At 36.0% G+C, this 144179-nt stretch overlaps 3 pseudogenes; 1 reads left to right on the forward strand and 2 right to left on the reverse strand.

The window, feature by feature from the left end:
- Positions 1-1209: 1209 nt before the first annotated feature.
- Positions 1210-94541, reverse strand: LOC117088545 (annotated as a pseudogene).
- Positions 94542-109277: 14736 nt separating this feature from the next.
- On the reverse strand, positions 109278-109937 carry LOC117088715 (annotated as a pseudogene).
- A 10672-nt stretch (positions 109938-120609) lies between these two features.
- LOC117088546 lies at positions 120610-128222 on the forward strand (annotated as a pseudogene).
- Positions 128223-144179: the final 15957 nt, after the last annotated feature.

Below are 144179 nucleotides of genomic sequence, written 5' to 3' on the forward strand. Positions count from 1 at the left end.
TATTTAGACCATTCAGAAATATTTTAATGGCTGTATAATATTTTCTTACCTAGATGTCTATATCATAATTTATATCACTGAGAAAATAAAGGCTATCATATAGGAGTAAAACTCTAAACTTCTTGTTTCCTGCTTGCAACTTAATCATTGGCCCTTACCATGATCCTTCTTATGTATTAGAGGGGACGTAGAAGAGTTATAAACTTATTCCAAGTCTTACCTAAATTGATGCCCCAAACATCTTATTTTTTCCCATAAACTCAGGGTACTTTTTGATCACTTGTAGCCTTTCAAGTTTCCCATAATTTCCCCATCTGTCAAGGTTCTCAAAAGAGCTTTTTGTTATCTTGTATATGAGTTTGGCATTTATTTTTCTTTTATTAAATATAGAAAACCTAGGTTTGTTAAGCTCTTACAAAAACAAAACAATTACCGTTTGAAATACTTTGAGGACTTCATCCCAGACTCACTCACTTGTTCTATTACAAAAACTAATCTAAAAGGCTGGAAATTAAAAAATATAACCTAAGAGGTTATAACAGAGCAGCCTGGTAAAGCATGGTAAAAGGAACCCTCTCTTTCCCAGTCTACCTGTAACTCCAAGCTCCTGTGCATTTTCACCACATAAGTCTGCTAGCTTACAGAAGATGCATACAATGAAGGCAGGAATTATAGGCCTACTCAGAGGGTACTCAGACACATAAAGTTTTGGAGTAATGAATAAACTACAAATACCCTCTTGGTTAAGTTAATTCATCAAGTTAATAAAGGTCATAATATCTCTTCTGCTGGTGACAACTTGTTATCTCAGCATAGTCTGTCTCAAGAAAGAACTGGTTCAGGTTGGGTTTTGGAAAAGGAAAAAGACTTTCATCAACTTTGCTCCAGAGTGGAAAAGGCATCAAGTTCTCTCCTATAGTTAGGAGCAGAATTTTTTGTTGTTGTTGCTTTTTGTTTTTGTTTGTTTGTTTGTGAGAGATGGAGTTTCATTCTTGTTGCCCAGGCTGAAGTGCAATGGCATGATATCTGCTCACCGCAATAGGAGCAGAATCTCAAACCTGCGTAATTTTTTTTTTTTTTTTGAGACGGAGTCTCGCTCTGTCGCCCGGGCTGGAGTGCAGTGGCCAGATCTCAGCTCACTGCAAGCTCTGCCTCCTGGGTTTACGCCATTGTCCTGCCTCAGCCTCCGGAGTAGCTGGGACTACAGGCGCCCGCCTCGGCCTCCCAAAGTGCTGGGATTACAGGCTTGAGCCACCGTGCCCGGCCAAAGCTGCGTAAATTATTTTCAGTGATCAACATCTGCATCCTCAAACTGTCCAGCAACTGTTGGTGTGATATCCACCTCCATCCCATCTTCATAATCTTATTGAATCTTCTCTCCTGACCCCAGCCATATTATACTGGCTGTTCACAGACTGAGAAACCTTTTCTTCTAATCTCTCCAATGTGGCTTGGCCTTCTACTGTTTTTTTTTATGTTTTATTTTTTTTTTTTTTATTATACTTTAAGTTCTAGGGTACATGTGCATAACGTGCAGGTTTGTTACATATGTATACTTGTGCCATGTTGGTGTGCTGCACCCATCAACTCGTCAGTACCCATCAATTCGTCATTTATATCAGGTATAACTCCCAATGCAATCCCTTCCCCCTCCCCCCTCCCCATGATAGGCCCCGATGTGTGATGTTCCCCTTCCCGAGTCCAAGTGATCTAGGTAGTACATTCAGGACATAGGCATGGGCAAGGACTTCATGTCTAAAACACCAAAAGCAACGGCAGCAAAAGTAAAAATTGATAAATGGGATCTAATTAAACTAAAGAGCTTCTGTGCAGCAAAAGAAACTACCGTCAGAGTGAACAGGCAACCTACAGAATGGGAGAAAATTTTTGCAATCTACTCATCTGACAAAGGGCTAATATCCAGAATCTACAAAGAACTCAAACAAATATACAAGAAAAAAACAAACAACCCCATCAAAAAGTGGGCAAACGATATGAACAGACATTTCTCAAAAGAAGACATTCATACAGCCAACAGACACATGAAAAAATGCTCATCACTCGCCATCAGAGAAATGCAAATCAAAACCACAATGAGATACCATCTCACACCAGTTAGAATGGCAGTCATTAAAAAGTCAGGAAACAACAGGTGTTGGAGAGGATGTGGAGAAATAGGAACCCTTTTACACTGTTGGTGGGATTGTAAACTAGTTCAACCATTATGGAAAACAGTATGGCAATTCCTCAAGGATCTAGAACTAGATGTACCATATGACCCAGCCATCCCACTACTGGGTATATGCCCAAAGGATTATAAATCATGCTGCTATAAAGACACATGCACACATATGTTTATTGTGGCACTATTCACAATAGCAAAGACTTGGAATCAACCCAAATGTCCATCTGTGACAGACTGGATTAAGAAAATGTGGTGCATATACACCATGGAATACTATGCAGCCATAAAAAAGGATGAGTTTGTGTCCTTTGTAGGGACATGAATGCAGCTGGAAACCATCATTCTTAGCAAACTATCACAAGAACAATGAGGTCTTCTACTGTTAATGGAATAATCCATCTTCATAGGTGTAAAATGTAGAGATGTCCTCTTGTCCTCGTTCATGTGCTTCCACATCATATTCTTTCCATCGTAGTCGTCTGAATCCTCATCCTCAGGATCTGGATGCAAGGCCTGGCATTCACACATTGCAGTCAACATTGCTTCCAATGCTGATTTATCACTAGGTACAAATATAAATTCAGAATAAGTTCAACATAATCATCACTGTCTTCCTCTTCTTCATCAGCAACAGATTCTTTGGATTCTTCAAATTTGTCATTCACTGTAACATACAAATGTTCTCCTAGACAGTCAGGTTGGTCCCTGGATAATGCATGTAAACTAATGGTGGGATATTCCAATGAGAATCCTAGTCCAGAGCCATCTAACCAAGATAGGTGACTCTCAGCGATGTAAAGCGTACTGGTGCAGAGGCCCTTCCTGTTCAGCACAGCCTTGGTGTCTGGCTGCTGTCACAGATGCCCCTCTGCCAGCTCAGGTAGCAGGAAACTATTTCGGCATATATTTTTCAGTGTACCACAATGTTAGCATTATATCACCAAAACTCCAACTCATGTGAACAGAAACCTCACTGCAAAATCCAATGGTTACTTTTATAACATATCTGGTTTCGTTTTTCTGCAGTATTTAAAGAGTTTACTATGACTTTTGTCTTCAAATACTTCTCCCTCTTAGCTTCTATGGACAGCTATCTCAAAGTATTCCTATGACCTTTGTGTTGTCCTCCCCACACTAGGCCCTCCATTTTCTTTGCTGACTATGTACTGGTATTTGTAGGGCTTCAGTTGTGCCTATTTGTTTAGTTTCACTTGACATATTGATTTCTATGAAATGTATTAATATTTCATCTCACTAACTTAAGCCTTTTTCATTTGTAATATAGATTACTGAAACATTTCTCAGTGGTTTTCCTTCTCTGTCTTCTTCAAATCACCTACATTGCTGTAAGAGTAATACTTCTATATTAATTAGACCACCAAATTACTCCAATGCTTAAACAATTTTAGTGGGCTCTATACCCTCTCTAGGATAAAAGCCAAATGCGCTCATGGATCTCTCTTGCTAGCCTTTACCCTTCATCTGGTCCCCAGTTTGAACTCATTAACCATGCGTCAGAATGCCTAGAGCATCCTTTTAACAACTTCTTTTTCCTCAAAAGTTCCCTATAATCTGTCAGGGCTCTTATGAAATTTTATATAACACTATTTCTGCATCCAGAGTATAGGTTAACTATTTCTTCAGTGAGTTCATATGGCTACCCATTCTTAATCATCCTAACATTTCATATACCGTACTGTGGTTGACAATTTACAATTTATTGCCCACCAGATGACAAATTTTTTGAGGACAAAGACCTTGTCTTATCTTCATATCTAGCATGCTACCTGGTACAAATTAAAATTTCTGATAATTTAAAAAATTTTTAAGTTGTTGTGGGCACATAGTAGGTATGGGGTATATTTTGATAGGAGCATGCAATGTATAATAATCACATCAGGGTAAATTAGATATCCATCACCCCAAGCATTTATACTTCATGTTACAAATGATCCAGTTACACTCTTTTGGCTATTTTAAAATGTATGATTAAATTAATTATAGTTACCATGTCGTACTATCAAATACTGGATCTTATTCATTCTTTCTAACTACTTTTTGGTACCCATTAGCTATCCCCACTTCCCTTGCCCCACTCTACTTCCCAGCCTCTGGTAACTGTCATTCTACCCACTATCTCCATGAGTTCCATGGTTCTAATTTTTACCTCTCACAAATAAGTGAGAACATACAAAGTTTGTCTTTTTGTACCAGGCTTTTATCACTTAACATAATGACCTCTAGTTGGATTTTTGTATATGGCAAGAGATAGGGAACTAGTTTTATTCTTCTGCCTGTGGATATCCAGTTTTCCCAGCACCATTTTTGAAGAAACTCTCCTTTCCCAACTGTATGTTCCTGGCACCTGTGTCAAAAATAAGTTCACTGTATATGTATACATTTGTTTCTGGGTTCTCTATTCTGTTCTACTGGTCTATGTGTCTGTTTTTATGCCAGTGTCATGCTTTTTTGGTTGCTATAGTTGTGTAGTATTATTTGAAGTCAGATAATGTGATTCCTCCAGTCTTGCTCTTTTTGCTCAAGATAGCTGTGACTATTCTGGGTTTTTTGTAATTCTGTATAAATTTTAGGATTTTTTTTCTATTTCTGGGAAGAATGTGATTTGTATTTTGACAGGGATTGAATTGAATCTATAGATTGCTTTGGGTAGTATGGAAATTTTGACAATATTGATTATTCCAATCCATGAACATGAAATACCTTCTCATTTTACTGTGTCCTCTTCAGTGTCTTGCATCAATTTTTTTTATAGTTTTCATTGGATCTTTCACAACTTTGGTTAATTTCCAGGTATTTAACTTGCTTTGTACCTAATGTAAATGGGATTACTTTTTAAATCTCTTTTTCAGATTATTTGCTTTTGGCATATAAAAATACTCCTGATTTTTCTATGTTGATTTTGAATACTGCAAATTTACTGAATTTATCAGTTCTAATAGGTTTTTTTTTGTGTGTGAAATCTTTAGCTTTTTCCAAATATGAGATCATATCATTTGGAAGCAAGGATAATTTGACCTCTTCCTTTCCAATTTGGATGTCTTTTTATTTCTTTTGTCTGATCTAGCTGGAACTTTCAGTGCGGTATTGGATAACCATAGGGCTTCTGGGCATCCTTGTCATGTTCCAGATATTCAAGGAAAGGTATCTCAGTGTTGTGGTTTTTTTTCTATTATGATACTAGCTGTGGATTTGTCATACATGGCTTTTATTATGTTGAAGTATGTTTCTTGTATACCCATTTCTTACTGTATTTATCAAGAGGGGATGTTAAACTTCATTATTTTTCAGCATCAATTGAAATGATTCTATGGCTTTTGTCCTTCATTCTGTTGATACAATGTATCACATTGGTTTGCATATGTTGAGTCATCCTTGTATCCTTGCGATGAATCCCAAAGATGATGATGAATGATCTTTTTAATGTGTTGTTGAATTTGATTTGCTAGTATTTTATAAGGTTTTTACATTAATACTCATCAGGGATATTGGCTTGTAGTTTTTTTTTTTCTTTGATTTATCTTTGGTTTTGGTATCAGGGTACTACTGGCCCTGTGGGATGAGTTTGGAAGTAGTCACTTCTCTAAATTTTGGAATAGTTTGGGTGGGATTGTATTAGTGTTATTTTATTTGTTTAATGTTTGGCAAAATTGAGCAGTGAAGCCATTTGGTCCCAGGTTTTACTTTGGAAACTATTTCTTACAGCTTTGATTTCATTACTTGTTATTTATCTGTTTCGGTTTTTTATTTCTTCATGGTTCAATATTGGTAGATGGTATGTGTCTAAAACTTTATCCATTTCTTCTAGGTTTTCCAACTTATTGGCATAGAGTTGCTCATAGTAGCCTCAAATTTTTGAGTTATTGGTTGTAGTGTGTCTTTTTTCATTTTTTATGTTATTTGAGTCTGTCTAAACATTTGTCAAGTTTATTTTATTCTTTATCTAAAGGTTCGTCAAGTTTCTTTTCAGAAAGCAACTTTTTGTTTCATTAATCTTTTGTATTGTTTTGTTCATTCAAATTTACGTTCTAATTTTTACTGTGTCTATTCTTCTAAATTTGGATTTAGTTTGCTCCTGCTTTCCTAGTTCTTTAAGATGCCTCATTAGGTTCTTTATGTGAAGTGTATCTTCTTTTCTGATAGAGTCAGCTATAAACTTCCTACTCAGTACTGCTTTTGCTGTACCCCATAGGTTTTGGTATGTTGTGTTTCCATAATCATTTGTTTCAAAATAATTTTCAATTTCTTTAATTTGTTCATTAACCCACTCGTCATTCAGGAATATAATGATTAATTTTCATGTGTTTGTTTCCAAAAATTCCTCTTATCAATTGTTGTATTCCCTTGTCGTCAGATAAGGTTTGATATAATTTCAACATTTTGAATGTTTAAGTCTTTTTTTGTGGCTTAGCATGTAGTCTATCCTTGAGAATAATTCATGTGCTGAGGAGAAAAATGTTTATTCTGCAGGTGTTGGATACAATGCCCTGTAAATATATATTAGGTCTATTTGTTCCATGGTGCAGATTAAGTCCAATATTTATTTGTTAATTTTCTGTCTTAAATAACCTGTCCACTGCTGATAGTGGGGTGTTGAAGTCTCCAGCTATTATTGTATTAGTCTCTCTCTAGCTCTAATAATATTTACTATATATATCATGGTGCTTCATGTTGGGTGCATATATATTTTAAATCATTATGTCTTCTTGCTAAATTGACTCCTTTATCATCATATAATAATGTTCTTTGTCTAATTATGTTTGAAGGGTATTGTCACTGGACATACTATTCTCAGCTAGAAGTTTTTTTTGTTTGTTTTGTTTTGTGTTTTCTGTCAGCAATTTAAATGTCATGCTACTCTCTCCTGGTCTATGAGGTTTCCACTGAGAAGTCTGCTGCCAGATATATTGGAACTTTATTGTTTGTAATTTATTCCTTTCCTTTGCTACTTTTAGAATCCCTTATCCTTGACCTTTTGGGGTTTGATTATTGAATGACTTGAGGTAGTCGTCTTTGGGTTAAATCTGATTGGTGTTCTGTAACCTTCTTGTATTTGAGTATTGATAATCTTCCCCTAGGTTTGAGAAGTTCTGTATCATCCCTTTGAATAAACTTTCTACCCCTAGCACTCTCTCTCTGCCTCTTCTTTAAGGCCAATAACTCTTAGATTTGCCTTTTGGGGGCTATTTTCTAGACCTTAAATGTGCCACATTCTTTTTTGTTCTTTTGTCTGCTCTGTGTATTTTCAAATAGCCTGTCTTCAGGCTCACTAATTCTTTCTTTTGCTTGATCAGTTCTGCTAAGAGACTCTAATGCATTTTTAGTATGTCAGTTATATTTTCAGCTCCAGAATTTCTACTGGATTCCACCTAATTATTTCAATTTCTTTGCTAAATGTATCTGATAATATCCTGAATTCTTTCTGTGTTATCTGTAATTTCTTTGTTTCCTCAAAACAACTGTTTTGAATTATCTGTTTGAAAGATCACACATCTGTCTCTCTATTGGTCCCTGGTGCCTTAGGTGAGGTCATGTTTTCCTGGATACTCTTGATGCTTGTGGATGTTCATTGGTGTCTGGGCATTGAAGAGTGAGGTATTTATTATAGTCATCATAGTCTAGGTTTGTTTGTACCTGTACTCCTTGGGAAGCCTTTCCAGGTATTTGAAGGGACTTGAGTGTTTTCATCTATGCTTTTGGTTACTGTAGCTGTATCTGAATTAGAGGGGACCCCAAGCCCAATAATGCTATGGTTCTTGCAGACTCACAGGGGTATTGCCTTGGTGGTCTTAGATAAGATCTGGAAGAATGATCTGGATTACCAGGCAGAGACTCTTGTTTTCTTTCCTTACTTTCTCTCAAACAAATGGAGCTTCTCTCTCCATGCTGAGCTGCCTGGAGCTGGTGGAAGGGTGACACAAGCACCCTTGTGTCCATCAATACTGGAACTGTACTGGGTCAGACGTGAAGCTAGCACAGCACTGGGTTTTGCCCAAGGCCCACTGTAACTACTACCTGACTAGCACTTAGATTTACTCAAGGCCCTAGGGCTGTATAATCAGCAGGTAGTGAAGCCAGCCAGACTTATGTTTTTCTCTTGAGGGTGGCAAGTTCCCCTAGTCCCAGGTGAGTCCAGGGATGCTGTCCAGGAAACAGGACAAGGAGTCAGAAACCATATAAATCTACCTGGTGATCTATTTTACTGTGGCTGAGATGGCACCCAAGCCACGAGACAAAGTCCTTCACACTCTTCCCTTCCCTTTCCCCAGGCAGAGGAGTCTCCCCATGTCTGCTACCACTACAGGGCCATGGGGAGTAAGTACTGCCAGGGTACCACTAATGTTCACTTAGGGCCCAAGATCTCTTCAGTCAACTTGTGGTAAATGCTGCCATGTCTGGGACTCACTTTTCAGGATAGTGGGCTTCTCTCTGGCCCAAGGAAGGCCGAGAGAGAAGGTAGTCCCTTGGCTGTTCAAGAGCCAAGGGAAGAATCAAGGACCTCAGGGGCCTGCTTGGTGCTCTTCCCCACTGTGGCAGAACTGAAACCTCTGCTGCAGAGCAAAGCCTTCTTTATTCTCTCTGCTTTTCTCAAGCAGAAAGGGCCTTTCTCTGTAGCCATCACAGCTGGGACTGTGCTGGGTCACACCTGAAGCCAGCATGACCCAGAGTTTCATCCAAGGCCCACGGCATGCACTGCCTGCTTACTGCTGTAGATTGTTTAGATCCTAAGGGCTCTTTGGTCAGCAGGTGATAAATTCTGCTAGGACTCTGTCCTTCCCTTTAAGGAAACAGGTTCTCTGCTGCTCCAGGGTCTGTCTAGAAATGTCATTCAGGAGCTAGGGCCTGAAATAGGGGCCTCATGACTCTCCCTGGTTCCCTACCCTACTGTGGATGAGCTAGAATCCAATTTTCAAGAAAAAGTCCTATTTATTCTTCCTTCTCCTCTCAAGCAGAAGGAAGAAGTCTCTTTCAGCGCTGCAGGCTGTAATGCCTGGGGTTGGGAGTGAGTCATGCAAGCAGTCCCTTAGCTGCTTTGGCTCCTGTCTCACTAGGCATGTGTGCCCCCCGAAGTCGAGTGGCTTGAAGCCCAGCACAACACTTGATCTTACCTAGAATTTGCAGTCCTTATAGCCTAGATTGTCTGTCAGATTTATTTAAGACCCCAGAGCACTTTTTCCCATTGTGGTGAGGCTTGCACAAATTCAAGTTCTCACTGCTGGGATGAGTGATTCCCCTCTGGCTAGAGCAGGTCAGAATACTCTAGGTTCCACCTGAGTTCTGTGCAGTGTTGCTTTCTGCTGTGCCACAGCAGCATTGTACTCCAATGCAAAGTCCCACAAATGCTGTCTCTACCTCCCCCAAGTGCAGACTGTTTAGGGCATACATACCCCTATGACTATATTCAGTCCAAGCTAAAATGCTGTCTCTATAGACTGAGTCCTAATTTAGCTTCACGTCTAGCTACTTTACCCAGCCTTCTTGTTTAATGCTTAAATGTCCTCTGTAGTAACACTTTGGAATTCTTTATCCATATTTTTTCATAATATGCTTCTAATACTAATATTTAGATTTTTTAGACTTGACTTTCACTTTTTCTTTTTCTTCAAATTTAGTTTTATATCTTATACCTGTATTTTCTGTCAATTCCTACTCTTAAGCACGTGAACTTCTTACTCCAGGTATATTTTTAGTAAAAATTCTTTAATGACATTTCATCATGCCAATATTTTGTTTTATAGTCTACCTTTGCCTTAATGGTTGCTTTTGCAGAGATTATTTTAATCAGTTGAAAAGTTTTCTCAATACTTCAGTAGTTTTAATAGGAGCATCTTACAGATTTTCCTGTGGTTTTGTGCTTATTTTAAGTGGTTTTATTTTTTATGGACTAGAAATAACTGGCATTTCTGCATGGGGTGGAAAAGATGTGAGCTATTTGTGTGGCTTACTACATTTTCTTTTTTTTCTTTTTTTGAGACGGAGTCTCGCTCTATCGCCCAGGCTGGAGTGCAGTGGCCAGATCTCAGCCCAAATGATGTTTCTATTGGTACAGTAAAAGATAGCATCTTTGATTTGAGAGAGTGTTTTAATACCATGATATTCTTTTGTTTCATTAGGATCCTTAATTTCTGCCATTTGATTTTTTTCTTTCTCATTTCCATGATACCTTCACCTTATAACTTCCCTCTCTCCTCAGAGGTGATGCCTTTCCAAGACTGTTTCTCTGCTCTTGCATATGCTAGCTCCTATCCTTTGATTTCCTAGCAGACAATTCTGGTTCACAATGACTCAGTGTTTTTCCTAATCACTGTGGAACTCTGAGTGTGATTATCTTTAGCTTACCACTGCTAGACTTTTGCTGCATTCTCATCTTTACTGTGTAGTTTCCTTCAAATTTTTGCTTTGGAATGGGCTCCTGAGCTGGCTCTGCTGCTTTTGAGTTTCCAATATAACAAATTTCAAATGGAAATGGAAATTTGTAATATTATATTTTCTCCTAATGGAATTATAAATGTAAGTGACTATTAATACTCCTTGTTGATTTTGTAGGACATGGGGAGATTTATAATTCAGTAACTGTCTTTTTTTTTTTGAGACAGTCTTGCTCTATCACCAGGTTGGAGTGCAGCGCTGCGATCTTGGCTCACTGTAATCTCCACCTCCACCTCCTGGGTTCAAGTGATTCTCCTGCCTCAGCCTCCCAAGTAGCTGAAATTTACAGGCGCCACCCAGCTACTTTTTGTATTTTTAGTAGAGACCGAGTTTCACCATGTTGGCCAGGATGGTCTCAATCTCCTGACCTCGTGATCAGCCCCCCTTGGCCTCTCAAAGTGTTGGGAAAACAGGTGTGAGCCACCGCGTCCAAACTACTTATTTCTTAAACATCTTATTTTGAAATAATTACATAGATTTTCACAAAGGTATAAAGAAACATACAAGGGGATCCCAACACCCTTCATCAGACTGCCCTAATATTAACATTTTGTACAATTATAGTACACCATCAAAATCAGAAAAATGAATTTGCTACACCACAGAATTTATTCAGATTTTACTAGTTGTACATGTGCTTGCTTTTGTGTATGTTTGGAGGGGTTGAGCTCAGTGTAATTTCATTATGTAAACACCACTACAATCAAGACTATTGTACTTCATAAAAATTCTCCCTCATACTACCACTTTATTACCACACATTTCCCCTACCCCTCAAATTCATAATCCCTGGAAACCATTAATCTATTCTCCATCTCTCTAATTATGATTTTAATGAATGTTGAACAAATGGCATCTTGTAGTGTCTCCATTTTGTTCCACTGAAATGCAGCTAAAATCACCACAAAAGTGGTGGGAGATATGTTTCCACAAAAGATGCTTTGAACTGTCCTGTGATGTGGCTGTCTGAGTCTCCGAAGAAAGAAGCACTAAACACCAGAGTAATCAGTCCAAAGCATTTATTAGGAGAACTGAGAGTGCTATAGCAATCTACATGACAGAGAGCAAAAGAAAAGGGATGTTCTACCTAGATACTATCTAGGTACTAGATACTACCATTCAGCAGGTAAATGGCTACATACCTAGATACGTTTCATCAAGAAGGCCGGGTATGGAATTTTTATGAGGTTTTAAGGAATTTGGCTCAGGGACAAAACCAATATCTTTCAGTGTTTGGGGCAACAACCTAGATACCTTTATGAGTGTTTGAGAATGTTCAAGGTCTTGGTTTGGGTTCAAGCTTGCTGGGAAATACCTGCCACTGTCTCGGTCACAAAACAGTCAAGGTACTCTGGGAGTTTTAGTCAGGACATAGAAAGTAGGAAGAATTAGGGAACCCTACAAGTATCCTTTTATGATTGACTTTTTTCACTCAGCATAATTTCGTTGAGGTTTATCTAAGATGTTGCATGTATCAATAGTTTGTTCCTTTTTATTGCTGAGTAGTAGTCCATGGTATGAATTTACTTCCCTTTATTTAGCCATTTACTCACTGAATGGTAGTATTTAGTACTTAGTTTTTGGCTATTAAGAATAAAGTTTCTATTAATCTGTGTGTATAAAGTTTTGCATGAAAATGTTTTTATGTATTTGGGATATTCTCCAGCCAACCTAAAAAGTTATACCCACACTACAACCTACACACATGAAATTTTATGACAACTTTATTTATAATTGCAAAATATTGTAGTCAACTCAGGTATCCTTCAATAGGTGAATTGATAAAATCTATGGTATGCCCATCTGTTTTACCAGAGTAGGTCTTAGAGCCTCAGTCTCACAAATTATCCTAAAATGACACTGTAACTCAACTCTACCATTCAGCTATGGTCTGAGAGCAGTCCTGCTGCCCAGGGACCTGCAAAAGACATGACCATCCATGCCCCTAAAGGCAGGCCTCTTGACCTCAGACTGACTGCAAATCCTTAAGCAGTCCAGTGACCCCACAAAAGCCCTGCTCAGTCATTGTCCAAGTGGTCCTACCCACCCAGGTATGGGATAGGATGATCACCCATTTATGCCCACAGAGGCATATCTACAGATCTTGGATTCAGCTTTGTAACAGAAACAGCCCTGTGATTCAGATCCTGTCCTCTTCAACCATACTCCTGAGCCAATCTTGCCTGGCCAGATTTCCAAACAGTGAATGAGCAGGAGTCTTCCAAGGGACCCAGATTGGGTAACATTTATCCACAGGAAACAGGCCCATCATCTATTGACCCAACTGCATATCCTGAAGAGGACTTTATCCCAGAACCACCCCTACTAACCAACGTCCTGGAGGCAGTTTCATCTGACCAGGAGTCAATCAGGATCCATGCCTGCCTCTGTAATAGTCCTGCCAAACACTAACCCCATAATGAACCACACTGTGGATCCACGTGTAAAGATGTCATGTACCCTGCTTGGCTCTGAGTCTAGAGGAAATCCCATCATTCTAGAGACTGGACAGGGGAAGGTTTTTACCTATCAGTCAATCAAGTCATAAAGACAGGAAGAAGTGTTTGTGCTTCAAATACATTGACACAAATATAAGGCTACACAGGTTACAATCAGGCAAACATGATACCACCAAAGGAAACAAAGCTCCAATAACCCAAAAGAAGTGGAAATCTATAAATTGACTGACAAAAACGTCAAAATAATCATCTAAAAACTCAATGAGATGCAAGAAAAAAACACTTAAAAAACTAAAATCAGAAAAACAGTAAATGAACATAGAGAAGAGTTTAATAAAGAAATAGAAATCATAGAAAGGAACCAAATAGAAATCTTGGAGCTAAAGAATATACATGTAGAACTGAAAATTTTAATAGAGATCTTCAAGAGTGAACTTGATCAGGTAGAATAAGAGGACAGTGAATGTGTGAAAACTGGTCATTTGAAATTAGCCAGCTAGAAAAATAGGAAAAATTTTTTTTTAAAGCATATAGAGACCTATGAAACATCATCAAATAAATTTATACATCAGGGAAGTGACAGAAGGAGAAGATACAAAGAAAGGAGCAGAAAGCTTATTTAAAGAAGTAATGGTTGGAAACTCCTCAAATGTTGGGGAGAATATGGACATTCTCATTCATGAAGTTCATAGGTCTCTAAGCAAGATAATCCCAAAGGTTACCCTATGACACATAAGAATCAAATTGCCAATAGTCAAAGATGAAATTTTGAAAGCAGTAAGATAAGTTATACAGAAGAACATCTATAAAACTATCAAAATATTTCTCAGAAACCTTGCAGACTAGGAAGAGGTGGGATAACATATTAAAAGTACAGAAAAAAGCTCACAGAACTGCAGTATAAGAATATTATACCTGGAAAAGCTGTTCTTTAAAAAAAAGGACTTTTTAATGATCTCCATTCTAACTGGAATGAGATGGTATCTCATTGTGGTTTTGACTTGCATTTCTCTGACCAGTGATGAGCATTTTTTAATGTCTGTTGGATCATTAAAAAATCAGGAAACAACAGATGCTGGTGAGGATGTGGAGAAATAGGAATGCTTTTACACTGTTGGTGGGAGTGTAAATTAGTTCAACCATTGTGGAAGACTGTGTGACGATTCCTCAAGGATCTAGAACTAGAAATGCCATTTGACCCAGCGATTCCATTACTGGGTATAAACCCAAAGGATTATAAATTATGCTACTATAAAGACACATGCACACATATGTTTATTGCAGCACTATTCACAATGGCAAAGACTTGGAACCAACCCAAATGCCCATCAATGATAGTCTGGATTAAGAAAATGTGGCATGCATACACCATGGAATACTATGCAGTCATAAAAAAGGGTGAGTTCATGTCCTTTGCAGGGACATGGATGAAGCTGGAAACCATCATTCTGAGCAAACTATTGCAAGGACAGAAAACCAAACACCACATGTTCTCACTCATAGGTGGCAGTTGAACAATGAGAACTCATGGACACAGGGTGGGGAACATCACACACCAGGGCCTGTCAGGGGTGGGGGGACTGGGGTAGGGATAGCATTAGGAGAAATACCTGATGTAAATGACCAGTTGATGGATGCAGCAAACCAACACAGCACATGTATACCTATGTAACCTGTACATTGTACACATGTAGCCTAGAACTTAAAGTATAATAAAAAAAGAAAGACATTTCCAGATAAATCAAAGCTGGGGGAGTTCATACCATTAGATCTGCCTTATAGGAAATGCTAAAGAAAATTATTTGTTTAAACAAAAAATACTAAGTAACAACATAAAACAAATGCAAGTATTTACCTTTACTCACTGGTAAAGGTAGATACATGTAGTCAAATTCAGAACAATACTGTAATGGTGGTGTATAAATTTAAATCCAGTATAGAAATCTCCCTTCATTTTTGTCAATATTTTCTTTATATATTTAGGTGCTCTAATGTTGAGTGCATATATATTTACAATTGTTATATCTTATTGATGAATTGATTCCTTTATCATTATAAAGTCACCTTATTTGTTTCCTATGACAGATTTTGACTGAAAGTTCATCTTATCTGATATAACTACAACCATCCCTGCTCTCTTTTAGTTACTATTTACATGGAATGGCTTTTCCCATCCCTTCACTTTCAGCCTACATGTGTCTTTAAGGCTAAAGTCTCCTGTGTATCATATTGTCGAATCTTTTTTTTAAATCCATTCAGCCACTTTATCTTTTGATGTAATTAGGCAAGAAAAAGAAATAAAACATTCCAAATCAGAAAGGAACAAATAAAAGTGTCTGTTTGTGAATGACATCATCTGCAAACATATAGAATACCCTGAAGACTCCACTAAACTGTTAGAACTAGTGAAGCTGCAGAATACAAAATCAACATATAAAAATCAGTTGCATTTCTATGTACTCACTACAAACAATCTGAAAAACAAAGCAATCTCATTTACAATAGCATCTAAAAAAATAAAATTTAAGAATAAAATCTTAGGAATAAATTTAAGGAGGTAAAAATCTATTCACTAAAAAGTACACAACTTTTATGAAAGAAATGGAAGACGCAAATAAATGGAACGACGTCATGTGTTCATGGATCAGAAGAATTAATGTCAAAATGTCCATACTGCCATACCTAATCTAGAGATTAAGTGTAAAGTTTATCAAAATTCAATTGTCATTTTTCACAGAAATAGAAAAAAATTAAAATTCATAAGGAAACAACTCAAAAACCAAAGCAATCTCGAACAAAAAGAATAAAACTGGAGACATCACATTTCCTAATTTCAAACTGTTTCTAAACTATAGTAATCAAAAGTAGCATAAAACAGATACATTAGACCAATAGAACAGAATAGAAAGCCCAGAAATAAACACATACATTAGTTAACCAATCTTTGACAAGGGCTGCAATAATATCCGACAGGGAAAGGATAGTCTCTTCAATGATAGTGTTAGGAAAAATAGATATCCACATGCAAAAGAATGAAATTGGATAATTTATCACCATATACAAAAAAAAAAAAAAGAAAAAACCCACCTTAAATGTAATGTTATGCACTGGATTAAAGACTTAAAAGTAAGACCTGAAAATGAGGTAAGACCTATGCCTAGAAGACATAAGGTGAGATCTCCTTGATACTGGTTTTCTCAAGTTTTGGATTTGATACCAAAAGCACAAGCAACAAAAGCAAATATAAACAAGTTTGACTACATCAAACTAAAACTTTCTGCACAGCAAAAGAAATAACATAAAGGAAAGACAGCCCACAGAATAAGATAAAATATTTGCAAACTATATATCTAGTAATGAGTTAGTGTTAAAATAAGAAATTCATAAATTCATAGACTGATTAACAAATGAGGACAGAATCTGAATAGGCTTTCTTTTCCCCAAAAAGACATACATATGGCCAACAGATAGACTTACCTTAGATGCTGCAGGTTTTATTCCAGACCACCACACTAAAGTGAATATTGCAATAAAGCAAATTACAAGATATGTTTTGTTTTCTTGTGCATGTTATGTTTACATTATAATTTAGTCCATTAAGTGTGCATAGCATTATGTCTAGAAAGACAATATACCTACCTTAATTAAAAATACTTTATTACTAAAAATAAATGCTATCCATCATCTGAGCCTTCAGCATATCATTATCTTTTGCTGGTATAGAGTCTTGCCTCCATGCTGATGTCAGTTGAGGTTGTTGAAGATTAAGGTGGCAGCAACTTCTTATAATAAGACAACACTGAAGTTTGTCACATTGATTGAATTTTTCTTTTACAAAAGACTTCTCTGTAGCATGTCATGGTGTTTGATAACATTTTACCCAAAGTAGAACTTCTTTCAAAATTGGGAGTCAATTCTCTCAAACTCCGCTACTGCTTTATCAATTAAGTTTATACAATATTCTAAATCCTTTGTTGTCATTTCAATAATGTCCAAATCTTTACTGGGAGTAGATTCTATCCCAAAAAAAACAAAAGCAAAACTTCCTTTGTTCATCCACAAAAAGCAATTCCTCATTTATTCAAGTTTTATCTATCATTAGATTGCGGAAATTCAGTAACATCCTTGGGATCCAGGTTTAATTCTAGTTCTCTTGCTATTTCCAATATATCTGCAGTTATTTCTTCCACAGAAGTCTTGAATCCCTCAAAGTTATCTGTGTCGTTGGGATCAACTTCTTCCAGGCTGCTATTAATGTTGATATTTTGACCTCCTCTCATGAGTCACAAATACTCTTTTTTTTTTTTGAGGCGGAGTCTCACTCTGTCGCCCAGACTGGAGTGCAGTGGCGCAATCTCGGCTCACTGCAAGCTCCGCCTCCCGGGTTCACGCCATTCTCCTGCCTCAGCCTCCCAAGTAGCTGGGACTACAGGCGCCCGCCACCTCGCCCTGCTAGTTTTTTTGTATTTTTTTTAGTAGAGACGGGGTTTCACCGTATTAGTCAGGATGGCCTGGATCTCCTGACCTCGTGATCCGCCCGTCTCTTAATGGCATCTAGAATGGTGAATCCTTTTCAGGTTTTCAACTGACTTTTCCCAAATCCATCAGAGGAATTACTATCTATGGCAGCTATAGCCTTCAATGAATGTATTAAATAATAAAACTTAAAAGTTGCAATTACTTCTTTTTTTGAAATTACTTCTTGATTCATGGGTTGCAGAGTGGATGTCATGTTAGCAGGAATGAAAACAATCTCCTTGTACATCTCCAGCAAAGGTCTTGGATAACTAGGTGCATTGTTGATGAGAAGTAATATTTTGAAAGGAATTTTTGCTTTCTAAGCAGCAGGTCACAACAGTAGTCTTAAAATATTCAGTAAAACGTACTGTAACCAGATATGCTGCCATTCAGGCTTTGTTGTTTCATTTATAGAACACAGGCAGAGTAGATTTAGCATACTTCTTAAGGGCCTTGAGATTTTCAGAATGGTAAATGAGCATTGGCTTCAACTTAGTTAGCAGCTGCATTATCCCCTAATAAGAGGGTCAGCCTGTTTGTTTGTTTTTTAGTATTTGAAGCTTAAAGCCAGGCACAGTGACTTCTCCTCTCTAGCTATGAAATAAAGGAATGGCAAATCTTTGAAACAGATTTTTTGTCTACATTAAAAATCCGTTTAGTGTAGCTATCTTTATCAATTACCTTAGATTGGATAACTTTAAACTTTTATTTTATGGAGATGTCTTCTTCCCTTAAACCTCATGAACCACCTTCTGCTAGCTTCAAACTTTGCAGCTTCCTTAACTCTTGCAACCTTCATAGAATTGAAGAGAATTACAGTCTTATTCTGGATTAGGCTTTAGTTTAAAGGAATGTCATGGCTAGTTTGACGTTATATTCAGACCACTAAAACTTCATATCAGCAATAAGGTTTTTCACTTCCTTGTCATTTGTCTGTTCACTGGAACAGCACTTTTAATTCCTTCAAGAACTTTTCCTTTGCATTCAGAACTTGGCTGTTTGGCAGAAGAGGCCTAAGCTTTTGACCTATCTTGGCTTTAGACATGCTTTCCTTGCTAATCTTAATTATTTCTTGCTTACTATTTAGAGACATGGGACTCTTCCTTTCAGTTTACTACTTAGAGGCCATTGTAGGATTATTAATTGGCCTAATTTCAACATTGACGTGTCTCTGGGAATAGGAAGCCCCAAGGCAACAGAGACATAGGAATGTCTGGTTGGCTTGTTGTTGGAGCAGTCATAACACACACAACATTAATCTATTAAGTTTGCTGACTTATCTGGGACTAGTTTGTGGAGCCCCAAAACAATTCCAGTAGTAACATCAATGATCAGTGATCACAAGTCATCATAAAAGATATAATAAATGTCTGAAATATTGCAAGAATTAGCAAAATGTGACACAGAAACAATGTGAGCATATGTTGTTGGAAAATGGCGCTAATATACTTGCTTGATGCAGGGTTGCCACAAACCTTAGATTTATAAAAAATGCAATATCGGTAAAATTCAAAGTGAAGATCAATAAAATGAGGTATGGCTATATACAAAAAGGGGCTCAATATCACTAATCATCAGGGAAATGCATATGGAATAACACTTCTGTCATTCTGGCTATAATCAAGAAAAGGATAGCAAGAGTTGAGGATGTGGATGGATATAAGGGAAGCTTCGTAGACGCTTGGTGGGAATATAAAACGGTCCAGTCATTATGGAAAACAGTACGGAGGTTCCAACAACAACAACAACAACAACAAAACTACCATAGAATCCTTCAATCCTACTTCTATGTATATATCCAAAGAAAATTAAATTATGTCTTGAAGAGACATGTGCAATCACAAGTTCATTTTAACATTATTCAGTCGCTAATACATGAAAACAGCCTAGTTCATGCTCCTAGACAAATGGATAAATTTGTGTGTGTATGTGATTGAATATTATCAGCCTAATAAAAAGCAAATTCTGCCATTTCAGCAATGCAGATTAAACTGAAGGACTATACTAAATGAAATAAGCCAAGCAGACAGACAAATATTCATCTAACGTACACATAGAATCTAAAACAGTCAAACTCATAAAAGCTGAGGGTAGCACAGTGGTTGAATAGACAAATATTTTATGATCTAGCATATATTTAGAATCTAAAACAGTCACACTCATAAAAGCCGAGAGTAGAAAAGTGTCTGCCAGGAGCTAGAGGATTGAGGAAATGGGGAGATGTTAGTCAAAGGATCAGACTTCCAATTTTAAGATGAATAAGTTCTGGAGACCTAGTGACCATGGTGACTGTCATTAATAGTACTGTATTATTTACTTGAAATTTTCCAAGAGAGTAGATATTAACTGCCCTCACCACACACACACAATGGTAACTATGTGCTGATAGATGTGTTAATTAATTTAACTGTGGCAACAGTGTATACATATATAATTACATTGGACACCTTGAAAGTATCTGGTTTTTATTTGTCAATAATAATAGCTTAACAAAGCTGATAAATTAATAAAACAGGTACTACATGTATAAAATGTAATGTTATCCAGCAATAAAAAGAAATTGAATTTTACTTTCTGAAAAAGGTAGTCTGAAAAGGTTACTTAGTAGATGATCGTATTTATGACATTCCTGAAATAGCAAAGCTAGGCAGACAGGATAAAAGAGTGACTGCCAGAGACTAGGAGGGAATGTGGGGGCTGGGGGTGGGGGGGTGGGGGAAGTTTTAATAAATGATGCAAAAGAATTTTAGGGTAAAACTCGTATGATACTGTAATTGTGTTTAATTAACATTATGCATTTATCAAAACACAGCTCTGCAGCACAAAGAGTCATCCTTAATGTTTGCAAATGTAATAAAAGGACTCCCTTTCCCTAAGAATTTGCCATATTGTCTTCACTTAAGAGGCCCCTAGCCAGTCTGCCTTTGTCTGCCTCACTGTCATTATCATTTTACTGTGGTATGTTGAATACTTCCTAGGTTATTTAGTTGTGTTTAGAAAGGAGGAACAGGGAAAAGTGAATCTTTTCCAACTTTTCTGGATCTAGAAATTCAGTAATTCAATTTAAAATTTTATTTTTTAATTATTGCCCAGATTTTTTCAAATATTATCCTTTTGAATCTTCTTTAAATTGTCCGCTCATTTCTGTGCTCCATTTTCTATTGGGAGATGTATTTTCCTTGCTTTGACATAAAAATTATCTGTGTATTGTTTATTCTGTAGATTTTATAAATTTTTCAAGTGTGTTGGTTATCTTTAAGTCTTTTTTTCCCCACAGAAAGAAGCTTTTAGTTTATAGTATCTTTTATATAGTTTTATATAGTTTAATTTTGTTGTAATACTTGACAATTTTCCCAAAATACTTTATTCTAAATCTTTTTTTTTTCCCAAACTAGGTATCTGAGAAATAATTCTCATATTTTCTTCTGGTTTTTAATATCTTGAGTTTTATTTAGAGCAGTAATAGAAATCTGCAAAGAAGTACACTTCTTTCCTCTAGTAGAGAAAGGGAGAGTATATCAGTTTAGCTGGGGAATATAAATTTTAAAAACTATATTAGCTTTTCCCTGGATATTTTCATATGTCTTCCAGAGAATGTGTTGGTCCTGCTTCTCTTGATGTGAATTATAGCAGATTATGAGAGCTATTACTGAGTATAATGTGTTATACAGGTAAATATGGATGAACAAAAATAGTTAAGAATAACTGATCAATCTATCTAATCCATTAATTTATCCAAATAGCTAATCAGTTGTAAAATTGTTTTGATTTTTTTCCTTACTGATCTCATGCTAACTTTATATTTATTTAATTTCTATATATGCCAAGATATATTTTTTGGAATATTTTTCCATACTACTGATAACATTCTACTTCTAATCAGTACCCAATTAACTTAATTATTTGTTACTTGTATTTAACATGTCTTATGGTAGAATTTCCTTATTCCTCTTTTTTTCAAATAATTGTATTAAAAATTCATTTAAATATGGCACTTTGAGTTTATTACTTTGATTTCCTGAGATCCAAACTAAAATAACTGGGAAGGAATAAAAATGGTATAAACCCAAGAGTAAAAAAAAATCCATATGGCAATGGAAGTGAACACAACATCATAAATAAAGTGAATAAATGATTATCAATATGGCAAGGCAGAAAATCTCAGTCTTAAATGAATGGTAAGGTAATACTATGACAACTAATTAACTCTGTAGAATTTATGAGATACTCAGTATTTGGATGTATTAGTTTAGTGAAGGTAGGGTGGAGGCACAGGGCAGAAAATGAAAGGAACTGGTCAAAGGCATTTCACCGTGGAGCAGAATATCAGCCACATCCTGTACTAACAGATGATTCCCTCTTTTCCACCTACAGAATGGAAGTTCAGATCTCTTAGGAAGCTGTTAGGAGATTCTCCCACCAAATCTAGTAGCACAACGTAAAGGAGAAAGAAGAGCACATGGGATCGAGAAAACATTCGTTCCAACCTAGAAAGTGTTAAAAGAAAGTTTTAGAAAAAAGACTTGTACAGTAGGCCTGGATCATGAAAATAGAAAAGAGAGAATTTATAGATTCTCAGATAAATATGATAATTCTGCAGAACAAATTGATATTCTTTTTGTAGTGGATCCAATGGAGCGGCTTGAAAATTTCATAGAACGGCTTAAAGAAAAGTATACATGTGGGGAAATAAATAATTAAACTTATTAAAAAACAAAAGTAGGAAGAAAAATCTAAGCACAACACATATAAAGACAATTATTTACCTACTCATGATGTAAACACCAAGTTTATTGTATCTCAAATTATGACTTATAAATGAACTATTACTATATTAGGTTAAACGACAGGATGGTAGGTTGATTTATATTTGTAGAATTACTAGCTTCTTAAAGACTGCTATTTTATATAGTATGACACTTAATACTCTTATAGCTTTGTTTTGTTTGTTTGTTTGAGACAGAGTCTCACTCTGTTTCCCAGGCTGGAGTGCAGTGGCGTGATTTCAGCTCACTGCAGTCTCTCTCTGCCAGTTTCAAGCAATTATCCTGCCTTAGCCTCCCGAGTAGCTGGGACTACAGGTGTGTGCCACTATGCCCCGCTAATTTTTTATATTTTTAGTAGAGACGGAGTTTCACCATGTTGGCCAGGCTGGTTTGAACTCCTGACCTCAGGTGATCTGCCCGCCTCAGCCTCCCAAAGTGCTGGGATTACAGGCGTGAGCTACCATGCCAGGTCTCTTTTAGCTTTTTGACATGTACGTGTACTAGACTTTTTAAAAATAAAAACTTTCAGATATTCATACCTATTTAATATGCTAAATGAACTTAACATATTTCTATAATAAAACCCCATTACGATGTAGGATTGAATTAAATTTAACTAAACTAGAAAAGTAATTTGTGAAGAATCAACATTTTTATAATATTGTCTTCCCTCCAGCAATTGTATATTCTTTTTAATTACCTGACTTCTGTAGAGTTTCACATCATTCTTTTCTTCACTGCATGCTCTCTATTTCATGAATTGTTACCTAAGTATTTATCCTTATTTCTGTTATAAATAATCTTTTAAAAGATAACTTCAACTTTAGACAGGGAAAAAAGGAACACTAAATACTATATTACAAGCTTCAACTATTTTTAAACCCTATTTTTTTAACATTTATTTTGTTCTCAGTTGCTTCACTACATATTTATCTACTCCAATTTCATTTATATCCTTAGACTTTGTAGATATAAAATAACATAGCCTGCATGTGCTAATTTGGTTTCCCTATCTCTAATAGCTTTGTGTTATTTTGCTTTCAAGCCTTATTGCATTGCTATCAAACATGATGAAAATTGACATTTTAACCCTGATTCTAAGTCTATAGCAATGCTACACAATTAAATTATGAATTTACACTGAAATTTTTAATGGTTTTCTAAATTTATACTAAATTTCTAGTTTGCTTTTCAAGAAAAAAATTTTGCCTACTTCCAGCTAAAGCTATCTACTTCATAGCAATGACATTTTTAGTCTGTAGGATTTCTAATAGTCATCAATTTTCTTCCATATTAGCTGTATTGTTTAAAAGAATAGGATTCAATATCCATAGCTTTCTAGGAAAGAAGGAACAGTTTTGATTTTTTTTCTACATAAGGCTAACTTTTGAAAACCATAAACCCTACAATATGTTGGGGGTCTCGGGCACATAGTAATATCAATTAGATATTGTATTCTCATGGTCTATATCATGTGCATTCACATTTATTCATTCACTGAACTACAATAAGCCAGATGTTATTCAAGGTGGTAGAGATACAGCAGTAGGTAAAAAGGCACTCTGAACTCATGGAGCTTACGTGCTAGTGAAGAGAGACAAAATGAACAAATAAATGTGTGAATAATTAGTATTTTAGATGTTAAGGATTAAGGAGAACAACCAGGCAGAAAAGGCAGGAAAAGGAAAAGAGGGAAGGTAGAGTTAATATTAATATATAGATCAGGGAAGGCCATTCTAATAAAATAATATTTGAGGAACAAACTCAAGGGAGAGAAAGAGCCATCCAATTCTCTGGGGAAGAAATAATGTAGACTGAGGAAATGTCTAAGGACCTGAGCCAGCAGTGTCTATCTGGGTAGCCTTAGAGTAGACAAAGAAGGGAGACTCATGGGTCTATGAAGCTAGTAACCAGATCACTGGGGCTGTGTAAGGCTTTGGATTTTACTCCAAGTGGGATGATGTTTCATTTGGAATTACATTTTTCTTCATGTGATGCAAATCTAAGTATCTGTGGCTAAACCCAAAGTTCAATTTTCTCTCACATAAAAGTGTGGAGGTACACAATCCAAGGAAAGAATTCAAGCTGTGATCTGAAAAGCTCTCTGGGAGGTGAGCTCCTTCTAGTTCATGATTCCAGTATCCCTCAGGCTCTAAGCAGCAGAATGGAAGAGGGAAGATGTTTGTAATACAGATTATATAGCAAACAACATTTTCTGTATGTAAAACTAGAAGGTGTTGGTAGAACCTTATTTCAATTCCAACATTTTTGCCCACAGTTATCAGTCTTGAACTTACCTACAGTTTTATTATTAGTATGAGATTTTTCTTTTCCTTTCCTTTTTTTTTTTTTTGACAGAGTCCTGCTCTGTTGCCCAGGCTGGAGTGCAGTGGTGTGATCTCAGCTCACTGAACTTTTGCCTTCTGGGTTCAAGCAATTCTCCTGCATCAACATCCTGAGTAACTGGGATTACAGATACATGCCACTATGCCTGGCTAATTTTGTATTTCTAGTAGAGATGGGGTTTCATCATATTGGCCAGGCTGGTCTTGAACTCCTGACCTCAGGTGATCCACTAGCCTCAGCCTCCCAAAGTGCTAGGATTACAGGTGTGAGCCACCGTGCAAGGCCAGCATGAGCATTTTCTTATATGGTTGGATTAGGTTGATGGAGGCTCCAGAACTAAGTATTGGTTGACTCCTTGACCTTACCTGCTGTCTGAATCCAGTTTGAAGAAAGTGCAGGCTTTTTGGGGAAAAACTATATCTTTCATTGAATCCTAACAGTTATCTTGGGAACTCTGTGGGATGGGGTATTGAACTGGAGCATTGAAAAGCATAGATACATTTTCCAATTAGCAAGAGATTAGGGAAAATATAAATGTTAAATCAAATTGAGAACTAACTTCTATAGTTAAGTGAGAGAGTGGCTCTTTTCTTAGAAAAACACACATGAATGCTTACCCATAGACCCTCACAAACACACACATAAGGCATCCTCTCATTTCCTGTGAAAAATCGAATGAAAATATTATAATTTACAAAGGAGTGAATGATTGACCGACTTCATCATTTCAGAAGTTATCTGACTCCTTAATATATAGATATCTAGAAATATATTTTAGAGAAATGCATAAAATATTAAAAATCATATATTCATATATATGTTCATATATATAAATGTCTGATTATATAAAATGTCTGAAATATTTCATATATATATCCAGATTGGTGATACATACATAGAGAGATATGCATAGTAGGAGGTTCTCAGGTTTCCATTGCTCACTCCAGGTGACTCCCTGTGACAACTTAACCAGAAATTGACTACTTGCCCAGAATCGGCATCGTTCTGAAAACAGCAGCTTTCCTCAGCCTTGAACTCACTCTATATTCCATGGCTCAGTAAAATGTAAGTGTCATCCCTGTAGGGTAAGAGAGTATTAGCATGTAAAATATTTTAAACCATGAATAAAGGACCTGAAGGATCTCTCGCTTCTGCTTTTATAATAATTTAAATTTAAGATAGTAATTTTAAGGTCACCAGATGTGTCACAACAGTGTGTCACATAATCAATGTTCTTGAACTTTACATTTAGATAATATATCAACTTTTCTGTTCCACTGAACTTGCTAAAAGTGTAACATACTTTTTTTTTTTTTTTAATTTGCTGTTTTCTTTGGATTTCTAGGTTTGCTTCATTATTAATTCTGACAATACCCTATAAAATTGTAAAAATGCTAAGGAATTCATATATTTTTGCCAACTTTTCATATAAAGGAAGGCCACTCCTGAATTCCTTATATTGTTGACAGTAGTAGAATGAACTGTTATTTCAGATTATTCTCAGACATCAGGGAAGGTATGGTAAACTAGAACCAGCAAATTAAGGAGACTCTTGAACTTCATTTGAAATTGGCTTACCAGGCGAAATGTGGGGGCAAGATACTCATCAATGTAATGGCTTACCTTTACAGAGAGGGTGCTCTGTTCCACGTTAAGTGTTCTTGCATGACTCAAAAAGTAAATATATAACTTTGAGTCTGGTTAGAATTTTCTTCCCGTTGTGTGTACTGTGCTTGTGAACCATTTAAAGGTAATGACTCAAGAGGCATTAAACACTGTAATTCTAAAATGTTGTACCACACATTTTAACTGAAGTATATACTTGCTCACTTATCTGTAAGTCAATTTGGTTCATAATCATTGATGGATTCCTATATACTAGACATTGTGCTTGGCTCTTCCCTCATGCTATTTACATTTCAGGGGGCGGCAGGAAACTTGTAGGGTTGAAAATGAATAACTAAAAATCCAAAGTAGGTAAGTGCTGATAAAGATGACCAGGGTCAAGGAAAAAACTGAATGGGGACCTATTTTATATATTTTGTTAGAAAAAATGCTTTTATCAGGTGATAATCAGTAGTACTCATAGTATTTCATTAATAAAATAGACAAGAGATAGAAATATGATCCATACAATCTCTATAGGGAGGGAGAATTTTAGTGTGCATGCAAAAGGAAAACATGAAGTCAGTGATTTGTTTGCAATCTAGTAGTGGAATAGTTATACGTTTCACAGTGGCAGCCCAAGGCTGCTATAATTGAGAAAAAAAGGTATGAGGCGAGGAAGCAAAAGGAATAAATCAAATTTGCAGATGATGTCTAAGAAAAATATTTTCAGTGTGTCTGCTGGCACCAGAAACTGATTGGAAGCAAATAGAGTAAAAGCCTACTAAATTGTTTAGAGAATCATTTTGCTAAAGAAATCACAAGCCTAGGTAAACACCAAACTAGATAACAATAACATCAAAAAATCTCTAACTATTCTAGCATCAAAGCAACACAGAAGCCCCCATATTTACATGAGCATGGATTAAAAAAATCATATTCCCAATGATTATTGCAATTGTGGTCAAAAAGAAAACTGAACAACAATCAAAAATATCTTCCAGAAAGTGGAGCTAAGAACCACACAAAGATTAAAAAATACACACACGCACATGCACGCACACATGGATATTTATATTAAACACACACATTTAATTAAATAATATAATTAAATGTATATATAATACATAGATCACCAAATCTAGACCTCGGGGCTAACACTGACTTCACCCAGAGATCTAGGATTTGAACTGGGTTCAGAGACAGGATGAGAATATGCATGACTTCTCTTGCTGGGAAGAGATTTCTACAGGTTTGAAGAAGGGATGCATGGACATCTTGTGGCCAGATGTGTAACCCTTTATTTTATTGATGGATACGCTTGATCTCTCTGAACGTCATTTGAGTTGTTAGGCTGGATGTAAAGTAGTCATTACTTTTGGGCTACAGTAACTCTGTTTCTACAAATAGAAACAAATAAATTGGGCTGTATTAACAAATGAATAGTATAGCCACTCTGCCGCTGAAAAGCTGGAAAAAACAACCAACATTTAGGAAATTTTAACACAATATTGGGGTTATATTCTCTCAGGTTAAAGAAAAAAGAACTCTAAACAACTATTGGAGTCTAACTGGTAGGCTTCTTTTTATGCAGAGGCCTGGATTAGTAATTGTGGAACTATTTTCCATATACTTTGGAATTAAACAAGTGGGTATCTTGAGACTAGAAGACAGTTTTCTCATTGTTGGTAAAAGGATTTACAAACATGGAAAGGAGAAGATAGAGTGAACCCAGTGATGGTAGATTAAAATTAGAGATATCAAAATCTACTCATAACTTTTAACAGACACATAAATGTAGACATAAATATGTATGTCTGTTTGTATCGTGTGTGTGTCTGTGTGTGTGTGTTTGTGTTTTACAGATGCTCTGTGGAGAGGATTTAGAAACAATAATGCTCCAGAAGCAATGAGCACAACTTACCTGGATCTCAGACCTAGGTTTCCAAACACCATTTTCTATTAAAAAAAAAAAAAAAGAAAAGAAAAGAAAAAAAAACGAGACTCTTAGGAGAAATGGCTGATTCTAGTGCTGGCGAATGGGAAGTTCATGATGAGCCTGGAATATTTTCATTTGCCAGAACAGAGCAAAATGTTTAAAGAATGATGAAGAGATGTAAAAGCATTTATGATTCAGTTTCAGGGAATTCCCACTTGCCAAATCTTGGATAATTTGAGCATATAATAAACAATATTTTAAAAATATAACTCACCAAATAAGAATTCATAAGTCCACATAGATAGAAAGAATAGATGGAAGGGAGGAAGGAAGGGTGGGAAGGAAGGTAAGTAAAATCTTTTGTTACAGTACAATGGCAGAAAATAAATGTGCAAAACTATGGAATTAAAAATCATTTAGCAAACAATCTGTTCAGGCAAGGATCATCAGCAGATGGTTTAATTAGGTTGAAAGTTTGAGGAGTAACATGGATTTTCATAATCTCAAAGTATCTTTTCACACGGTTCTTACTAGTTACAAAAGGAATTAGTAGTACCATTATAGTAAAAATAACTGGCAAACATTATCTTAACCAAGTGATCAAAGTTAACATCACCAGTAAATGGGATAAATCAACATCATTTGCCTCTTGATAGCATACACTGAGAACATCAGATCACTTTTGTAGGATACCTGCCAAATGCCTGATGCTACTCATGAGGAAACATCAGACAAATTGAAATTGAAGTACATTCTACGAAATTACTGGCCTGTGTCTTGAAACACACTAAATGACTGCTGAACGGTTCAAGATTAATTTAGCAGTCTAAAAAACATGACAACTTAATGTAATGTGGGACCTGATATTTTCTTTTGCTATAAAGGATGTTATTGAGACAATCAGAAAATTCAGAGTAAGGTTCACAGATTAGATAATAGGATTGTATCAATGGTATTATCCTGATTTTGAACATAGTTCTGTAACTATATGAGAAAGACCTTGTTTTTAGGAAAACCAGGCTGAGAAATTTAAGAATAAAGAGGCATCATGGCTGCAAGTCAGTCTCAATAGTTCAGAAATAAATCATATAGATACGGATAGAGAAAACAGAATAAAAGAGATATGATAAAATAGTCATCTTAGCATTTGTGAAATCTGGGTGAAGGACATAGGAAAATTTTTGTACTATTGCAACGTTTTTGTACATTTGATATCTGTTAAAAAAAAAAAAAAAAAAGGGCAGCCTTCTTCACCGTCCTCCCCTGAAAGCAAGTAGCCTGCCTACTACAGATTCTAAGTGAAGAAGCTGGCAAAGGTACATCCTCTCAGTACAGATTGAAGTATTGCATAATATATTAGTCTTGACAATATAATTTCTTCATCAAGATTGTTCATAACTCAAACCACAGATTTTCTATTACCTGCAAGTCTCCAGAAAATCATAGATCCTGTCAGTTTGGTCTTTCAGCAGAGAAAAACTTTCTCTAATGAATAAATTTTAGGCAAACAGTAGAAGACAAAAAGTTGCATTTAGATTACAAAAAGATAGATAGATACCAGGTACATGTCATTCCTGACATTTGTCACTAGAGTGATATCAAATGGGAAACCCTTTCTAAACTTATGTACAATTGATGACCTGCTCAAAATAGTAGTTGCTACTATAACAGTCATCCACATAGTTTATATTAAGTAATATCAATTTATTAAACATTCATTAATTTTTTCCTTCACAGAGAAACCAAATCCATAGCATGAAAATTTGACATCTTGTTAAAATTTAGGCATGTAAACTTCATCAAGGATGAATCTTTTAAGGACGCATTTATTCAAATAAATGTAATCACTTATCTTATGACTTTAAGCTGTGTTTTTATCTCTTATTTCCACAGGAGTTTTGCCTGACTAAAAAAGAAAAATACTATCTTCCCCCTCCAACCCCCCCCCACACAAAAATCTCCCCTGAAACTGGAGCAGTATTCCCTTCATTTTATTCATAAGGAAGTTAACATAAGAGAAATTTGACTTTCCCAAGAGCCAGTAGGTAAAGCCTTGTGTTAAATTCAGTCTTCTGTTCCTTTCTTCTTGTTCTGAGTTGGTTTTGTTCCATTTCAATATCCTATCTTGAATATAATAATCGTAACAACTATGTGCAGTTGTAGACATCCACTTTTAATCTGTTTATATTTTGTTTTTTAAAATATAATTTTGAAGCTGGGAAGGCAGTTTAAGGAATACAGCTATCTTTAAGTATATAATGAGGTTATTTGTCGAATTGTTTATCTAAATGTGAAATAAAGATCCATGTTTCAATTAATTACTACATTACCCATCTGTCCATATCTTGGCTTGAAAGATTCATTTTCATATTAGATTAAAAATCTTAGTTTGCAATCTATTTTATGTTTTTAAAAGATGAGAGAATTGGCACATTAGAAGTCTTAAAATACAGAATGGAAAAATTAGAGGCCAGCTTAATGATTATTTTACACATTTGTGTTCTTATTTACAGTACTTTATAGAATGTCATGTTTAAAAGTCATCTAAAAATAGGTTAACTAGTAACAAATATGGATATTTCATTTATAATAAATTCTAGTTTAAAATTTAAAATGCATTCTGTAATTCATGCTTTTTTAAAAGCTTTTATCATGTTTTTTGACAATATAAAGTCTACCTTAATGCTGAAGTAGGATCATCTTATTTATTAGAACATGTAATATTTGCAAGAGAAATAGCAAAGAAAATGTTAATATTGGCAAAAAAATATTTGGAGTAACAATGCAATTTCAAAAATGAAAAAAAGTGGAGTTATTGAAAAATAAGTCTGCCAGTCTTTTTTTCTCAAAATTACCTGTATAGTCACCTTATTGCAGTGGAATTCTTTTTCATATCAGTACATTTCATGGAGCCCATCTATAAAGTAAATAATGGCCAGGTGTGGTGGCTCATGTCTGTAATCTCAGCACTTTGGGAGGCGAGGCAGGCAGATTACTTGAGGTCATGAGTTTGAGACAAGCCTGGCCAATGTGGTGAAACCCTGTCTCTCCTAAAAATACAAAAATTAGCTGGGTATGGTGGCAGCCACCTGTAATCCCAGCTACTTCAGAGACTGAGGCATGAGAATCGCTTGAACACAGAGGTGGAGGTTGCAGTGAGCTGAGATCGCACCACTGCACTCTAGCATGGGAGAGGGAGACTGTCTCAGTAAATAAATAATAATAATAAATAAATCGTATAATTAGTGTAGTTTTATAAGTTAAAATTTGAAAGTCTCCTTTAATGTCTTTTAATGTTAATAAAGATCTTTGATATAATCAAAATTTTGCAAGTAGAATTCTGGATGATAGTTCATTGTTATACTAACGTAAACATATTTGTTTTGCTGTTGTTGTTATTCTGTTTGTAAAGCTTTATAATTCAATTAAGATTGGGTAGTAATAGAATGGACATATAGCAACTGGGGCAAGGAACTGATCACCTGAATCTTGCCAATGAGTAACAAAGTCTATCTAAATGGTGCCAAGAAAAATATATCCTCAGTTGTCAAATAAAGGAACATTTTATTACCAGCTGATGTTCTAACTTGTATCCTCAGAATAGATCTCTAATGAGCAATGTTGGATTCTAATGAAAACCTTTGTTTCATTTAACTTCCACTCCTACTCCACACTTACACCAAAAGTGCTCTCAAGACGATCACTATCATGCCTTCCTGCCTTTGGGACACTCTATCCTGCTTCTTTCCTTCCTATGCACACACATGCTACATCCCATATTTCCCAGTCATTTCTGCTGACTCCTTCTCTGTTAAGTTTCTAAATGTTTAAGTTTCTCACCTTTGGAAGGAGTATGCCCAGGATATTTTTTCAATTAAATTATTGCTTTCTACATGATTCCCTCATCCAGTATGTGATACTAAATACCACCTCTGAGCACATGACTTTCCACACTTGTGGCCATCCCTTGTGTCTCCCTGGTATCCAACCTCATAATCAAGTTTTATCCAAGAAAGCAACTTCAACTCAACATGTCAAGAAAAGATGTCTTGATATTTTCATCTTCTATACCGTTCTCTACCATCCCTGTTCTTCTGACTCTTTACACAACACCTTGATCTAGCTGGAGGCTCAAGCACAAACACAGGAGTCATTCTCATTTATTCCTTTTTCTTATCTCCTAGTGACAATCATATAGCAATGTTCTCTAATTTTACCTTCAAAATACATCTCTTACCTATTTATCTCTGCTGATGCCATGCTGATTCAAGTCACCTCTCTTCTGGACACCTGCAGCTGCTTCATAACTCCTCCACTTATTTGCTGTCAGGGTCCTGGTAAGAAATAGATGGTACATCACAAGACGAGGACATAGTTGAGGAACAAACAAGGGATGAGAAAACTGTGTCTGGGCCAGCCCAAGGCCATATGGAGCAAGGCAAAGAGGTAGTTTCTGAAATCTGGCATGAGCAGTGATGATAGGAAGTCCCCCCAACCTAGGCCACTGATAGCATCTGAGGCCTTAGTTATGGGAGCATGAGGAATGTCAAAACTCAGCTCAGCAAATGTGTTCCTAGAAGGAAAAGTTGCTTCAAGTTCTTTCTCCTTTCACTCTGTGAATTCTACCATTGGCCAAATCCAATGGTAAGAGACATGGCTAGGGTGTCTGATGCTGTCTAAAATGATCAGCCTCCCTGGATGGATAAAGGGGGAAAGTAGATTGGGAAGGCCAGGAATATCCAACATACTCTACCACAATCCATTTTCTATAAATTAAAAACATGCAATTAAAAAAATACCACTCAGAACTTGTGAATCAAATACCTAAAAATCTCATTGCAATTACAATGAAATTAAAAATTTTACCATGCCACCTTGTACTTCTCTTTTCATTTACATCTATCCATTCTCCCTCTCTTTTCACATGCTTGTGAGCACACACACACACACCACACACACACACACACACACACACACACACACATTGCATTCCAGCTTCACTGGCCCAGAACGCAGATCTATGCTGACTAAAAGTCCTTACATTTCCACTTTCTCATCTTCAGGATACTCTTCCCTCTTCTTTAGCAAACCACACACACACACACACACACACACAAAATGTCAACATCTAGAGCAATCAATAGCAATTGACATCTATGAAGAATAACGAACAAGGTAAGATGGAAAGGGGCAGAGGTGCTTTATTATTTTATATACTGTAGTCAATGAAGAAGTCTCTAATAAACTGATGTGTGAGTAGAGACCTAAAAAGAAGGAAGAGAGGGAGACATTCAGGAACACTCATTTAATAGCATTCAAGGCAGAACAAATATAAAATCTTTGATATAAGTTTGTCATGTTTGAAAAATAATGAACTATAGAATGACTGGCCCAGTGGTGGGAGGGAGAGCCATAAAAGACACATCAGAGAGGTAGCCAAGGAAATATCACACAGAGCTTTAAAGGCCATTGTAAACATATTGGCTTTTACTGTGAATGAAATGGGAAGTTACTGGAAGGTTTTTAGTGGGAGAATTATAGGACCTACATTAAATTTTATGCAGATCGCTGTCATAGCTGTGTTGAGAATAGGCAACAGGAAGACAAAGATGATGGCTAGGTGACTGGATAGATTCTACTGCTGTACCCAGACTAGGGAATATGCTAGCTCAGACAAGAGAAGTCACAAGAAGCACTTGGATTTTAGGTATTTTGAAAGAAGAGCATGCAGGATTTCCTGATGATTGGATATGGAATTTGAAAAAAAAAAAAAAAAAAAGATGTCAAAAATGGCTCCAACGTTTCAGCAACAGATTGCAAATCCTAACATTGCTTTAGTACTTGGTCATATGCTCTTTTATAGAATTCAAATTGTTTTATGTGAATAGATATTTATCTGTAATGATATAGCTAGCATCCTGAAAGAGAGGACTCAATGGGACTGGCCTCAATTGCCTAACACAGTGTGTGGCACTTTGTAGACACTGTAATTACTTGCTAAATGGATGAATGAGATTTGTTTTTTGTTTGTTTTGGGTTTTTTTTTTACTGAGAGCGTCTCACTCCATCACCCGGACTGAAGTGCAGTGGTGTAATCTCAGCTCACTGCAACCTCTGCCTACTGGGTTCAAATGATTCTCCTGCCTCAGTCTTCCAAGTACCTGGGATTACAGGTGTGTGCCATTGCCTGGTTAATTTTTGTATTTTTTAAGTGGAGATTGGGTTTTACCATGTTGGCCAGGCTGGTCTTGAACTCCTGACCTCGGATAATCCACCCACCTCGACCTCCCAAAGTGCTGGGATTTCAGGTATGAGCCACTGTGCCCGGCCAGATTGCTTTTTCTTTTTGATGTCAACCTTGATGTACTAATCCTGACATATCATTCAGGCTCTTAGGTTGTGAACTAACAAAAAACAAGCACAGCTTTCCAGGTAGTAGCCAGAGAGGATAATATAATTAGCAACTCTTTCAGGCTAAGAGAATTTTACAGTAGTGGAAACAGAAAGCTCTAAAAGTGAGTATGACTTTCATTTCTCCTACAGTATCCAACAAGTACCAGGCTCAAATAAGGTACTCAATTGTTATTTGCTTGTATTTAAATGAAGTAGTTAATATCAAGAAGTTTAATAATGTTTTTGACATATATTCCAGTGAGTTTATTTAAAATATTTTTTGACTTCTTTCTGGATCTCTACTTGTGAATCATACTTTATATTGAAGTGGTTAAGGTACAACCGAAACATTTGTCACTCTGAACTGGTTAACGAAAATTGGCATTGTAGGTGAATATAACTGTTGTAGAACAGAAAGAAAAAGTATTCATCAAAAAAATCTGGATAGTCTTTGGGGAACAAAAGATTCAAACATTTTTAATCTAAGCAGGTTATTATAACCTGTAGTGAAACACATATATATATCCAAAATTATTTTGAAAAATTTCTGTGCCTACTTTGAGTTATAAAAAAAATCTACTTTCCACCTGAGGTTATTGAGCAAAGAAACTTTTTAATCATTGACAGATTTTGTCCCATCTTTTAAAAAACCAGGTATAAAAAAACTAGCTTTAAAAGCTACATATATAGTTATATATGTATATACGTGTATATGTGTGTGTATGATTTTAAAGCTTCACAGTTATATATATATACATAAAATACACATTTATATATGTAATATAGAGAAGGAATATTGTGTTAATGGTTTTATTATACAACTCATACTTCATTAATTATGCAGTCGACATTTAATTTTATTTATAATTGAACTGTTTAGACAAACATAAAACCCTGATGTGTAAATAGGCTTGAGTTTAGTTCTGTTGAATAGAAATTAATGATTCATAGTACTTTTTTGTTACTCAAAATAACCTCAAGAATTTCAGTATAATAATCACAAGATCCTTGTTATTGAAATTATTTATGGAATCAATAGTTATATTGACAATAAATGGTAAACACTTTCAATCCTATCTTCTTCCTATTTTATGACCATTTTTTTCTGATAATACAACTTTTGAATTTTTTCAGTACACAATAACACATTTTTCCTTTTTAAAAACATATATCTTGGCTGGGCGCAGTGGCTTACGCCTGTAATTCCAGCACTTTGGGAGACAGAGTGGGGCAGATTGCTTTGAGCTCAAGAGTTCGAGACCAGCCTGGACGTGATGAAATGTCATCTCTACTAAAAATACCAAAATGAGTTGGGCATGGTGTGTCACATGCCTGTAGTCCCAGTTACTTGGAAGGCTGAAGTGAGAACTACTTGAGTCTGGGAGGCAGAGGATGCAGTGAGCCGAGATTGGGCCACTACACTCCAGCCTGGGCGACAGAGACCCTGTCTCAAAAATAACAACGAAAAATAAAAAATAAAAATGTACGTCTTTTCATTATGCAACTCATTGTTTTCAGTGTTATAGAAGTATTAGGGAAATGTATTTAGTTCAATTCACTGTTTACTATTGATTAAAAGCCTGACATTTAGTGAAGTTACATATTAACTTTGATTTTTATCCTATAGAGATCAGATTATTTCTGTCTGGTAGAGTAAATAATTTCAAAGCTTATAGTTTATGGTCTTTTGAAATTCATCTAGTTTTTAGGTCAGCAATTTTATCTTAATATTACCTATTAATATTGAGCATCTCAAATGCTTTGGGGACCAGTTGTGTGTGTGTGTGTTTGTTCACGTGTATGAGTGTTAACAACAAAACTTTATTGGAAGGCAGGCCACAGGTTGGATTTGGCCCACAGGCTGTAGTTTGCCAGTCCCTTTGGAATAGCTTCCCATTGCAACACAAGATTTTTAGCAACCATCTGAAAAATATTCTTATTTTTAGAAATTTGAATTTTATTTGCTATTATAAGTATTGTCATCTATGTGAACTTTTGCTTGTCTATTAAACGGATATTTAGAGAAATGGAAAATAGTCAAATGTATGAGCATTTTTAAGTCCCTTAATTCACATTGAAAAATGTTGGCCGGGCGCGGTGGCTCAAGCCTGTAATCCCAGCACTTTGGGAGGCCGAGACGGGCGGATCACGAGGTCAGGAGATCGAAACCATCCTGGCTAACACGGTGAAACCCCGTCTCTACTAAAAATACAAAAAAAACGAGCCGGGCGAGGTGGCGGGCGCCTGTAGTCCCAGCTACTCCGGAGGCTGAGGCCGGAGAATGGCGTAAACCCGGGGGGCGGAGCTTGCAGTGAGCTGAGATCCGGTCACTGCACTCCAGCCTGGGCGACAGAGCGAGACTCCGTCTCAAAAAAAAAAAAAAAAAAAAGAAAAGAAAAATGTTGTTTCCTCATATACACCCAAGAGCATTCAGTATTAACATTTTAATTGCCAATTTATTTTGTGGAAAAATAAAATTGTATTATTTAAATATGCATTTTCAAATTATCAGTAAATTTTAATTTTAAAACATTTATTAACTATATAATTAATTTTAAAGTTTTAAAGTTTATCTGCTGCTTGCCCATTTATGATTTGGAGTCTGTATTAGTTTGCTAGGGCTGCCTAACAAATTATTACAGATTGGACAGCCTAAGCCACAGAGCTTTGTTGTTTCCCATTTCTGAAGGCTTCAGGTCTAAGATCAAGTTGTAAGCACGTTTGATTCTTTCCAAGGGCTGTGAAAGAAAGATCTGTTCCACACCATTCTCCTAGCTTTCAGTGATTTGCTGACAATCTTTGATGTTACTTGGCTTGAAGATACATCACCACCTCCACTCCTCCATCTGTGCCTATGTGTTCACATGGAGTCTTCCTTGTGTACATGTTTGTCTCTGTTGAGGGGATGGCATTGAATCCAGCAAATCACTGAAAGCTAGGAGAGTGGTGTGCAACAGATTAATTAATTAACTTAAACAGACTTACATCCAGTTTCAACTTTCTGCATATGTCTAGCCAGTTTTCCCAGCACCATTTATTAAATAGGGAAAACTTTCCCCCATTTCTTGTTTTTGTTAGGTTTGTCAAAGATCAGATGGTTGTAAATGTGTGGTGTTATTTCTGAGACCTCTGTTCTGTTCTATTGGTCTATATATCTGTTTTGGTACCAGTACCATGCCGTTTTGGTTACAGTAGCCTTGTAGTAGTATAGTTTGAGGTCAGGTAGTGTAATGCCTCCAGCTTTGTTCTTTTTGCTTAAAATTGTCTTGGCAATGCATGCTCTTTTTTGGTTTCATATGAACTTTAAAGTAGTTTTTTCCAATTATGTGAAGAAAGTCATTGGTAGCTTGATGGGGATGGCATTGAATCTATAAATTATCTTGGGCAGTATGGCCATTTTCATGATATTGATTCTTCCTATCCATGAGCATGGAATGTTCTTCCATTTGTTTGTATCCTCTTTTATTTTGTTGAGCAGTGGATTGTAGTTCTCCTTGAAGAGGTCCTTCACATCCCTTATAAGTTGGATTCCTAGGTATTTTATTCTCCTTGTGGCGATTGTGAATGGGAGTTCACTCATGATTAACACTAACACTCTCTGTTAGAATTCCACACAATAATAATGGGAACTTTAACACTCCACTGTCGATATTAGACAGATCAATGAGACAGAAGGTTAACAAGGATATCCAGCTTGAATGCAGCTCTGCTCCAAGCAGATCTAATAGACATCTACAGAACTCTCCACCCCAAATCAACAGAATATACATTCTTCTCAGCACCACATCACCAAAATTGACCACATAGTTGGAAGTAAAGCACTCCTCAGCAAATGTAGAAGAAAAGAAATCACAACAAACTGTCTCTCACACCACACCACAATCAAATTAGAACTCAGGATTAAGAAGCTCACTCAAAACTGCACAACTACATGGAAACTGAACAACTTGCTCCTGAATGACTACTGGGTAAATAATGAAATGAAGGCAGAAATAAAGATATTATTTGAAACCAATGAGAACAAAGACACAACATACCAGAATCTCGGGGACACAATATAAAGCAATGTTAGAGGGAAATTTATACCACTAAATGACCACCAGAGAAAGCAGGAAAGATCTAAAATTGACAACCTTACATCACAATTAAGAGAACTAGAGAAGCAAGAGCAAACAAAATCGAAAGCTAGCAGAAGGCAAGAAATAACTAAGATCAGAGCAGAACTGAAGGAGATTGAGACATAAAAACACTTCAGAAAATCAATGAATCCAGGAACTGGTTTTTTGAAAAGATCAACAAAATTGATAGACCACTAGCAAGACTAATAAAGAAGAAAAGAGAGAAGAATCAAATAGATGCAATAAAAAATGATAAAGGAGTTACCACCACCGATCCCACAGAAATACAAACTACCATCAGAGAATACTATAAACACCTCTATGCAAATAAACTAGAAAATCTAGAAGAAACGGATAAATTTCTGGATACATACAACCTCCCAAGACTAAACCAGGAAGAAGTCAAATCTCTGAATAGACCAATAACAGGCTCTGAAATTGAGGCAATAATTAATAGCCTACCAACCAAAAAAAAAGTCCCAGACCAGATGGATTCATAGCTGAATTCTGGCAGAGGTACAAAGAGGAGCTGGTACCATTCCTTCTGAAACTATTCCAATCCATAGAAAAAGAGGGAATCCTCCTTAACTCATTTTATAAGGCCAGCATCATCTTGATACCAAAGTCTGGCAGAAACACAACAAAAAAAGAATTTTAGACCAATATCCCTGATGAACATTGATGCAAAAATCCTCAATAAAATGCAAACCGAATCCAGCAGCACATCAAAAAACTTATCCACCATGATCAAGTCGGCATTATCCCTGGGATTCAAGGCTGGTTCAACATATGTAAATCAATAAACATAATCCATCACATAAACAGAACCAATGACCAAAACTACATGATTATCTCAATGGATGCAGAAAAGGCCTTCGACAAAATTCAACAGCCCTTCATGCTAAAAACTCTCAATAAATTACGAATTGATGGAACATATCTCAAAATAATAAGAGCTATTTATGACAAACCGACACCCAATATCATACTGAATGGGCAGAAACTGGAAGCATTCCCTTTGGAAACTGGTATAAGACAGGGATGCCCTCTCTCACCACTCTATTCAACATAGTGTTGGAAATTCTGGCCAGGGTAATCAGGCAAGAGAAAGAATTGTATTCAATTAGGAAAAGAGGAAGTCAAATAGTCCCTGTTTGCAGATGACATGATTGTACATTTAGAAAACCCCATTGTCTCAGCCCAAAACCTTCTTAAGCTGATAAGCAACTTCAGCAGTCTCAGGATAGAAAATCAATGTGCAAAAATCACAAGCATTCCTATACACCAATAACAGATTTTGTACATTTAATTTTGTCTTTCAGTTAAACTTTTTTGGGATCCTTTTTAAAGATAATTTTCCTAGGCATATTTTAATATATGAAAACTTGCACAAAGCAATATTTTGCTCCAATGCGGTATACTTGAACAAAATCTTAATGCTCTAAATTTAATATTTTTACTTCACTCAGTGTCAAATACAAGCTTCATTATCCTAAATCACAACTCTTTGTTTCAGCTGATTATATTATATGATGTCTAATAGGGAAGTTCTGTATCTGTCACCATTTAAGTGTGTGACTTTCAGTAAGACATTTACCTTCTCAGGATTTTGGTTCCATTATTTGTAAAATAAGGAAAATAAACAGTATTTCCATTGAGATATATCTCAAGACCTAAAATCTTATGATTTTACCTAACAAGTCTCTTGTAAAATAGAAAGGATGTATTCAAGTATAGCCAAACACAGAAATAGGATCTTATATATTATGAAGGGTGATAGACTGAGAGTCACAAGATAGGTCATCTAATTCCAACTGTGTTGGTGTGCATTTTCAGAAAAGATCTTTATTCCTTTCAGAGCATCCATTTATTCCAATTTAAAATAAATGGAAATATTTAAAATATGGTAAGCTAAGCAGGTTAGAAATATCTTTGGAAATGTGGCAAAATAACTGTTCACAGCATTGCGTGCTTCAGTGATCATTGTGGAATGTTTGGATAAATGAAACAGATGAACAATAGACAGGGAAAACAGCTTTCAACACTTTAAGGGTTGGGTTCATATTTCAACAAACAGCATTGCCAATTGGATTGTACTTTCTCTAGGTTTTCATATTTGCTGTAAATATGTTTCTTCAGCCTTGTGACAAATTGGCCAAATATTAAAAAAATAAATGAAATCTAGTGATCAGATTGTGCCACGTCTGTCAGAAAAGCTATTAGCAATTATGAAATTAAAAATTCATAATGCATGGGTTTCCTGCAGTTACTCTAGAGAAAAGATACAAATAGAAATAGGATAAATTATCTAAGTGGATGTTCATTCTATTTTTTGTCTTGTCACCATTAAAAACAACCTTAAGCTTCTTCTGTGCTCCTCATTAAAATCCTAACCTTGAGTAGCACCTTCTGTGCTATTCCAAGGGGAGAATCTCAGTGTCATTGCTCTATGAGTGGATGTAGGGAAGTCACCTCCTATGGTGGAGCTGACTCTACATGCTTCCCCCTCTTTTTCTTTCATCAAAGGGGTAGTTCAGTTAAAAGCCCTTAAAATAGAGTAAATATGATCAAGTGGAAGAAAGTTTGGTGCTTATAATGTGTTAGAGTTTCTTCTTTCTCACTTTCTTTTTCCTGCTAGCGCTGAGATTTTACTTCTGAAATTATTTTCCTTACTTTTCATCTACTCATGTGAAGTGAGGGAGAGAAGCCTAGAAAAACCATGTAATGCCTGTGTTTTTTGTTCTTTTGTTTTACTGTATACATGACTTTTTCCTTAATCAGCATGAGACCCATTATTTTGTATGGTTAATGGATTGGGGATAGAAGCTAGAATTTATTTCAGGAAAAATGCAAAGAGAAAGACATAATTCATTGTCAGCTTCAGACATCCAAAATAGGATTTTCAAACCTCCAAGAAATTGACTTGGATTCCGTGGTTGTATGAGTACAACTTCTCATCTATTACATCAAGAAATAGACTTGAAACAGAATTTTATGTAAGGAAGGTTATGGTCAAAGGGAAAAGAAAATCATGGTCTCAATGGGTTGAAAGAGTAGAAAAACTGGTTAAATGTTGGGATTATCACCATTTGGGCTAAATTATAGGATAATGGCCTCTAAAAACTTATAGATTGTTAGGAGTGATTTGAAAAGCACATTTCTCTGCATTTTCTATGGGGAGGTACAACCTCCAGGCAAAGCCCTGGGTGGGAGTCCTTCCCATTTCTGTGCAGGAACTTAGTGGTGTTAGAGGAAGGCAGCTATGCAAGAGACTCTGGAGCACCGCTCCTGCTTCCCCAGGGCTAGTGTGTGGTACAGATCCCAAAGCACTGCATACCCCACTGATAAATGCAGAGGGATGCAGAGATGGCTGGTGGGGAAGCAGAGGCCTGAGGTTGCAGCAAAGGGAGAAAAACAGCCACAGTATTGAGGAACAAATACTCTTGCATGGGAGCAAGTTTCTCCCAAAGGCCAGCTGGAGCCATTCACACCAATGCACCCCCAGGAGCTCTGTGGCAGAGCATCCTGAAAACACCACAGAGAGTTGAGGCCTCCACCCCAACTAGAGCTGCAAATTCACATTAGCCACATCCAGGATGAATTTAGATTTTGTGTTGCCTGAAATGTAAAGATTTTTGGAGCATTTTTTAGAAAAATAAGAACATTAGGGGTAAAAAATTAGGAATGAAAATGAACACATATTCAGCATGAAAAAAATAATTTACAAAAAAATTAGGTTTCAAAAGTTGTCAAATGCTTTACAAAATAGAGGGGGAATGGATATAACCAACTGTTATAATTAGCTGCCTGACTCATCCCTATATTTTCTCTCTACATTATTGGATGCTTACATTTTAATTGCTTCGTCATGACTTTGGAATACCCCTCTACAGAGAGAATGCAAAAGAAATTCTGTCTTTCCTCTGGCAAGGTTAATAGAGATCTTTTATGAAATTATCAATTTAAAATTCTTAAACTATCAGTTTAAGAAAAGTTTATTTCAGCTTTACAACTTATAATTAGTAATGCCATGTGCATTTTTATCATTGCTGTCAAGTCTAGAAGGCCCTCTGAAGCTTCTGTCCTATGTGAGCTTTAGAATTTCAGGACATTTCAAGTTTCCTTAAATACTCTTTACACTGACTATATTATTCCTAGAAGCCTTTCAAGACTGCCAGCAATAATTTAACTTACACAGCAGTGACTGCAAAGTACAAAAATATTACTCCAAACTTACACTGCATATATTCTCAGCTAAAAGTCCCCATAGGCTAACTGAAGAATTTCCCATGGCCACTCCAGTGCTACTAAACAAAAGGGAGACTATGACGGAGAGGAAATCAGAGTGGAATTGAACAGTCATTTTCATTGGTTGAGGTTAATATATATTAATTTTGCAAATTTTATAGAGCTGTATCAGCTTGTGAATAGATTTCAGATCCCTGGAAGAGATTCCAGAGTCCCTGCAAAGAGAGATTCTGAGGCTTAAACTTATGTGATTTTCCCAGTCATTTTAGGTCTGTCTTGGAGAGGAGCCCCCAAATTTGGAGAGAAGCAAAAGAACAGGGCATTCTGAGAGAACTAAATTATCTAAAAGAGAAACGTTTAAAATACTTCCAATTTATTCTAGTGGACCAGTGTTAAATTGGAATGAATGTGCTCTTCTCTACTTGTTTTCACCACTCTCCCCCTCCTAGCTGCCCCAGAGGTAGGGGATTAGGTGAACATCATATCTGTACATTGAAAATAAAGAGCTGTGTTTTCTTTGTGCTTCTGAATATAATATGAATAAATGTGGGACACTATTACACATATTTTGCAATTTAATATTTACTTTTAATGTAATCACAATATTTAGTTGTATTCATACTTTTTGGAATTTTCTGATTTCCTTTTTGTATTTGTTACTATGAGACCTGTAGGATAAAGACTTTAAATTGCTCAATCAAAATTGCTTGATATAATTCCAATGTGAATGTCAAGGGTTGGTGCCCAATAGCACATCAGGAGTGTGATGAGAAGTGAATTCCAGGTGCAAAATTCTAGTAGTTCATTGTCCTTTGCCAACTACTCCATCTTCTTTCCTCCCCAAACTCACGAGCAGACCAAGGTAAATTCATGATGTAGACCAAGTTGTTTCTCTAACTTCTCTTTTTGCTACTCTGAAGTTATCGGTGTTGTAGACTTGACAGCTAAGTTAGACTCCAAAACATACAGATGAACTAGTAAAATGACATTGATTAATTCTGGTAAGGTTTCAAGTTGGGTTACTGACTTAGCATATTCCCTTCATTACGAACATACAAGGAGGACAGAGGAAGAGGTCAATAGCACTATAGGGATGGATTTAATTAATAAGCGTTGAGTACAACATATATGTTCTTATTTACTGAGCACCTACTTTCCCCAGTGATAACAGAGTAGAAAATAAAATCGTAAAACATTTGGTTTTGTTTAGGAAGGGTGTGATGTTCAGGCAAGGCCTTCAAGAGCAAGTATTATCTAGGCTGAGATGTGAAGTGGAGGAATTAGGTAGTAGGATAATAGGTGATTCAAGGCAAATGGAATAGCATTTCAAAAGTGTGGGGGTGAGAACATTCACATTTTCAGTTGAGAAAGAAAACCTGAGCTGCGAGGTTGAAATTAGATTGAAGAGGGTGATTGCAAAACAATTGGAAATGGACTGTTTTTACTGGGGAAGGTGTCCTTAGTGGTTGGTGGGAAGGGATTAGTCCTTCTCATTCCATGGAGACTTGAATACTTGATTAAATAAGGAGAGAGTAGAGTAACAGTTGTATCTTGCCACTTGATTACCATAATTCTCCTCTAAACTCAATCTGCCATTTTTATACATTCAGAGTGAAAAAAAAATGGTTAGGTTTTGTTCATAAACTCTAATTTCCCTTGATCTTGGTGATTTACAGAGTTTGTATAGCATTTAAACAGGTTAATACTTTGCAGAAACTAACATGGAAAAAAAGCCTATCTTAGGTAGACATTTTCATATGTTATCTCATATAATCCTCACAAAAGGACTCTAAATTATCGTGGGTCTTTTCTAGATTAAAAAAGAGGCTTAAAGAGCTTGAGCTTGAGGTTAAACTAACACATAGAAGAAGAGAGAGAATCTGAATTCAGGTCATCCACATTAACCTGTCTAATAAAGAAAAACATAAATTTTGGACAAAGTTTAATTTAGTTCAATACCACAGAGCAAGCCCCTAATACTTTTTTGGTGTTTCAAATACATGTGCTTATGAACTAAAGAGGATTCGTAATAGTTTAATAATTTTCAAAATGTTTGCATTTTGACTGCACAACCTCAAATTCAAAAGAAATATTAACTAGAGAAAAATGCATTATGCATACAAGGCTGCATCCCAAATTTCCAATTATTTAGACGTGGTATGTACTGTGTCTTCAGAACAATCAATTAGACTCTTCCCTCCTGATGTGAATATCTGAATACAAATTAAAAATGAGAAGCATGTATACAACATCAGAATATAGATCAAAACCATTACCCAGGTTAGTTTGTAATGTTCCATTTAGGACATGATTTTAATCAGAGAAAAAATTACACGTACTCATGATAAAAATGACAAATACCTGCATCGCTTAGGAAAACCATAATTTATAGATTAGGAGATATTTCAGAGATGTCTCAGATAAATGGCACAGTGTATTTAAAGGCATGTATTAAGGAATCTCACGTATGCTATTGTAATCCACTTCTTTAATCAATGGAGAAGTACATATTTAAACAGAAATATAAGACTCAGCATCCCACTGTGCATAAAGCACCTGACCTCATGCCCATCATGCAGTAGTCACAATAGAGTTAATTTCCTTCTTGTATAACAGATGGAGAAAGCATTTCAAAAATCATCTAAAACCAAAGCAACCACCAAATGTGTTTAAGAAGCAGAGGTTATAGATAGAATTCTATTATGATGGAGATTATTAAAGTTTAGACATATTTTATATTAACTTTACTTAATAATTAAAGACTGCCTCAAACAATATTAAACATACACATTTACTACCTGGTGAATACATTGCTGCCTCTTACATGTATTTGTGTTTACATGCTTCTGAATGGAAGGGTAGCTGAATTTAAAAGACTTTTTTTTTTTTTTTTTTTGTAAGCTTTTCACTGTCTTTCAAGTCACTCAAAGATTTCAGTGAGTATAGACAGGCCCATCTGTTATGTGATCCTGGGGAATTCACTTCCTCTCATTTTGTTTCTTCACCTGTACAGTGGTGCTATTACTACCTCCATGCTAATTAATTATGTGACACACTTAGCATGTTATCTAGTATAAAACAACTATTTACTAAATGGTTGCCCTTAGTGCTTCGAATTGGTTCAGAAATAAAGTCTAAAGTGCATTTGAAATTCACTATATTCTTCTAAAAATATTGTTTTAATAATAAACTGCTGAGATTATGCCACCTATGTTGAATAAAACTAACCCTGACAGACTAGACACAATTGATTGAATCAGAATTAAAATTCATGATTCGAAGATAACCACCACTATCTGCTCTGGAAAGAGGCCAATCCATGCTGATGTGGCCACGATAAAACTCTGCCCAGCATCTGTCTGCATAGTGAATAGTGACAAAATCATCATTTTCAGGATCTATACTAAATAAAGAGAAGTCACTTGATCTCATCCTCATAATTTGATGCATATTTCACTCATCCAAACTGAGACCTGAATGCAGGATGACAGCATAGAGCCATAAAACATTTTGGGGCACTCTTATAACGGTTGTCCTGTACCAAACCCTACTCTCTTCTCTACCTTACAGCTTTTTGCAACATATTGGTATGTAGTACTTAGGTAGTTAGGTTTTGAAAGAATAGACTTCAGATGTGAAATGGGATTGGATGGAACAAAATGAGGAATATGAAGTAATCCCATTAATAATGGAAATACATAATTTAGGTTTTAGTAGTAAATAAATAAGGCTATCACCTAATGATGCTGTTGTTTCAGAGGACATACCCAACAAAATCAAGGTTTTGGGCCACAGAGTAGACATATTAGAATGCTTTGGAGAGATTATAATGTGAAAGAATAACAGGATACACTAAAATTTTATGGTAACCCTATGTAACCTACATGAATACATTCTAATTATAGACAGCTAACAAAATTGAGGACCATTATTGTGTCAGATATGCTTATTGATTACCCAACAAACAACCTCTCCTTTTTTACATTTTTAGGACATTTTTAGTCAAAGATTAAAATGTGAGATAATCATTTTGCCTGCTTTATCTGTGACTAGGCTATGGCCAGGCATCTTAACTCATTGTAGCTAAAGTCTGGTTTGGGATGTGAAGGGCTATCTGTTTGGGTTATGGGAAAGTTTCTTACCCACAATTATATAAATGCTTAATATCCCTTTCCTTAGATGGAATGCTATATTGATTGTCATGATGCTTGAAACTGCAGGAACAATCTTCTGACCATGAGGGGCAAGCTTAAAGCTGTGCTGAGTAGGATAGCAAAGGAAGATGGGAAGACACTTGTTCCTCAGTGATGCTGCTGAGCTCTCGGAGCAACACTGGGAGCTCCCTTACCCCAGACCTTGGTTGTATAAGAAAGCAAAGTCCCATTATGGAAGCTCATTTAGTTAAGTGTCAGACCTTTGTACTCAAAGGTATCCTAACTGGTACAACCATGTCACTCTGTGGAAGAAAACACTTTCAACCTGAATTTAGTGCTGGCACTGCTATACTCCAGGCAGTGCAATAGCATAATGCATAGAGGGCCATGTACAGGTAAGCTGAATTCCCAGTTGCCTTAACTTTTCATGGATAGGGCTCTGACTGGTAGAAATTTAGAATTTTGATCACTTAAGTATAAACTTTTAGAAGGCTTAAGTGAGGTTTATGATTGAGATGTCTGACACATCAGGACATTTCTAATCATTTTTTTTACCACCTAACCCCACCTGCCACCCTATCTTCCTTTTTTGCAGTTATAATTATCTTCCCAGTTATGAGACATATCCCGTAACTAGAGTGGAAGGTTGTCACTGACCTTAGAATTGCTATGCAAAACCATACTCAGAAGGAGTGAAAATGTTTCCAGGATGAGTTGTATAAGCTGTCAGTATATTGACAAGCTAGAAGAGATGGAATGGGCTTGGATTGTAAAGATGCTTTGTCTAGAAGACAAGAGCATATATTTGGAGTAATATGGAGTATGCTGCATTTTTTTTTGGACTCATAGGAAATACATATTAAAGCACAATCGGCAGATCTCAAGAGTTTTAACAGGTTGCTGATTTAAGCAATGATGTACAATTATACTAAGCCCTGGTCCATGACTACTGTGAAGAGCCAGTATTTGGCATAATTTGGGCAAAGAGATTCAATGGTTTGGGGAGAAAGGATTTCTATCATAGATCTATTACTGAATCTAGCTGCTGGAGCTACGTTATGTTTCCTCCACAATGTTTCCATCCTGTAAATGGCTAGAAGGAGAGGCTTATAAAGGAAAGACTCTGAAGAGCTAAATGGGCCTCTTGTCCATTCTCCACTTGCAGGGAAGGCTATAATCACAAGAGAGCTGTTGATTATGATGGAAATGGTCACAGTCTGTAGATACAGATAGTGACTATCAGCAAAAGCAGAAAGTGGAGATGATAATCCAGTTTTGGGGAATGACAATGCTGGAGACATTTGGTTATGACTTACAAAGCATAAAAGAAAACTAAAAAGTATTCCTTAAGATTCTATTTGATCTGTATGAGAGAAATTGCAATGACTGATAAAAGTGGGAGCCATGCTTCTCTCATACTAACAAGACATGACCTCAGCAGTGTAGACACACACACAGCATTGGTTCAGGCCACATGTGTGGCTCCATCTTCTACTTGTGGGATTTGGGGTTTCAGATTCTTCAGTTGTGAAAAAAAGATAAGAACACTACTGAAAACAGTTGTTGTGAGATTAAAGATAATGTGTAAAAAACTACTCAGGAAACTTCTAAGAATAGTAAATATTAAGTTTTGTTGTTATGATGAGGACACTTGGTCTCCTTGGTTACAATGAGACTGAAGCCTGAAGGCCAGAAAATGAAGATCCCGTGATAAAGACTACTATAATGGCTTTATACCTACCTTGACTTATTTACTTTGTCTTCTTCAAAAGGTCAAAAAATTATAAAAGAATATGATTACTCTATAGATAACATTTTAAAAGTTTTCAGACATTGACCACACTGTTAAGCAATACTGTTAAGCAATAAAGAATTGAGACTGAGGTTATCTCAAAATAGGTGGGACAAGTGGTACATATTTTATGCAGTTATATCCCAAATTTAGGAGTATATACTTAGAAAGGATATTTAGTAATTAAAAATAAAATCAAGCTGGTGATTCTCTAACTATGTAGTAAATGATAATGAATGGAGTTAGGATGTTCATTACCAGGAAGATGCCATTGGTGCTCCTCCTATCTGTGAAATTTTTAATCAAAATAATATTCCTTCTCCCTCAAAATTCTTAAGATTTTAATCACCAGTGAAGATTTTCCAGGTATGGTGATTCTATAAGCTCTCTTTTATTTCTCAAGTTTGGTCTGGGTAAAACATATTGAAAGTTCTGGAATATTGCCTCACTTTATCCAAAATGTAATGTAAGTTCTTTCTAGAGGTGTTTAGAGACCTCTTTATGGAAGCTGACTAAATACCACAACTGTATATGGCAGGGGCAGATTTCTCTCATGAATTAGACATGAAGAATATGGACCACATCTTCACCCCAGGTCATCACACTTCTCCATGAATGCTTGGGTCTATGGAATAGAAGGTGGTAAGAATTCTAAATTCAAAAAAAAAAAAAAATGAATAGAAGTTAGAAATAAAGCCTATGAGAATATATACCTAAGCAAAATTCTTATCAGTCTAAAGATATAGCATAAATTGTAATCCCCTCCAAAGTTAAGGACAGCTTTTAGTCCTTTTAAACTAGAAGGTAGAATAACATTTAATTGACCTCTTATTTTAGAGTTATCTTATTATTCTTTCTAGATATGCCTCACTGCTTAAAACTTTATTTTGGCTATTCTCCTGTACTTCACTTGCATACTTTAAAGAACCACTGAAGAATTTAAGCTGGTTCAGAATGAAGTATGAGCTGTCCTTCCACTTATTCCCCAATGTATTGCTCATTTTCAGAGGCATGAAGTCTTGAACAGAGCTTAATTCCCAAGTGGTAAAATCCCAAAGGACTTCTGGTTGTGTTCCCTAAAGTTTAGGCAAAGTTAGACATCTTGCAGCAGAATGCCACTTTCCTTTGGAGGATGAATATTTGACTTACCACAAGCCTCTAGAAAACAAACGCCTAGTCATGAGATACAACTGACCCCAAGACATGGGTTGACCGTGGTGATCCACCATACCACAAGCTCGAATATGACTGGCTGAAGTCCACCATTAAATGGAAGTGGTCTGTTTAGGACTGAGACTCTGGATACATTCAGTGAACAAATTCTCCCTCTATATTCATTGCCTCTATAGGGATCACATTGCCATTCTTCTCTCAACTTATGTCTGTGGATTTGTAGAATACTCTTTCTGTTCAACTTAAAGAGGATTAAAATCTTAAGGGATGTTTCTAGGGAATTCTGCAAAGCATGTTAGCACTATACACAAGTTTATTCCTCTAGCATTAGAGCACTCATAAGAATAACCCTGGAAGATGATGGAGTAAGGAAATCCTTCCACTCAGCAGAACTTCAAGGAGGACATTTTGCAGTTTGCTGTGTCTGGAAGGAAGCCTAGATTGAGACCCACATTTACTTTGAGTTGGAGACAGTGGCTGACAGTTAGCTAACTTGACAAAGACTCGGAAGAAGTATAGTTGGAGGGTTTGTGTAGGGTGTTAGATAAGAACAATATGGATTATGCTTTTAAGAAAAAGCCCAGAGAGTAGTCATTTCAATGGAACATTGTTAACATTTGAATTGATCAGATGACCCACACTTGGCAGTACTTTTTTCCTCAGCTAGCCCATTTCCTTGCAGTGAATTCAATAATACCGTGATGAAGATGAACAGGGACTATGATTGTGTCTAATTACTTGTTCTCTTATTACTATGGTAAGTCTGTCTATAGCCAAATGGGATGTCAAAAATTATTAATGAAAGCTTTGAATTTTTGATAAATTACTATACTCTATTGAAAAATAGCAGCTGATGGCATGTTGATTACATCAGATTTTGTAGAACTGCTATGAACTTATTTACCCTCACTGGAAAATACTATTTGTTTCCATAGGTTTTGGGGGAACAGGTGATATTTGGTTACATGAGTAAGTTCTTTAGTGGTGATTTGTGAGATTTTGGTGCACCTATCACTCACACAGTATACACTGAACCCAATTTGTAGTCATTTATCCCTCATTCCCTTCCCACCCTTTCCTCCTGAGTCCGCAAAATCCATTGTGTAATTCTTATGCATTTGCATCCTCATAGCTTAGCTCTTATGCGTGACAATACACAATGTTTGGTTTTCCATTCCTGAGTTACTTTCCTTAGAATAATAGACTCCAATGCCATCCAGGTTGCTACGAATTCCAATAACTCATTCCTTTTTATGGCTAAGTAGTATTCCTTCTTTTATATATGTCACAGTTTCTGTATCTGCTCATTGATTGATGGGTTTTGGGGTTGGTTCCATATTTTTGCAACTGTGAATTGTGCTGATACAAACATATGGGTACAAATATATTTTTTGTATGATGACTTCTTTTCCTCTGAGTAGATAGCCAGTAGAGAAATTGCTAGATCAAAGGGTAGTTTTACTTTTAGTTCCTTAAGGAATCGCCACACTGTTTTCCACAGTGATTGTACTAGTTTACATTACCACCAGCAGTGTAGAAGTGTTTTCTGTTCACTGCATCCATGCCAACGTCTATTTTTTGTTTTGTTTTTTGTTTTGTTTTTTTTTGTTTATGGCCATTCTTGCGGGAGAAAGGTGGTATCACACCATGGTTTTGATTTGCATTTCCCTGATCATTAGTTATGTTGAGAATTTTTTCTACGTTTGTTGGCCATTTTTATATCTCCTTCTGAGAATTATCTATTCATGTCCTTAGTCCACTTTTTGATGAAATTGTTTTATTATTGATAATTTGAGTTCATTGTAGATTCTGGATATTAGTCCTTTGTCAGATGTATAGATTGTGAAGATTTTACTCTGTGGATTGATTGTCTATTCTGCTGACTGTTCCTTTCACGTTGCAAAAGCTCTTTAGTTAATTAAGTCCCACCTATTTATCTTTGTTTTTATTGCATTTGCTTCTGGGCTCTTGGTCATGAAATCTTTGCCTAAGCCAATGTCTATAAGGGTTTTCTAATGTTATCTTCTAGGATTTTCATAATTTCAGGTCTTAGATTTAAGTACTTGATCCATCTTGAGTTGGTTTTTGTATAAGGTGAGAGATGAGAATCCAGTGTCACTCTCCTATATGTGGCTTGCCAACAATACCAGCACCATTTGTTGAATAGGGTGTCCTTTCCCCACTTTGATTTTGTTTGCTTTGTCAAAGATCAGTTGGATTTAGGTATTTAGGTTGATTTCTGGGTTCTCTATTCTGTTCCATTGGCCTATGTGCCTATTTTTATACCAGTACCATGCTGTTTTGGTGACTATGGCCTTATAGTATAGTTTGAAATCAGGTAGTGTGATGCCTCCAGATTTGTTCTTTTTGCTTAGTTTTGCTTTGGCTATGCAAGCTATTTTTTGGTTCCATATGAATTTTAGAATTTGTTTTCTAATTCTGTGAAAAACGATGTGGCATTTTGATGGGATTTGCATTGAATTTGTAGAATGCTTTTGGCAGTATGGTCATTTTCACAATATTGGTTCTGTCCATCCATGAGAATGGAATGTGTTTCCATTTGTGTTGTCTATGATTTCTTTAAGCAGTCTTTTGTAATTTTCTTTGTAGAGGTCTTTCACCTTGTTGGTTAGGTATTTGCTACATATTTTTTTTTTTTGGCAGCTATTGTAAAAGGGTTGAGTTCTTGATCTGATTCTCAGCTTTGTTGTTGGTGTTGTATAGCAGAGCTACTGATTTGTGTATATTGATTTTGTATCCAGAAACTTTGGTGAGTTTACTTTTCAGTTCTAGGAGCTTTTTGAAGAAGGCTTTAGGGTTTTCTAGATATACAATCTAATCATCAGCAAACAGTGACAGTTTGACTTCCTCTTTACTGATTTAGATGCCCTTTATTTCTTTCTCTTATCTGATTGCTCTGGTCAGGACTTCTAGTACTACGTTGAATAGAAGTGTTAAAAGTGGGCATCCTTTTCTGGTTCCAGTTCATGGAGGGAAAGCTTTCAACTTTTCCCCATTCATATTATTTTGGCTATATGGTGGATTATCATAATAATCACGTGGAGTTTTGTTTTTAATTCTCTTTATGTGGTGTATCACATTTATTGACTTTGTATGTTAAAACATCCCTTGTGTATGTTAAGTCATTCCTGGTGTGAAACCCACTTGATTGTAGTAGGTTATCTTTTTGATATGTTGTTGGATTCGGTTGACTAGTATTTGGTTAAGGATTTTAGTATCTATGTTCATCAGGGATATTGGTCTGTAGTTTTCTTTTTTGGTTATATCCTTTCTGGTTTTGGTATTAGGGTGATGCTTACTGGCTTCATAGAGTGATTTAGGGAAAATTCTCCCTTTCTCTACCTTGTGGAATAGTGTCAATAAGATTGGTACCAATTCTTCTTGGAATGTCTGGTAGAATCCTGCTTTGAACCCATCTGATCCTGGACTTTTTTGTTGTTGGCAATGTTTTTGTTACCATTTCAATCATGCTGCTTATTATTGGTCTGTTCAGGATATCTAATTCTTCGTGATTTAAGCTAAGAGGGTTGTATCTTGCCAGAAATTTATTCATTTCCTCTAGACATTTTAGTTTATGCACATAAAGATGTTCATAGTAGCCTTGAATGATCTTTTGTATTTCTGAGGTATTGGTTATAATATCTCCTCTTTCATTTCTAATTGAGCTTATTTGCATTTTCTCTTTACTTGGTTAATCTTACTAATGGTCTATCAGTTTTATATATCTTTTCAAAGAACCAGCTTTTTTCATTTATCTTTTGTATTTCTTTTGTTTCAATTTCATTTAGTTCTGTTCTGATCTTGGTTATTTCCTTTATTCTACTGGTTTTGAGTTTGTTTTGTTTTGTTCTTGTTTCTCTAGTTCCTTGAGGTGCGATCTTAGATTGTCTATCCGTGCTCTTTCTAACTTTTTGATGTAGGCATTTAACACTACGAACTTTCCTCTTAGCCCTGCCTTTCCTGTATCCCAGGGGTTTTTATAGGTTGTGTTGCTATTATCATTCCATATGAAAAATTTTTAAATTTTCATGTTGATTCCATTGTTGACGCAATGATCATTTAGGAGCAGATTATTTAATTTCCATGTATTTGCATGGTTTCGAAAATTCCTTTTGAAGTTGATTTCCAGTTTATTCTACTGTTGTCTGAGTGACTACCTGATATAATTTCAATTTTCTTAAATTTATTGAGACTTTTTTTGTGGCATATCATATGGTCTATTTTGGAGAAAGTTCCGTGTGCACTGATGAATATATATTCTGCGTTTGTTGGGTAGAATATTCTGTAAATATCTGTTAAGCCCTTTTGTTCCAGTATATAGTTTAAATCCATTGTTTCTTTGTTGCCTTTCTGTCTTGATGACCTGTCTAGTGCTGTCAGTGGAGTATTCAAGCCCCCCACTATTATTGTGCTGCTGTCTATCTCATTTGCAGTAGTAATTGTTTTATAAATTTGAGAACTCCAGCGTTAAGTGCATATATATTTAGGATTGTGCTATATTCCTGTTGGACAAGGCTTTTATTATTATTATATAATCCCTCTTTGTTTTTTTGTTTTTTTTTTTTTTTTGAGATGGAGTTGGGTTCTTGTTGCCCAGGCTGGAGTGCAATGGCATGATCTTGGCTCACTGCAACCTCCGCCTCCCGGGTTCAAGCAATTCTGCCTCAGCCTCCCAAGTAGCTGGGATTTCAGGCATGCACCAACACACTTGGCTAATTTTGTATTTTTAGTCAAGATGGGGTTTCACCACGTTGGTCACGCTGGTCTTGAAATCCTGACCTCAAGTTATCCACCTACCTCGACGTCCCAAAGTGCTGGGATTACAGGTGTGAGCCACCGCACCCAGCCCCCTCTTTGTCTTTTTAAACTGCTGTTGGTTTAAAGTTTGTTTCCTCTGATATAAGAATAGCTACTCCTGCTTGCTTTTGGTGACCATTGGCATACAATGTCTTTTTTCACCCCTTTACCTTAAGTTTATGTGATTCCTTAGGAGTTAGATGAGTCCCTGGAATGTAGCAGATAGCTGGTTGGTGAATTCTTATCCATTATGCAATGTTGTATATTTTAAGTAGAGCATTTTGACCATTTACATTCAACATTAGTATTCAGATGTGAGGTACCGTTCCATTCATAATGTTATTTGTTGTCTGTATACCTTGTTTTTTAAAATATTATTGTATTTTTGTTTTATAGATCCTGTGAGATTTATGCTTTAAAGAGGTTCTGTTTTGATGTGTTTCCAGGTTTTGTTTGAGGTTTAGGCTCCTTTCGGCAGTTCTCGTAGTGCTGGCTTGGTAATGGCAAATTCTCTCAGCATTTGTTTGTCAGAAAAAGACTGTATCTTTCCTTCATTTATGAAGCTTTGTTTCACTGGACACAAAATTCTTGGCTGATAATTGTTTTGTTTAAGGGGCTGAAGATAAAGCCCCAATCCCTTCTAGCTTGCAGGGTTTCTGTTGAGAAATTTGCTGTTAATTTGATAGGTTTTCCTTTATAGGTTACCTGGTGCTTTTGTCTCACAGCTCTTAAAATTTTTTCCTTTGTGCTGACTTTAGATAACCTAATGATAATGTGCCTAGGCAATGATCTTTTTGTAATGAATTTCCCAGATGTTCTTTGAACTTGTTGTATTTGGATGTCTAGGTCTCTAGCAAGGCCAGGGAAGTTTTTGTCAATTATTCCCCCAAATAAGTTTTCCAAACTTTTATATTTCTCTTCTTCCTCAGGAACACCAATTATTCTTAGGTTTGGTCACTTAACATAATCCCAAACTTCTTGGAGGCTTTGTTCATTATTTCTTATTCTTTCTTTCTAAATTTGCTTCCTGTGGCCATGTTACATTTGCCTATGACATAGACTTACTCTCTCAAATACCACTACGTCCATCAATGTAACTTCTGTTTGTAGAACTCATTTCACAGAAAAGAAGTAAAGCAATCTGACACTCCTGAAAGGAACTACTGTTATTTTCACACCATGGATAAGTAGTCAGCCTTATACAATGATAACTTGATGTATTGAAAACTTATTCACATTTTCCCTTAATTAACCATACTGGACTGAAGATCTACCTTGTCTTATTTTGTGTGGTATATGATCTGTGACAACAATTTATATAGAATAATGCCTCTTCCATATCTAAATGTATAGGTCTAGAAATTGAGGAGGAACAGTAGTAGCTTTTAAAATCTTACCTGATATTCCACTTTCAGAATAATTCTATTTTAATCCCTTCATTCTAAGACCTTAGACATAAAAGTGACAGTATCCAAGGGAGGCAGACACATTTTATATAAAATATGAAAAAGGTTTTACCAAATTGCAACCTGTGGTTAGCACCTGTCAATCTTGGACTACTTGTGTCATGATAATAGTGAAAAGAATCATTACCACCTTGAACGGGACAATAGGTCTAATGCTCCAAAATAGAGCTTGAAAAAAATCATGGATGGACTAAAGGATTATTTAGGCACTTCCTTTTATTTTCTGCTGAAAGTCATTAAGAAAATATGATATCTCTAGACCATTTAAAAATTATGGTTTGTGCTATTCTGTGAAGCAAGAGTCCTAGATGAACTGAGCAATTAGCTAAATAAAAAGAGAATAAAAGTCTAATATTAAAAATGGTCTTGTGGCAAGTTGCGTATATGAGGTATTATTTTAAAAAATAGAAAGCAAATGAATGTAACCAGAGAGAGTAGATCTTATTTTAGTTTAGTTTTATTGTTAATTAACAAAGTATAGTTGTATATGAGAGTAAATTTTAATATTAGACATTATCTTCAGAATAATTTAAAGATATCATCTTTCTTTGTAAAAGTAAGCCATAATTTTAGTTGCTTTTCAGATGTGACTTTGGTTGGGCATGAACTAGCTACATTATAATGATAAATTGATGATGATACTTTTGTAAGTGTAGACCTAGAAAAAAAGATGCCTAGCAATTGGGAGATTTAGTGTAGAAGACAATGAAAATACCTGCCAGTTACATTGCTACCTTTTAAGGAAAACTTCTAAATGATGCTCTTTGTTTAAGCAACTGTAACTCTTGTCACATGTGTTGACTGAATTGAAATCCATTGTCCTAGTCAAAAGTAATTTTTGGGGCATCAATGTGGGAATAAAAGTGAAACAATTTTTTTTTGAGACAGAGTCTCACAACATTGCCCAAGCTGGAGAAAAGTGGCACCATCTCAGCTCACTACAACCTCTGCCTCCCGAGTTAAAGCAAGTCTCATGAGTCAGCCTACTCGGGTAGCTGGGACTACAGACATGTGCCATCATGCCTGGCTAATTTTTGTATTTTTAGTGGAGACAAGGTTTCACTGTTGTAGCTTTACAGGACAAATATAATCTGACAACTTCCAAATTCCTATGTCCAGACACAAACTACAAAGCCTATATTTTCAACTGCCTACTTAACATTTTCATTTGGATGTCTAATAGAAATCTCAAACTCAACATGTTTTCAAGGTTGGTCTCAAACTCCTGGCCTCAAGTGATCTGCCTGCCTTGACCTCCCAAAGTGCTGGGATTACAGGAGTGAGCCACAGCACCCAGCTCATGAAACAATTTTTATTCAATACAGATTTTTTTGCATTGCTTGGCTTCAATATCATACAGGTTCTCTTTACCCATTGGCAAGGTGACTGGAAATTGATCATACCTTCCTCCGTGAAACCACTCTGTCCTCGTTTGCCTCCTACCTTACTGGTTGCTCTTTCCTTGTCTTTTTGACATGTTCTTCCATGTCTCCCCAACCTCTTATTTTTGAAAGATCTAAGGTTTATATCTTTCCCCTAAAAAAGGAAAAATCTAAGGATCTAAAGGAATACATCTAAAGATCTATTCTTTCCTCTCTCTTTTATAATATTATTCAGTATTGTAGCTTTACAGTACAAATATAATCTGACAACTTCCAAATTCCTATGTCCAGACACAAACTACAAGCCTACATTTTCAACTGCCTACTTGACGTTCTCATTTGGATGTCTAATAGAAATCTCAAACTCAACATGCCCCAAACCGATGATCTGCTAAGCCTGCCCATTGGGTAGACTTCCCCATATCATTTAATGACTATTCTATTATTACAGATACTCAATTCAAAAATTTTGAAATCCTTCTTTGTTCCTTTTTATCATATATCTCATTCAGCACATCAGAAAATCTCCTTGGATCTGCCTTCAAAACTTAACCCTCTATCTCTCAGTTTCTACCATTTCCAATGCTACCACTCTAATCTGAGCTTCAGTTTTCTATCTTAAAGTTTGTTCCCAACTTAGATATCAGGGTGTTCTAAAATTATGTCAAATTACATTCCTCTTCTACTCAATATCCTGCAATGCTTCCCATTTTATATATGCAAAATCCAAAGTCTATAAATGGCCTACAAAGTACTGCATGTTTTTCTCTCATTACCTCTCTGACCTCAATTCTATCTGCTGTACCACCCACTGAACATTTTGTAACAACTTAATTGGCCACTTCACCATTCTTTGAACATTGGTTTGTTCTTGCCTCAGGAATTTTATGGTGGCAAATATTCTGCATGCTATACTTTACACCCATTTATCTGCATGGCTAACTATTTTCTCTTTTAAGTCATTGCTTAAATGTCTTTTTTTTTTTTTTTTTTTTTTTAGATGGAGTTGCTCTGTTGCCCAGGTTGGAGTGCAGTGTTGTGATGTCGGCTCACTGCAAGCTCTGCCTCCTGGGTTCACACCATACTCCTGCCTCAGGCTCCCGAACAGCTGGGACTACAGGTACCTGCCACCAGGCCTGGCTAATTTTTTGTATTTTTAGTAGAGATGGGGTTTCACCTAGTTAGCCAGGATAGTCTTGATCTCCTGACCTCGTGATCTGCCCACCTTAGCGTCCCAAAGTGCTGGGATTACAGGCGTGAGCCACCGCAGCCTTAAATGTCCTCTTTTTAAGAAGACCTATCCTGACCACCAATTCTGCTTATCTTGTCCTATTTTTCCTTCATTTTCATGACTCTTGTTTATTTTCGGTATGTCAGTTATTACTTATGCATTTTATTTACTGTTTATTATCCCTCTCCCTCCATGATTAGAATGTAAACTCCATAAGGCATGACTGTTTACCCTATTTGGTTCACTGACTTATATCAACAGACCAGACCAGAGTCTGGCATAAAAATATACTCATTAATATTTATGTAAGTAATGAATGAATAAATGAATGAATGAAGAGCCTGAAGCTCAAGAGAAAAATGTGCTTTTCCTGACAAAGTCTCTGGGAAGAATTCTAGTCTCCAAGATATGGCTACATGGTTATATCTAAACTAATCGAAGGCCAGGGATATTGGCCAGGCCTAGATCACATGACCACTTCTGGCCAGATGGTGGCAGGATAAGCACTAACCAAATTAAATACCTGAAATGATGTTACTATGGAAGAGGGAAGAGGTGATGCCCCAAAGAAGAGAATCTGGACAACCAATTACCTATGTAATCTGTGAAGGTCAGCTACTTCTAAAGAGGCTTGAATGAAACTTTATCCAAAAAGGACATTTCACATTGACTGGTGAAAAACAAATTTAATTAAATTATATCCCCTGAAAGTAAAAGTTGTAAATGAACAAGGAAAATAGAAAAAACAAGGAAAATAAAAGCCTTTGGTGGTAACTTAAACTATTAGTTGCTGTTACCATATTAATTTTCCATGGAGCTTGTGCTTCCAGAAACAGAGTGCAGGATAACAATATGGCCAGAAATATCTATGTTCATCAAGGATATTGGCCTGAAGTTTTTGTTTGTTTGGTTGTATCTCTGCCAAGTTTTGGTATCATAAAAATCTTGAACAAAATACTAGCAAATCAAATCCAGCAGCACATCAAAAAGCTAATCCACCATCCATGATAGAGTAGGCTTTATTCCTACAATGCAAGGTTGGTTCAATGTATGCAAATCAATAAATGACTTATGACATAGAACAAAACCAAATAATATGTGGGTATCTCAATAGAAGCAGAAAAGTCTTTCAATAGAATTCAACATCCTTTCATGTTAAAATCCCTTATCAAACTAGGAATCAAAGAAACATACCTCCAAATAATAAGAGCCATCTGTGATAAACTCACAGTCAACATCAAACTGAATGGGCAAAAGCTGGAAGACTTCCCCTTGAGAACCAAAACAAGACAACAATGCCCTCTCTCACCACTCCTATTCAACATAGTACTGGAAGTCCTAGCAGATGAGTCGGGCAAGAGAAAAATGTAAAAGCATCTAAATAGGAAGAGAAGAAGTTAAACTATTGATGTTTGCAGATGATATTATTTTCTAACTAGAAAACCCCACAGTTTCTGCCCAAAAGCTCCTAGATCTGATAAACAACTTCAGCAAAATTTCAGGGTACAAAATCAATGTACAAAAATTGGTAGCATTTCTATACACCAATAATGTCTGAGAGCCAAATCAAGAACACAATGCCATTCACAATCACCACAAAATAAAACAAAAAACCTAGGAATACAGCTAACCAGAGAGGTGAAAGATTTCTATAACAAGAATTGCAAAACAGTACTGAAAAAAATCAGAGATGACACAAACAAATGGAAAAATGTTCCATACTCACAGATAGAAGGAATCAATATTGTTAAAATGGTAATACTTCCCAAAAGCAATTTACAGATCCAGTGCTATTCCTGTCAAACTACAAATGACATTATTTCATCAACCAGGAGCTGCTACCATTCCTTCTAAAACTATTTCAAACAGTAATAAAAGAGAGATACCTCCCTAACTCATTTTATGATACCAAAGCCTCACAGAGACACAACAAAAAAAATTTCAGGCCAATATCCCTGATGAACATCAATGCAAAAATCCTCCATAAACTACTAACAAACTGAATCCAGCAGCACATCAAAAGCTTATCCACAACAATCAAGTCGGTTTTATCCCTGGGATGCAAGACTGGTTCAACATACACAAATTGATAAACATAATCCATCACATAAAAAGAACCAATGACAAAAACCACATGATTATCTCAATAGATGCAGGAAAGGCCTTAGATAACATTCAGCATCCCTTCATGCTAAAAACACTCAATAAACTAGGTATTGATGGAACATATCTCAAAATAATAAAGGCTATTTATGATAAACCCAAAGCCAACGTCGTACTGAGTGGGCAAAAACTGGAAGCATTACCTTTGAAAACCAGCACAAGACAAGGATACCCTCTCTCACCACTCCTATTCAACATAGTGTTGGAAGTTCTAGCTGCGGCAAACAGGCAAGAGAAAGAAAGAAAGAGTATTCAAATAGGAAGAGGAAGTCAAATCGTCTCTGCAGATGACATGATTGTATATTAAGAAAACACCATTCTTTCAGCCCCAAAACTCCTTAACTGACAAGTAACTTCAGCAAAGTCTCAGGATACAAAATCAATGTGCAAAAATCACAAGTATTCCTATACAACAACAATAGACAAGCAGAAAGCTAAATCTTGAGTAAACTCCCATTCACAGTTGCTTCAAAGAGAATGAAATACCTAGGAATACAACTTACAAGGGATGTGAAGGACTTCTTCAAGGAGAACTATAAACCACTGCTCAAGAAAATAAGAGATGACACAAACAAATGGAAAAACATTCCATGTTCATTGATAGGAAGAATCAATATTGTGAAAATGGCCATACTGCCCAAAGTAACTTACGGATTCAATGCTATTCCCATCAAGCTACCAGTGACTATATTTGCAGAATTAGACAAAAATACTTTAAATTGTAGGTGGAACCAAAAAAGCACATATGGCCAAGAGAATCCTAAGCAAAAAGAACAAAGTTAGAGGCATCACACTACCTGATTTCAGGCTAAGCTACAAGACTACAGTAACCAAAACAGTACTGTACTGGTACCAAAACAAGATATATAGACCACTGTAACAGAACAGAGACCTAAGAAATAACACTACACGTCTACAACCATCTCATCTTCAACAAACCAGACAAAAACAAGAAATGGGGAAAGGATTCCCTATTTAATAAAAAGTGCTGGGAAAACTGGCTAGTCATATGCAGAGAACAGAAACTGGACCACCTCCTTACACCTTATACAAAAATTAACTCAAGATGGATTGAAGTCTTAAATGTGAAACCCAAAATCACACACACACACACAAAAAAAAAACCCTAGAAAAAACCTAGGCAATACCATTCAGGACATGGACATGGGCAAAGTCTTCATGACTGAAACACCAAATGTAATTGCAAGAAAAGCCAAAAGTGACAAATGGGATCTAATTAAACTAAAGAGATTCTACTCAACAAAAGAAACTATCATCAGACTGAACAGGCAACCTACAGAATGGGAGAAAAATTTTGCAATCTATCCATCTGACAAGGGGCTAATACCCAGAATCTACAAGGAATTTAAATTTAGAAGAAAAAAAATCCCATCAAAAAGTGGGCAAAGGATATGAACAGACACTTCTCAAAAGAAGATATTTATGCAGCCAACAAACATATGAAAATAAGCTAATCATTACTGTCATTAGAGAAATGCAAATCGAAACCACAGTGAGATGCCTGTTATCTCATCTCAGTTAGAATGGTGATCATTAAAAAGTCTGGAAACAACAGATGCTGGCGAGGATGCAGAGAGATAGGAATGCTTTTACACTGTTAGTGGGAGTGTCAATTAGTTCAACCATTGTGGAAGACAGTGTGGTGATTCCTCAAGGATCCAGGACCAGAAATACCATTTGACCCAGCAATCCCATTACTGGGTATATACCCAAAGGATTATAAATCATTCTTCTATAAAGACACATGCACACGTATGTTTATTGCAGCACTATTTACAGTAGCAAAGACTTGGAACCAACCCAAATGCCCATCCATGATAGACTGAATGAAGAAAATGTGGCACATAAACACCATGGAATACTATGCAGCCATAAAAAAGAATGAGTTCTTGTTTTTTGCAGGGACATGGATGAAGCTAGACATCATCATCTTCAGCAAACTAACATAGGAACAGAAAACCAAACACCACATGTCCTCACTCATAAGTGGCAGTTGAACAACGAGAACACATGGACATTGCGGGTGGGGAGTGTGGGGGAACATCACACACCAGGGTCTATCGGGGTGGGGGGAAAGAGGAGGGAGAGCATTAGGACGAGTACCTAATGCATGCGGGGCTTAAAACCTAGATGATGGGTTGATAGGTGCAGCAAACCACCATGGCATGTGTATACCTTTGTAACAAACCTGTACATTCAGCACATGTATTCCAGAACTTAAAAAAGAGTGCTTTTAAAAATTGATATTTTGATGATTATCTTACTTGGAAAAAAGAGGTCATAAGAAAGTAAACAATGCATATAGCTGGAATATACCCTTTTAATAAAGGCATCAGGTAAAATGTATTCATTAGTAGATGCTTCCCTATTTGTTTTAGTTTTGCTAAAATTTGCTTTATTATTCAAGGTACAACAGCTGAACACATTAAAAAATAGATGTCTTTTTAATAAGTTAGTCTTAGGTGAATTAGCCAAATAGGATTAAGCTTTTCATCCTAAAATACCAATCATAGATAACAGGGGCCATGGAAGACAAGCCCCTGATGCTGATATTAGAAATGAAATGAAAAGATTAAAACCAGGAGTCAGCAGACTTTTTCTGTAAAGAGCCAGCTTTGATTTATAGGCCCTACAATTTCTGTCTTAACCGCTTAACACTGTTGTAACATGAAAGAAGCCACAGATATTATATAAACGAATGGCCATGGTTATTTCAATAAAACTTCCCTTAAGACACTGAAATTTGAATTTCACATAATCTTCATGTGTTATACAGTATTATTATTCTTTTGATTTTTTCTCAACCATTTAAAAGTTTTAAAACCAGTTTAGCTCATAGGCCATAAGAAAACAGATAGTGGGTGAATTTGGTTTGCCAACCCTTGTACTAAACCGTGGATTTCCTCAGGCTCAGAATGACTGCACATCCTATTTGTTTGCACGATTTTTCTAACTTGAAAAGATATAAGTTTCAGACATATGCAAGTAATGGTCCGAGATGAGTCACTGGCTTTCCATCTGAATCCAGTTGTATTCTTTCCAAAGAAAGCAAGATGGGAGATTAAAGGATACCAGTAATTGGTAAGATCACTGGATCCTCATCCCCTCAATCCATAATACAGATCTTTGTGTTGAGCATGAGTATTGAGTGCTTATTTTGATCAGCCATATCAGAGGCTTTAGCAGGTCTTTTACCCCTCAAGCTGACTGTGAGAACTTTGAGAAAAATAGGCTCATTTCTGGTTTTTTGGTGTTTAAATCATACAATTCCTTGCTTTTAAGTGTGATAAATAAACTAGAGCAAAATATAAACAGTGATTATCTTCGACTGTTGGAATTATGGTTCTAAGTTTGTTTTTGCTTATCTGTATTTTTATCTTTATGCAATAAACATGTATCGTTTAGTAAAACATAAGCATTAAAATTTAAAAATTTTAATTGACCAAACTCATTACACTCCAAATGTACCACTTTTCTTTTGGCATTTTTGAAAGTTAGACATCTTCCCTACGTATTTAATGAAATGATGTTTTCCTTTGCTTGAGAGAGAGAAGAACGCTTATTCAGAGGAAAGCCAGGCAAACAACATTTTAACTTGCAAATGCCATCTGCACAATAAATTATCCATATATCTTAGGCTAAATTGAAATTAATCTCAGCAAAGGGAAAAACCTTACCTGAATGTAAAAATGCAGTCTATTAAGTTTTTTCAAAGATATTTTTTCAGGTATTTAATTTCCTTTTCTTAGGAGTCAAGATGTGTGAAGCAGTTATCTAGGCACCATGAAAGAGATAAGGATGAATAAGACATGGCCTCTGTTGTGAAAGGAGTTTTCAATGTCCTGAATCACAATTGATTAATTAGGTAGTTCACGTGAGCTTTACAAGTGTTATCGTTTCTCAAATGTGAGAAATGAAACTACATATAATTTCTTTTTTCCTAGAGGAGCAACTAATGACTAACACCTTTTATTTTCTTTATTGTATGAAAGTTTTTGTTTTTAACTTGGCTAATTTATTGTATCTTTGTATAGAAAGGAAGTATCAAGTCTTAAAGTACATATCTGTAGGTAGTGCTCTCTGATGTTGATAAAAGCCATAGGGATAATAAATAGAAATAAATAGACTTGAAATTCTAACAGAAAGCTTCGTTCCATTAAAGGTAAACAGGTTCTGAAAGGAGTATATTACTTATTTATCTGGTCTAATCTTTTTATTTTGTGAGATAAAATCTTGAGAACCTGAGTGGTTTAATAATTAGCTTTGGGTCAGATTGATATAACAGAATGAGAATGAATATGTCAATTAAGAATATGTACTTTAATAGCAATTATCTAAGAGTGGCAGGATTAAGGATGATTTTGAGGTTATGATTTCTATTTAAAATCTCCTCTAGCTTAAGCACATTAATTTTGTAATAAAAATACACTTTATTATAAAAGAAGATTTATAATGTCAAAAAAGTATAGTGAACATATCTTTTTCCTTTTTCTTAAAAAATTACCTCAACAAAAGGAGAACAAAGAACAGAAATGTGAATTCTGAATTCAATGAAACCAAGGGAATTCTATAACCCTCTTATCCCAATGCATGATGATACAAGGCAGATGGGAGAAGATAAATATTTACCAATGTTCTTGCAATTGGTGGGTGGTTTGGTGAGAATCACGGCAATCTGCTCTACAGAACCCCAGAGGCCCAGGAAGTTGGTATAATACTCAGTATAAAATTTGTGAATGTTTGGGGGCTAAGAAATTCCATGAAAGACTTTATAAGGAATAGTTGTACCCTTTGGGTTTCCACTGTAAACAAATATAGCTGACTCCCCTTGTTTAACCCCAAGGAAATTACGTATTTAATCTCTGAAGAAAACTGACCAGAGAAGTTCTAAATATAAAGAAAGCAAGCACACAGGAAGTCAAGGAGCAAAGTGGATAGGGAGAAATTAGGTATATGTGTGCATACAGAATAGTGTGAAAACTTCCTCTGTCTTTCAGAAAGTGGCTTTAAAACTCCTTGTGATAATACTGTAGAATCCTTCTCTGGAAAAGCTTAACAAGCAAAGGAAACAGGATTTATAGATATTGACATAGGACACCCTTAGAGAAAAGATAGCTGTTCACCCTATCACCCTGCAGGGAAGCTTTCTAGTCTGGGAGCTGCACCCACTGACAGAGCTACCAATTCAGTTTGGTGTCTTGCTCTTCAATATATCCACATAGTCAAGAATCACCAGTCAAATGAGGAAAGTCTTTAACATCAAAATAGCCGCATAATAAGTAAACAGAGAAAATACTAAGGGAAAACAAAGAAAATGTAAGTCAAAGCAATTGCATATACTATGCTTAGAAAGGTAAGAGAAAATACAGCATTCATAAAAAATAACATAAAAAGGAAAATTACAAAAAAACATTGTGAATTAAAAATATGATATCTAAAATAAGAAATTTAGTATAGGAGATAAAAGACACAATCTAGGAACTCTTTAAGAAAATAGAAAAAAAAAAAAAAAGACAAAGATTAGAACAGTAACACAGGCCCCTGCATGACTCCTGACTAGCAGCTCAAAGGAACATGAAAAAAGGAATCTGCAGGTATCCCTTGGCCAGAGGAAGGAGAAGGTATTTGTTTTTTAGTCTCTTTATGCGCAAAGCTTGCCTCCTTTTCTCACTTTTCTAAACTGATACTGAAAACCCCCATTTTCTTAATATTCTGGCATGCATGAATCACAAAAATTAATCTTAATACCTCAACTCTACATATTCAGGTTTTAGTCTGGGGGCATCAACAGTCATAGGTTTGCAACTTCCCCCAAAAGTAGTATCAGGTCTCTGTGTAATAGTGCATATTTATAGATGCCTATGGAAATACAACCATTTTCCTATTTCAAAGGTGTCTGCCAGAACTCCAAATGAGGCTTTTCCAATGTCAACAATTTTACTATCTACTCCTAATCGGGCAACTTGCTATTTTAAATGCAAGCAAGCAATTTTCTGTAATATCAGTAATTATCTCTAAACCAGTGGTAATATTTTTTGCAAACCCAATTCAATAAAAACAGAATCACAATTTTCAACTTAGAAAAAAGGTACTGAGAAAATATAATTTTTAAATTTTATGTATTACTAATTAATTCTTCCCTGCCAACCCCCACGTATTGGGTAGTAAAAAAATTACTTATTAATCCTATCCAATTTAGAACTAAGTTCATATTAAATAATTTAAAGGGCGGCTTTTTATAATGCTAGCCTTTCTTTGAAATAATTCTACTCTGTCATATTTCTAATCTTCTACCCTTCATGATCAGCATTTTCACAAGATGACTCCTGAGAAGCTAGGAAGAAGTGTGTAGCTTTTATAACCTTATGGGGGATGGGAAAAGTAACAGTTATAGGGTTTTGTGTTCTGGCTCTCTGTCACATTATATTTTCTAAAAATGGGGTATTCTGGCTCTTTGCCACATTATATTTTCTAAAAATGGCCTAAGATATAGCCAATCATAAAATGTTCTTACATATAACATTGACACACTGACATGCCTCCATCAAAATGTGTCATCTGTGTTCCCTTTTCTTTAACCAGGGTATTCATTTGAAACTACCTCAACCTATAGAATGTGGTGGAGATGAAGCCACGTGACTTCCACGACTAGTTCATATAAGGCAAGAAGGCTTCCTCCTGGTTCTCTGGATGTATGTCCATAGAACCTAGCCACAATGTGGTAAGAAAAATTAGGGCACATGCTTCAAAGGTCACATACAGATTTTCCAAGTGACAGCCCAACTAGGGCCTCAGCTGACAGCTGACATCAGATGCCAGTCATAGGACTGAAGGGGAATCTTCAGAAGATTCCATCTCCATGTAGGCAAGCAGTCCTTTGCATGGCAAGAGTAATACTATCTTTAGGTGAAATTGCCATAATATCAGTATTTGACTCCTGCATACCAATGTTCTTGTAGAGAGGTCAAGAAACAGTACCTGTAGCATAGATAACCCCTCATAAAGATGTTTCTCCAACCTCTCTAGTGGTCAGAGTTTCACAAGAGTGTCTATGACCTGAGCAGCTTCATTTGTTTCACTAAAAGAAGCTTGCTATAGAAAAGGTACTTTCTGGAGGGCAAGTTCAGGGATTCATTTTCTTTCAGTGGCCTAAGGTCTCACTTCTGTTTTAAGTCCCTGTTAAATGTTTCTTTCTGAGGGGAAAAAAGGAGAAAATTTCAGTCTCTAGACTACAAGTGTTCCATCTGAGCCCTAAGAAAGACAGCATGAGCATTGTCACTTCTGTGCCTTGTCTGAATTCCTAACCCTCAGAAATTGTGGAAGCAAAACTGAGTAAAATACCTAGGAATAGAGCTAACTAAGGAGGAAACAGATCTCTACAAAGAGAACTGCAAACCACTGGTCAAAGAATCAAAGATGACACAAACAAACAGAAAAATATTCCATGCTCATGGGTAGAAAAAAATCAATATCATGAAAATGGTCACACTGCCCAAAGCAATTTGTAGATTAAATGCTCTTCCCATCAAACTACCAGTGACATTCTTCATAGAACTAGAACTATTTTTAAATTCATATGGAACTAAAAAGGAGTCTGAATAGCCAGGAGAGTCCTAAGCAAAAAGAAAAAAGCTGGAGGCGTCTCACTATCCAATTTCAAACTATACTACAAGAGCTACAGTAATGAAAACAGCATGGTAGTGATACAAGAATAGACACATAGACCAATAGAACAGAATAGAGACACTAGAAATAATACTGTACACCTACAACTATTTGATCTTTGACAAACCTGACAAAAACAAACAATGGGGAAAGGATTCCCTATTCAATAAATGGTGCTGGGATAACTGGCTAGCCATATGCAGAAGATTGAAACTGGACCCTTTCCCTATACTATATACAAAAATTAACTCACGATAGATGAAGACTTAAATGTAAAACCCAGGCCGGGCGCGGTGGCTCAAGCCTGTAATCCCAGCACTTTGGGAGGCCGAGACGGGCGGATCACGAGGTCAGGAGATCGAGACCATCCTGGCTAACACGGTGAAACCCCGTCTCTAGTAAAAAAAAAATACAAAAAATTAGCCGGGCGAGATGGCGGGCGCCTGTAGTCCCAGCTACTCGGGAGGCTGAGGCGAGAGAATGGCGTAAACCCGGGAGGCGGAGCTTGCAGTGAGCTGAGATCCGGCCACTGCACTCCAGCCTGGGCGACAGAGCGAGACTCGTCTCAAAAAAAAATAAATAAATAAAACCCAAAACTATAAAAACCCCAGAAGACAACCTATGCAATACCATTCAGGACATAGGCAGGGGCAAAGATTTTATGATGATGCAACAAAAGCAAAAATTGATACACGGACTCTAAAGAGCTCTGCTTCACAGCAAACAAAACTATCAGCAGAGTAAACAGACAACCTACAGAATGGGAGAAAATTTTTGCAAACTATGCATCTGACAAAGGTCTAATATCCAGCATCTATAAGGAACTTAAATTTACAAGAAAAAAAGTCCCATTAAAAAGTAGGCAAAGGACATGAACAGACACTTATCAAAAGAAGACATACATGTGACCAATAATCTTATAAAAAAAGATCAACATCACTGATCATTAGAGAAATGCAAATCAAAACCACAATGAGATACCATCTCACATCAGTCAGAATAACTATTACTAAAAAGTCAAAAAACAGCAGACGCTGGTGAGCTTGCGGAGAAAAAGGAATTCTTTCACACTGTTGGTGGAAATGCAAATTAGTTCAACCATTGTGGAAGACAGTGTGGCGATTCCTCAAAGACCTAAAGACAGAAATACCATTTGACCCAGTGATCCTACTCCTGAGAATATACCCAAAGGAATATAAATAGTTCTATTATAAAGGCACTGCATGTGAATGTTCATTGCAGCACCATTCACAATAGCACAGACATGGAATCAACCCATATGTCCATCAATGATAAACTGGATTAAAAAAATGTACATATACACCAATGAATACTATGCAGCCATAGAAAAGAATGAGATCATGTCCTTTGCAATGACATGGATAGAGCTGGAGGCCATCATCCTCAGCAAACTAACACAGGAATAGAAAACCAAATACCACATGTTATCACTTACAAATGGACACCTAGAGGGGAACAACATACTGGAGGGTGTAGCATGGAAGGAGGGAGAGGATCAGAAAAAATTACTAATGGGTACTAGGCTTAATACCTGAGTGATAAAATAATCTGTACAATAAATTCCCATAACACACATTTTACCTGTGTAACAAACCTGCACACATACCCCTGAACTTAAAGTTTTTTTAAAAAAAGAAACTGTGGAAGATGGTGAGTGATTATTGTTTAAACAATGAAGTGTAATTTCTGATATAGCAATAGAAAGTAGAAAATAGGCTTCCTTAGTTTAGTAGCTGCTTCTCCAAACAACATATGCATTGAAGTCTATGGCTGATCATGGCACTGGGCAGTTTCCTAACCTACTCAGCCTCACTTGGTCTCCTTCGGATACTGCTGACACCCTCTGAGGGCTGGCTGTGACTTGCATTTAGCTCTAATCCTAATGAAAATATACATTTTCTAAGTGCTTTATGGCCTGTTTCTTCTTTCTTTTTTCTGAGACGGAGTCTCGCTCTGTCGCCCAGGCTGGAGTGCAGTGGCTGGATCTCAGCTCACTGCAAGCTCCGCCTCCGGTTCACGCCATTCTCCTGCTTCAGCCTCCCGAGTACCTGGGATTACCACGCCCGCCTAGTTTTTTGTGTTTTTTTAGTAGACACGGGGTTTCACCGGGTTAGCCAGGATGGTCTCGATTTCTTGATCTCGTGATCCTCCCGTCTCGGCCTCCCAAAGTGCTGAGATTACAGGCATGAGCCCCGGCGCCCGGCCGGCCTGTTTCATATTGATCCTTTAAACAACCATCAGAGGTTTCTATAACAGGTATTATTGATCCAACTTTAAAATGATAAAATAAGTTTACGGAGTCAGTGCATCAGGGGACTTCAGTAACAGGTGACATTGTGGGCATTTGACTCCAGATCTCCTGTCCTTACAGTTACTGCTTCTCCATCTGTTGCCAGTTTGTAATATTTAATACATCAAAATACTGTATTGTGATACAGTAAGGTCCCTGCCACTTGCCTTATTTTTTCACGATACAATTTCTTACATTTTCTCATCAATAAATTCTCACCAACTGGACTTTAACAGCTTAAGTAATGAGAGAAAAGCCTTAATAATGTGCATACATGTGGGTCCAGAATTTGCACTTCTAAGAGTTAATCTGCAGAAAATGAGGAGTGTGTAAAAATATTTAGTTTAAGAATGAATACTAAAACATCAAAATTTCAAAAACAGTTTGATAGCTAAATCAATTATGATCCAATGCAGATATCAAACATGAATTATAAGTATCTTTGACAACATATCAATATGTTAAAAGGTTTATAAAACATTATATAGGACTTGGACAAGAGGAAACAGAGTTGTTTAATGGATATAGAGTTTCAGTTTTGCAAGATGGTTCTGTAAATTGGTTGCACAACAGTGTTAATGCATTTTAACACTATTGAATAGTACATTTTGAAATGGTTAAGATATTTTGTTATGTGCATTTTACTACAACTTAAAAATGTATATACTGCATTACATCAGTTTTGCTATGTATCTATATCTACATACATAAAATTCAGAGGTATGTCTGCCAAAATATTAGCAAATGTTTTCTCTGATATTGAGAATATAGATTATATCTTCTCCTTTGTTTTGGTTTTCTCTATTTCATATGACATCTATTAATGTGTATTAATAAAACAACCATGGAGATGTTTTAGAAAGTAAAATAAATAAATAAATAAATAAATTTATATGAAGAAAAGAATTCTGTGTTTGAAGGTTCTAATTTCTTTTTTGTTTTTGTTTTTTTTTTTTTTTTTGAGACGGAGTCTCGCCCTGTTGCCCAGGCAGGAGTGCAGTGGTGCCATCTGGGCTCACTGCAAGCTCCGCCTCCTGGGTTCATGCCATTCTCCTGCCTCAGCCTCCCAGCGGCTGGGATTACAGGCGCTCACCACCATGCCCGGCTAATTTTTTATATTTTTAGTAGAGACGGGGTTTTACCGTGTTAGCCAGGATGGTCTCGATTTCCTGACCTCGTGATCCGCCCGCCTCGGCCTCCCAAAGTGCCGGAATTACAGGCGTGAGCCACCGCGCCCGGCCTGAAGGTTCTAATTTCTTAGAAAGATCTTCCTAAGTTATATTGGTGAGCATAAAACTGGTTTGCAGTATTGCTTTATTTTCCTTTTAGTGTCCACAGAATCTGTGGTGATGGCTCCTCTTTCATTTCTGATGTTAGTAATTTGTAGCTTCTTTCTTTTTTGTTAGTGTGTTTAGAAGTGTATCAATTGTATTGATCTTTTCAAAACCAGCTATTTTTTGTATGTTGTTTTTCTCTATTTTTTTTTTCTTACCATTAATTTCTCTAATTTTTGTTATTTCTTTGCTTCTGTTTGCTTTAGGCTTCAACTGATCTTCTTTGTGTTTTTCCCTAAAGTGGAATCTTCGATATTTTTTTCTAAATATGTATTTGAGTCTATAGATTTTTCTCTGAGCACTGCTTTTGCTGCATATGACAAATTTTGATACAATATATTTTTATTTTCATTTAGTTCAAAATACTTTTTAATTTCTTTTGATCTTTCTTCACTCATGTGTTATTTAAAAGTAAGTTCTTTGTTCTACAAATATTTGGAGAGTACACTAGCTTTCCTTTTGCTATTGATTTTGAATTAATTCCACTGTGGTATGAAATACATACTTTGTAATATTTCAATTCTTCTATATTTAATGTGAATTTTAAGACCCAGAGTTTGGTAAATTTTAATGTTCCATACCAGCTTGAGAAGCACATGTATTCTGCTTTTACTAAAGCAAATGTTCTATAAATGTCAGATCAAGTAAATTAACTGTTTTGTTCAAGTCAAATAAATCCTTACTGATTTCAGCCTGATTTATCCATTACTGAAAGAGCAATTTTGAAATCTCCAACTATAAAAGTGGATTTGTCTATTTCTCTTTGCATGTTTTATCAGTTTTTGTGTCATGTTTCCTCCCGCCCCCCCACCTTTTTTTCTTTTTTTTTTTTTTCCTTGAGACAAGGCCCCACTAAGTTGCCCAGGCTGGCTTCAAACTCTTGAGCTCAAGTAATTCTCCTGCCTCAACCTCCTGAGTAGCTGGGATTTCAGGTGTGTGCCACCACTGCTGTCTCACGTGGTTTTGATTACCTATTGTTAAATGCGCTTGTATTAAGAATTACTATGTCTTCTTGGAGAATTGACTCCTTTATCATTATGTAATACCCTTCTTTATCTCTGATAATTTTGCTTGTTCTGAAGTCTGCTGTGTCTGAAATTAATATATTTCAGCTTTCTTTTATTAGTGTTAGAGTGGTAAATCTTTATCCATCCCCTTATTTTTACTATATCTGTATCATATTTAAGGTAAGTCTCCTGAAGTCAACAAATACTTGGGTCTTTTTGTTTGTTTGCTTACTTGTTTTTAATTCACTCAGACACTCTACGTCTTTTAACTGGTATGTTTGGATTACTCACATTTGAAATACTTATTGATATAGTTGGACTAATGTCTACTATATTTGTGACTGTTTTCCATTTGTTTCTATTTGTTTTTCTTTTTTTGTCTTTCTCTGGTTTTAATTGAGCATTTTATATGGTTATATTTTCTCTGTTCTCTTAGCATATCAGTTATACATGCTACTTAACAAAAGAATTAACGGTTGCTGTACATTATACATTTTGAATGAATCTTAATCCACTTTTGAATACTACTACTCTGCTTCACATGTTGTGCAGATGTCTTTTAATAGAGTATTCCCAATTCCTCTTCATCACTACTACTGACCTTACTGTCATTCATTTTACTTAACCATGTGTCAAAATCGTACAACATATAATAATTATTATTATTACTTTTATTATTATTACTATTACTCCTTTAAACAGTTATCTTTTAGACCAACTAAGAATAAGAAAAATAAAATATTTTCTTTTATGTTCATTTCTTCTTCTCTAGTGTTCTTCCTTTCTTTATGTAGATCCTCATTTCTGACCTGTATGCTTCCTTATCTCTGAAGCATCATTTCTTTTAACATTTCTTGCAGGGTAGGTCGGGTCTGCTTGCTTGTGTTTTCTGAGAAAGATTTTAGCTCTCCTTCCTATAGACAATTTATCTGGATATAGAATCCTATCCTGGTGTGGTTTCCCACCTGCCTCCACCCCATGTCTTAGGACTTTAAATATTTTATTCTACTCTTTTCCTGTGTATATGGCTTCAGATGAAAGTCTGTTCCTCAATCCTCTATAAGTAGGTGTCTCCCCACCTGCCACTCCACTCCACCCCACTCCTTGCCAGCTTCTTTCAATATTTTCTGTTATCTTTAGTTTTCTGCAATGTAACAAGATGTGCCGAGGTGTAATTTCTGTGGGTGTGTGAGTTTTTATACTGCTTCTTATTCTCAGAGCTTCCTGAATCTGCTGTAATTCTTATCCTTGTTCCTCTATAAGTAAAGTATTTTTCTCCTACCTTCTTTTAAGATTTTTACTTTGTCTTTGGTTTACTGCCATTTGAATATAATATGACTACCTACAGATTTGTGTGGTATTTATTCTTTACGTTCTCTGAGCTTCCGACATCTATGCTTTGATATCTGTAATTAATTTTAGAAAATTTTTGGCCAATATTACTTCAAATATCTCTTTACCTCTGTTGTCTTCCTTCTCCTCCTGGCATTCCAATTATGTGTATTTATGCCTTTTGTAATTGTACTCCCATTCTTGGATATTCAATTCTGTTTTTTTAAAATTTATTTTTGGTTGTTCTTCACATTTCAATTTGGGAAGTTTCTATTGGTGCGTCCTTAACCTCACTCATTCCGCATCTATTTGCAGTTTACTGATAAGCCCTCCAAAGACATCTTAATTTCTCCTAGTGTTTGATTTCTAGTATTTCCTTTTGATTCTTAGTTTCCATCTCGCTACTAAATTAGACATCTCTTCACATATATTGACTATTTTTTCCTTTAGAGCTCTTAAAATATTATAGTTGTTTTAAATTCCCTGTGTGATAATTCCAAAATCTGTGTCATATCTGAGAATTCTTGTTTGCTTTGTCTTCTCTGATTGTATTTTATCTTGCCTTTTAGCATGTCTTTTAATTTTTCATTGATAACCACACATGATGTATTAGATAATAGGAATTGAGTAAATAGCCTTTAGTATAAGGTTTTAAGTTAATCTGCCTAGGAGTTAGACTGTTTTTAATGTTTGTTGTAGCCGCAAGTGCCAGGGTCTTCAAGTTACTCTAGTGTCCTTGCTTTTTTCTCTCCCCATCTTTGAAATTTTCTGAGAATCTCTTCTTAAATGCAGTCTTTATGTTGCAGCTCTTTCAGCTTTAATCCACTGTGATTGTAACAGAGCTCTTTTAATACAGTGGTAAGGTATAGGGAAGGGGAAGATTCTACAGCATAATCTTATAATTAAATCTCAGTTTGTTACTGGATCTATGTCCATGGGTTGTGACTTTTACAAGAGTTTATTGTAAAAAACACACTTATAAAGAGTCAATAAGAGGGGAAGTGTCTTTCTTCCAGATGGGTAAGGATCTGATAAAGTATTTTGCCATGAAGAATACACCTTCACTATGCAGAATTCTCAGGATGCACTTCACGAAGATTACTTTTCCTCTCTTTCTCTCAGAGACACAAGGAAATCTTTCTGGTTCTTTGTTCTGAGGATCTGATGGGTTTCCTGGAGGTAAAATGCATGAAAGTGCAGTGGTCCCTATAAAACTGGGGCCCCAGGAGTTTCTTACTCTCACATTGGGTCAAATTCAGCTCCCAGCAATTTATCAAAATTACCATTTAAGTGTTCCCAGTAGTTTATACTTCCTGATTTTCTGCTTCAAGTAAGCAAATACCTGCTGTGTCTCTCTGGGTGTGCCTTTCTTTTTAGATTTTGTCCTACAACCTGCGTATCCTGATGGGGCCGAAACAAGTTATTGATTTTCAACTTTTAGCTTTTTCTAATTGTAAGATTAGAGCAGAAACTAGAGGTCCCCTGGTGATTTTTTATAGATCATTTACTTAGTTTGAATTTTAACTAATTCTTGCCGTATTTTACTTTCTATAGTTTCAAAAGGTTTGTTCTTGTCCAGGAAGTACACAATAAGTGTCTAATATTCTGTTTTTCCTTGGCTTTTTAAAAATCTTTTTTCTTGTATTTCAATAGGTTTTTGGGCAACAGGTGATGTTTGGATACGTGAATACATTATTTAGTGGTGATTTCTGAGATTTGGTTTCACCCATCACCCAAGCAGTGTACCCTGTACCCAATGTGTAGTCTTTTATACCACAACTGCCTCCCACTCTTGCCCCAAAGTCCCCAAAGTTCATTGTATCATTCTTATGCTTTTGCATCCTTATAGCTTACCTCCCACTTACAAGTAAGAACATACAAGTTTGGTTTTCCCTTCCTGAACAATGGTCTCCCCTTCCATATAGGTTGCTGCAAATACCATTATTTTGTTCTTTTTTATAGCTGAGTAGTATTCCATTTTATATGTGTGTCTGTGTGTATACATATATAAACATACATACACATATATTCCCACATATATAATATATAATATACAAAAATATATATAAATATATATATACATAAATATATATTATGTTTATAATATGAATAATACATATATGATATATAATATAAAATTTTATATAAAATATATAGTATGTATTATATATTATATATTTTATATATTTCATATATATTTGAGATATATTTTATATAGATTGTATATTTTATATACATTATATATTATATATAAAATATAAAAGTTATATAAAATATATATAATATACTATATATAAAATATATGAAATGTATACTATAGATAAGATATATGATATATCATATATAAAATATAAAATGTATATTTATTAAATTATATATTAAATATAAAATATATGTAAATATATTTTATATTTATATATAGTTTTTATATTTTATAAATTTTATATAATATATAATTTTATAATTATATATTATATAAATTTATATATAATATATATTATATTATTATAGATTATATATTATTAATATATAGATTATATAATAATCTATATAATATAGTGTAAAACACACTTATAGTCAATAAGAGTCAATATATAATCTATATATTATATATTATATAATTTATTTTATATATTATATATTAAATTATATATTTAATATATTTATTTAAATATATATTATACATAAATATATAATATATAAATCTATGCATAAAATGTATATTTATATATATATATATATATTTTATATGATAATAAATATATATTATAAAATATATAATATATATTATATATCAGATTATATTATATATTATATGATACATTTTATATATATAAATATATATTATACATAGTATGATATATAAAATATATGTTATATAATACATATGATATATAAAATATATATATACACACACCACACACCACATTTTACTTATCCCCTTGTTGATTGATGGACATTTGAGCACATTCCATATTTTTGCAATTGCGAGTTGTGTTGCTATGAACATCATGTTCAAGTATCTTTTTGGTATGGCTTCTTTTCCTCTATGTAGATATAGTATTGGGATTGCTTGATCAAATGGTAGATCTTCTTTTAGTTTTTTTAAGGAATCTCCATACTGTTTTCCATAGTAATACTTGAAGTTCTGGGATACATGTGCAGAATGTGCAGGTTTGTTACATAGGTATACACGTGCCACGGTGGTTTGCTGTACCCACAACCCACCATCTACATTAGGTATTTCTCCTAATGTTATCCCTCCTCTAGCCTCCCACCCACTGACAGGCCCTAGTGTTTGATGTTCCCCTCCCTGTGTCCATGTGTTCTCATTGTTGAACTCCCACTTATGAGTGAGAACATGCAGTGTTTCGTTTTCTGTTCTTGTGTTAGTTTGCTAAGAATGATGGTTTCTGTCTTCACGTCCCTGCAAAGGACATGAACTCATTCTTTTTTATGACTGCATAGTATTCCATGGTGTATATATGCCACATTTTCTTTATCCAGCCTATCATTGATGGGCATTTGGGTTGGTTCCAAGTCTTTGCTATTGTGAACAGTGCTGCAATAAATATGCCTGTGCCTGTGTCTTTATTGTAGAATGATTTATAATCCTTTGGGTACATACTTCTTTTGAGAATTGTCTATTCATGTTCTTAGTCCACTTTTTGTTGGGATCGTTTGTTTTTTTTCCTTGATGATTTGAGTTCCTTGTAGATTCTGGGTATTAGTCATTTGTTAGATGCATAGTTTGTGAAGATTTTTACAAACTGTTTACTCTGCTGAGTATTTCTTTTGCTCTGTTTACTTTCTTTCTGTTTTCTCTTCATTATTTCTTTTTCTGTGCAGAAGATTTTCAATTTAAGTCCCATTTACTTACCTTTGCTTTTGTTGCATTTGTTTTGGGGTTCTTGGTCATGAAGTCTTTGCCTAAACGAATGTCTACAAGCGTTTTTCCAATGTTATCTTCTAGTATTTTTATGATTTCAGGTCTTAGATTTAAGTCTTTGACCCATGTTGAGTTGATTTTCATATAAGGTGAGAGATGAGGATCCAGCTTCATTCTCCTACATGTAGCTTGCCAATTATCCCAGCACCATTTGTTGAAGAGAGTGTCCTTTCCCCACTTTATGTTTCTGTTTGCTTTGTTGAAGATCAGTTTACTGTAAGTATATTGCTTTATTTCTGGGTTCTCTATTCTGTTTCCTTGGTCTATGTGCCTATTTTTATATCAGTATCATGCTATTTTAATGACTGTAGCCTTATGGTATAGTTTAAAGTCAGGATGTGATGCCTCCAGATTTGTTCTTTCTGCTTTGTCTTGCTTTGGCTATGCAGTCTCTTTTCTGGTTCTATATGAATTTTAGGATTGTTTTCTCTAAAACAATCTTTCTGTGAAGAATGACAGTGGTTTTTGATGGGAATTGCATTGAATTTGTAGATTACTTTTGACAGCATGGTCATTTTCACAATATTGATTCTTGCTATCCCAGTCAGTGTTGTATCTTCACTAAGTCTTGTGAAGTGTCTTTCCATAGGTCTTCAGAAGTCTGTTGGTAGATTTAGGTATCCAAACTCATTGTACACCTTTGCTGCTTTTACCACTGCTGTGTTATAATATAGATTGGTTTTCACCCATGTTTCCTGGTTCATAACAGATATAGCCCTTGTTACAGTCTTTTATTATAATGTTGAATGTATTGGGTCTCAGGGACAGGCCTCAAGAAACAGAATCTCTCTCCTGTTTTCCTCTCACCTGCTCCAAGGCAGGACTCTAATCTTCCCCCACCTTTCTGATTGTGAGTCTTAAGACCTTTGGAAAGAGTCCTTCCCTGTACACTTAGGGGAGGAATGCTGACATCATGAAGCTTCATAAGAACCCAAGAGACTCGGTTCAGAGAGCTTCGGCATATCTGAATGTGTGGAGGTTCCTGGAGGGTGACGCACCTGGGGAGGGCATGAAAGCCCCATGTCCCTTTTCCTATCCCTTGCTGTACACGTCTCTTTATTTGTATCCTTTAAAATATCCTCCTTAATAAACCAGTAAACATAAGCAAGTGTTCCCCTGAGTTTTGTGAACCCCTCTACCAAATTAATTGGACCCACAGAGGGGACTGTGGGAACTCCAACTTGAAGCCAGTTGGTCAGAAGTTCTGGAGGTCCAGACTTGGGACTAGGGGAAAGAAAGGGGTTCTCTTGTGAGGCTGAGCTCAACCTGTGGGATCTGACACTATCTCCAACTAGGTAGTGTTGGAACTGAATTGAAGAACACCCAGCTTTTTTCTGCTGTATGGTGTGTGGGGGACAATCTCCTATAACTTTAGTCACAGAAGCCTTCTTCTATGTTGATAATTGTTGTGATGGTGTGAAAGCAGAAGAAAAACACTGGGGGAGAGAATTTTTTCCCTGCACAACTACTGATTCTCAAATTCTCATAAAATAAAATCAGAAATAAATTATAATAATGGATAAATCTAATGCTCATTTATTTTAAAATATGCCCCAGAGTCCTAGCATACACGATGCCATATATCATACTTGTAACTGAACTTGCAGCTTGACTGCAGGTCCTTAGATCCAGTGTAAATATCCTCCTAAGCTCAGGTATTGTGTGACTCTAATTTCTTGCTTCATTACTTTAAACCAGATATGTCCTAAAGCCTCAACTAGCAGGTCATAAATATATATGGTAAAAAATTTTTTTATGGTGCATCTTTATCTTAAATATGGAATGATGGAAAACTTTATGAATAAGATAATTAGATCTTTGAGGTTTAGTGAAGCTGATTCAAAAGATTTTAAAGATTTTGAGCTTTAGCCACATACTTCCAAGAGGAGTTGTTGTAACTGCCCCATCCTGTTTTTCAAGTTCAGTGTTTTTTCTTCTTCATATGATATACATAATTTAAAAGGCAATTATTGCCAAATTTAACTTTAATGTCATTTTTCTTTGGTGTAGCAACATTAATCTTATTCCAGATTCTTATTCTTATGCTTTCCTTCTGGACTTTCACATCATTCCTCTCTTATCATATTCTTCCCAATGATCTTCTATAGGTGTCCTTTAAAAGTCCAAGCTCATTGGTCCCATTGGATTTCCCTATTTGTCTTTTTTATATTTACCCCAATATTTCTCTCATTTTCTTTTTGTTAACTGAATTATTTTTTCCTTTTTCTTTGAAGATTTTCTTAATCTTGAATTACTTTCTATTTTGGTGTCTCAGGTCATGAGTTCAGACGTACTTTCTCAAGTACTTTTCTTTTTTAAAAAAAAAATTGTCTAAAGTCAGGTACAGAGTTAGCATTAGAGTAAATTATTTCTGTATTTACTTCATACAGAAATAGCATTGTGCTATTTCTGTATGAAGTAAATAGAATGTTTCAAAGAAAGGAGCAAGATGAAGCTAGAGTAAATGTTGTCATTGCCTAATTGCTACACATAATATTTTCTTGATTGGTTTAGCACAGGGTTTTTATAGAAAATAGTGTTTTCTCTGATTTTTAATTATATTTGTGAAATATATTAACAGATGAAAGCAGTAACAGAATGACCTCCAATATGGAAAAATATCAGGTATTCTGGATTCCTGGGAGTAGTAAAATGTTTGAATTATTTAAGGTTTTATGTATAATAAGCAGATTATATATACTTTGAGATTTTTGACAGCTGATTCAGGTCAAAGGGTTACACAAGCAAGTTCTGGAATATTAAAGCTTGAAGGATGTCTAGAGTTCATATAAGAACAAAATCTTCTCTAGACAGGAAAAACTAAGAGACCATTTACAAAAATGCCAGATTAATTCCAGGTGTCAGTTTATTATAACTAGGTAGTTTGTGCCTTTCAATCAAACTCTATATTTTTATAAAATAAGGTGATTGTTATGAAATAAAAAATTTATGCGTTTGACTTCCAGTTTACCAAAATACAGGTTGATCAAGCAAAGCTAGGTTTATTCCTACCACCATCAGGGGAACACCATTTTGACAGCCTTAAAACTTTCTCCAAAGGGGTATAGTGGTCAAGAAGGATATTTATAGGGTGTAATGGCCTGAGCTAGAAATTTAAAGCCCAGTTTAAAAGCAAGAGCTGATCAGGATTTAACAGATTTTATCACATAATAGCTTGGACTTCTGAGCACAGTAAGGGAAGAGTCTACAAATAGTAGAAGCTGTTAGTCTTGATAAGTTAGCTTTTTTGTTGTTGTTGTTAGTTCACAAACATATTCTTAGTGTAAATATTCCTTGAAGCAAGTAGCTAAATTATTTTTGCTTAATTCCAGTGTTTTTCAGCATAGAAATGGTAAAGTATACCCGGTCCCAATATAATTTAACACAGAGACCAAATTATATTTATTTTAGTTCTCACTACATTCTCGAGAGTTGCTGTACTCCGGTAGTTCTCAAGCTGAGCTACACATCAGAATCATGTATGCCACTCTAAATATTTACAGGCGTAAAGCCTCCCCTGAAGACATTCATTCAGTAAGAAAGGCTTCTGTATGCTTACAAATCTCCATACTTTAATAAGAAACCAGAATTGAGAATTTCCAGATTTTGCATAAACTTTAGGCATGGCTTAGAGTTAACTCATGGGTCATGGAGGCAAACCAGCCACTATAGAGTGTGCTAGCATGGCCAAGTCCATTAGGTGCGAACATCCATAAATTTGAAGATACATTTACAAGTAGTAAGAGAAGTACCAACACTTATCACAGTCTTATCCAACTGGCCTGTGGTTCTCCCACTGGCACAGCAAAGCCAAATGCTGACATCGAGATAGCAGTGAAAGTGAGGCATTTATTGCAGGGCACCAAGCAAGGGGAATCAGTCAGTTCATGCTTCAGACCTGAACTCCCAGATAGCTTACAGGTAAGGATTTTTTTTTTTTTTTTTTTTTTTTTAGATGGATTCTCACTGTGTCGCCCAGACTGGAGTGCAGTGGCGCGATCTCGGCTCACTGCAAGCTCCGACTCCCAGGTTCACGCCATTCTCCTGCCTCAGTAGCTGAGCAGCTGGGACTACAGGCACCCGCCACCATGCCCGGCTAATTTTTTTTTTTTTTTTTTTTTTTGTATTTTTAGTATAAACGGGGTTTCACCGTGTTAGCCAGGATGGTCTCAATCTCCTGACCTCATGATCCGCCTACCTCAGCCTCCCAAAGTGCTGGGATTACAGGCGTGAGCCACCGCACCGGGCCACAGGTAAGGATTTTTAAAGGCAGGGAGGAAGAGCCTACAGGAAAGGTTATAAATTAATCCATGGAAGGTATACATTGGTTTGACCTGAAAAGGCCAGACATCTCAAAGAGAGGTTAGAAGGATGGGTCATAGATGCATTCAAAGATTTTCTGAATTGCGATAAGTTAAGGATGTAAAATGTTGCCTAGAATTTGGGATGAGCAGAAAAGAATGTGAGCTCAGGCTGGTGGGCATGACCTCCTCTAGGCCCTGCAGGAGGAAGTTACAAATAAGGGGGTCAGAGTTCAGTGCTTACTTTCCTCTTATCTGAGGTCTACGTGACAGCGGATCTTCTGTTTGGTGGGATCTGGGTTTCTGAAGAACACCTCAGGGACATACGTTAAGGTGTTATCTTCAGTTTCTACAGGGAGCTGAAGCTTTTCTGATTCTAACTTCACTGGCTATTGTTTTAAGCTACTATTTCCTTATTGTTTATTAAGTTGTTCATTTACTTCTCAGAGCTAGCCAGGTGCCTAATATTTCGTTTGAAGCAGCTCAATTTTTTTTATTTCCAGGAGATACTTCAGCTCCAGTAATATATGCTATCACTCACATTCTTTCTTCTAAAAATTCTTTTCTATAATGATAATGAGAAATTACAGGTGGGTGACTTCTACAATTTACTTTTTAGTAAGCATTACAGAGTTGATATTAATCTAAATATTCCTGAGCAACTATCATTTTGCCCTTTTATAACTAACATTCATCCACTTCTAACATTTTTATGAGCATCTGAAATGATATTTCAGTTTTTCTTCTTTTAGAATCCGATGTATTTCCCCACTCTTGAAGATCAACTACATAAAAATAAATAATAAATAAATACTCCAGACTTTCAGAAACAATACATAAACTATGGTCAAATGCTTTCTTATTGTGTTATTACATAATATCGGCACCTAAAAAATCTGTTGAATTAAAGCTAAGTGACTCGGTTTAATGTCTGAAGTTCTCCATAAACTAGATTTTCACATCCTTTTCTTTGTTGTATGATCTGCAATAGTGAGGCTTAACTTGCTGCATATAGAAACTGTTTTCTGCTTATAAATGTTATCCAGGTTGGAACATGTTACACTCTTGTTGGAGGGTATAGTTTTTCAAATCTACAAAGCACTGAGATTTAATTCTGTGAATGAGGGTTGCTAAGGGCCCATTGAGTTCAAATTAATTAGTAAGCATCTAGCATATCTTCTGGGAGGGGAGCTTAAGGCAATTTAGAAGCTGTCTGCCAGAGAACTTGTTGGTTGGGAAAAGACAATTACAGAGTTTTCATTCAGACTACAGGCTTCATGCTGCTGCATAATTGTTGTCTCCTTCTGTCTTGCTAAGAGGAGGGGGAAGAAATGTGGATGTCAGGGGAATACAGCAGGGATGCTTGGTGTTCAGCAATCTAATTTAGAATGCTAAAAAGACAACTTAATGCCTACTCTCTGATTAGGATGGACGTGATCAGCTCTCTCCCTAGAGAGAAAAAAATGAAGGAAAGCTACCTTTAAAAAGTTGGGAAGAAGTTCTGGAATTTTGGGAAAAGGCAGGCACAGAAAAGAGATAAGAGGTGTTACATTTAAACATAAAAAGAAGAATATGGTTAAAAATTAGTGAAACAGAAGAGTTTCAAAGTCTATTTTTACAAAATATATTTAACTTCTAAATTGTTTAAAAAATTAGTAATTGTGTTTGGTTATAAATGTCTAAGTATTGTAAAGAAAAATAAAGCTTTGTTAAAGGCAAAAGAGTGATTTACTAAAGCTTTTGACACCTTACGTGGCAGGCCAGGTCTCACTAATACAGGCCTCCATTACAACTGTCCCTGCACTGACTAACTAGGTTAAACATTAAAAGCTGATCGAGCCAGTGCCCTGATCCGAAGGCTGGAATGTGACAAAGCCCACCAAGAGTTTTGCCCAGGTTTTTCCTGGACCTTGAAGCATGAAAAGATAACAAAGGAATTCTTAAAAGGACCCTTTAAGGATTAAACAAGTTTTATTGGGAGTCTGAAGAAACTTCCCAGGCCTGCACAAACAAGTTTATTAGTGTCTAAAGGAACTCCCAAAACCTTTATGATTTAGTAGGAGAAATGATAAGAGTAATCACCCTAGCATCAAGACCCATTTAGATTAAGTAAACTTACTGAGGCTCCAGAGGAAGGTCTTCCAGACTCATACCTTAGTTATAGGCTAAAAGAAGTTAATCACTTATGTCTTTAGATGAATGCACACTTAGACATATGGCTTAGAAGGTATATAAGCTCTGGAGAAGTTTGTAATATTGAGTTGGTATGGCAATAATTTCTAGGCCTTCTCCCGTAACCGGTTGCAGAAAATAAAACTTTCTTTCTCCCCAGTTCATCTGCATCTTGTTATTGGGTCACAAGAAATAGCAGCCCGATCCTCAGTTTTGTCTGGGAACACTTGGACATTAATTGGTGTCTCACTTTTCTGTGAATCCCCCATAATGCCTGTTATAGAGCTTTGTACTTAGTAGAAGCTCAATACACATTCTTTCTTATATATGTATGTGTGTATGTAGGTATGCATGTAAACTTTATATACAATAAAATGTATAAATTAAAACACAATTCTATGTAACCAACACTCCAATCAAGAGATAGAACAATTCCATTACCAAGTAAATTCCTTCCAGTCCCTTTCTTGTCAGTCCTCACTACCCACAGGCAACACCACTGTTCTGATTTCTATGGTCATAGATTAATTTTGCCTGTTTTTGTATGTCATCAAAATGGAGTATAGTATGTTTGGCTTTTTTTGTTCAACAGGTTTTTATATATATCCGGGTTATTGCTTTTATTAGTACATTGCTTCTTAATAATGTTCTATTGAGTAAATGGACCACAATTTGTTTTTCCATTCTCTGTTAATGGACCTCAGTTCATCAGGTTGTTTCTAATTTGGGACTATTTTTAGTAAAGTTTCTATAAATATCCTTATACTATTCTTTTTATGAATGCATGCTTTCACTTCTCTTGGGTAAATGCCTATAATTGTAATTGCTAAGTAGTAGGGTAGATGTATGTTTATAAAATCCTTTGAAGAGTTTGGTACTATTTTACATTCCCGCTAGCAATGCATGAGAATTCCAGTTTTTCCACATCCTTGCCAATGTTTGATGTTGTCAGCTTTTTAAATTTTGTTTCTTCTAGAGGCTATGAAATGATGTCTCATTGTAGTTTCAGTTTGAATACCTATGACTACCAAAGCTATTGAACATCTTTTCATGTGCTTAGTGGCCATTTAGAAAACTTAGTTTTGTGAAGTGTCTTTTTAAATCCTTTGCTTCTTTTTAATTAGGCTGTTTGTCTTCTTGTTACTGACTTGAAAACATTCTTTATATGCAGGAAACAAGTTTTTCATCAAATATGTGTACTTAGAATATGTTTTTCCAATCTTTGGCCATTCTTTTTTTATTTTCTTAATACTGGTTTTTGATAAACAGAGATGTTTACTTTTGATGAAGTCTAACATAGTATTTTTCTTGTAGTTCTTCCTTATTTTTATTTTTCAGAGACAGGGTCTCATTCCATCTCCCATGCTGGGATGATATGGCACAATCATAGCTTACTCCATCCTCAAACTCCATAACTCAAGTATCCTCCCACCTCAGCCTCCAAAGTACGTGGGCCTACAGGTGCAAGCCACCACAGTCAGCTAATTTTTTTTATTTTTTGTAAAAATAGGGGTCTCTCTTTGTTGCCCAGGCTCATCTGGAACTCTGGGCCTTAAGCAATTCTCCCTCCTTGACCTAAGTACAGGAATTACAGATGTGCGCCACCATGCCTGGCCTGTAGTTCGTTTTGTATTCTCTCTAAGAAAACTTCACCCAACCCATAGTCACATAGTTATTGTCCTATGCTTTGTTTTAAAAGAATTATAGCTTCCACTTTTGTCTTTACATTTATGCTTCATACTGAATCAAATTGTGGATTGTATGAGTTAGAGCTATCTACTTATTCTAGAACCATTTGTTGAAGAGATTAATTTATCCTGTGAATTTGGGCCAGTACCTTTGTTGAAAATCAATCAACCAGGCCGGGCGCGGTGGCTCAAGCCTGTAATTCCAGCACTTTGGGAGGCCGAGGCGGGCGGATCACGAGCTCAGGAGATCGAGACCATCCTGGCTAACACGGTGAAACCCCGTCTCTACTAAAAAGTACAAAAAACTAGCCGGGTGAGGTGGCGGGCGCCTGTAGTCCCAGCTACTCGGGAGGCTGAGGCAGGAGAATGGCGTAAACCCGGGAGGCGGAGCTTGCAGTGAGCTGAGATCTGGCCATTGCACTCCAGCTTGGGGGACAGAGCGAGACTCCGTCTCAAAAAAAAAAAAAAAAAAAAAAAAGAAAATCAACCATCTTTATTTTTTCTCTTCCATTAGTCTATATCTCCATTATTTTGCCAACATCATGCTGTTTTAATTACTGTTGCTTTTCAGTAAGGCTTAAAATCAGAGAATGTGAGTCTTCTAACTCTATTTTTCTTTCATTAAAAGTTTTTGTTAGCCTTTTCTAAAGTTTATTTTCTCTGCTGAGATAGCTCATCCCTTTATTTATTATATCCATTTTTTAAAGTCCAGAATATGTCTATAATAGCATTTTGAAAAATACATGTCTGCTAATTCTAACATCTGTGTCATTTCACATTATCTCTTTATTGACAACTCTTTTCTCTAATTACGGGTCATCTTTCCCTAGTTCTTTGCATGTCCAGTAATTTTTATTATAGACTAAAAACTGGCTGATTCATTGAAGGGAGTGTAGATTGTATTGCTTTTCTTTAAACAGTGTTAAATTTTGCTCTGGCAGGCAGTTAAATCACTAGAAAATAATTTTTATTCTCTTAGTTTGGATTTACTTGCTCTTGGGGTAAGTTTGTTTCAGTTCTTCCTAGTCCTTGGGTATTGTCCTTGTTTCAGTAGGTGTTTCCTACTCATAAGGTATGGTCTTTCCAGGTTTTCCAGTGGAATTCCCATGGTGCTCAGTGAGGTCTGTCTACCCTGGGCGGGGGTGGGGGTCGGAACTCTAACATCTTGTCCTACAGGTCTTCTGGTATTTTGTTCAGCTCCCAGATCCCCTGCAACCATGCTATGCTATGTCTTCTAAACCCTTGTCCTGAATGTGTGCAATTCGGTCCTCAGCCAAGGGTCTACAGGGAATCACCTGCAGACTTCTAGGGTACCTTGTGTGAAGAGTCTTCCTCCTTGATTTATACTCCTACCAGTTCTATAATAGCCTCTTCCCCAGTCCTAATCTGTGCCTCTCATTATGTAGTGCTCCATTCACTGCTTGAGCCTCACCTCCCATTGGGCTGTTTGGGAAACTGATCCCAGATGGAAGCTTGAGTGAATGTGGGCTTATCTCTTTTAATTCCTTTCTCTCAGAAAGTTCTGAACTGCCCATATTCAATGCCTGAAAACAATTGCCTCATATGCTTTGTACAGTTTTATCGTTTTTAACACTGGGAGAATAAGTCTTTTACCAGTTGCTACATCCTGGAGAGATGAAGTCAATAAACATTTTAAACATTTTAAGGGAATCAATGCTGTATTTGTAAATGGAAACTCCAGAGGGAAGCATCCAAACTTTTATAAACATCCATTGTAAGCACATTTTGTAAAATAGCTCAGTGTCCACTGGACACTGTATTACTACAAAACAATATTCAGCTTCCTTAAAAATACTTCATTTACCTAAAAACTAAATTTATAATTAAAATTCACCTTTACCTCAAAGACTTAAAGCTCAAAGTTTATCTTCTTTCTCCACAAAGGTTCTCAATACTAATCACTTATGTTGCATTATTTTTATTTTTTTTCTTCCTTAGACATCAAAGACTTGCTTTTTATTGCTTTGTTTTGTATATAGGTTGCTTCAATTTTTCCTTGGTTTACAAGTTCCATTAAATCAATTCATTTTGTGTAGCCTGCACTTCATTAAAGAGATGGCCCAGTGTAGAATATTTGTGAAAAGGGCAGCTCTAACTCTTCTTCCATGTCTATGATCAATGTAATAATTTTGAATGCTTCGTTAGTCTAGAAGCAAATAGAATCAATTCCCTGTTCTTAACTAATACTGACACTTGGAAAATTCATCATAAGTTTTAATCTGTAGATCTCACCTTTCTGTAGGGTTGAAGACAGATTTTTAAATATCTGCTGAGTGACTTTAACTGGATGTTCTGCCAGCACTAACTCAGAAGTCCAAAACCACAGTTTCCTCTTTCTATTCTCCAATATTTCCTTTCTTCCTATGATTTCCATTACACGCCCCCCCCCCCGATATCCAAATTAGAAACCACAGAATGTTGTTTTTCCTCATCTTCTCACTTACTCCTCACTTGCAATACGATTTATTCACTGTATTTTGGAATATTTTTTATCCATTCTCTTTTTATTCCTATTCACATAATCCTATTTGAGGCCTTATTACTACTTCCAGCAGGATCATAGCAATAATTTCCTGAATAAATTTATACCTTCCTCCTTTACACACTACCAGGCTATGTTTTTAAAGTAGATTTATAATATCATCTTCTTACACAAAAAATTTTTGCTAGCTTGCTGTCACTTGTGGGAAAAAGACCAACTTTCTGAACATAGCATTTTCACTTTTAACATTTCACTCATACCTCTTTTTCAGGCTCAGTTTCCATTCTGTTTGCTTTTCCTCTCTGTCTAGGATGGCACGTTCTTGGCATGCCTATTATCAGTTCTAAGTTTTGCTACCCAGAACAGGTATTACCCATCACAGTGCACATTGCTGTATTCTGTGAATCTACTATCAATGAATTAATTTGCTGTTTCTCCTCTTACTACAATTTGCTAACCAGGCACTTCCAACCCATTCCTCAACTCTGATTAAACTGATCAACTTAATAATACAAATGCTCTGAAATCTTTGCAGGTATACTTCTACTTCTGCTGTTTTCTTATACCAGAAAAGTCTTCTTTCAATGTGTTCTTCATCCAAGACTTTCATAGTATTTTTTAATGTAACTTGTTTATGTTTTCACTGTTTTCTTCTAAAAAATTTTTATTACATTAATTAGGCTTCATCTGTTTGCCAAGTGATATGCTGAATGCATCATGCATTTTTATTATTTCATGAAATTCTCAAAAGATTACAAGGTACTCGATATGGTGTGGTTCTATGTCCCTACCCAAATCTCGTCTTGAATTGTAATCTTCAAGTGTCAGAGGAGGGGCCTGGTGGGAGGTGTTTGGATCATGGGGTGGACTTCCCCCTTGCTGTTCCCATGATTGTGAGTTCTCAGGAGATCAGATGGTTTAAAAATGGCACTTTCCCCTTCGCCCTTTCTCTCTCACCTGCTTCTCTGTGATAAGGCAGGCTTGCCTCCCCTTCTACCATGATTATACATTTCCTGAGATTTCTCTAGCCATGTGGAACTGCGAGTCAATTAAACCCTTTTTCTTAATAAATTACCCAGTATCAGGTAGTTCTTCATAGCAGTGTGATAATGAACGAATACAGTACTCTTTATTGCTTTTTACGTCATATTTTATTTAGTTAGGTAAATGTCCTGTATTTACTCCTGGTATAGAGATTCTTCCAGAGCAGGATTCAGGTCAAGTTTATTCTCTCCCAAATCACTGTGTCTTGCAATATACAACTGGTTGAACTAAATTTGTCTTCCTCTTTTTCTTGCTACCTTATTGCTTTCTCTCTCTCTTCCCCTGTAATTTTTTCCTCTATTCCTAGTGCATTTACTGTTTGGAGGTTTTTTGGATAATTTTAAAGTTTCCTGAGGTTTCACCAGTCTATGAATACAACCTGTGAAACAAGTTGATAATCACTTTTCACTGGCTCTTATCATCATTGAATTGATGTCACAAATTTCTTTGAATACCCAAGGTGACTCATTAGTTTTTGAATAGTCCTCTTATGTTCTTTGTTATTCTCTGAAGTTTTTTAGGGGCATCTTCCCACTACTGGTGCTTCCAGAATACATTATTTCCTGGCTGTACTCAAACTATATACCTAAAGTATGCATCCTATCCCCCAATGTACTGAAACTAACTGGTATTCTGGGAAGATGAGTGAAGAATATACTTACAATACTTGTTGTGACCTAACTTGTCACTTTTGACACCAAAGTAGAACTGCTTTTACTTTTGAGAAAGTATCCTGTTAACACAATTACTCTATCTTCTGCCTAAAACTTCTCCATAGAGTATTATTTATAGACTTTTGTGTTTGCCTTTCCAGCCTCCATTCCACAATTTTCTCCCAATAACCCCAGCTTTTAGATGAGCATCAATTATTCAAAAAATTTTCAATATCTTCTGTGTGGGGCTCCACACCTCTGCTACCTGCTTGAGCACCTGACTCAAGCCAAAGCCAGTCGAAACTATCCAACATTATTGTAGTCACACTATCAGTTTCACATGTTAAAATGTGACTTAAGGCAGTTTAACTGGAATAAACCTTTCTATTTCCATGGGGGCTACTAGGAAAGAGGCTTGCCATTTCCCGTAGATTTAAAACTACAAAGATGGAGTTTCTGCAGCCATTTTGGCACCAAAATGAAAGCTTTGTTTAAGAGAAGAAGCCTAAAATGAAGTGAAGCCAAGAAATGGAGAGAGAGAGAGAGAGAGAGAGAGAGAAATACTAGAAATTGATGATATCTTGTTAACACCTTTGTATAGCTGAATCTAAAACTTGAATTTTTTGTAATGCTGGACAATAAATATCTTTTTGCCCAAGCCAGTTTGGTCTGAATTTCTCTTACTTGTAGCAAAGGAGGCTAACTAAAATGGATTTAGGCATGAATCCGCCAGGCCATTCTCTAATATGGAAATCACTGCAACCACAGGGTACAAATTGAAAATGCCATATTAATACCATTTCAGACCATCCGACCGTCTACTCTGAGAAACAGACCGTTTTCTCTGAGATTGGTGTTTAACTTAAATCAGACAATTATAAACCTTTTTCCAGGATTCAAAATTGGGGCCAGAGATAATGAGGCAAAGTCACCTCTCATAGCAATGTTTTCAGCCATGTGGCACAAGCCTGTCTGATTGAATAAAACCTGGAAGGAGAAGAGAAGCAGAGTCTAGAAACATGTGGACTTTTGAATAAATTCCTTTTCCCCAAGCCAGCTTGAGAACAGATTAAGACAACAAGGAAGTGATTAAGCAAGAATTAAATCCAAGTCTGTTGGATCCCAAGGCATAGTACATCATTACTTTAATACAATGATACTTGCTTATGTTTGCTTAGTGCCTGATATGGTGCTTGGTAAAGTGAATCATTTTTGTTAGATTTGTGTGCTACACTTACATTTGATAAACTATTTTCAAAAAGATTTACCTAAAACTGTGTAGGAATCCCTGGAACAAATGTCAGTTGGTTATATTTTCTATTACCCACTTTACTGGAGAAGCACCCTGGCTATAAGGATGACATTTATGTCTGTTTCCTGTTGGGAATACCCTTTGGGGCCATATTGCACTCCCTGCACTATATTCAAGGCTACGTTTTCACACTCTTAGTTATATCTTATATATCTCAGCTGATCCTGCTCTCAGGTAAAATGTCATATATTCAATAGCATCAAGTGATTCTATATTGAGAAGTAAATGCATGATAATGAAAAGGAAAAAAACTTAGCATGGGAAGAGTCTACCTGCTCTTTTGCAGAGCAGGTAGGCCACACTTTTAATAGAGCAATTTTTTAACAAATATGTTTTTCTCATCCATAATTGAAAAAATATCTTTAGTCTGAACTTCCAACACTAGCAGACTCTGAGTGATATGTATCATTTTTATGACCATAACTAGGTCCAGTGATAAGGTATAATTTCTGTAATTTACTTCCTTTGCTGTTTCAGCCTATAATGATCTGGAGAAGAAAATTAAAAAGTTGTATTTACATTAAACTTCTAGCCTTACATGCTCTATTTAAGTTCCCTGGAGAAAGACAAAAAGCTCCTGAAAATGAGTGATTAATGCTCCCAAGAAAGGCCTATTGAGGGGTCAGTTCACAAACAAGCATTTTTATAGAGAGGGTCTAATATAATTTTTTAAAACCTCCTTCTGCCTCGATTTAATCGTTATGGAGTCGGTAAGTAGTGTACTTTGTCCAAGAGGTTTAGACCTAGTTTTTCTTCATTTTTTATAGCAACTTATAAAAAAATCTGAAGAGGAACTGAGTTAAATTTTTTAAATTCTGTATCTCCTGCCATTCTGATTAGTAATCTTCACCCATCTTACCTAAGAGGCAGGGGTGTCTCTAAGGAAATCTTACTCCCTTTTTTCTCCGTAAGAAGACTAGCAATCAGAGTGTAGGGTCTCTTGGGAGAGCAGGTTAAAGTGGAAAAGCTGATGAGAATCCTCAGGATGGAGTTTCTTTCTCAGTGAGCTTCTCAAACATAAATATATTTTGGTTGATAGTTTGGAATAAGTGTTTAATGGAGCAAAAATTATCAGGGGGAAACATTCTCTAATGAATTTCAATAGATAATACACAGTTTTTTGTATTTCATTTTTTTCTGCCATATCAACTTTCAGTAGGCCTGATGCAAGAGGAGAACATGAACAAAAAAATGCTAACTTAATTTCACAGAGAACCAAGATATATATGTAGTTTTAGGGGAATGTTCTCATTTCTCATTTTTTGGCAATCAGTGTTAGCTACTTATTTAGCATCCACTTTTTTTGACTTGAGGTATCTCTATTAGAATGACTGAAATGAAATTATAAGGAAGTAGAAGAGCCTTTGAATGTGTTGCAGAAGCTGTATTTATCATCATATTTTTAAGAGGGAATTGAAAAATAAAGATGTGAGGATCATCTTTTACATTCTGCAATCTGAATATCTGAATCTGAAAGCAATTAATTTTTACCTAATTGCGGTTAATTTTGGTTTAGATTGTGAAAATATGTTTTCAAACGAATTCCTTACAATAGTCTATGTTGCAGCATACTGGCTCAACCCTAACCTCTACTATTACAATTTAATACAAAAATACGGACTTGGCAGAAAAATTAAGATAGCATCAAAAAAACAGGCATAGGACTCTTCTTTCACAATGCCCATGTCCCACTGCCCCACTCCCACTGACTGGATTCAAGCTCTGTTTCTCTCTGGAGATAGAAGGTTAGTATAAAAATCTAAGGGCACACGTTTGATTCCTTCTCTTTCACAACTCCCTGTAAGAATGCTCAGCTGAACTTTATCACAACAGTGCAAGACACAAAAGAACTGAGGGCTTCTCTGGAACCAGAGCAGGTGAGGTGTGGGGAGCCCATCCAACTCCTCACTGCCTGCCTTGTCTCCTTTTCTGGAGCTTGGTCATGAACCTTCACTGCCACCTGTTTACCTGTTGACAATCTCTTCTGGACCCCCAGAATCCTTTAGGAATTTACAAGGACATAAGGACACAATGAAGTCACTCATATGTGTTAATAAAAATTCATATCGATTTCAGTCAAAAGAGATGTTAAATATAATAATAACCATAATAGCTAGCTCTTGTGTCACTATTACTATGGGTCAAGCAGTATCCTAGCACAAAATTATACATTTTAATAAAGTGTGTGCATTATAATTAATTATAGAGTATGACTAAGGCTGATGTGGTTAGCAATTATTCTCTTTTGTGTGTCTTTCTGTGCTATGGAGTCCAGAACACTAAAATATATTTTCCATACTCTGAAGCCACGGTTTTGGTTAAAAGCTAGTTTCTACAAATTAGATGTATTCATATGAGATTTTGAAAGCAAAATAAAACTGAAGCTCTATTTTGCTGCTTCTACAGGCAAACCATGTTGTAGTGATATGGCTATTCATAATAGTTTCTCCTTTGATGCCTGAATTGTTGTAACAATGGTAATACCCTTGAATTCAATAATTATAGTGATAGCCTCCTGATTGCTACTTCTTTAGCTCTTCAAATGATAGGACCCGTTTCTTTGCACTAAATTCCTTTCTTCTTAAAAAAAAAATAGTGTAATTTCTGTTTGAGTTGGAACTTGACTAATACCATATTAGATACCATGAATGTCTTCATGCAATAGACCTGTAGGGAAGGACATCTGTAACTGGTATCTAACCTGGTAGGGTCTGAGGACAATGGTAATCAGCTTACAGTTGGAAAATAAAATATTGGCCCATAGAATGCAAAGGCAAAAAGGTTACTTGAATTATTGTTAGTGATGGCCTGTAAGAACATTTCCATGGAAAGCAGGTTAAGTGGGGGTAAAAATAGGACATAGTGTGAATGGTGATCACAGGTACTGTGGAGTGGGTAGATTTTTACAACACTGGCAAAATAAAAAAAAAAAAAACACTTAAATTATTTAAAGAGGATGAAAAGAAAATTCACAGACTGGGAGAAAATATTTATAAAATATATATCTGATAAAGAACTGTCATCTAAAATATCCAAGAAAATTTAAACTCCAAGAACATTAAACAATAATGAATCAAATAACCTGCTAAAAAATGGGCAAGAGATCTGAACAGACATCCATTTCATCACACACACACACACAAAAATATATATATATGTATATACAGATTGCAAATAAGCATATCAAAAGATGCTCTATATCATATGTCATCAGAAAACTGCAAATTAATCAGCATAATATACCACTCTATACCTATTAGAATGGCCAAAATCTAGAACACTGACACCACCAAATGCCTGTGAGAATGTGGAGCCACAGGAACTCTCGTTTGTTATTGGTGGGAATACAGATGGTACAACCACTTTGGAAGACACTTTGGTAGTTTCTTACAAAGTTAAATATATTCTTACCTTATGATCCAGAAATCATGTTTCTTAGTATTTACCCAAAGGAGTTGAAAACATGTTCACACAAACTGTGCATACATGTTAATAGCAGCTTTTTCCATAATTGCCAAAACTCAGAAGAAACCAGTATTTCCTTCTGTAGATGAGTGAATAAATACAGTGCTGTATATCCAGACAATGGAAGGATATTCCATCCTAAAAAATTAAAAAATGAGTTGTGAAAGAAAATGGGGGAAACTTAAATGCCTATTATTAAGTTAAGCCAGTCTGAATACATACTATATGATTCTAGCTGTATGTCATTTTGGAGAAGGTAAAACTATGGAGACAGTAAGATAAGCAGTTGCCAGGGGTTAGGAAGGAGGGAGTGATGAATAGGCAGTGAATGGAAATTTGGAAATTTTTTAGGGCAGTGAAACTATTCTGTATGATACTAACCTGGTGGATACATGTTCTTATATATTTTTCCAAACCCACAGAGTGTGTACATCCCTAAGAGTCTATGGGACTCTAGCGTAAACTATGACCTTTGAGTGATAATGATGTTCCAATGTAGGTTCATCAGTTATAACAAATGTAAGACTCTGGTTTAGGATGTCCATAGTGGGAAACCTGTGCACCTGTGAGGATAGAGGAGCATAGTGGAACTCTTTTTACTTTCTGCTCATTTTGCTGTGAACTTAAAACTTCTCTAAAAAATATAGTATATTTAAAAAACCAAAGCAAAAGAAAAATAAATTCATAACTCTATGCATGATTAGAGGACTAGGGATTTTCTATTGGTGGTCTAAAGAAATCTCACAGCTAATATTTCTGAAAATGAGACAGATACAATGGATTAATGAAACATAATGCAAACTGAATTAATAGCTTCACCATATCTTTTATGTGAATTTTTGGATATCTATTGCAAAGGATAGAAATACTAAGAAATTGAATTTGAGTATTTCTATAAATTTAAATAAATCTGAGCACTGTGAACCAAAATGTCCTATTGAGTCCTCCTTGAAAGCAAGAATTTTTTTTTCCTTCTTGTCTTGGTCTGCTAGTCCTACCTGCATGAAGACTCTTCAGTGACATCAACTAATATGTTTTCTTGAGGAAACACAAACTTTTCCTCATGCCCATGTCTTAGCACTCATTGCCTTCAACATGCTCCTCTACTTCCTACTTGGCCCTGAAGGCCAAATACAAGGTGTGACCCAAAATAATTATAAAATTTTTCTAAATTGCATCTGTAGAAACTTGAGAAATGTGAGAATCGATTCTAAGAGTTCCAGACCTAGGAACATAGGTCTCAATTAAATTAAGTTTGTTAATATGGGAGTACATACCAGAGAGGTTATGGATTTCTTATACTAGCCCAAGTGGCTGAGAGTGGTTCCATATGCTTTTTGGTTGACTAAAGTCCGCATTCAGTGGTGACCTGCACTAAAAACAGCTCAAGTATGGCAAGCGCCAATAGGAGAATTATAGGGCAAGACACAGGGTCTTGAAAAGAAAAAAAAAAAAAGCCGTAACCTCTTTTAGAGATCACTATCCAGTTTTGAGAAGCAGTTCCTGGCTTGATATTGATTCCTGATAGAAGCCAAATGCCTGACCATGAGACATCAAGTGATCACGTGACTAAATGGGACCACTCTCTGCTCCACAAAGTCACCATGTTAGGTATCAGCAGCAGCATTCCATTTAAAAGTGAAAATTCAATTAAAAAATGGTGAAATTCAAGAAATCATACAATACCAAACAATAACAATGAAACAAGCGGTACCAACGATAACAAATTAGAAAATTAATTATAAACATAAAAAAGATAAGAAACAAATAATTATAAAAGCAAATAATTTTTAAAAGAAAAAGAATAATAATCATACCAATCAAATGCCTAGGAATAAAGATAACAAGGAATGAGCTGGGCTGTTATTTTTAAAAATCAATTTCTTTGGAAAAGCTTAGTGTTCAAAGACAGTTTTAAAGAGAAAAATATACAGGCAAATACTAAGGTAAGCATTGAGTAAGATATCCGTTTTTGTCAAATTAAGCTATAATTTCACTGGAATACTAATATGAATACAGAAAAAGAATGAGAGAGATAGCAGAGAGAGTCATAAAAGGCGGGAATTAGTGTTTCAGGACGTTAAGATGTACATTGTTACCGAAGGTGAAATGAATTTCTCCAAAAATGGTAGTAGATATATGTTCCTCTTCCATCATTCTTTCCCTATTTTTTGTAATTTTTGTCTTCTTTTGATGTAAGGGATGTGACAAAGTGGTTATTTAAGTGAAGACATTCATTGAGTAACCAAGTTAATTGTGAGAAGGATATCAATAAATATAAGGTGCTAGCAAATAAATCACTGTGATATATTAACATAGAAATAGAAACACATTAGCAAACAAAATGTAAAGTCCAGAAACAGGTCCAATATAGATATGAGAATTTAATATTAGATATATCTGACATTACCGATAAGTGAAATAAAAATGGATTACTGAATAAATGGTTTGAGGATATTTGACTGTCCACTGGGAAAAAAGTGTCTCTTTTGCAAATACAGAAGAGAAAAAATGAATTTCAGATAAATTAAAAATTTAGAGAAAAAGTAGAACTGTAAATGTCATGTACTCGAACTGTAAATGTTCAAGGATATGTTTATAATGGTAGGTTAGAAATAGCCTTTTTGTTCTGACTTCAAGGTGCACAATTTTTTAAATGCTGTATTTTGTTCATATTTTTAAATTATATTTTTCAGAAGACATGAACAAAGTTGAAAACTCAATGAAGAAGTAAAAATATGCATATTTATTTTAAGTGTGACATAATGTGACTCTCCTTAGAGTGTGAAGTCTCTGCAAATTATTAAAATGATGACAAATAGCCCAAAAGCAAAACAAAGAATTTAACTTTGAGAAGATGTTTGTCCTTTTTTTCTACAAATGAATAAAAATAACAGAAGTAAATATAAATATCAAATAAAACAGATGAAGAGTTGCTATTAACTATGTGAATGTAAATCAAAATAAGAAAATATGACTTAAAATGGATGAAATTGAAAATAGTTTTCATGCCTTGTATTATTAAAGGTGATGGAAAACAGGCACTCATACAGTTGGGTTGGGAGTACACATTGGCTAAAAATTACAGAAGGACAATTTTGGTAAGTGTAACAAATGTAAAATGTGACTAATCAATTATAGATCTAGGAATTTCTTAAAGGGATACTAATAGAATATGTTCAAGATATTCAGGACTCTTGATCACAGCACTGATAGCAATAGTTAAAATTTTTAAATATTCATCTATGAATAATTAAAAATGTACAATACATCCTTAATATAAACTAGTCTTTAGCAGTGAAAAAATAAGATACAACTGTTCCTTATATACACAAATGGAGACATGTATACAATAATTAAAGCAAGAAAACATGGTGCAGTATAGTAAATATGTATACACATAAGTAAATTTATACACATAGGTGTCATAAATATTTTATATATATGTAATTATTCCATGATATATATTAGACTGGGAATAGTAATTTATATTACTGTTGGGATTTGAGGGGAACATGTTACTCTATTACTAATTTTTGCAAAAATCTGTTTCACATATATAACTGTAAAATTAAAACAATTCAGTATTTTAGTTATTGGGAAATGAACCTCATTCCTAACTAATCCAGTAGTGTTGAGAATAATGTTAGCTAACATTTATTGATATCCAATTGTGAAGCATTCTTGTCAAGTTTTCTGTTTGTTTGAGATGGAATCTCGCTCTGTCGCCCAGGCTGGAGTGCAGTGGCGCGATGTGGGCTCACTGCCAGCTCCACCTCCCGGGTTCTTGCCATTCTCCTGCCTCAGCCTCCCAAGTAGCTGGGACTACAGGCGCCTGCCACCACACCCAACTAATTTTGTTTCTGTATTTTTAGTAGAGACGGGGTTTCACCTTGTTAACCAGGATGGTCTTGATCTCCTGACATCGTTATCCGCCGGCCTCGGCCTCCCAAAGTGCTGGGATTACAGGCGTGAGCCACCGCGCCTGGCCTCTTAAGTATTTTACATGCCTAATCTCATTACTCCTAACAATAGCACTGGGAGTTAACTCCCCAGATTTCAGAGAAGAAAAATGAGTCACACGATAGTTTAAAAGTTTGCTTGATCGGCCGGACACAGTGGCTCATGCCTGTAATCCGAGCACTTTGAGAGGCCGAGGCAGGTGGATCACGAGGTCAGGAGTTGGAGACCAGCCTGGCCAACATGGTGAAACCCTGTCTGTACTAAAAATACACACACACACACAAAAAGTAATTAGCTAGGCATGATGGTGGGCGCCTGTGATCCCAGCTACTCGGGAGGCTGGGGCAGGAAAATGGCTTGAACCTGGGAGGTGGAGGCTGCAGTAAGCCGAGATTGCGCCACTGTACTCCAGCCTGGGCAACAATGCAAGACTCCATCTCTAAATAAATAAATAGATAGATAGATAGATAGATAGATAGATAGTTTGCTTGATCAAACAACTAGGAAGTTTGAGAGCCAGGATTCAAAACTAAGCAGTTCAAACCAGGAGTTATTTTCTAAACATCTATCTTGTATTGAGGGTGAATTAAAAAATCATACTTTATTTATAAGATGGAGTTAAGAGGTGTCCTGTCCTTGCCCCAAAGATGTATCTTCTTTATTTAGATGATGGCACAACCTTTGCTGGAAAATATGCAGGAAACTAGTGCCTACGTAGTCACATAGACTGACATAGGTCAGGCATGGTGGCTCAAACCTGTAATCCCAACACTTTGGGAAGCCGAGGTGGGAGGATTGCTTGAGGTCATGAGTTTGAGACCAGCCTGGGTAATATAGCAACATCCCATCTCTACAAAAATAAAAAATAAAATTAGTAGAACGTGGTATGCATGCCTGTAATCCCAGCTATTCGAGAGACAGATACAGAAGGATTGCTTGAGCCCAGGAGTTTGAGGTTACAATGAGCTATGATTGTACCACTGCATTCCAGCCTGGGCAACAGAGCAAAATTCTAATCTCTCAAAATAATTAAAATTAAAAAGAACTGACATATTGTAGTATAAGCTAGATTCTCCCTATAGTTCTCACCTATTGATCCAAGTTCTAATGTCTAAAACCACAATGAATAGAAAATAAATATACTCCTTTTATATAGTAGTCTTTCAATCTCTGGATGAATAGATAAATAGATTTCTTCATTATCTTAACTTCATGCCAAATAAACATAGTATCTTTATTTCTAATATAACATGGTTTCAAAATCGTACTGCCTGGTATCCTTCCTGGATATGCCAGTTTGTTCAGTCAGTAATCTGGAGGAGACAATTCCTTTCCTTTCACCACAGTCCTTAGGCTGAACAAAACGAGTGGAATGGCAAGTAGACAGAAAAAATAAATACAATCTCAGAGTCATATAAAAATACAGTTAGCCCTTTCCATTGCCAAAATGCACAGACACCAAAATTCACTGAAACATAATCATTAAAGTAACATCTGACAGCATCAGTGCACATGGAGATTTGCAATGGATGTTTTGTTTTGTTTTGTTTTGTTTTGTTTTGTTTTGTTTTGTTTTGTTTTTGAGACAGAGTCTCGCTCTGTCGCCCAGGCTGGAGTGCAGTGGCGCAATCTCGGCTCACTGCAGTCTCTACCTCCCAGGTTTAGGCCGTTCTCCTGCCTCAGCCTCCCGAGTAGCTGGGACTACAGGCGCCCGCCACCTCGCCCGCTAGTTTTTTGTATTTTTTTTTTTTTTTTAGTAGAGAAGAGGTTTCACCGTGTTAGCCAGGATGGTCTCGATCTCCTGACCTTGTGATCCGCCCGTCTCGGCCTCCCAAAGTGCTGGGATTACAGGCTTGAGCCACCGCGCCCGGCCTGCAATGGATGTTTTCTAGAGCAAAGAGACCAGTTTTAAAGGAATTCATTTGTCTAAATGCAAGCAAGCAAATGAAAAGGCACCTCCTGTGTAGTTCAGGGTCAGAGGAATATACAGGAAAGTAGAAGCAATGAAAAGCACCATGTGTCTGTGATACTAGAAAGTATTCTTGTAGAAATTACTCATGTATTCACTATACATTGATCATCTTCCATGTGCCATACACAATACCAATATCTGAAAGAGCTGATAATCCAGTGGGAACAGATGGATGCATGTAAGTAAACCAAAGTGCAATGAAATGTGGGAATACAAGTATAGACAAAGTACTGTGGGAGCCCTGAGGAGAAGGCACATGTACTTGCCCAAGAAGGTGGGGTTTTTTGGTAGAGAAATAGGAACCCATAATCAAGAATTATAATTATATTGAGAAAGAAGTTTAGAAATCATTCCCAAGTTGTGAGAAATAGAGTGACGAAATGAAAATTGCAACTCTGGAAATGTTTCCACGACTGGCTATAGAAGTAAGCAGAAACAGGGAGACAGCTTGCAGCCTTTTGCAAAATAAGCAAATGCTCACTAGAACTTAAACTGAAACTATATAAATGGAGAAAAAGCATAGAGTCAAACATCAGAGTTGGGAAAACATAGAGTATATTTAAACCTATTTAAATTATAATGTAGAATTTTAATATAAATGTTTACTTAGGCAGCCAGATTACCAGCTATATTGGTTTTCTTTTGGTGATGCCATAAATGACCAAGTATTTAGTGGTTTAAAACAGCACAATTTTATTATCTTCTAATTCTGTAGCTCAGAAATTTGACATGGCTCTCACTGGGCTATGATCAAGAGGACAGTAAGGCTATGTATTTTTCTGGAGGCTTGAGAGGAAAGTCCATTTCCCTGTCTTTTCTAGCTTCTAGAGGTCACCCACTTTCTGTGGTGTATGGCCCCTTCCTCCAGCAACAACTGGTGGAGTCCTCATGCTTCCACCCTCTGATTCTTCCTCTTCTGCTTCCCTCTTACACTTTTAAGGACTCCTGTGATTATATTGAGCTCACCTAGATAAACCGGGATAATTCTGTTACTTTAATATCAACTGATTAGCAACCTCAATCTATCTACAACCTTAATTTTTCTTTGCCAAATAACCTAACATACAGAATAGGACTTGTATATCCCTGGGGACTGTTGTAATACTTTCCATCCCAGCAAACCAATGAATCTTAATAGCTCTAATACAGACTAAATATACAATGGTAACATTTATTTAAAAACATGACTTCTCTTTGTCAAACTGAAATACAATAATTATCCCTTATCTGCAGGGAATACATTCCAAGAGCCCCAGTGGATACCTGCAAACTGAGAATACTGAACTGTATATATGTGTTTTTCCTAGTCTTATATACCTATGATAAATTTTAATTTCTAAACTAGGCACAGTAAGAGATTAGCAACAATAACTAATAATAAAATAGAGCAATCACAAAAATATATTAGCATCACTACTCTTGTGCTTTGGGGTCATTATTAAGTAAAATAAGGGTTATTTGAACACAAGCACTAAAATATCATTATAGTTGATCTAATGACTGAGAAGGGTACTAAATTACCAATGGAAAGGGAAAGTCTACAGTGTGGATCTGCTGGACAGATAATTCATGTCCAGAGGAGGAGAGAGCAGAATAGCTGAAATCTCATCATGCTACTCAGAGTAGCACAATTTAAAACTTATGACTTGTTTATTTCTGTAATTTGCCATTTGATTTTTTTTTTTTTTTTTTTTTGGACAGTGAGTGTCTGAAACTACGGAAAGTGAAACCATGGTAAAGGGAGACAACTGTATAGGAATATCTAAAATAATAGATCAGGCCGGGCATGGCGGCTCATGCCTGTAATCCCAGCACTTCGGAGGCCAAGGCGAGTGGATCATTTGAGGTCAGGAGTTCAAGGTCAGCATAGTCAACATGGTGAAACCTCATCTCTGCTAAAAATACAAAACTTAGTAGGGCATAGTGGCACACACTTGTAATCCCAGCTATTTGGAAGGCTGAGACATGAGAGTCACTTGAACCCAGGAGGGGAAGGTTGCAGTGAACCGAGATCATGCCACTGCACTCCAGCTTGGGTGATAGAGCGAGACTTTTTCTCAATAATAAATTAACAGTTTGAATAATTGCAAAAGGCAGAATGAATTAAGTTGATATACAAATAAGATAATACAAGAAGTTTGGACCCCCTGAAAGAGGTTTAATGCTCTAACATCTTCATTAACCAAGCTGCTTGTATTTCAAAGATTCTAAAAGCTACACATTAAAAATTATTTACAAGAAATAGTGAAGTAAAAGTCTGTGAGCACTAGAAAAAGGAACTTTATAATGTTAAGTCTATCCATCAACACTGACACATTATTAGAATATGGATTTCAAAGATTAAACAAAAAAATTTTTAGGCTGGGCGTGGTAGCTCACACCTATAATCCCAGCACTTTGGGAGGCTGAGGCAGGTGGATCATGAAGTCAGGAGTTCGAGACCAGACTGGCCAAGGTGGTAAAACCCCGTCTTTACTAAAAATACAAAAATTAGCCGGGTGTGGCAGTGGGTACCTGTAATCCCAACTACTTGGGAGGCTGAGGCATGAGACTCACTTGAACCCAGGAGGCAGAGGTTGCAGTGAGCCGAGATGGGTGCCACTGCACTCCAGCCTGGGTGACAGAGTGAGACTCCATCTCAAAAAAAAAAAAAAGAAAAAAAAAAAAGAAAGAAGAATTTAAATGTAGACACTCATTACACTCATTAATTGCCAGAATTTTTTAATGTGTCTTCTGAGTTATTCATCCTATAGAAATAGTACATAATTTTATTTAGATAAAAAATAAGCAGTCCAATGACTGCTTATTGGAAAGCAGCCTAAATTTCTAATACAGGACAACTTAGAAAATGAAGAAGAAGCCATGGTACATTCATACAATTCATACCATGTAGTCATTAAAATTATGTTGTGGTAGAATATTAAATAAAATGTAAAGATACTTAAGATATTATAGTAAAAATTTCAGCTTAAAATGAACTTGAGCTATAAAATTCATAGTCAAGCCATTTCACCAAGCTTATTATGAAGTGGTAGTGTAAGATCCAACTTTATATATTTATAAATAAAGATAGTTATTCAATTTTTATAATTTGACATTCTATCTAAATAAACTATTTCCAAGCCAATCTCAAATGGAATGAGACTGAAGATATATTTAAAGCATTTAACTGACAAAAGGTTTCCTCCTAAGGAAAATTAAGATGAAAATGAATTCATAATTGATTTTGTAGGCCAGAATGAAAAATTATAAGATTGGCATGTAAATATTTGAGAATTAAAAAGCATATTAACTAAAATAAGATGTGATAATTAAAATTTGAAAAGTAGCTTAAGATAGAGAAGAAATGCAGTGTATCCAAAGATAGGAAAAAAAGGGAGGAAACAAACTTAGTGTGAGGAATCCCTAAGCAGAGTACAGAGGCTGATTTGCCTTAACAGGTATTGGGAGAGCAGTTTCCATTTGATGTAAAGTGAACGCAAATCTTTGTGTGCATGCGCTCTCGCTCTCTCTCTCTCTCTCTCTCTCTCTCTCTCTCCCCCCCCCCCCCCCCCCCCTCCCCCCCCACACACTCACACACACACACACACACACACGCATACATGCATGCACACACTTTAATTCTAGCACAAAATATTAATGATCTTGGTGAATGTGAGTCCTGAGAAGCAGCCAGCTGGATACAGAAGAGTGAAACACAGTGTGAATGAAAGACATTGAACAATGCTTTGAACCTGTGCCCAGGAAATTGAGCAATGAGTGACTGTATTTTTATAGATCATCTAATCTCTTTTCTATAAATTATTTTGCAATCTAGTAATAATAGGCTAAGTGTGCACTCTGTTCTATGGTCAGGTGAGAGAAGATATAATCCCAAGACAATGGGAGACACATTATGAATAATTAATATTTGTAACAATAGTTTGGGATTATCAGTTTGTTGGGAGATTAGCATGAATTATTATAATTTCTAACTTTCTAAAGAGTTCAGAAAGTGTTCTGAAAATAATAGACTTATAAACATTCCTAAAACCCATAGCCTTTTTCTATCTATGTTTTCTATGTTTGCATAGATCGTCATGGTTTTAAAATGCTTTTATAATCAGGCTTTTGAGAGAACGAATTAGCCCTGACATTCTAAATTTTTATAGCAGAAAGTTCCTGAGAAAACCAATGATGGGAAATTTCATGGGAAGTCCTGAAGGAGACTTTTAGGACCTTGTGTAATAAAATCACATTGGACCTCAAAGTCTTCCAAACAAACCCTTTCTTCATTCCCCAGTGATCTTAGAGTTGTGATTTATCCAACATCTGGAGGTCATGGCCTCCTTTTCTTCCTATTTCTACTCTCACCATTCCCCCATCCCTGATTGTACGTTTCCCCCTTGATTTTCTAGCATATACTCTGAAGAATATAGTGGACCATAGGTTTTGATGAGGGGTCAAGTAAAAGAGGACCCTTACACATACTTGGTGGAAGTATAAATTGATACTATTCGGTTGGTGCAAAAGTAATCATAATTTTTGCCATTAAAAGTAATCACAATTACTTTTGCACAAACCTAATATATTTCTGAAAAACAATTTGTCAGAACCTATTGAAAATCTTATTTATTTATTTGAAACAGGGTCTCACTCTATCATCCAGGCTGCAGTGTAGTGGTGCAATCATGGCTCACTACAGCCTCTACCTCCTGGGTTCAAGTGATCCTCCCACCTCAGTCTTCCGAGTAGCTGGGACCACAGGTGTGTACCACCACACTTGGCTATTTTTTGACATTGTTTTGTAGAGATGGAGTCTATCCATGTTGCCCAGGCTGCTCCTGAATTCCTGGGCTCAAGTGATCCTCCTGTCTCGGCCTCCCTATGTGCTGGGATTACAGGCATGAGCCACCATGCCCAGCCAAAAGGTTTTTATATGTTGACCCAGGAATTGCTATTCTGAGAATTTATCCCAAAGAAATAGGAATGTGGACAGAGTATAGCTACAATGATGTTCATCACAAAATTGCTTCTAAAGCTAAATATTGGAAAGCAGCCTAAATTTCTAATACAGGACAACTTAGAAAATGAAGAAGAAGCCATGGTACATTCATACAATTCATACCATGTAGTCATTAAAATTATGTTATGGTAGAATATTAAATAAAATGTAAAGATACTTAAGATATTATAGTAAAAATTTCAGCTTAAAAATAACATGGTTAAGCAGCTCCTTAAAAAAAAAAAAAACTATATATATGAAAGACACAAATATAGACAGGAGTATTCTTAGAAGGAAACGTGGCAAAATAAGTATAGAGTTCTCCAAAGTGGTGTGTTATATCATTTTAAAGTTTTCTCCATGTTAATTATCAGAATTTTCCAAATTCTTTTTTTTTTTTTTTTGAGACGGAGTCTCACTCTGTCACCCAGGCTGGAGTGCAGTGGCCAGATCTCAGCTCACTGCAAGCTCTGCTTCCTGGGTTCACGCCATTCTCCTGCCTCAGCCTCCCGAGTAGCTGGGACTACAGGCATCCGCCACCTCGCCCGGCTAGTTTTTTTGTATTTTTTAGTAGAAACGGGGTTTCACAGTGTTAGCCAGGATGGTCTCGATCTCCTGATCTCGTGATCCGCCCATCTCGGCCTCCCAAAGTGCTGGGATTACAGGCTTGAGCCACCGCGCCCGGCCCAAATTCTTTATGAATAATAAAAATTGTAAATTGGGCATATAGAAGTGGGTATTGAAAAGGAATTGAATAGAAAATCAATTTGGAAATGATAACTTTGACAATACCAACCAACATTTCAACTAACAAGTTCTTTGAGGTCTATCTGTTGTAGGTGCAGAGACAATATTTTTCCACAGAAATACTGTAACAGTTATTCATCAGTTCACTGAAGCAGGCTGACAATAAAATCTTATAAATATTATTAAGGTAGCAAAGCCATGACCAAACACGTATGCTCACTCTTGATTGCTGATGACAATGGTGGAGATATTGAAGAGTTTGGTGAGGGTCTGGGGTAGAGAAAATATGAAGCGGTATTTTTTTAGCTAATGATACATATGGCTTCAATAGCAGCTACCTACAATGTAAGTAAGGAATATTTGAGTACTACATTTATCAGCAATTACATACATTTTAGCTAAATGAAAAGATAATTCTTGAATATCATTTTATTTATAATAAACTGCGAAACAACCCTTAGCACACACTGAGACTAAATTCATATTTTATTCTTAAGAAAAAATGGAATTTCCTTTTTACCAAGTTTCTCAATTGTGATTCACATGTATTCAAACTAATGTAAAAATGACTTTTGATTATATTGCTATATTCAACCCATTATTGAAAACAGTTAAGTCAATTCAAGTTAAATTAGTAATGAGATATCATATTTAAGATTTATCCTTCAGAATACCTATAAAAATAAGATTGACATATGATACAACCACTAAAAGCTTGATAAAATATAAATATAAACATAGGACTAATATATTATTAGAAGCCAAAAATTGATTTAAAATATTTTTTTATCATTAACATCAAAGACAATATTTCTAAACATTAAGAAATTTTTATGGTTCTAAAAATAAGATTGGCCCTCTTTCATTTGCATTCTAACTTTTATAATATGTGTGACATATTACTGCAAACAAGTCTGTCTGCTCAGAATAATCAGGAATAAATAATTCATCATGGATGCTGCAGATGTCGAGGACATCCTCTATTGTGCCCACCCTTTAACAAAAATAAACTCCAAAGCTGTTTGACTTGCTTCCAGTTCCTTCCAAACAGAGCCCAGCAAGAAACTGCCATTGATTTTTTTTAGAGCGAGTTGTGGAGAAAGATCAATGCCAGGAAGAGTACAAACTGGTTTTCACCTTGAAGAATTCAGAAAGTGTTCGTTCTGAAATTAATAGACTTATAAACATTTCTAACACCCATAGGCATTTTTCTTACTAATATGGTACTCGATGTATAAAGCCACCTCTGTAATAGTAATGGGAATACTTATTTTTCCAGCCAAGGCTTAAGATCCTGCTTACTCTTTCTGAAATTCTTACAGTTATCTATCCCAACTGCTTTGCTTGATCCTGTTTCTGCTGTTGATTTACTTCTGGGCTCAATATCAATACGTATAATAGGGTTTTGGTTTTTCTGTTATCCCAGGCACTCTAGCATAAAACACTAGCATAGGACATTTATGGGTTAGGTGTTCATCTACCGTAAGTAAGAGTCTGGAGACTTAGATTTAAAGAAGTCACAAGCCCAGCCTCACAAGGCTATTAAATGATAGATGCATATTTGCTTAAGTTTAAGTCTTATTTACTATTTATTTACAGGAAGTAGGATTTATTGGTGGGCAGAAAGAGGAGGGGGCACAGTGGAAAGTCTCATGAATGTAGGACCTGTCACTGATCCAGGAGACCACAATTGGGGATGTATTACGGTGGTGCAAAAGAAATTACTTTTAATGGCAAAATCCACAATTATATTTGACCCTACAGCCATCTGGGATGAGCTGCTTCTCAGCCACTATGCCTTCAAATTCATCTGACTGGAACTTGGTGAAGCCCCACTTCTTTGAGATGCGAATCATCTGCTGGTGAAGCAACTTGAACTTGGCCTTGTATAAGGCCTCAGTCACATGCTCCTTGTTCTGCAGTTTGGTGCGAACGGACATGTGAATTGGTTAATGTGAACCCTGGCCATGGTGCCCTGTAGCTTTCCAAAGGCATGTTCCATACCCATCTGGAGCCTGTCAGCTCTAGCACAGGACAACATCTTTCTGTTGTGAATGACTTGGAAGGGGTGGAACCACACTAGGATATGAAAGCCAACTTTGCTGCAAGTTGTTATCATGTATCTGTTGGCCCAAATGTGGGCATCCTCCACTGCTTCAGAGAAGAGCTGCTCATGTTCATCTGGCACCATGTAGCCTCAGAGTAGAAACTCATCCATTTTTTTGCTTTCTTCTGTCCCAGGTCAAAAATGCGAATCTTGGCATCAGGGACACCTCTGCAGAAGCCAGACTTTAGGTATGTTTTGTTTTTACAATATCAGTAATACCTAGTGGGGTGTTCCATGGAGATACCAGAATCTTAAGTGGCATGCCAAATGAAAAGTGAGGAAGTCTTATTTAATGTACACTTTTAAATGTTATTTGTGGCATCAATATATTTTATACATTTGAATTTACATAGAGTGTATGCAAATAACCCTTTGATGGGTATCATCTCTCTCTACCAATCTGCCAAATAGCAGAGGTGTAGGTTGATTCCGTTAAGAATAGAATAACCTTGAGAAATAGGTGGTTGGCTGGTATAGATTTGTATGTTTCTCATGATGCCAGTATTTCTCTATTTTTTAATGAACTACAATAATTAGAAAATACAGAGTTTGGAGAAAATCCTAATTACTCTATGGATACAACTTGAAATAGAATCCTCTAAATAATGTAAACATAAACAAATTATTTTAAGTCCATTATTGAAGCAAGAATATCTCCTTTTAAAAATTATTATTTTTAATTATTATTTTTAGAGAGAGGATTTTGTTCTGTTGCCCAGGCTGGAGTGCAATGGTATGATCATAGCTCACTGTAACCTCACACTCCTGGGTTTAAGAAATCCTCCTGCCCCAGCGTCCTGCCCCAGCCTCCTGAGTAACTAGGACTGCAACAGGTGGCCTCAAGCCTTCCTTTTGTCTGGTTTCCCAAAGTGCTGGGACTGCAGACACGAGCCAACTTACCCAGCCCACTTTTTAAAAATTGATTTTATCTTTAGAGTAGCTTTAGGTTTACAGCAAAATTGAGCAGAAGGTACAGAAATTTTCTGTATAACCCCTGCCTTGATGCATAAGTAGTCTTTTCCATTAGAGCATCAACACCCCCCACCAAAGTGGCACATTTGTTATGACTGATGAACCTACACTGACACATCTTTGTTACCAAATCACAGTTTATATTAATTAGGGTTAACTCAGTGTTGTACATTCTATGGATCTGGGAAAATGTATAAGGACAGGAATTCACCATTATAATATTACACAAAGTAGTTTCACTGCCCTAAAAATGTTTTGCGCTCCATCTATTCTTTCCTTCCACCCGCCTAGCCACTGGCAGCCACTAATCTTTTTATTATCTTTTTAGTCTTGCCTTTTCCAAAATGTCACGTAGTTGAAATTATACAGTATGTAGCCTTTTCCTATTGGCTTCTTTTACTTATATATATATGCATTCATCTCTTTCATGTCTTTTCATGGCTTGATAACTCATTTTCTTTCAGTGTTAAATCATATTCCATTGTCTTTATGGGCCACACTTTACTTATCCTTTAATCTACTGAAAGATATCTTGGTTGCTTCCATGTTTTAGCAGCTATGAAAAAAGCTGTTAGAAACGTTCATGTGTAGGTTTTTGTGTGGATGCGTGTTTTCAACTCTTTTGAGTAAATATTTCTAAGTATTAATAAATTATTGCATGGTTTCTTAATCATAATTAGCAAAGAGCATGAATGCTGGATCATATGGTAAGAGTATATTTAGTTTTGTAAGAAGCTGCCAAAGTGTCTTCCAAAGTGACTGTACCATTTGCATTCCCACCAGCAGTAAGTGAGAGTTCTTACTGCTCCACATCCTCACCAGCATTTGGTGGTGTCAGTTTTCAGCATTTGGTGGTCTTTCTAATAGATATCTTATTGGTGATTTAATTTGCAGTTTTCTGATGACATATGATGTAGAGCATCTTTTGATGTGCTTATTTGCCATCTGTTTATTTTCTTTGGTGAGGTGGGTGTCTGTTCAGATCTTGTGCACATTTCTGTTTGTTTTTTTCTGCCTCTTCCTCCGTCTCTCTCTCCCTCTCTCTCTCTCTCTCTCTTTTTTTTTTTTTTTTTAATTTTAAGTTCCGGGACACATATGCAGAACGTGCAGTTTTGGTATGTAAGTATATGTGTGCCATGGTGGTTTGCTGCACCTATTGACCCATTATCTAAGTTCCTCCCCCTTCCCTCCAGCCGCAACAGGCCCTAGTATGTGTCGTTCCCCTCCCTGTGTCCATGTGTTCTCATTATTCAACTCCCACTTATGAGTGAGAACATGCAGTGTTTGGTTTTCTGTTCCTGTGTTAGTTTCCCAAGGATGATGGCTTCCAGCTCCTTCTACGTCCCTGCAAAGGACATGATCTTATTCCTTTTTATGGCTGCATAGTATTCCATGGGTTATATGTACCACATTTTCTTTGCCCAGTCTATCATTGATGGGCATTGGGGTTGGTTCCAGGTCTTTTCTATTGTGAATAGTGCTGCAATAAACATACATGTGCATGTGACTTTATAGTAGAATGATTTATATTCCTTTGGGTATATGCCCAGTAATGAGATTGCTGGGTCAAATGGTATTTCTGGTTCTAGATCAAGGAATCACCACACTGTCTTCCACAATGGTTGAACTAATTTACATTCCCACTAGCAGTGTAAAAGCTTTGCTATTTCTCCACAGCCTTGCCAGCATCTATTGTTTCCTGACTTTTTAATAATCGCCATTCTGACTGGCATGAGATGGTATCTCACTGTGGTTTTGATTTGCATTTCTCTGATGATCAGTGATGTTGAGCTTTTTTCATGTGTTTGTTGGCTATATAAATGTCTTATTTTGAGAAGTGTCTATTCATATCCTTTGCTTACTTTTTTATGGAGTTGTTTATTTTTTTTTCTTGTAAATTTGTTTAAGTTCCTTGTAGATTCTGGATATTAGACCTCTGTCAGATGGGCAGATTGCAAAAATTTTCTCCCATTCTGTAGGTTGCCTGTTCACTCTGATGACAGTTTCATTGGCTGTACAGAAGATCTTTAGTTTAATTAGATCCCATTTGTCAATTTGGCTTTTGTTGCAATTGCTTTTGGCATTTTCATCATGAAGTCTCTGCCCATGCCTACATCCTGAATGGTATTGCCTAGGTTTTCTTCTAGACCAGTGGAACAGAGCAGATACCTCAGAAATATCCTCACACATCTACAACAATCTGATCTTGAACAAATCTCACAGAAACAAGCCATGGAGAAAGGATTTTATATTCAATAAATGGTGCTGGAAAAACTGGCTCACCATATGCAGAAGGCTGAAACTGGACCCCTTTCTTACACCTTATACAAAAATTAAGATGAATTAAACACTTAAATGTAAAACACAGTTACAAAATTTTTGCCCATTTCTTAAGCAGGTTCTTTGTTTTCATATTGTTGAGTTTAAGTGATCTTGGATATTTTGGATAACAGTCCTTTATCAGATATAGCTTCTGAAAATATTTTCTCTCAGTCTGTTGCTTGTTTTCTCCTTTTCTTAACAGTGTATATTTCATAGAACATAAATTTTTAATTTTACTAAAATTTAGCTTTTTTTTTTCATGGATCATGACTTTGGTGTTGCATCTAAGAAGTCATCTCCATACCCAAAGTTATCTAAATTTTCTCCTATATTATCATCTAGGGGATTTATAGGTTTCTATTTTTATGTTTAGGTCTGTGATCCATCTTAAGTTAGTTTTTGTAAAAGCTGGAGAGTCTGTGTCTAAATTTATTTTTAAATATGGTTGTCCAGTTGTCCCAGCACCATTTGTTGGAAAAAAAAAAAAAAAAAAAAACAACTATCTTTGATATGTCATTGGCAAAGATTAGTTGATTGTGTTTATATGGGTCTATTTCTGTGTTTTCTACTTTGCTCCATTGGTCTATTTGTCTATTCTTTAGCCAGTATCATACTGTCTTTATTACTAGAACTTCACAATAAGTTTTGAAGTTGGGTAGTGTCAATTTACTAGGTTTGTTCTTCTCCTTCAATAGCATGCTGGCTAATCTGGGTATTTTGCCTCTCCATATAAATTTTAGAACCAGTTTGTCCATATCCCCAAAATAACTGCTGGGATTTTGATTGGGATTACATTGAATCTATAAATCAAGTTGGAAAGAACTGATATTTTGACAATACTGAGTCTTTGTACCCATGAACATGGACTATCTCTCCATTCATTTAGTTCAGTTTTCTGCATGTAGATCTTGTATGTATTTTGTTAGATTTATACCTAAGTATTTTACTTCTGTGCATACTAATGTAAATAGTATTGTATTTTGAATTTAAAATTCTACTTGTTCATTGACAGTATACATAAAAGTGACTGACTTTTGTATATTAACCTTGTATCCTACAATGTATTTTAACTGTTATTTCCAGGAGTTGTTCTGGTCAATTCTTTTAGATTTTCTACATAGACAATAATGTCATGTGTGAACAAAGACAGTTTTAGTTTTTCTTTCCCAATCTGTATACCTTTTATTTTCTTTCCTTTGCTATTTCACTATTACTTTTAGTACAGTGTTGAAAGGAGTAATGAGAGGAAACATCCTTGTCGTTTTCCTGATCTTGTGGGAAAGATTCTAGTTTCTCACCATTAAAGTATGATGTTAGCTGTATACGTTTTGCAGATACTCTGTATAAATTTAAGGAAGTTCCCCTCTGTTCCTAGTTTAATGAGAGTTTTTTTTTTTAATAATAAAAGTCATGAATGGGTGTTGAAAATATTATTTTAACAATTCTCTTTTCTCAAGACTTCAGTAGAAATGTTCAGGCCTTAGCAACTAAAGTATGGTCCACAAACCGGCACCATCAGCATCACCTGGAAGCCCATGAAAAAAATGCAGAATCTCAAGCTTCACCTCAGACCTACTGAATCAGACCTGCATTTTAATAAAACGCTGTAGATGATTAATATGCATATTACAGTATGAGGGGCACTGGCCTTGGTCATTTTCTTAGTATTACTGTCTAGATCATTAGTCACCTTTCCTTATCCTCTGCTGTTTCAGTGGAAGGATCATTGACATGAAACCATACTGACATTAAATTAGGAGCCCAGCACTTGCCAGTTACATAATCTTGAACAATTAACTCATTTTTTCCAAGCCATAATGTCTCCCTTGTAGAATGAGAGCAATACCTATGTTTCACAATTATTGGATGAATTAAATGGTATGATGCATGTAAAAATTCAATATAGTTAGTATTTGACAAATGTTACTTTCCTTTCTTTCTGTCCATCATGTGTCTTATGCTAGAGAGACATTGTTTTATAGAGGTTTTGACTCTTTCATGAAAATTTTTTATTCTTCCTTGTCCTTCTCTCCTAATTTTAGTTTACTAGTCTTTCCTTGTATGGTGTTTTGTGTATACTTTTTCTTTTGTTATGCAGGGTTTTGCATCGTCTTTCCCTATCTATTCCAGCCTCCAAAAGTAGACAGCTCTGAACACACTCTGATCTTTTCTGCTTCAGAATTTTCTCCAAATCTTGGCAAGACTGCTTAACACAACCTGCAGCATAGCCTGGGAGTACAGGGAAGTTAATCTGAAGGGGTAATGCTCATGGGGTATGGGAGTCAATGGGCTAAGTATTCTTGTCTTCTGTACTTTAGAGGACAATATACATGCATTCTACACATTTTGTCAGAGTCATAAATGCGATTGCCTCATTACGTGCCACAGTAACCAGCTGCATAGCCTCCTTCTTTCCTTTCTTGTCTCACTCTACTCACTCACCTTGGTTGCCAGAATCACTTTCCATTAAACTATCTACATCGAAGTCCTTGCTTCATGCTCTGCAGTTAGGAAGATCTAAACTAAAATAAATCATGTGGGTTTTTTTTGCTCGCAGCATATACAGAAAGGGGAATACTTGTCCATCAAAATATTTGTGTTGGCTCTACCATAATACAAAGATGTGATTTGGAAAGGCTGCCCAGCCAGGGATTAAATTTCATAGCACTTTCCCCAGCTTGCATGTAGGTGGAGCCAAGAGGATTAAACACAAGAGGGTTAAAAAAGAAAGTTTGCAGCTGGGTGCAGTGGCTCATGCCTATAATCCTAGCACTTTGGGAGGCCAAGGCAGGCAGATTCTCTGAGCTCCAGAGTTTGAGACCAGCTTGGGGAACATGGAGAAACCCCGTCTCTGCTAAAATGCAAAAGAAGTTAGCTGGGCATGGCAGCTTGCACCTGCAGTCCCAGCTACTCGGGAGGCTGAGGCAGGATAATTGCTTGAACCCAGGAGGCAGAGGATGCAGTGAGCCAGGATGGTGCCACTGTACTCCAGTGTAGGCAACAGAGTGAGACTCTGTCTCAGGAAAAAAAAAAAAAAAATTGCTTTCTCTACACTTTTGTTTTAACCATTTCTTCTGGATTTTTACAAATAATCATAAACTCATGCCTGTAATACCAGCATTTTAAGAGGCCAAGACAGGAAGATCACTTGAGGCCAAGAGTTCAAGACCAGCCTGTTTAACATGGTGAAACTCCGTCTTAAAAACAAAACAAAATAAGCATAGAGAACCTGTAAACTGTGTGGTAAACACGGCAGAGTCACAAAAGACAAGAAAAGAACACCACTGGGAGAGGAGCTAGCTGCCCATTAGGTACACCTGTTTTGAATCCATTACTAAGAAATAAACATTATGTTAAAGCAGTATGCATCCGGGGATTTGGGTCTGTTGGTTACAACAGCTGCCATTATTCTGATTTGGTCATTAAAATATTTTTATGCTCCAAACCCTTTATAACTGCTTTAGTGGATGCTTATCACTAAGGGAATTCTATCCACTCACTTTTCATAGTACCCCACACAGTGTTCTTTGCTGGATCTGTTATTTGCTTAAGAGTGATAACTGTGTGGAATTGTTTCAAATTTCTGTTTTTACCAAAGGTAAACAAAGTCTTCTTCATTTCAACTAAAAATAATAGACTTTGTGACAGTTACTAGGAACTCCACTTGACATCAGGCAAAATGAGCCTTGATCCCCACATTCATTCATGCATGCTTCATTCTATAAATAGAAATTGAGAATGTCTTGTACGCCAGGTATTCTAATAAGCTCTGAACTCAAAAGTAAAACATGGTCAGGTGTGGTGGCTCATGCTTGTAATCCCAGTGCTTTGGGAGACCACGATGGGAGAATCAATTGAACCCAGGAGTTCAAGACCAGCCTGAGCAACATAGTGAGACCTGTCTCTACAATCAATCAATCAATCAATCAATGTCGCTGGAAATGATAGTGTCCATTTGCAGTCCCAGATACTTGGGAGGTTGAGTGAGTGGATGGCTTGAACCCAGAAAGTCGAAGCTGCAGTGAACTATGTCACTCCACTGCACTCTATCCTAGGTGACAGAGCAAGACTTGGTCTAAAAAAAATTATTAAAATTAATTAAAAAATAAGACATGGTCCTTTTCTCAGAGATCCTAAAACCTAGTATTTAAAGATACCAATTATAATAGAGAGTTCTGGGGAACCAGCACTATGAGTTGTCTAGTCCGAATGACTGAGTGTTAATTTTGGCTCCGTGATGTATTCACAGAGTGATTTTAGTAAAGTCATATGCCTTTTCTGTGCCTTTTTGTTCAATATGTAAAAGGGAGATAATGTCCCTTTTACATTTTGTGAGGACTGACTGAGATTTTTGTAGAGTTCTTAGAATAATTCTTAGTAACTTGCTACATATCAATAAATGTTAGCTTATTATTAAATATTGGGACCAATATATATGCAGGACCAGATCATACAGGGTAGTGCACATCAAACATTGGGGTTTATATGAGTTACCTGGAAATCTTATCAAAGTTCAAATTTTTACTTAGTATGTCTATAGTAGGACCCGAGATTCTACATTTCTAACAAGCCCCAGGTAGTGCCGAAGCTTCTGGTCTTAAGAGCACATTTTGTGTAGCAAAGATAGTGCTGCCCAATAAGACTTTGTATGGAGGTAAAATGTTTATACCTGCTCTTCTAATATGGCATCTTCTAACCACATGTGGTAGCTGAAATGTGGCTAGTGCAACAGAGGAACTAGTTTTTCAAAAAAAGTGTTTAATGTTAATAAACATAAATTTAATAGGACACATGAGGCTAGTAGCTACTTATATTCAACCTCACAGTTCTAGACCAGTAGCTTTTAAGACTGGTCACAAATTCAAGCAAGGATTAGTAACCCAGAATAATAATGAAGATTGGGTTACGTGATCATCAACATAATGAAAATATCTCTAGAAGTTTGAAATTGGATTGAAGACTACGAGGATAACTATTGTTCTTTAGAGGTTCCATTTACACTAGTTTTGCTTTAATAGTGGACAAGGTTAAAACTGGCTATATTCTATGTCAAACTATATCAGTTCAGCTCAAGCTAATTGAAAACCCAAGTTAATGTGGCTTGAACATCACTCACCTCAAATAACAAGCATTTTAGAGGCAGACGAGTGATGATGCTTGGTCCAGCTGCTCAGCGGCCAGGTATTATGTTTTCTTCTCCAACATTCCTAGCCTGTTAACTTTTGTCTTCAACCTTGTAAGATTCATGGCCCAAGAGCACTGAATATGCTTGCGGTGTCCATATTCAAGAGAAGGTTGAGAGGGCCAATCAACCTGCATGTGTACTCTTTTATCATACTACAAATATCTTACTGGTCTTGGAAGGTTGAAAACAAAAAAATATTTAGCTGGGTACATCGCCATCCCAAACAAAACCAAAATTTTGGTGGCAAGTTAGAAGATAAAATAGATAATGGTTAGGTAGCCAACAATGTCTGACACACAAACCTAATTATCATTTACATGTGAAGAGAAAGAAATACATTTTTTCCAATAAGCAAAACATCAGTAAGATATATCATTCACATTCAACATGAATTTAAAAGATAAACTCATGAATAATAAAATTATGGCACAAAAGAATTGGCAGTGAGCACTGACTCCATTTGAATGCTAAATAGATATAAATAAATGAAATTAAAATGGTTATTACATTGAATACAAATGCTAAATTTTGTGAAAAGCCGCATGATATCAAATGATAATTACTATTAATGGGGATAAAATTACAACCAATTAATATCAGAATATTGGTAGAGTGATAGGCAGGAGAAATGTAACTTGCTATTTTGTTATGGTGAGAAATGTAGTTTATGTGTTTAAGTAATTATTTTAAAGGAATAAAAGTAAATACAAATAGAATTTAAAAACATTATGTACATTCAAGATTACTGCAGGGATTGAGGGGTCTAATTTCAGAGATCAAGAAAATGAATCAGATTTTTAAAAAATAAGACAAAAAGAAATCAAGGAAGCATTTAGCAAAATGTTTGAAATAAAATTATAATATGCCAAGTACATCTGTTATAACAATAAATATAACAGGAAAATAGCCATTGGAAAAAAACTCAGTTGAGTTTTAAAATGAAAACTCTATTGTATGTTATATGAAATAATCATATCACACAGAAAATTATTTAAATATGTAGACAATAAAAGAATAAGCAGGGAAATGCCTAGCAAACCTACACATAAAATAAGAAGTAATGTTAGTAAAATAATAATAATATATAATATATGCTATAATGAAATATTAACTAGGATAAAGCTATTTTATAATTCTGAGATGACTTTGCAAATATTACAGTAATACTGAAGATTTATGTGTCCTTTAGCATCACACTGAAATATAGATGAAAAACTACTAGAAATACAAGGAACTGTCCTTGCATCCCAGGGATAAACCCCACTTGATCATGGTGGATAATCCTGTTAATGCATTGAATTTAGTTTGCTAGTATTTTGTTGAGAATATTTGCATCTATATTGAATAAGGATATGGCCCTGTAATTTTCTTTTCTTGTAATGTCCTTATGTGGCTTTGGTATGAGGGCAATGCTGGCCTTACAAAAAAAAAAAAAAAGTTTGAAAATATTCTCTCCTCTTTGATCTTTCATGAAAGTGATTGAGGAAGATTGATATTAGTTATTCTTTAAATGTTTTGTAGAAGTCAGCAATGAAGCCATCACATCCCAGGCTTTTCTTTAATGTGACACATTCTATTAATATTACTAATTCAATCTCCTTACTTGTTGTTGGTCTGTTCAGATTTTCCTATGTCTTCATAATTCTGGGTAGGGCATATTTATCTAGGCAAACAAGAAAGAACCAAAGGTCAAGGAGTTCTACTTCCCAAAGCCAGTAACCTTTCTTATCCCCTAGGATGAATCATTGTTTGAAGAATTTAAATTATAATGCCTTTACTAAGTAACTTAGTAATCAGAACCATATTTGGCATGGAAAAAGAGCACAGGCCAGAACTCTGTTCTGCTTTTGTGATTCTGTATGAGCTATATCCAGCATTTTTATCATAGTTACAATCATCAGTAATTTGTTTCTGCTATTACTAATAACAGAAGAAAAATCAGTGATTGAGAAGTCACAGCTCGAGGGATAGGAGGATTCTTTTCCTGATGATTTTCTTCCTCTGTCACGGAAAGAAGGATACAGAGAGATTCTGAAATAAATGGTGCTTTAAACATGATAAAGCTCTTTTTAAGTGTAGTAAAATATTATCTCACACAGGTGTCTCCATGGAGGTCTAATGAGTTCCATGAGAACAAAGAGAGTGTGCTTCATTCATCTTTGCCATCCTCTTAATAACTAGTATTGAAAACCTACTATGGGCCAGTGTTCTGATAGGTATTCAGCTAAAAAGATGAATAAGATAGTACCAAGTCTTCCATTGCTCCAAGTGTGAAAAGCCAAAAATCCATGCAAATATGCCAGGACAATTTTTTACAATGGGAGTAGAGCCAAAACTCTATAAAACATTGAGAAAATATTTCACTGTATAATCTTCTACACTAGAATTTAGCCAGAATGAAGACCCAAAATGATAAAACCATTCTCTTCCTTCCTCTTATTGCAAAAAGATGTGTAGCAATATTAGATTTGGTGAGATTTTCTTCTTGTTTGTATAGGTTAGAGAGGATTTGTAGAATTGTGAATGTCACGTAAGATTTCATAAAGTCATTCTCAGTTATTCTGTGCTTCAAAATAGAGCATATAGTCATCACAAACTTAAGTAAATACCAAATTGTTGTTTCAGGGAAGATTTATTACTCTAGTTCACTGTAGCTGTTATTGTGCCTTGTGATGCATAACAGAGAAGTCTGCAGCCCAGTCCCCAGCAGACCATAATTGTTGCCTGTGCGCCCACATGGGACATTAACAATAAGAAATAGCTCTATCCTTCATAACACCTGCTATCATCTAATGATGAACATGCTGAAGCAAAATTTTCCTTTACCAATACAGCTTTATGAATTTTCATTGTTTTCAATTTTAATAAAGGATGTTTTTTTCACTGACTTTGAGCAAAATTTGTTCAATACTTTGGAATCTCTTGAATTGATCTTACAAATGAATTGCAGCAAACAACATGCATGCTAATTGATAATGTTGAGAAAATGACAATCAAAATGATTAAGTGAAAAAATGAAATTGTTTCATGTTTTTCTGATTAACATTTGACATATGTCAGTTGAGATATCTGATATATGTCAACAAAACAATCATTACACTCCTCTTAGCAAAGTAATGCCACAAAGTACATCAGGCCATTATAATTCTGCCAACGTACTCAGTGTGATTTCTAAATATAGAACACTCTATACAGCACTTGCTATTCAAATCACTATGTAGCTTCCTTTGGTTCTGTATACAGAGGTCAACACATGGTGGAACAAAGAAACCCAGTTTCTAATTCCAAGCTTCCATTTACTCCCTGGGAAAATCTATTTAGAACACACAGGTAGACTTTCCCCAAACTACGGCCCTAACACATGCCCCACCGATTTCATTTTTATCCTTGGGAAAGCCACATTATCCATCTTTGTGATATTGCCTGTATTAGTAACTGGAGTTCATAACTATTGTCAGTGCTGTGTATTTGTAAGGTAATTTTTTTGTTGCTGTGTGTAGGCAAGTTCAGCTCTTTGGGACGAATAGGCTGCAAAGCTGTGTTCTATGGACAAGTATTTCTATTAACATACATTTTCCAGTAATCAAATATGAAAGAATTTAGACTATTGTATTCATGTTCCCAAACAGACTTTGCTTTTTGTAAGTGATATGGGGGTTAATGACAATGTAGGAGAAAAACCATCAAGTCTAATGTCAGAAGTTTGAATTCAGCCTCGATTCCACCAATTAGTTCTGTGAACTTTCATGAACTGTTAAGCAGTTTGGGCCTCATTTTCTTTATATATAGTAACTAAGTAATACTCTTAACCTTCTTATCTCATTGTTACATATTGGATTTTTTAACTGTAATATGGTATTTGAAATTTCAGGTATTATTATTACCATCGTTGCTTTCGTTGGTAATAGCAGTAGAAATGATTGATGGCAGAACACTAGTATTGAATGTTTTGTTTTGTCCAAATAAGGCTATGCCATTAAAAATATATGCCATTATATTCTGGACAGAATATAATACTGAAGTTAATTAGATTTTAATATCAATGTTTCACAATCTTTGTAGGTCTTACCTATAGAATTAAGAGTCCAACCAGCTTGAAATTAAGCTTTTCAGCCTGAGAGAAATGATTATTACTCAAACTAAGGATTTATTTTTTATCAGGAGTGAGTGTTCTACATTAGCTGCTGGATCTTTTCTCACCTAGGCTGAGAGATTACTGACAGTGCTGTGAAACAGGTGGAGGAAGTGAAATGAGGGAGTAAAGTGGGTACCCTTGGATGTGCTTTGAATCAAATGTTCCTCAGTCTTTTAAAAAGCAGAGAGGAGCTGGTTTGCAGCTTGAGTTCTCTGCAGAACAAACTCCGAGTTGGAGTTTACTGAAAGATGTTTATCAAAGTATCCTTTGGATCAATACCTGTAGAACAGAGAGAAGAAAGCAACATTGGACAGAGCAAGACATTGAGTTGTGATGCAGGCCTAATGAACTTAGGTTTAAAAAAAAAAGTATTATAAAAGAACACAGATGAGTTTGGAAGCTAATCCTATTAAGGTTTTAATACTGACTGCTTTTGCAGTTTCCCCTCTTGCGGCTAATTGGGTACTAGTTAATGATGTGAATTCTGCACTAAAGCCACCTTTCTTTGGCCACCTCCTAGCTGTGTGATTTAGTGAGGGCTAGCTTGCTTCTCTGGACTTCAATTTTCTCATCTGTAGAATAAAAGTAACTACCTGCACACATAGAGTGCGCCTCAGAGACCCCACAGAGAAGCTCTGGATCTAGAATGATCCTTCAGAGTGACAAGGATGTGAGCAGAAATGGCCCAGCCTCTGTATGCAAGGAGTGGTCTGTCATTTAGAAGTGGACTGCCCTGGGAAAGGGTCTGACTTTTATTAAAGCAGCTGGCAGCATCCAAGGCAATCCCTGGATTCAGGTGCTGGCAACTGAAGGCTCTCTACCAATGCACACCCATAGCAGGGGCAGCAGGTGTCTTCCTGAGAGGGAGTCTAGGCACAATGTAGGGTCCACAACAAGCCCCTCTGTGCTGAAAACTTTCATGGCTGGAGAGAAGACAAAGGAGAAGTCAAGGAATGGGAAAAAAGAAAATGAATGCTTATTTAGTATTTGTTAATATTCCACACATTGGACTAGGCACTCTCTTGGTTGTCCCATTTAATTCTTAAAACTCTCTATGTATGCAGGTGGTTACTTTTATTCTACAGATGAGAAAATTGAAGTACAGAAAGCAAGTTAGTCTTCACTAAATCACACAGCTAGAAGGTGGCCAAAGAAAGGTGGCTTTAGTGCAGAATTCACATCATTAACCAGTACCCAATCCTGCCACAAGAGGGGAGACTGCAAAAGCAGTCAATATTCAAATCTTAATAGGATTAACTCCCAGACTCAACTGTGTTCTTTTACAATATAACCTAATGCCCAACTTGATCTATTTGACTTGAAGATTATCATTGGCTATTGAACAAATGTTTAATGGCCATCCAGCTGAACATGCATTCTAGGGTAGCTTTAGTGTTTTATTTTTTTTGTTTTTGTTTTTGTTGTTGTTGTTGTCTGTCTGTTTACAATGCAGATAATTTCTAAAAATGTTAAAACACTTATCAGAAAAATGTTATATTGTGTTACAAATCAGGATAAATACCTTGGTTTTTTTGAGTAATTCAAGCAAAATCTAATGGAAAAATGATGGAGAAGAGAGTTGATTCAAGTACTCGCAGTCCAAAAGTCAATTAACATTGTTATCCTTATATTATTCACTGTTTAATACAGCAGAACATTTTAATATTTCTGAGTGAAGTTATGTTTTGTGAAATGAAAAAGATTCTTATCAGTTAAATCAAATGAGTTCCAAATTGCAAGCTGCTGATATTATGGCTTTCATAATGTGTCTTCAATAACACAAGGAAATAAGAGAGGCAAGTATTTCCATGTGAAAATTGCAGTAATGTTCAGCAACTCGTAATAATTAACTCTCTCAAAAGCTGGTGCAATGCCACATAAATTATTTCAAAACTACACTTTCTTTTTTCATGTATTTTATTTAAACTTATCATTTATCATATTAATAAAGTATTTTCACTGAGCCCGTTCTTTAAAACACTAAAACAAAAGTTATTAACCCAAATCGTCCAAATGATAGATTTTAAAACACGTCCTTAAAACAAACAAAAATAAATAAAAATAAAAGCACCTCTTCAAGATTTTAATAAGGAAAAAAAAAATGTCCTCAACATTGTTAGAGCAATTCTACAAACTTAGGACAAAACCAGCACATTATCTAGGTAATAAAATGTAGCATATTTATAGTAACATGCACTGATGTACAAAACACATGTATTTCAAGGTAAGTCAACTCTGATTAATGTAACTGAACTTGAAATTCAAAAATAAGGTCTCTATACCTAGCTATGCCACTTACTAGTTGTATGACCTGACTGGATAAGACATCTCTCTAAACTCTAGGTTTTTTTTTTTTTTAATGAGAATATAAAATAGCTAATTATTGTGGTGTTGGTAGAAAAAAATTTAGGCAATATATGTAAAATACACTTTATAAACATTCAACATTAAATCCTAATACCTGTGTGAGATACTAGGATTCGTTTCCATCCATGGTTCCTAGTTCATAACTTCCATAATCATTGTCACAGTCTTGGTTATAATGTTGGAGAATTTTAGGCCTCAGAAGCAAGCCTCAGGAAATGAAAGCTTTCTCTCTGAACTTCTGTCCTCCTTTCACCCACCCGAGATAGGACTGTAATCCAATTATAGGTCATAAAACCCTCATCCTAGAGAGGGTCCTGCTCCCTGCTCTGGAGGAAGGAACGCTGCACAGAGATATCAAGAAGAATCTGAATGGACAAGGCTTACTGAGTTTAGACCACATCCTTTTTGTCCGATCACATTTTGACATAGTTGTCCATGCTTTAATCACAGACAACCAATGAAATCTCCACAAAAGGCCCAAAGGATGGAGTTCCAGGAGCTTCTGGAGAGCTGAACATATTGAGAATGACAGGAAGCTGAAAAACTCTTTCACATGCCAGGAGGTTGGTGCACCCCAACTCTACAGGGACAGAAGCTGCTGCACTTAGAAATCCTCTCAGACCTCACCCCATGTATCTCTTCATCTGGCTATTTATTTGTATCCTTTAAAATATGCTTGCTAATAAGCCGATAAATATGTTCCCCTGAGTTCTGTGAGCTGCTCTAGCAAATAAACTCAAAGAGAGGATCATGGGAGCACCAACTTGAAGCCAATTGGTCAGAAGTTCCAGAGGCCTGGAACTGTGACTTCAGGGAAAGAAAGGATGATCTTATGGTATTGAGTATTAACCTGTGGGATCTTACACTGTCTCGCAGTAGATAATGTTGGTACTGAATAGGAGGACAACCAGCTGGTGTCCACTGCTTGGTGTATGGTTAAAAACCCTTCACTTTTGATCAGAGAAGTCTTCTGTGTTGATTATTATTATGGCAGTGTGAGAGCAGAAGACAAACCCACTTAAGAGAGTGCTTCTCAAAGCACCGTGTATACAGTAAACTGTGGTCCAATGGGAAAATACAAATTAATATAGCCAATAACAGTGTATGAGAAGCTCTTTCTCCCAAAACTCTTGCCAACACAGTACATAGCCAAAAATCGTCCCTTTTTTATTTGATAGAAGTATGACATATTTTGTTTTAATTCATGTTTCAATAATTTTGAGTGAAATTGGGCAACTTTATATACCTTTAAAATATATTTCTGTTATGAACTGCCTGCTCTTCACCTTTGCTGGATTGATGTATTTTACAAATTAATTTATAAGAGCTCTTTAAAAATTAAGGACATCAACATATTTAATATGTTTGACAAATATTTTAGCCATTTTCTTCTCTTTTCATTTGACATTATTTTTGTCATGTAGTTATTTTATGTTTTATGGAGTCAAGCTTTCTTTATGACATCAAGCTTTCACTATCACTTAGAAACAATTTATCTTATTCTGTTTTTACAAAATATGTTCTACATTTTTATCTGGTACTTTTATTGTTCCCATTTTTAAACTTATTGACAATATCAAGGATTGGCAAAGATTTTAAGAAACTAGCCTGCTCATGTATTTCTGGTGGATTTATAAAATGATACATCAACTTAGTAACACAGTCTGACAGTGCCTTATAAAGTGGAACACATACTTTCTAAGTGATCTAAAATTCCACTCGTGGTCATTTACCCAAGATAAATGAAAGCCTATGTTCACAAAAAGACTTATGCATGGATGTTCGTAGCAGTTTTATTCATAATAGCCAAATCCTGGAAACGACCCAAATATCTATCAACTAGAGAATGGGCTTTTCTGTGCTACCCAGAGAGGGGTCCATATGGTGTTGTTCTAGATTCCTGTCATAACTTAAAGGTAAACTTTTACAGTATAGAGAGCCCTTGATATCCTGCAAATGGAGGAGGAGGATGTCCTTAAGTTCCTTGCAGCAGGAACTCATTTAGGTGGCACCAACCTTGACTTCCAAATGAAACAGTACATTTATAAAAAGAAATGTGATGGCGCCTACATCATAAATTTGAAGAGGACCTGGGGGGAGTTTCTGTTGGCAGCTTGTGCCATTGTTGCCATTGAAAACCCTGCTGATGTCTGTGTGATATTCTCCAGGAATACTGGCCAGAGGGCCATGCTGAAGTTTGCTGCTGTCACTGGAGCCACTCCAATTGCTGGCTGCTTCACTCTTGGAATCTTCACTAACCAGATCCAGGCACCCTTCCAGGAGCCACAGCATCTTTTGGGGACTGATCCCAGGGCTGACCACTGCCTCTCACAGGGGCATCTTATGTTAACTTACATACCATTGCTCCGTGTAACACAGATTCTCCTCTGTGCTATGTGGAGATTGTCATCCCATGCAAAAAGGGAGTTCACTCAGTGGGTTTGATTTGGTGGATGCTGGCCGGGGAACTTCTGCACATGTGTGGTACCATTTCCTGTGAACACCTGTGGGAGGAGATGCCTGATCTCTTCTTCTACAGAGATGCTGAAGAGACTGAAAAAGAAGAGCAGGCTGCTGCTGAAAAGGCTGTGACCAAGGAGGAATTTCAGGGTGAATAGACTTCTCCATCTCCTGAGTTCACCGCTGCTCAACCTGAAGTTGCAGACTGGTATGAAGGCATGCAGGTGTCCTCTGTGCCTATTCAGCAGTTTCCTTCTGAAGCCTGGAGTGCTCAGCCTGCCACAGAAGACTGATGTACAGCTCCCACCACTCGGGCCACTGAATAGGTAGGAGCAACTACTGAATGGTCTTAAGCCGTTCTTGCACCAGTTCTTAAGTAACATGGAAATAAACATTAATTTCTTAAAAATAAATAAATAATAAATAAACCAATGGATATGAAAACTGTGATACATTCACACAATGGAATTAGCAGTATAAAGGAACAAAACACTGTTACATGCAAGAACATGGGTGAACCTCAAAACATGAGAGAAAAAAAGACACAAAGGAGTAGCTCCTGTATAGTCCCACTTACATGAAATTCCAGGATGGGTAAAAACTAATATACAGTGGTAAAAATCTGACTTCTGTTGACAGCCAAGATAAAGTAAGCTCTCTGCAGCCTTTCTCTCTCACCAATGGCCACCAAAAACTCTAGAGAGAATGCAGAAAACAGCTACTTAAAGACCAAAATAAGCCCAATGGTAAGGGAGTATAATCTTGAAAATCAACTGATATCATGGGGAATTTCCTGAATTATTGTTTCCTCTTTTACCTTCTGGCTATGATGTGAGGGCAGGTGGAGTCCTAGAACTGTGCAGCCAGCATACAGAGTAAAACTGGAAAGAAGTACTTTGCATGAGGCAAAGATGAATAGCACGGCAGACATCTAAATATAAAGTACACTTAGCCCTTGAATAATACTGGTTTGAATTGTGCTGGTCCACTAATATGTGGATTTTTTTAATAAAAATATTGAAATTTGTTTTCAAGATTTGCAATAATTTGAGAAAACTCACAGACAAACCAAGTAGCCCAGAAATTAAAAAAAAAAAATAGTGTAAAAGTTAGGTATGCTATCAATGCGTAAAATATATGTAGGTACTAGCCTATTTTATTTACTATAAAATAAACACAACTCCATGATAAAAAGTTAAAATGTATCAAATTTTACACAAACACAGGCCATATGTGGCACTGCTTTTGAGAGAAATGTAAACATAAACATGCAGTATTCAATTATAACTGGATAAAATTATAGCACATACCATACTACTGTAATAATGTTATAGCTACCTCCTATTGCTATGGCAGTGAGCTCTAGTGTTGTGAGTATCCACTTAAAATGTTGTGCGATGCTAGTCATCTCCACATGGGCAGTTTGTCTCTCCAAGAAATTGTGCATCACACTAAAAAGTGATCTCTTGTGGTTCTTGTGTATTTTTCATGTTTAGTGCAATACTGTAAAACTTGAGTAACACCATGGGTCCCACACAAAGTGTCACTAGTGATGCTAAAAGTGCTCCCAAGAAGCAGAGGAAAGTTGTAATATTACAAGAAAAAGCTGAATTGCTTGATATGTACCATAGATTGAGGTCAACAGCTGCAGTTGTCCACCATTTCAAAGTAAGTGAATCCAGTGTAAGAACTTTTGTTAAAAAAAAAATACATTTAATTTTTAAAAAAGGAAGCTTGTGAAACCCTCACTGCAGCTACACCAGCAGGTTTGAAAACCTAGCACTTTTTGTGAAATACATTTTATCTCATATTGAAAAAATAGCTTTTAAGTGGGTGTAGGATTGCTATAAGGCATACCTATAAACTCTAATAGGATTCGAGAGAAAGTAAAGTCGTTATATGACAACTTAAAGCAAAAAGAAGGTGAAGGATCTAAAACTGAAGAATTGAATGCCAGTGAAGGGTGATTTGGTAATTTTAGAAAGAGGTTTGGCTTTTAAAATGTCAAAAGGAGAAGAAGCTTCTAACGACCAAGAGGCAGCAGGGAGTTTCCAGATGCCATTAAGAAAATCATTGAGGAGAAAGGATATCTGCCTGAGCAGGTTTTCAATGGAGATGAAAGATAATGCTCTATTCTACAGGGGGAAAAATGCCACAAAGGACATTTATTAGCAAGGAAGAGAAGTGAGCACCAGCACTTCAGGCAGGAAAGGACAGGCTAACTCTACTTTTTGTGCAAATGCAGTCAGGTTCATAATCAGGATTGTCCTTATCTATAAAGCTGCGAACCTCCAAGCCTTGAAGGGAGAAAATAAACATTGGGCAACAGGAACACTTCTTCTGGATGGGTTACATCGATGCTTTGTCCCTGAAGTCAGGAAGTGCCTTGCCAGTAGGGGACTGACTTTTAAGTTCTTCTTTGGCAAAAATACCAATAAATTGATAACGAACAATGACCCTGGACACCCAGAATGTCATGAGTTCAACACCAAAGACGTCAATTCTACTTTCCCCCAAACACAACATATCTAATTCAGCCTCTAGATCAGGAGGTCATAAGGATCTTTAAGGTTCATCACACACGGTATTTTATGGAAATGATTGTCAATGCTATGGAACAGAATCCTGACAGAATATCATAAAAATTGTGAAGAATTACACCAGTCAAGATGCCATCATCTTTATGGAAAAAGCTGTAAAAGCCCATTAAGCCCAGAACAATAAATTCCTCCTGGAGAAAACTGTGTCCAGATGTTGTACATTACTTCATAGGACGTACAAGAGAGCCAATCAAAGAAATCATGTAAGAGACCGTGGATGTGGAAAAAATGATGGTGGGCAGAGAGGCAACAAAGGGTTGTCATATATGAATCTTGGAGCTAATAGATAACCATACCAGAGGAATTAACAGAATATGATTTGGTGAAGATGAGCACTTCAGAACCAGTGCCAGAGGATGAGGAAGAAGACATAGAAGAAGCAGTGCCAGAAAACAAATTGATATCAGATCATCTGGAAGATAGGTTTGAATTATTCAGCACTGCTTTTTATTTATTATGTGATATGGGCCCTTCTATGACATGGATGCTGAAAATAAGGCAAATGGTAGAAGAAGAATTGGTATCATATGTAAATATTTTTAGAGAAATTTTGAAAAAGCAAAAAAGTCAATTAGAAATTATAGTGTAGTTCCATAAAATTATACCGAGTATGTCTGCCTCTCTTGCCTCCCCTTCTACCTCCCCCAGTTCTTTGGCCTCTGCCACCCCTGATACAGCAAGACCAACTCCTTCTCTTCCTCATCCTCCTCCTCAACCTACTCAACATGAAGATGATGGGAACAAAGACCTTTACAATGACCAACTTCCATTTAATGAATAGCATATTTTCTCTTTCTTATGATATTCTTAATGGCATTGTCTTTTCTCTAGCTTACTTTATTGTAAGAATACAAAATATGTGCTAGTCAACTGTTTATGTTATTAAGGCTTCTGGTCAATAGAAGGTTATTGACAGTTAAGGTTTGGGGGAATCAAACGTTATACATAGATCTTTGATGTATGGGGGTTGGTGTCAATAAATCCATCATTGTTCAACTATACTAATTTTAAAATACATCTCAAGATATAATCTGTATGACCTTGGGCAAGACAAAAATTTGAGATCTAATGAGCAAACTCATTCAAAATCAATGGAATGATTCATAAAGAAAAAGATTAATAAATTGGACTTCATCACAATTAAAAACTTCTGCTCTTTGAAAAGTTTTAAGAACTTTTAAAATATATTAATTTTTAAGCCAGATTGGAAGAAAATATTTCTGAATTAAGTAGGTAGTAAAGGACATGTGTTCAGAATATGTAAGTAACTCCCATAATTAATAATAAGAAAACTTAAAACCCAATTAAAAACTGGGAACAATTTGAGCAGACATGTTACAAAGAAAATGCAGGAATGGCTAATATGCACATGAAAAGAGGTTTAACATCATTTGTCATTAAGGAAATGCAGCTCAAAAACACAATGAGGTATCACTGCATACCTCTTACAATGGAAATAAAAACACCAAATGATACCAAATTCTAGTGATGATGCACAGCTACTGGTGCTCTCATACATTGCTGATGGGAATGCAAAATACTACAGTCACTTTTGAAAATAGTTTTATGGTCTTATAAATTAAATACATCCTTACTATATGACTCAGCAATCCTACTCCCAGATATTGGTCCAAGAGCAAAAAAAAAAAAAACAAAACAAAACAAAACAAAAAAAAACCAGGAAAACTATATGTAAATGTTTATAGTAGCTTTACAGCATAATCGTCACAAACTTCAGTCCAAAAGTTCTTTAGCTGCCAGATTGATAAAAAGATGATACATTCATATAATAGAATATTACTCAGCCACATAAAAGACTACATTATTTATAACTCACAACATGGATGAATCTTAAATATATTACATTCAATCAGAGTCCGGACTCATAAGGTTACAAACTGTGTGATTCTATCTACATCACATTCTGCAACAGCCAAAACTATAGCAATAAATAAGAGATCACTGGTTATCAGGAGTTAGCAATGGGGAAAGTGACTACAAAGGGCAACCTGAAGGAATTGGGAAGATTATAAAATTTGTTGATTGTGATATTGGGTGAATATGGGCTTACATGAGTCTGCATTAATCAAAGCTCATTGAACAATACACCACAAAGTAATTATTTTGACATAGATTAATAAGCTAGTTCTCCAAGTTAATTTCTTCCCCTTTGACTATCAAATCTCAAAAAGAACAAATGGTCTGGGCATGATGGCTCATGCCTGTAATCCCAAGACTTTGAAAGGCCGAGGCAGGTGGATCACTTGAGGTCAGGAGTTCGTGACCAGCCTGGCCAATATGGTGAAAGCCTATTCCTACTAAAAATACAAAAAAATTTAGCTGGGTATGGTGGCACACTCCTATAATCCCAGCTACTTAGGAGGCTGAAGCAGGAGAATCAATTGAGCCCAGGAGGCAGAGGTTGAAGTGAGCTGAGATCGTGCAACTGCACTCCAGTTTGAGCAACAGAGTGAGACCCTGTCTCAAAATAAATAAATAAATAAAAGTAAAATAAATGAAATAATTATGTGTAAATTCTTCAAACATAAATTTAGAAAAAAATTATTTTTCATACTGTATACTACAGCTTTAAGCAATGCTTGTATTTCTTTTTAATGAGACGAGGTCTCACTCTGTCATCTAAGTTGATAACAGCTCACTATAACCTCGAACTCTGGGGCTCAAGCAATCCTCCCACCTCAGCTCCCAAAGTGCCAGGATTACAGGTGTGAGCCACTGTGTCCACATATAGAATGCGTTTTTTTTAACCCGTATATGTCTTTTTATGTTTTCAATTTTGGAACAAAATGTTTTTTAAACGTGTCCACTTGACTGAGCTAAGGGACGCTCAGATAGCTGGGAGAACATTTCTGGGGTGTGTCTGTGAGGGTGTTTCTGGAAGAGACTAGCATTTGAATCAGTAGACTGTCAAAAAGATCACTCTCACTTTACTGGCATCATTCAATCTCTTCAGGTTCCAAATAGAACAAAAAGGAGGAGGAAGGGCAAATTTGCTCTACCTTCTTGAGCTGGGACATTCATCTTCTCCTACCCTTTGACATTGGAGCTCCTTATTCTTAGGCCTTCAGACTCCAGTAGTGCATCCCTCCCACTCTTGTTCTCAGGCCTTCTCCCTTGGACTTGCAGTTACACCAGTAGGATATGAATCTATTTCTCTCTCTCTCTCTCTCCTCTCTCTCTCTCTCTCTCTCTCTCTCTCTCTCACACACACACACACACACAACACACACACACACACATAACCTGAATATATATATTCTATTAGTTTGGTTTCTCTGGAGAACCCTAACTAATATAAAATAGTCTCAGGGCTCAAAGCAAATAAATCATTATGAAAGAGAGAAATGAATAGTAAGATATAAAATTGTACATATCTGTATATGAATCACATTAAAAAGTTCTTGTTAATTTTTTAGATTGGTGTATTAAGAGCAGGGGGAATAGTCACTGAAGAACGTAAGGTTGATATAGCTTGTGTATTTCTCCCCAGCCAAATATGTTGAATTCTAATCCCACTATTGAAGGTGGGACCTAGTGGGAAATGACTGAATTATGGGGGTGGATTTCTCATGAATGGTTAAGCACCATCCCCTCTGTGCTCTTCTCATGATAATGAGTGAATTCTCGTGAGATCTGGTAATTTAAGTGTGCAGTGCTCCCCCTTTGCTCCAACTCTGCCTTGTGAGACACATGTGCTCCCTTCACTTTCCACCATGTTGGAAGCTTCCTTAGGCCTCCCCAGAAGCAGAGGCCATTATGCTTCGTGTACAGCCTGCAGAACCATAAGCCAATTAAGCCTCTTTTCTTATAAATTAGCTAGTCTCAGGTATTTCTTTACAGCAATGCAAGAACAACCTAATACATATGCTGAGTTTTTGAATATGTATTATGTGTTATATATATAAATATGTACCATTTAATATACATAATTATGTTTTTGTATATGTAGTAAAATTATCTCATAATTTTATATATCTATAGATAATATATACTAAAATTTTCAATATTTTATATGACAGTATGCTTGAACATTATATAGGCACTGTGTCTACATATAAATTGTATTTTGCTTTTCTTTTGATCACTCTGCCCTACTTGAAGTGTTTCCCATTGTCACATTCATGATTTTTTTAAATCCAGAAGTATTGAGTTTCATTTTAACTGATGACCATGAAATATTTGTCACACACTATGATTTTTTTCTGATGGATGTTTTGGTTTTTGTCATGTAATGCATGACTCTGTCAGAAAAGCTGGTTTTAATTCTTTGTGACCAAACCCACACATTTAAATATCTTTAAATCATGGAGTCACAGTAATTTCTAAATTCTGTTTTGATTAAAACTCATCTGATTCCATATGTTGAATTTATAATCATTGTTCATTTCTAAATTAACTTTGTGACACAGATACTCCAATACTTATTTTCTATTCAATAGTTACTCCTCAAAGATTATCAGTCATTTCTATAATGTTGCCAATTTTTTAATTTGCATAATCGTATTATTATAAATGGTAAGAATCTGGCTGCACAGGCAGCAGGGAATGTCTATCAGGTGTAGGGGAAGACATATGCTTAAGTTTAATAAAATTAGTTTAAATAGTGTGAAGTGAGACCAAGTCAAGTCCCAAGACAAAATGTTAAGACTTCTTGGGCAATACTTCTTGACATTAAGAAAGTATCTTGGTTATGAATCAGAAGGGCCTGATATGACATGAGGAAGACGGATAACAAAGTCTACCCTGAGAACAGGGCGTTACTATTTCTTACATGTTCAGGGCTATCCAAAGCAAAATAGTAGGGTAATTTCTATGTTTCGTGTAGTCCCTGGCATATTACTACATTCTAGAAATATGAAAATGTTTTGTAGCAATCTAGTTTATGCATCCCAAGTGGATTATTTTAAATTTCTCTGTTTATAAAGGGATCTTAAAACTGACTTTATTTGCAAACATTTGTAAAAAAATAAAGCCAGATCTTCTTTTGTGTTGGAGAAAACTCCTGATTGTCATTGAAAAGGTGACCCTACTTAATACACAGTGTTCCATTCAGTTCAAACAGGCTCTCAGAAAGGTAATTTGGATCAGGAATTTTAAAAAATGTCACATCATTTATTAGTACTCTTCTTTTTAGAAGAACTTACTGGCATGTCTTCTCATTCTTTGCTGTGGCTGAGGTTTAATATTTAGAATTTCAAGATATAACTATACCATATTATATATCTGTACACACACATATATATGTATACACAGACATATAGCATACACTTTATATGTATATAAACACACATATATAGCACACACACACACATACGCATATATATAGCATCATACACTTTACAAAATGTAAGTGTAAAGATTCGTTTTTCAATGCCTAAATCCCATGTAAAATATGTACTGCACTGAGCATTCAAGGAATGAATTGTTGGGTAATTAAATTCTCAATTCTTTTATTTTCCATCCAGGACTCTTTCTCCCCATTTAGTTGGCAATTTCTAATATATTATGAACTAGGAAATTGGAAAGCAAAGCTTAATGCAATTTTTGATAAAATAAGAATAGTCTGTGAACGCTGATCTAAAGGAACTACTCTGTAAGTGAAACACACATGTATTTAAGACATCTGTTATCTGCTCAGAGGAATTTCAACACTATTTTCAGATTCCATGGACAGGCTCATTGTGGTTTTACCCTGCTAGAGGACAAACACAATTTGTGCTTGCATATTTGATTGTAACTATTGCTTAGCAATTTGTTGCACTTAAAGTCATTTTTTTCCAGTATATAAAAAAATTAACTTTGTGGTAATAGCTATGCTTCATTGTGTACCTGATTCTTACACTGTTCAGCTACAATTTAAGGGGTGACTACTATGCATAATCCTATTCTAACACTCACAATAATTCTGCAAAATAAAACTGTTTTCCTCTCTTAAACATAAGAAAACTGAGGTTAAAATTATTGAGTAATTTTTCAAACAGGATACAACTAGGAAGTGGCATTGTTGAGATTCATGCTCTCTGCCCAATCCAAAATTCACAGATTTCTTAGCATTTAGCTCCATGCTGTCTGACTGTTTCTTCTGGATTTTGAGAGAATGCTGTAGTCTTTAATCAGTCTCCTTTTTGTCAGTATCTACTAACACAGAAACATCTCTAGGGAAATCTTTAAAGAGCCTATTCTCATTTGCCCTTCAAAGAAGAAAGAAGGGAGGATAGAACTTCCCCAGTGCTGGCCAAGGTTGCAGTCTGCATTCTGTGCTACCAGACCTGGAGTTGCACATTCTTGCTGAGACAGCCTAGGAAGCTCAGAATAAGAGTGACACAAGTTGGTTGGATCACAAGGTTCAAATACCACAGATGCAAAGTCCTATTAGTAGATTAGGCAACATAAACCATAAATCTAGTGGGTGGCTCAGGATCAAGAAAATGAAACCAATAAAGAGGTTAGATATGGGCAGATACGGTCAACACTGAGTAGGAGTGGGATTCAGGGTATTATTAGTGCAGTCACGGGCATCTGGAACTGGCAGTAAGATCCTAGAGGGAGGAGATTATGTCTCATTTTTTCATTGACTCCTCAGCACCCAAGAGAGTGTCTTTTTTGTTAATCGCTGTATTTAAGGGTAATCATGGAATTGGGCTGGACTGCAAACATGCAGCAAAGGTCTGCTTAGCTTAAAATACCAGTGGCAAATAAAGGAGATGGAGAGAGTGCCAGGATAAGAACTAGAATTCCTGTGCAGGGGTGGAGTCGGATGAGAGCACACGGCTAAGACATTTCCTTCCATTTTTATGCTGTCACCCTCGGAAAAGTCGGCAAGGACTCTGTCACAGTGACACTCGCAGTAACTTACATATCAATTCTTAGTAGCCTTGATCAGACATTTTAAATCCTCCCCATTTCATCATAGCCAGTTTCTCAATGAATGTTTATTTTTTTTTTGTTTGCTTTTATTTAGTTTTGCTTGTTCTTGATGGACAAATACAGCAATTAGATGTCTAGAGGCTCTGCAAAGGTTTGCCTGTGGATGCAGGAGAAAGAACAAATGAAGAGCTTTTTTCTCACTGCAGTGCTGGTATCTTTGACTATCATTTTTATTTCTGCTAAGACTATCACAATTCTTTTTTATTTTCTCAGCTTAGCACTGGACTCTCAGGCCTTTTATGATATATGTAACTCAATGGGATAGTAGGAAACAAATGCTTCTGCATGAAGAAGTCACTCAGTTTTGGTTCTAGTATTCTATTTTACCTGTAGTAATTTACTAGATTGTAGAATTATTAACATATTTTTGAGAGCTAACAAGTATGATTCCCCAGATTCAGAGTCAAACACTTCTTCACCGTAAACCAATTCTTCACATAGTTCCTGGGCCAGTGTACTTTTGCAAGATGTTCAAGGTATAAGATGTCATTTTTGATAGCACATGTTGATAGTTAGCAATGGTCAAAAATAATTGCCTCTGTCAAAGCACAACTATTGTAATGTACACGTACCTTTTTCTGTCAACTATGAATTTGAAAACAAAATTACACTGCTTTGCAAGTGTTGAAGCTCTTTACGTTGCACTTCAAATAAATGATATTTTATGGGAAGAAACTGGTGTTTTCTTATTGTACTGAATGAGTTACCAGGGTGTTCCCTTGTCACTTATTATATCCCCTAAGATGCAGTGATGATATGAATCATCATCATAATAATTTTATTTTAATTAGTTTTTATAGGCTTAAAAATTAATTTCCCTTAATTTGTATATTTTTCTTTTAAAAATATAATTAGTTTTCTACATGAATTTGCTCATATCTTAAAATGCTAAGAATGCCTATAAATTAAGCAAAGTAAACTTTCTCCAGTCTGCCATACTAACCTGAAGACTTCATCTAAATTTACAAAGAAGAATGTTGTTTCCTTCCAAAATCAATCCCATCATTAGGGTGAAGAAAGAAAACCTGGAAAGGTTTTTTCTACAATTGTATAATTAGTACCAATCGGTACTAAAATAGTTGTGAGAAAGCTGCTTCTCTCTGCTAGAGGAGGAAACAGATGTGAGATTTAAGAGGACAAAGGAAAAAGAGGTAGGTGCTCTGTGCATTAGGTGTGATTGCTTCTGTATTAGATCTCTAATGCTTCATAACAAATTACTACAAACTCAGTGGCTTATAAAAATACTAACATATTATCTCACTGTTTCCCTGAGTCAAGAGTTTGGCACTTTAGCTAGGTTCTCTGTTCAGTGTCTCTCAAGACAAAGTCAATATGATGGCTGGCTTCATCTGCATTGGGAGACTTGACTAAGGAAAGATCCACTTTAAAGATTTCCCAAGTTGTTGGCAAAATTCGTTTCCTGTGGATGTATGACTGAGGGCCTGTTATCTTGTTGGCTTGCTGCCAGAGATTAGGATTACTCTCACCACCCACAGACCTCTATCAGGTCCTTGCCATGTGGTCCTCTAACATGGAAGATTGGCTCCTTTGAGGCAAGCAAGAGAGTTGCTCTCATGCTTTGAAACACTTCTTTCAGTAATGCCCCTGCTGTCTTTTAAAGGATCACTTGATTAGATTAGGCCCACCCAGGATAATCTCCCTTTTAATGAACTCAGAGTTAACTGATTTGGGACCTTAATTACATCCAAAAAATCTCTTAGCCTTTGTCATAAAATGTGACCTAATCATGGGAATAAAATTCATTGTATTCAGAGTCCTGTCCTCACTCAGAGAGGGGATGATATAGTGGACACCAGGGAGCAGGAATCATGGGTGCCATCTCAGATCCAGCCCACCACAGCTTCTTCAATTTAATGCTTGTTCTAAAAAGAGCAGTATGCATTCTGCTGATTGATATCCTTGAAGCACATAAGATTTCCTTTCCTAGAAATCAGGGCTGCTACTTCGAAGTTGAAGTAAATGTGTGAGATAAAGGGCAAATGAGAAATAGGACTCTGGAAACAAATTATCATTTTACTTCCAGTTGTATGGTGACCCTGGCTAACCCTCTAACTCCCCCAAAAAATAATACCTAAAAATGCACAGCATTTAAAAATATCTCTAATGCATCAATGAGCTATCAATTTATAAGAAATACTCAAAGGCTTAAAGCTAAATGAAAACACACACCCATGGTGGTGAGGCATTGACATTGGTGTTTACTTGCAGATTGTTGAACCCAGAAACTGAATGTACTTGAGAGAAAGGAGACAATGCCCAGGAGCTTCAAAATGAAAAGTCAAATAGAAAACCCTTCACATCAAGCTAGAATCCCGCTGTATAAGAAGTTGTTTGTTTTCTTTTGTTGGAGTTCTTCAGAGAAACAGAACGAACAGGATAAGAGAAGAAAGAGAACTAGAGAGGGGGAGCTTTATTTCAAGGAATTGGCTCATGTGATTGTAGAAGTTTGACAAGCCCAAAATCTGCAGGGTAGACTGGCAGGCTGGAGACCCAGGGAAAGCAGCAATGTGAGTTCAAAGGCAGTCTACTGGCAGAATTTCTTCCTGCTTGGAAGAGGTTAGTCTTTATTAATATCTTCTACTGCTGTGAGGCCCACCGATATTATGAAATGTAATTTGCTTTATTAAAACTTCATTGATTTAAATGCTAATTTCATCTAAAAGCACCTTCACAGAAACATCTAGAATAATTGACAAAGTATCTGATTGCTGTGGCCTAGCCAAACTGACACACAAAAAATTAACCATCATGTCCCTTCAGGTTTGTGTGAACTAGAATTAAACATGCCAACTTAAGGGAGACAAAAAAAAAAAAAAAAATTGTCTTAAATTCTGCCACAGAATAGAAAAAAGACAAAACATTTGAGTATTTATAAGATAATTCATAGACAGGTTTGTAGTCTGTATTAGTCCGTTCTCATGTTGCTATAAAGAACTAGCTGAGGCTGGGTAATTTATAAAGAAAAGAGGTTTAATTGTCTCCTGGTTCTGCAGGAGGTATAGGAAGCATGGCTGGGGAGGTCTCAGCAAACTTACAATTATGGCTGAAGGTGAAGAAAAAGAAGCCACATATTACCTGGCCGGAGCAGCAGGAAGAGAGAATGAAGGGGAAGGTGCTACATACTTTTAAACAACCAGATCTCGTGAGAACTCACTCACTGTGATGAGAATAGCAAAGGGGAAGTCAGCTGCCGTGATCCAATCACCTCCCAACAGGCCTCTCCACCACATTGGGGATCACAATTCAACACGAGATTTGGGTGTGGAAACAAATCCAAAACATATCTTCGTCTAACCAAATTTACCCTAGCTTGGTGTACTGAAAATGACTCAAAAGTTTAACATTAATGCAGGTACCTGATAGAAACGAATGCAAGTCATCCCCCTACTCTTCAAACTAAGAAGAGTACCTTCACATAGGCCTCAAAGTATATTACATAATAATATTCCCCAAAATATGAGTTCACCATTGTAAATCACACACACACATGCATGCACCAAGAAGGCATCATGAAGAGTAAGCAGAAAAAAAACCAAAGTAAAATAAGAGGTTCTGGCCATCACTGTAAGAGGAGTGACTGAAATAAAACAGGTACGGTTTGAAAAGGAAGAATCACAGCTTTCATTATTTTGGGTGATATGATTGTCTATATAAACTACCCCAAAGTGTCCACAGATAAATTTTCAGCACCTATAGAAGAATATAACAAGTTTGCTGGATACATTATCACTGCAGAAAATTAACTGAATTCCAACTGAATTTCCTGTCAAAAAGGTAGAAAATATCATAAAAATGTATTATTTGCATTACCATAAAAATATACATATCTAGGAGTAAGTCTAAAAAGATGTATAAGATCTTCATGAAAAAAATACTATAATGAAATATAGAGGGCATGTGCAGAGATTTCAGTTATAAATGAAAACAGAATGGAGAGTCTCAAAACAGTGCCCCAAAATATACAGAAACTTGACTTATGACAGAACTATACTGTGGATCAGTGATGGAAATACTGATATGAAATTAAAAAATAAATTGATCTCTAGCTACTTACCGCCAAACAAATTCGTGAGTGACTAAAATCTAATGTAAAAAGTGAAACCATAAAACTTTCTCAGCAGGCATATAGGAAAATAATTTTGCTATTGGAGACATATCTTACGAAAGATATAAATATATAAACCATAAGGAATACTTAAGAATCTTCTGCTCATCAAGACTCCAGAAAGAGAATGAGAAGTCTACCAACGTATGGGAAGAATATGACTGGAATGTGAATAATTTACAGAGGACTATTATCTAGGATAAAGAACTCACATAACTGTACAAGAAAAAGATAAGCAATAAAAGTGAGCAAAATATTTGGATTGACATTTAACAGAAGAAGTACCTGAGTGATCAATAAACATGTAAGATGATATTTAAACTCATTGGTAACCAGGGAACTACAAATTTAAAAAGCACACCTCCAAGATGGATAAAATTTAAAACCATGCAAGTGTTGGCAAGGATTTGGAACAAGTATATTTGTACTTTGCTACTTGGAGTGGATTGTAAATTGGAAAACAATTAGGCATTGTCAATTAAAGATTATGTTCATGTCATTTAACCCAGAATTTCTATTTCTAAATGCATACTGTAGCACAAGGCTTCCCAGGTTTTCAAATTATGGCACATGTAAACAATGGAAGCATGCAAATCTATACTGGTGTAAATTTTAGGGATTATGAGAGCACTCATAATGAGGCACAGATTTTAAAATGTCTATTAGGTTCTTTTTGGATATATAATTAATATCTTTAAATTTTTAAATATAGAATTCAATATTAAATTAATCTGAAAGTTCTAAATAATATGATTTAAAATATTTGAGAATGTTCAATTTTTTCATGACTATAACTTTATCAGACCTATACTTGAAATTGCCATGTGCAATCCCTTATCATGACTCCTGCATAATGAACACTACAGGTACCCAAAAACCAGCATCAGCAATAATTCACTCAAATAGGTGGTAAAAAGTTTAATTTCTCAAAATCAATAAACATGCACAACAGTTGTAACTATATTTAGAGTAGAAAACAGATCTTCCTTTTCTTCCAAGGTAAAGTTGCAAATAATGCAAAAATGTGAACATACTTTAAATTCAGTTAGTCTTTTTCTGTCAACAATTTCAAAATCATGCAGAAGTATGAATATGTATAAAGCCAATTGTAGCAAGCCTTTTGCTTAATAAAAGAACTATCTGTTATATTTGAAGGCAGGAATTCAGGAATAACATCTGGTGACCCCAAAACCCAAGTCTTGACCAGTCTCCCCTCTGCTTTTTGGCTGTGCTTTTTAGGCTGTGCCTTTTGGCCATCTGGAACACAAGCTCTCAGCAGTTCCTAGGGTCCCTTATCAACTACGGGCAATGGTTCACTTTGAAGCCAACTTTTCAAATAGATGTCCATGGGACAAAGCATTTTAGCATCTAAGGACACTTAGTGTGCTCACAGCTGAAAGAGAACATGGAGTACCATATTTGACTCCATTTTGCTCTGGTAATCCTCTGAGGAGAGTGTAATGAAGCAGCCAGTGTTTGGAGCAACTTGTCCAGGGGTTCTAGCTAACCCAGGCCTCACTAGATAATTTCAGGATGGAGACCACTATTTTGTAGCACAATCTGTAACTTAACATGGCACGACTCTTGAAAAGCTCTATTATAGAAAAATTCTTTCGCATGTCATCAGGCATGTGTACCAAAAATGTTCATTGAAGTACTATTTCTAAAAGCACAAATTATAGGAAACAAATCAAATGTCAAACAAAGTAAAAAATATGAGACAATGGAATACTTTACTCCGTTGAAAATGAACATATTCTAACCACATGCAATAGCATTAGCCAAGAGTATAATGCAGAGCAAAGAAGCAAGTTAAAAATATAGACAAATTAAGCAATATATTATAGACATTTACTTGGATGTTATAATACAATATACATGGTACATGTTATAAGTAACTAAGAATAAATTTTAAAAGAGAAAATAATAAACACAAAAGTTTATGATCATGATTCATTCGAGAATGGAATGGGAAAGAATCAGAAATTGACACAAGAGGAACTTCAAAGTTAACCATAACGTTTTGCTGTCCCTATAAATTGGAAGGTACTCAAGTGATCATCATGTTCTTCATGTCTTACTATTTATGTCTTTATGTCTTACTATGTCTATTGTGCTTCATGTCTTACTGTATTTTATGTTATTTTATTCTTATTCATAATCTAATAAAGACAAACAATGATAAGATATATCCTGGATTATTTTTAAATCTAAGTGGTCCCTATTATGAAAGCAATTATGTAAGTAAATGCAGCCATTACACTTAAAATCTCTACTATTTATTATAACTGGAATACAGAACTGTACAGAATGTTGTTTTGTTCTTCTCAAGAGGGTAATATCTCTAATTCGTATTAAGAAAATGGTATTTTTAAAATTTTGTATATAAAAATATCTTCTCTATTATTGTGTCCTGATGCTTGAACGTCCACACTCACATTGCTAATTAAGACTGGATCTGTCACATTGGAGTAAATGTACCCACAAGGCATAAAAAAAGAAAAAAATAGGCCACGGAGCATTCAAATCCATAGGCCCAACATTTATCTATTTCTTCATTAACTTTATGATCGACTAATATTGGCTTATCATGAGGCCAAAAGGGGTGACCAAATCTAACAAGATCTCAGCCTTAGGAGAGCTCATATTCCAAAGGAGGGAGAAAGCATAAACAAATGCTGCATAGGAGTGAGCTCCTATCTACACAGTAGACCTTGTAAAAGAAGAAGGGCTTCACTCTTAAAATCTTGAAAGTCTGCGTAAGAGTTGTGTAGCCCCCAGATGAGAAATCAGATAGCTGCAAGGAAATTACAGACCACCAGGAACTCTTGCTGGAAAAAGTGTAGCTCAAAAGCAGTTGGACCCACAGGTTTGTATTGTATGTGGATGTGAGATCCAATTTTATAATACTTATGAAATGTGGGAACCCTACTACAAGAAATTCATATAGGAGTATATAAAATCAATGAAGCTCTAGGAACTCTGCCATGCAGAGCTGAAAGGGAGATTGCCCTGTGACTATGTTTCCTAGAACAGAGTGTGTGGGATTCTCATGAAAAGTATGATAAACTTACAAAGATTACAAAAGATTCAAGGAATAAATCTTTATAAAGAGGAACTATAATATGGTAACAAACAGAATTTGAACATAAGGAAATAGGAAATGAGCTTAGTAAGTTTAAAATGCTCAAAGAAATTAAAAAAGAGGAATTTTAAAAACTAAAAAACAAGAACATAAAAAAGAAGTTAGATTTTTTAGAGTTGTATGACATGAGTTGATCAGAAAGACTTGTTTGAGGCATTGTTAAAAACTAAAAGAAAATGTTGATG

This window comes from Trachypithecus francoisi, unplaced genomic scaffold (assembly GCF_009764315.1).
Source record: "Trachypithecus francoisi isolate TF-2019V2 unplaced genomic scaffold, Tfra_2.0 Lachesis_group10, whole genome shotgun sequence".
Classification (NCBI taxonomy): Eukaryota; Metazoa; Chordata; class Mammalia; order Primates; family Cercopithecidae; genus Trachypithecus; species Trachypithecus francoisi.